The sequence below is a fragment of the Pan paniscus genome, chromosome 13 (genome assembly GCF_029289425.2).
Source record: "Pan paniscus chromosome 13, NHGRI_mPanPan1-v2.0_pri, whole genome shotgun sequence".
Taxonomy (NCBI): Eukaryota; Metazoa; Chordata; class Mammalia; order Primates; family Hominidae; genus Pan; species Pan paniscus.
The window spans coordinates 89993111-90128135 of NC_073262.2; the positions used below are offsets into that span (position 1 = coordinate 89993111).

The 135025-nt window shown below is 33.1% G+C and overlaps 2 protein-coding genes across 3 annotated transcripts; one reads left to right on the forward strand and one right to left on the reverse strand.

The window, feature by feature from the left end:
• Nucleotides 1-16894: 16894 nt before the first annotated feature.
• Nucleotides 16895-120613, reverse strand: CALCRL (calcitonin receptor like receptor). 2 transcript variants are annotated; one of them, XM_003823512.5, is made up of 16 exons: nucleotides 120355-120613; nucleotides 102850-102917; nucleotides 59229-59319; nucleotides 58892-59056; nucleotides 57052-57138; nucleotides 54683-54815; nucleotides 52182-52292; nucleotides 51969-52081; nucleotides 50447-50538; nucleotides 35438-35564; nucleotides 32651-32804; nucleotides 31263-31323; nucleotides 31114-31180; nucleotides 24156-24374; nucleotides 23962-24003; nucleotides 16895-18746 (listed from the first exon to the last, which is right to left on the reverse strand). In XM_003823512.5, exons 5-16 carry the CDS (start codon nucleotides 57133-57135, stop codon nucleotides 18531-18533), a joined length of 1419 nt encoding a protein of 472 aa, XP_003823560.3. In that variant the 5' UTR covers nucleotides 57136-57138; nucleotides 58892-59056; nucleotides 59229-59319; nucleotides 102850-102917; nucleotides 120355-120613; the 3' UTR covers nucleotides 16895-18530. The 2 variants fall into 2 exon arrangements, with proteins under 2 accessions (XP_003823560.3, XP_003823559.2); XM_003823511.5 differs by lacking the exon at nucleotides 102850-102917 and having other exon boundaries at nucleotides 120355-120612.
• LOC129397237 (glyceraldehyde-3-phosphate dehydrogenase-like) lies at nucleotides 87074-87572 on the forward strand. The gene has a single exon (XM_055108396.2). The coding sequence runs from the start codon at nucleotides 87074-87076 to the stop codon at nucleotides 87539-87541; it is 468 nt and encodes a 155-aa protein (XP_054964371.1). The 3' UTR covers nucleotides 87542-87572.
• Nucleotides 120614-135025: the final 14412 nt, after the last annotated feature.

Below are 135025 nucleotides of genomic sequence, written 5' to 3' on the forward strand. Positions count from 1 at the left end.
GTGTATGGCACTTCTCCCACCCCTCGCTCTCTCTCTCTTTCCTGCTGCCATGTGGAGAAGGTGTATACTTCTCTTTTGCCCTTCCGCCATGATTGTAAGTTTCCTGAGGGCTCTCAGTCATGCTTTCTGTTAAGCTTGCAGAATTGTGAGTCAACTGAACCTTTTTTCTTCATAAGTTACCTAGTCTCAGGTAGTTATTTATAGCAGTGTGAGAATGAACTAATACAGAAAATTGGTACCAGGAAAGTGGGGCATTGCTATTTTATATACCTGAAAATGTGGAGGTGACTTTGGAACTGGGTAATGAGTAGAAGATTGGAAGAGTTTGAAGGGCTCAGAAGAAGACACAAAGATGTGAGAAAGTTTGGAACTTCCTAGAGACTTTTTGAATGGTTTTGACCAAAATGCTGACAGTAATATGAACGATGAATTACAGGCTGAAGTGGTCTCAGATGGAGATGAGGAACTTATTGGGAACTGGAGTAAATGTAACTTGCTATGCTTTAGCAAAGAAACTGGTGGCATTTTGCTCCCACCCTATAGATCTGTGAAACTTTGAACTTGAGAGAGATGATTTAGGGTATCTGACAAAAGAAACTGCTAAGCAGCAAAGCATTTATGAAGTAACATGCCTGTTTCTGAAAGTGTATGCTCACATGTGTGAACAAAAAGATGACTTTAAACTGGATTTTGTATTTAAAAGAAACATAGAGCATAAAAGTTTGGAAAATGTGCTGCCTGGCAGAATGTGGTAGAAAAATAAAAACACATTTTCTGGGGAGAAATTCAAGCCTGCTAGAGAAATTTGCATAAATAAAGAAGAGCCAAAGGTTAATAGCCAAGACAATAAGGAAAATGTCTCCAGGTCACTTCAGAGACCTTCACAACAGCCTCTTCCATCACAGGCCCAGAGGTCTAGGAGGGAAAAATGGTTTCATGAGCCAGGGCCAGGGCCCAGCTGCTCTGTGCGGCTTTGAGACATGATGCCCTGTGTCTCAGCCACTCCATCCCCAGCCATGGATAAAAGAGCTCAAGGTGCAGCCCAGGCTGTGGCTTCAGAGGGTGCAATCCCCAAGACTTCGTGGCTTCCACATGGTGTTGGGCCTGAATCTGTGCAGAAGGCAAGAGCTGAGATTTGGGAACATTTGCCTAGGTTTCAGAGGATGCATGGAAATATCTGAATGTTCGGGCAGAAGTCTGCTGTGGAGGTGGAGCCCTCTAGGGCAGTGTGCAGGGGAAATGTGAGGTTGGAGCCCCCACACAGAGTTCCCACTGGGGCACTGCCTAGTGGTGCTGTGAGAAGAGGACCACTGCCCTCCAGACCTGAGAATGGCAGATCCATTGACAGCTTGTACCATGCATCTGGAAAAGCTGCAGGCACTCAATGCCAGCCTGTGAAAGGAGCCATGGGGCCTGTACCCTACAGAGCCACAGGAGTGGAACTGCCCAAGGACTTGGAAATTTATTCCTTGTGTTAGTACCTCCTGGATGTGAGACATGGAGTAAAAAGAGATTATTTTGGAGCTTTAAGATTTAATGACTGCCTTGCTGGATTTCAGGCTTGTATGGGGCATGTAACTCCTTTGTTATGGCCAATTTCCCCCTTTTGGGACAGGAGCATTTACTCAATGCTTCTACCCCATAGTGTCTTGGAAGTAACTGACTTGTTTTTCATTCTACATGTGCTTAGGCAGAAGAAACTTGCCTTATCTCAAATGAGACTTTGGACATGGACTTTTGAGTTAATTCTGGAATGAGTTAAGATTTGTGGGTACTGTTAGGAAGGCATAATTGGTTTTGAAATGTGAAAATGACATGAGATTTGGGAGGAGCCAGGGGTGAAATGATATGGTTTGGCTTTGTGTCCCCACCCAAATCTCATGTTGAATTGTAATTCCCAATTTTGAAGGAGGAACCTGGTGGGAGGTGGGTGGTTGGATCATGGGGGCAGATTTACCCTATGTTGTTCTCATGATAGTGAGTTAATTCTCACAGATATGATGGTTTAAAAGTGTGTGGCACTTCCCTCTTCGCTTGCTCTCTCTCCTCCCACTATGTGAAAAAGGTGCTTGCTTCCCCTTTGCCCTTCTGCCATGTTTGTAAATTTCCTGAGGACATTCAGTCATGCTTCCTGTTAAGCCTGTGGAACTATGAGTCAATTAAACCTCTTTTTTTTTTCATTAATTACTCAGTCTCAGGTAGTTCTTTATAGTAGTAATGTGAGTATGAACTAATACAATGGACAACTACACAGCCATAAAAAAAAATCATGTGCTTTGCAGCAGCATGAATGCAGCTAGAAGCCATTATCTTAAACAAATTAATGCAGGAACAGAAAACCAAATATTGCATCTTCTCACTTAATAAGTGGGAGTTAGACAATGAGTACACATGGACACAAAGATGAGAACAATGGACACTGGGGACTACTAGAGGAAAGTGGAGGGAAGAGGGATGAGTGTTGGAAAACTAACTGTTGGATACTATGCTCACTATCTGGGTGACAGGAACATTCATATGCCAAACCTGAGAAACACAAAATGTACCCATGTAACAAACCTGCGTATGTACCCCTGAACCTCAAATAAAAGTAAAACAAAGCAAAACAGCTTTGAGCCTTGCCTATAAGCCCATTTATTACTCCTGGTGTTCCAGAAGTGGCATAATTTTAAAGAAGAAAACATGAGAAATTTAAAATAAAATGCTTCCTGGGGCATAATGTCATCCTACTCCACCTTCCAATGATCATTTTTTGATTCCTTTCACTGCAAATTACTTCAAAAGCATGGTCTACACACCTCTTCTCCACTGCTCTCTATGTTCTATTCATATGCCATTGCCACACTGTTGTAATTATTGAGTTACATAGTGGTTGACAGGGCTTATCTCCCTCTCCTCTCTTGTTTATTTTTTTAGAGCTTTCATTGCTATTTATTTTTATTTATTCTCATGGAAACTAAAATCAGCACATCTGGTTTCAGAATAATTACCTACTCTCTCTTTTTTTATTTGGATCACATTTATTTTATAATTTATACAGGGGAAAATGGACATCTTTATAATCTTATTCAAGAACATGGTGTATCTTTCCATGTATTGATAACCTCTGCTGTGTCCTTTAATAGTATTTAAGATGTATTTTATATAGTTACTCATTCTTGTTTAATTTTTTCCTATATATTTTATCTTCTCTAGTGTCATTATAAGTTTGCTTCTTTCTTTCCCACTGTATCTTCTGTTATATGTGTATATAAAAAATTGATTTGTGTACATTTATTTTATATGTTGGTACATTTCTGAATTCTAGTGCTTTCTCCTTTTCAAATTTCATAATTCTATTTTGTTTAGCTTTATTTGTTTGCATTGTCTAATTACATTGACTGTTTCATCTAGTTGAATATTAAATATTAATTTATGATATCTAAGCATTCACATCTTGATCCTAACTCCAGGAACAAAGATTTCAATATTTCTGTCTTGATATAATACTGACATTGGGGCTGATTTAAGTATCTCTGATCATGTAACCAAGTTTCAGTAAATTCTTTACTTGTTTTTATTTTTTAAAATTAACTGTATTTGTTGAATTTTGTCAAATGCTTTTCTACTATCTTCAGTGATGGTTATTTGGTATTTTTTATCCTTAATGTTAGTAATATAATGCATTAAATTAATAAATTTTTAAATTTTGTTTCATCCTTGGTTTCTTGAAATAAATCTTACTTGGTCATAAAATATCTTGTAACATGCATTAAATTGTTTGCCAATATTTTACTTACTTTTTTATTGATCAATATTCATAATCGTACCTTATAACTGCAGCCCTCTTAGTCTTTTTACTCATGTCTTTGTTTCTTTGTCACTCCATTAGGGAACCCACCTGATCACCTGATCAAAGGCAATACTATTCCTTTACAATAAGTAGTTGCTGAATGACTGAATGAATCTGTAGGTAGATCTAAGGTTCAGCTAAGGTTCTTTATTTATTGTCCCACCACACTTTTCAAAATAAGAATAAAAATGAAAGAAAAAGAAAATAAATTCCCTTTGCATTTGAGTTGAAATAGGTTGCTTGTTTGTTGGGTGTATCCTGCTTTTGTAGAGCATGGATGTGCAGCCAGGAATGCAGACTTTGTAAAACTCTCTGAAGTCAGCAGATATATGGCTCCACTGTGAGACCTATAGTGTTCCTACCATACACAAGCAAGTAAAGCAAATGGTCCATGTGAGGGCGACATGAGATAGATGTGGATTTCTGTCATCTTACTTGTTATAATTTCATCCTTTGTCTCTTGCATGCTGTAAGCTAGTTGCACACTAGTTTGCGTACTGTTTATAACACTTTTGGAATATAGCATGGGAGTTTTCATCCAAGGGAGGTGTTGTATCTGGGTCATACTCTGAAGTTCTTTGATATAGCCTCCAATTGGAACACAGAAAATTTCATTTTGTGCTTGAAAACAATGATACCAGATCTAACTCAACTGCTTTAAATAACTACATCTGCTTCTGTGAGCTATGTTGAAAAACTATTTGTGTAGTTTGAACTGCAGCTTTGAATGCTGTCTTTCATAGATTCAAGAGAAAGTTGCATAATGCAAAGGATTTAGTTTAGAAATGTCAGTTTGAAAGTAAACTGAAACATATTAGATTGTAAAATACCACTTAAACTGCTGAAGCCCTATGAAGGAATGCTTTCTTATATTGTAATGTTCCTACTATTGTGCTTTTGAAATAGAAGATGCTCAGTACACTTTATTGATTTAAATTTATTTAATAATCTCTTCTCTGTTATAAGATAACATTATTAGCTGGACATTGGGAATTTATTACCATTGGTTAGTATATATTATACTTAGATTTTGTTTTGTTTTGTTTTTTAACAAAACAAAGCTGACAGCAAATACACAATAGGTAGCATCTGTATTGACTGGTTGGTGCCTATGTAATACTACTACATATTTTCACTTTCCCCTCTGAATGCTTGAGTGTTTTTTTGTTTTTTGGTTTTGTAACTAAATACAAGTACTTTACTCTTATATGATGTTATTCTTATGTCATTTTTATCAAATATCAGCATTAGTAGGTCATTTTAATGGTTTCCCTTCCTCCTCTGAGTGCTTATAGTCTAATTATAGTTATATTTATAGTTATATTTAATGCCTACCTTAATTTCATAGACAAGTGTATTTAATTAACATTCTTGATAACAGTATGTACTAAATATTTCCTGTATTCTGAATATCACAATTATTTTGCTGTCAGAATGATGTTTACCTTAAAAATAAATGTCCAAACCCAACTGTGTAGATAATAATAATGCTCACATATTTTGTGCTGTACTTGTACCAAGTTTATATTTAAGCTGATATCTTTTCAGATTTGTTTCTTGAGTTTATGATATTATTATTTTAAATAATTCTCCATGTAACAAACTGATGGGTATTTTAGGACTTACCTTTTTAAAAATAAACTCTAATAATTGCAGATGTGAATGTCTGGTGTGCATAAAAGAAAAGTCATGGTCTTCTGAAGGTATTTATTCTCAAAGATTCCTAGAGCTTGTCAACTTGAGAAAATAGCTTATGTTTTTGAGCCACAGTATTATTACCTATGAAAAGAGTGTAACATTTTAACAAGCTTAATACGATGTCAATAATATAGTAAATATCAATATACTGTGGCTATAATACACTGAATATCTCAAACTGACATTTCAAACTCATAAAATAGATCTGAAATAAATATTTTTCATATTCTGAAAGTGAAACATTAGATTTATGAAAAGCCTAAGACATAAGCATTTCTTATATATCATCAACAACTATATGAAAATCAATGGGTAAATTAGGGAGAATAGAAGAAATAAAACTCCAAAGAAGAATAGAGTGTCACAGTGTTGCGTGTTGCAAATAAACATTATCATATTGCAGATATTGGGAGCTAAAAATAATATCCACATGTAGAGTTTTTAAAGTATTGTTTAATAAACACTTACCCTTACTATCTGCATCGAGCTTTTATATTCTTACATTGTTCCTGTCCTCTCCACATGTACTTCTGTGAGTTAAAATGTAAGACTTTAAAATGGTGTAAAATTTAGAAAGATTAGGGGATCATTTCTAGTGCAACCTTCTGGGTTACTCATTTTTATTTGTTTATTTTCTGTGAGACATTTTACAACTAAGTTGTGAAAAATGAATAATAATACAAATGCAAATTCCTTGTTTTCAGTAGAATGCAATTGATTATTGCCCACAGATAGACTTTTTTTTTTTTATCTATTTGTCAATCCACTTCAGCATTTCTTATCTGCTTGTGTTTGTGGGGTATTTTGAATTCTCCTTGGAATGTTATAACATCTTACAGGCTCCCTCATTAGCTAATGAGTTAAACAAAATCTTTGAAATGCGTTCATTTTATATTTGTATGAGAATCATAATTATACCTTCTTTTTAAGATGGATTAAAGACTTAAATGTAAGATGCAAAACTATAAATAAAGAAAATATAGGAAAGATCCTTCTGCCTAGGCAAATAATTTGTGACTAAGCCCTCAAAAGGAAATACAACAAAACCAAAAATAGACAAATGAGATAATTAAACTAAAAAGCTTTTACACAGCAGAAGAAATCATCAACAAAGTAAGCAGATGACCTACAGAATGGGAGAAAATATTTGCAAACAATACATCCAACAGAAGGTAAATATTCAGAATCTCCAAGAAACTCAAACAATTCAACAAGAAAAACCAAATAACCCTATTAAAAAGTGGACAAAAGACATGAACAGACATTTTTCAAAAGAAGTCATACAGGCAGTCAACAACCACATGAAAAAATTGCTCAACAGCGCTAATCATCAAAGAAATGCAAATGATAACCACCGTGAGATACCATCAGAATGGCCATTATTAAAAAGTCAAAATGCAACAGATGTTGTTGAGGATGTGGAGAAAAAGGAATGCTTATACACTGTTGATGGCAGTAAATTGGTACAACCTTTATGAAAAACAGCATGAAAATTTCTCAATCAACTAAAAATAGATCTACCATTCAATCCAGCAATCATAGTACTGGGTATCTACCCAAAGGAAAAGAAACTATTATATCAAGAAGACACCTGTACTCGTATGCTTATTGCAGCACTTTTAACAATAGCAAAGTCATGGAATCAACCTAAGTGTCTATCATCTGGTTATTGGATTAAAAATGTGATATGTGTGTAGGTATAGATACATATATACATGCACACACTATGGAATACTACTGAGTCATAAGAAAGAATAAAATTATGTCTTTTGTGGCAACATGGTTGGACATTGAGACCATTATCCTAAGTAAAATGACTTAGGAACAGAAAGTAAAAAAAAAAAACAAAAAACAAAAACACATGTTCTCACTTATAAGTGGGAGCTAATTGGTGGGTACATATGAACATGCAGAGACAAATAATAGACACTGGAGACTCTAAAAGGTGGGAAGGTGGGAGGAAGATAAGCGAAGAAATACTACCTATTGATTATAATGTATACTTATTTGAGTGATGGTGACACTAAAAGCCCAGACTTTACAATACATCCATGTAACACAACTGCACTGGTACCCCTAATTATAGATAAATAAAATAAAATAAAATAAAATAAAATAAAATAAAATAAAGATTCTCTTTAAACACTTCTTTCTCTTTTTTTCTTTCTGCCATTTGATATAAAAATACACAATGGAATCTGTAATAGATAAAGAAAATAAGTCATCATACATTTTCAAGTTTCTGGGCTCCTTCCCCTTCTTTTTAAATAAAAAGGAATTGGCATGCATTGTAGTTTATTTGGATTTTTTAAGTCTTACATGTTTTTCAAGAAAGTGAACAGTGGATTCCCCTGATAGAGCAGTGTTATATGCTTTGACAGAGTAATGTACCTCATGAATGGTATAATCTTAGGTGTCTCTTTCTTATTGGCTCCGAGAAGTGAATCCTAAGAAGCAAAGACATTTTTTTCATTTTGTTTCTCTTTTTAAAAAATTTTTCACCTATCCCCTTTAATAATTTTGTGTTTGCTTGGGGTGTTGGTTTGTTTTCATTAGGAAATTATTTTGCATTGGCGGCAGCAGTGATTGGGAATTTAGTTTCATTCTCTGATTTGTTGATCATTGTAAATGGATTAATAAATTATAGAGCTCTATTCTTTATTGGATGAGAGACAAAGAGATTCTGATTTGCTAGTCATTTTTTCTTTTTGTCTATTTGTCTATGTTAACCCCAAATTATTTAACATTTTTATGCCCATCTGGAACGAGAATGGCTCTGATGGACTCTGATAGACTAATAAACTTTTGTTTTTCTGAGTTGCTTGTGTTTTTGAGCTGTGGCTAAAATTGTAGACTGAATCTATACACTCTTTGTATGTCTACATATAATTTGGCATGGCCTTTACCTCTCCTTGTGTGAGTGTTTAATATTTGCCTGTCTTTGGGGATTATTAATGACACATAAAAATCTCTTAAATAGTTTCATTTTTATTGGCTTACAAAGATAAATAAGTACTTACATGAAATTAATATTTCAGAAAATAATGAAATTGAACTTCTAATTACTTTAAATGTGCTATGCTTAATATCTATATTCATTAAGAAACATGCTAAGAATCTGAGAAACTAAGAAACATTTAAAGAATGCAAGTTTCTTATTAAGGTAAATCACTGGCATATGATATTAGCATATTAATTTTTGTTCAATAAACACAACTGTCTTTTTCTCTCATTTATTAGTATTAATGATCACAGAGCATACATTATATCAACATGGGTTTGTTTGTCATAAACTTATTTAGGCTTACTGATCCAGTAAGCTAACATTACTTCTACATAATGTTTAAGATCATAAATATATATCTGTGTTCTACTGAATTGAATTATGGTCATGACTCATTTTTAATTTCAGCAGTAATTATATTTTGTGGTACATCAACTTGAAGAAAATTTCCAAGATCTTTAAGTGATTTAAAATCTTGGACTGATATTAAATCTTGGACTGATATCCATTGAGTTAATGGAAAATCACTGGATATATGGTTAATTTCTATGTAAGAAAATATTGAACAATTCCTTTCTAAGCATAATTTTAAGTTTTTGCTTGCCATTTTTATGTATATAGAATCATTTTTTCTTTGGGTGGCATTCATTTTTGCCACTTTGTAATGGTGTAAAAGGGATGTATGTAGCTGTAGAAAATCATTTTATTTGTATTCATGAGCTTTTCTTATCTGCTAAATTGCTTGCATATAACAAACAGTTCTCAATTTTTATACCCCAGTTTTCTCTGAAATAGAAGTTGGTTACTTTGATTAAAAGTTGCAATTAAGAAAAATGCTTGAGACTACAGTTAGGGGCAATAGTGACAGACTTACGCTTTGTGTTTGCTTATTTTGTTTCTGGGTTCCTTTATACTTTGCGGACTTAGGACCTCAAAGAGCTTCTCTTTCTGGATTCTGTTTATTGGTACTTATTGTATTAGTAAATAAAAGAGAAATTTTAAAAATATATTTATATTTTGATCAATTTGAAAATAGCCATGAGAAACACGTTGCATATTAACAAAAATAATATCTTAGTGATAATATAAAATTGGTTATTACCTCCTGGGTTCTCTGAGATCTCTTCTAAATTACTAGTTTGTACAGAATAATAAAGAACATAATGAAGAACAAAACTTGCAAAATAAATTTTATTTCCATTAGTTTATAAGACCTGTCTGCAAAGAAGCCACGGAATATGTTAAAATGTTAGCAGAGTTTGCGCAATCTTGTTTGCCCTCAGGGTTGGTTCCTTGGTTTACTGAATTATTAAATACATTGAAACAATATATTATTTAATTTCCGTGTAATCTGCCTAGACAGAATAGATTTCAAGTCTTATCAAATTAATTTTTTATACTTTAGGTTGACATTGCTTATGTCTTTGATCAAACAAAAACAATAACAAAACCATAAAAATGACCACAAAATTTCCCCAATTATGAAGAGACTAAAATGTTTTTAAAAATGTGTTACCAGGTACTTCATTTTAAAATATGTACTGTTTCTTTGATTAAATAGGTAAACAAATATTGTTTCTCAGGCTCCCATAATCATATCTTAAATGTCCAAATTTCCTTTGATATCTTTTAAAAATTTTTGCCTTTCTAAAAATCTGATTATATATATACAAAAAGCAAAATAAAATTTCAAGACATATTTTACACTTAAAACTACTATTGACATTTGCCAGAGTGCCCTGGAAATTGCAAAAATGTATTCTTTCACCTGATAAAATATATGCAAGAGGCCGGGCATGGTGGTTCATGCCTGTAATCCCAGCAATTTGGGAGGCCGAGGCAGGCAGATCACCTGAGGTTAGGGGTTGGAGACTAGCCTGGCCAACATGGTGAAACCCCGTCTCTACTGAAAATACAAAAATTAGCCAGGTGTGGCGGTGCACGCCTGTAATCCCAGCTACTCGGGAGGCTTAGGCAGGAGAATCACTTGAACCCGGGCGGTGGAGGTTGCTGTGAGCCAAGATTGCGCCACTGCACTCCAGCCTAATTGTTTGCTTTATGGAAAGTCCTTAGAAGTTTATCATTGCACTCCATTTCCATAATATATTTTAATCTTGGAGGAAACACTGGTAAAAAAAATTTGCCAAGTTTTCCTATAGTTATCACTGTTCTGGCAGTGCTTTGCCTGATGAGATTAGACAACAATAAAATGTTATCAGTCATAATTTCAGTTATTATTTAAAACATTGTTTGGCTACAGTCTTACTTCTTTAATTTGAATCTAGTATCTATTACACCAGTGGTGCCCAACGTTTTTGGCACCAGAGACCAGTTTTGTGGAAGACAATTTTTTCAGGGACGAGGCAAGGGATGGTTTCTGGATGAAGGGATGAAACTATTTCACCTTACATCATCAGATATTAGTTAGATTCTCATGAGGAACTGACAAACTAGATCTCTCACATGTGCAGTTCACAATCGGGTTTGAGCTCAGCCCCACCTCTGCCTCCCTCCCATGCTTGTTGGCACCCAAAGTCCAGAAGGGGCAGAGGTGGCAGGGGGCTGGTGTGTCAGCACTGCCCTGAGTGCATGTACACCCTGCCAGATTGTGACAGCACCCAGGCTTGGCCACAACTCTGCTCCGCCTTGGAGTTGGCACTGGGAGTAGGGACAGGCCAGGGAGTGGGAGCAGGCACTTCCAAGCCTGTGGGGGAAGGGGACTTCCCAAGCCCCTGAGAGTGTAGGGATGCCAGGTCTGGAGCCATGGCTGGGCAGCTGCAGCTGCGCCCAGGGGCACAGGAATCCTGCCCTGCCTACTCAGTAGGGGGCAGGTCTCCTGCCTGTTCCTGGCTGCCATCGGCTTCAAGGATACCGCAGCCCCGGCTGCAGCCAGCATCTTAGCAGAGGCTACTCCAGACGGGCTGCCACTGCCATCACTACTGTGCAGCCAGGGTTCCTAAGAGGGCATAGACCCTGTTCTACGTCAGTGGTTCTCAACTGAGACAGACTTAGTCATGAAGGTTTAGAAAACTAAAGATAATACTTAGGTCTTATGCCAAACTTACTGCATCACTTTGCTTAATGTTCTTTGTATAAAAATACATCTCAAGATTATTATGTTATAGCTCAATGTGTATTTCATTTTGTCTATTTTTAAAAAATGGATTTGTTGTTTTTCTTCCTACAGAAACTACATTTTCTTCTCAGTTGCATTATTATTCTTATTAAGAACCTGCATTAGAACTTTTACTTTTGAAAATTTTCACTAATATATTAACCACAGACATTGTGATTTCTGTCATACACATATTATATCTGATCATTTTGTTTTACACTGATGCTTTCCCTGATGCTCTGCTGTAAGCTATAGACAAGAATTTTGTCTTTAATACTGAAGGATAAACACACAAGCCCTTGGGAAAAAAATTTACAAGGCACTTCAGACTGTTGGCATGTGAAAAACAGATGCATGAGTACGCGCTTGCACTTTCCATATAAGTGGAGTGAACCAGGATTTTGAGAGCATTTTTTCTCTGGAATCTGGCTTTTTTGGTTGCACAGGGGATGGCTTCATGAGATTGCTAATCTGAGATCCAGTTGAACAATAATTAATTTCATAAGACTGAAACAATTGATGAGGGCAATTTTATTGTGTTACTTGTGTGAAATGTTCATTTTGTTTTCATATTCTACTTACTGGATATATAGTTCAAACTCTTCTGTCTCATCTTAAGATCTCTAATCCACAATAATTGTATAAATATTGCTTTTAAAGTGAAACAATACCTTTAGAAATAATAGTAGATTCTAACTTACCCTCAGAATTTTAGGGGAAAAAACATATTAAATATCCTTACTTTTCATGATAATATAGTTAATTGCATAAATCCAGTAAGAATGTACCTTCCTTTCTACCAGTATATAATAGGACAAATGGATTATACACTAAAGGACTTATGTGGAGTGTCATATATCAGAATAATGGTCATCAAATTATGCTCATATTGGAGAACAAAGTTTGACTATTTTATGGAGCCAATGCCCATAATGCTCTCCCAGGAAAACTGGCCTGGTATCTAAATCGCCTGGTAACTGGCTACACGTCCCAGCCTTATAGGTGATAAGGAAGGTCAATTTCAGGAATGCTAGAGATTACAACAAATTTTAGGGACTTTGGGGAAAAAGAAATATATTCAAATTTATAGACATAGCAGATGAAATCTGATAGACTTCTTGTGCATAGTTTATTACTGTCAAAGATAGCAAATAATATAGGCTTTCAAAAATCCAATTCAATATTCCGTTTTAAAACTTCCAGGCAGAAGTTAAATTTGTAACCATAGTGGTTGCTCAGTACTTTATAGTTAACAAATTAGGTAAATTAGATGAAATGGACAAATTTCCAGAAGAAAACAAACTACTGAAACTGGCTCAAGAAGAAATAGACAATCTAAATAGACCTGTATTAAGTAAAGATTAAATCAGTAACTAGACAACTACCTATATCTGGCTAGGGCCTAGATAGCTTCACCACTGAATTTATTAAAGAAGAATTAATACCAGTTATTCACAAATTCTTGCAAACCTGGAAGAGAAGGGACTACTTTCCATAATTTTCTAAGAAGTCAGTATTACTCTAATATCAAAACTACACAAATCTCAGCACTTTTGGAGGCCAAAGCTGATGGGTCAGTTGAGGCCAGCAGTTCAAGACCAGCCTGGCCAAAATGGTGAAATCCTGTCTCTACTAAATATATATGTATATATTTATATTATATATTTATATTTATAGTATATATACTATAGTATATATTTAGTATATTCTGCAAGAGATCCAGAATAGCAAAAACAATTGTGAAAAAGAAGAATAAAACAGAATTCATACTTTCTGATTTCAAACTCACTACAAACAAAGGTAATAATGACAGTGTGGTTTGAGCACAAGGACAGACATATATATATATATGAAATAGAATTTTAAAATAAACCCATCAATCTATGGCTGATTGCTTTTTGATAAGGATGCCAAGACCTTTCAATGGGGAAAATGGTCTTTTCAACAAATGATCCTAGAACAAATAGCCACATTCAAAAATATATGAAGCTAGACCCTTACCTCACACCACATACAAAAATTAACTCAAAATGGATCAATGACCTATAATTTTCTATAAATTTCTTAGAAGATTTTATAGGAGTAAATCTTCATGATTTTGAATTTGGCTAAGGATTCTTAGATGTGACACTAAAAGCATGAGCAACAAAAGAAAAAAATATACTTAATAAATGTTACCTTTTATGCATCAAAGGACACAATTAAGAAAGGGACAAGACAATTCACAGAATGGGAGAAAGTATTTGCAAATTATCTGAAAAGAGACCTATACATATATATTTGCAGATACGTGTGTGTGAGTGTGTGAGACTATATATATATACATATTGATATATATATATATAAATAATGAAAAGACAACCAAATTAATAATGGACCAATAATCTGAATAAATATTCCTCCAAAAAAGATTACACATAGCCAATAGATGCTTGACATCTTTAACCATCAGAGAAATGAAAATTAAACTACCAGGTACCATTTCACATCCATTAGGATGTCTAAAATAAAAAAGACAGGTAATAACAAGTGTTGAGAAAAATGGAGAATTCAGAACCCTTCATACACTGCTGGTGGGAATGTAAAATGATCTGGCTGTTTTGCAAATGTCCTGAAAAGAAATGAAAACTTTTGTACAAACGAAAACTTGCAAACAAATGTTTATAGGTATATTATTTATAATAACCAAAAGGTAAAAGCAAAACAAACATATCCATCAACAGACAAATGAATAAATAAAATGTGGTATGTTCACCCGATGGAATAAAAGGAAACATTGATACATGCCAAAACATGAATGAATTTTAAAAACATAAGTGAAATCATTTAGTCACAAAAGGTCACATACTATATGATTACAATCATATGAAAGTCTAGAATAGGGAAATCTGTTGAGACAGAATGTAAATTAGTGATGTTTATAGCTGAAATGAAAGTAGAGATAGAGGGATAGAGAAGTGATGGCTAAAGGATACACTGTTTCTTCTCAAGGTCATAAAAATATAATGAAATTGGTGATGGTAGCATGTCTCTATGGATGTATTAAAATATACTCTACTAATATACTAAAAACTGCTTTGAATATGAAGTATTATATGATATGTCAAGTATATCTCAATGAAGCTGTTAAAAAGTGCACTATGGTTCTAGATTTGTAAAACCAACTTGAGGAGGTCTATATTGTAATTAACACTCTCATGTACCTATCTCAACAATAGGCCAAACCTTATTAAACTAGCAATATTTTTAATCAAGAATATTCTTTCTTTGAGATTAGTATAATCACAAGGAGGAGAGATTATAAGAAAAAAACGCAAGTGTTTTAAATGGGCATTTTTTCCAGAAAACAGAAAATGATGTACATTATTATTGATCATAAAAATAAAAATTAGTTATTAAGTGGAATGCAACTGATTATTGCCCTAAGGATAGAGTGGTTTTGCACTTATTTATAAATTTATTTCAACATTTTTAATATTCTCATATAAGTGTGATATTTTGAATTCTCCTTTGAATTTTTGTAACATCTTACTTGTTCCTTCATTAATTAATGAGTTAAACAAAATCTTTGAAACATTTTCATTTTATATTTGTGTGAAAGCCATGAATATGCTCTCTTTAAAAATTACCTTTAAATACTTATTTTTCTTTCTAATATTTAAACAAAACTACAAAATGAAATATAGTAGATAAAGGAGATGAATTTCTGAACATTTTCTTATTTTGAGACATCCTTTTTCTTCTTTCAGCATAAGAAGGAGTTTGCATCCATTGTAGTATAGTTGGATTTTTTTAGTTTGAAAAACAAATCATGACTTTTTCTTAATTGGTTTATTGAATTCATTTACTGGTTTACTGAAGACTTTAAAGAGGGCAAAAGAGATATTTTGTTAAGAGATTTGTTAATTTTGAGAAGTATCCCATTGATTACTGTAAGAATTATGTTTATAAATTAGATTATTTGGCACTCTAGTAAATATCAATGAAAATAAACTTTAACTCATAACTTTAATATTTTCATACAATCAAAAAATAGAGATATACTCTAGGCATAACATAAATTGTTATAATTGATCAGAATATCTTGAATATATTTTTACAGATAACTAGTGGTTTCTACTAGCAGATTAAAACCAAGAGAAAATTAAAAGTAAGTTCACATTTAAAAAAATTTATAAGCAATAAATACAGCACTACAGCCACCACTAATTCTATATAAATTGGATTACATTTAAACAAACACTGCATTCCAGAATGAATATTTTATGAATAAATGCATTGGAAATTAACTTTAGGAAATAAAATGACAAATTAGAATTTAGAAAATTAAAATATGACTTTCACAAGTAATCACAGTAAAATGCAGATCTACATTTTAAAAGCTAGAAATTCCCCCAAATTTATTTTTTTGACAGCAAAGAAGTTTGCTTTAAAAAAAAGTGTCAGATTTACTTTGCTTTATGAGTATGATACAAAGATATTAAGTAGCATTTAGCTTTTGAGAAATCTAACATTTAAAACTATTCTAAAAATATATGGGTACAAAACTAACAGTGATTAATCATGAATGACTGCTACGCCTCAAGACTGTACAACAGACAAACCCTGGCTATAAAATAAATCTGATCTATAATTAATATTATAAAAGCACAACAAAAATACTTGAAAATTACATGTTCATTTTAATATAATCTCTGATCATTCAACATTTTTTACTGTCACTTCTACTGTCAAGATGGTTGAGAGTTGACAGTTTGTCTAGAAGAAGGCTGATATATGTCAACATGGTCAGCAAAGGATTTAAATATGGGTCTTTGAATAATAAATAGCTAATAATTGAGTTTATTAAAATGAATTTTTGTATAATTTAGGCAGTTGAAGGTCCAGAACAGCCTGCGTTCCTTTCTATGGCAGCTTGCTATGAAATTCATGTTTAAAACAAAACAATACTTTTTCATGCATAGATAAATTATAAATGTATTGACCAGACCATTCTATATGTTAATTCTTACGAATTTAGATAATTTGTCTTAGCAATTTGAAATAAGTTCTGAACTCACCATCTATTGACATATTGACAGCTTAAGAAACAACTTATGATGAGTAATTTGTTTCATCCATTTTAATCAGATTGACACACTTAAAAAACAGATACCCATGACTTTTCCCAAAATTGACTTTTACTAATTGAAGTCATTCTTGTTCTTTAGAGATTTCAGCGGAAAATGACATTAGAGAAACTGAATCCCATGCAAATTTCACTTTAATTCATTAGCAAGGTTTTCTTCTATCTTTATTTAATAAAGTCTGACAATAATTCAGTAAGATCTGACAATAATTTTTTCTCAATGATATATTCAAGTATTTCCCTGATTTGTATTATATACAGTAGCTCTATTAAAATATTAAAGCATTGTATATGGTATATATTGTATCCTTCTAGTTTTTTATATTTATTGAATAACCTGTGACATTTCCAAAGCTATATATCTTCACATAGTAAAAGTCAGTAAAGTAATATTTTAATGGGGTAAAATCTATAAAAGTAGCAGATTGGTATTTATCACAGTAGTTGTTTAAAATTTCTGGATTAGAATGTGAGTTCATTGTCAAAATGAAAAAAGAAATATGTCAAACACACCTATTATTTAGGTATGAGTTATCAAAACAAATATATTCAATAAAATAGTGACCTTGTGTTTTTAAAATAAATATATCTTATGATAGATGTTTCTGTTCTCTTAGTTCTCAAACAGACTTCTGATGCTGGCATCTGGTTGTCTTTAAAATATTTACCAAATATAGCATTCCAGACTCTATTTTATTTAAAAAATCAGCCCAGATACAGTATCAGATATTAACATACACACATTGTTGCATTATATATTTGCTTTAAAAATTACGTAGGTTGTATGTATTTGATTTGAGACTATAAAATAAAATAATGGAGTATTTACAAGCTCATTTTTCACAATTTCTTTTTACAAAATTCCAAGAAAATAAGAAATCCTTCATTGATTTTCTTTATATAAAATGATTGCTAATTTGTTTATACAGTAGAAATGGAAGGAACAAAATTTATATTTACAGCTAGGAATTCCCTCCCACTGTTTGGTAAGACAGGAAGAAGTTGACAAGGTGTTTTGTAGCATCAACTAAGATGTTTTCCTAATGATACAGAAGTAGGATTGCATATTACACATCCTGTTCATCCAGTTTCCACAATGGATATGCCACAAGATATAACTGATGTGTCAGCAAATAAGTAGATCATAACAATTGTACTCAGTTGCTTTTCATAGAGAAAAGAAAGCCAGCAGGGATAATTCACTTCTGGTATTGTCCATTTGAGAGGGTAGTTACCAAAAGGACTACAGCACTCTGGGCAAAAAAAAAGTCAGCTGCCCCAATCAAGATGGGATAAAGAGTTTTAAAACTAAAAGCTAATTTTCCCTTCATGTTTATAGGCCTTAGCTAGGTCTCTTGGGGCAATAAGGGTAGAATCATGCCCAACATGTATGTTTACTTTTACAGCCATTTGTTTGTGAATTCATGCAATGGTGTGCTGGAACTGGCTTACACCAGCTCAGAAAAGTTGATTGTGCTTTTCTCCAATTCCACACTTGGTGATGTCAGGTTAGTAGCGTCACATCAGGCATAGTGGGAGCATTTACTGACAAACATTACAAACCAGGATTTCTTTTTTCCCACATAGAGCTGGATGTTACACTCTTATCAACACACTACTAATTTCATGTGAGGCTCTTCTTTATGACATTCAAAAAGTCATTTAATATTGAAGTCTTCTGGCTACAGAGTCATGGGTCCAAGTCCTTGAGTTAGGAGAAGCACAAAACAGTGAGACAACCATCCTTCTATTTTCAATTATATAAATTTTCTGGTTTTAAGAGAACATTTTCAATATCATGGATGCTTTTGCCATTTAAGTGTTCACTAGGACAGTCATGACTATAACCTGGACCATCACTGATTGTTGACACTGTGTAAGACGCACTACGAAGAGCTTCTGAGTTGGAAAAGCTGTTTCCAAATTGGATTTTGTATTGATTCCAGTTTCTTCTCAGAATTGCTTGAACCTATCAATCAAAAGGAAAACAGAAAGAACAAGAACAACCCATTAATTGAAATGAAGACATTGTTTTTGAAGCACAATTAAATAGGTCTTGGAGAAGAGCTTTTTTAAAAAAAGTTATGTTAATTAGTGAATAATATAGCTTCATTTTCTTAATTTAAAAAATTAAGTGTACCATCTTCACATTAGGAAATGTATTACAATTACATTGTACTTTACATTCCATTAATATTTTTCATGGCATGTTTTGTCTTCAAAGCTTTTATAATGCATATGTATTTATTGTTGCCAAACAAATAGGTAATCTGGACCCCCATTTACAAGATTTCATGTACAACATTGAGTTTTATATTAATGTCTTTATTAATAGAATGAGAAGACAATTCGTGACAGGATAAGCGAAAGATACACAAAAGAAAAGAAGTTAGGATACGAAGAATACAAATCAGCAGCAGCAGCAGCAGGGCAGTAGCAGCAACCTTTGTTTTTGAGTGATTCCCATATGCCAGAAATTGTGCTACATTCTAAAAAAGGGAGCATGATATTTGTCTTCATGGAGCTTACTACATAGAGGAAAGAAAAGTGTTGAACAAATAATTATAAATCTGGTGAATATTGTGAAAAATAAATTTAGGAATGTAACCACTCCATTTTTATATATTTGAATCCTCTTCTGATGAATAAATTTGCAGTTTAATGACTTCCTTCCCCTCTGTTTGAAGCTAGAGATCAGGGGTAGGTGGGTCCTATACAGTAAAATATTGGTCATAATGGAATGTAAGGCACAAGAGTGAATTTTCTTCATTGTCAGTCAACAGGCACAAATGAGAATATTTAAATACATCTCTAGCTCAAGTACCTTGAGGACTTTTCCGTGTCTGATGAGTGAGCACACTGGCTTGGAGCAGCCTGCTTTTAGGTTATGAATGTGTTAGCCAAATCCTTGTGACCCGATCTATATCTGCCCAGAGTGGGTTTGCTTTGAATGGTCTTCCCCAAGCTCTCTATTGCTCTTTGGCTCTTTCAGTGCTTTTCCAAAGGGAATCTGAGCATCTCACAGCAATTTTCTGGTAATTCATTTTCTACGTACTGAAGTATAATTGTTTAACTTTCTACTACTTATATAGAATTCCTCAACTTTCTCTTCACTATATCCATGTATACAAATCAATATTAAATCTTTAAAAAGGGCTTACTTCTCTCTTGTTATTTCCTAGTCTAATGGATTAAAACACACACACACACACACACATACACACACACACACACAAAACCTCAATTCCTCCAATTACAAACATTCTATAGAAAATAGGTGTTCCAGGATGTCTGCAGCTTTACAGGATACTTCAGAGTTCCTGTTAAAGTATCTTATAGTCTGTCACTTAAAATAAACCCAAAGTTTTATTGTCTCATTTCATGTAGGAAAAAAGAAGGAGCAAATATAAAGCCAACAATGTGTTTAGGTAAAATTAAATGAGGTATTAAAATTATCAGTTAATTTCACTCTACTATATAGTTCAAAAATTATATAATTAAAATGAAATAACTTCGTATTGAAAGTTACATTATGATGAAGTTCAGTAACTTCAGGCCTTTCAAGCTCAATTAAAAAAATATATGGTAACCATATCTGAAGAAAACAATTTATATTCATGTAAATATGCTTTGAAAATAAAAGCATTTATAAGGCAACAAATTTATTTATCTTGCAAAAATTAAACTTTCCTCTCAATTTAGTAATATAATTCTAAATCCTCCATATAAAATATCTAAATTAAGATAATTTAAAAATAACATCTGCATATGTAACAACCTCAAGATCATGAGCAAACTACAAATTGAATGGCTTCAGATTGTGAATTTTAAATACATATTCAGAGATTCAAAATAAAAATGACCATTGACCAATTATCTAGATACATCTGATGAGAAATATTTTTGATCCTTATTTTTTGTTTCATAAACTTCTCCTCATTTTGTTACTAAATGCTGAATTGGTTGAGTACATAATCAATATAGTTTCTGGTTGAGGGGAAGTGGCATATAGCTTTGTATAAAAAATTCTATATAAAGTATGAGAAAAAGCTGACAGGAAGTAATATCTTAGCTGTGAGTCTAGTACTTATAGTCTTAAAAAGGAAAGCTTAAATTCAATTTGGAAGGAAAATGGCTATTGAAATATATGACTGTTTGCTCTTAAAATATCTACTTTGATTAAGGTCATCACTCTATTTCTTCCTTGCAGCTAAATCATCAGAAAAACCATAGAAAGCCAATTTCATGAACAGTGAGGTCTTACTATAGTTAAAAATAAACCTAATTAAAGATCCACAGGCCTTGTAGACTTGTTTGTTTATGTTATTTGCTCTAAGGATGTTACATTTTTCTTCTGCTTCCTCTAATACAATATCACACCTGTTAAATACGACATTAAAGCAGCTACTCTTAATAAACTTTTAATGAGAAAAAATCAGTGGGAGCAAATTTCCATTGTAAGGGAAGATAGCTGGGTGTTATTAAAGATATGAATGTTTTTATTGTTTTATGCATGACCATGTATAAGTAGTAAGGCAAATGTTTAGAATGTAACATTACAACTTTATATACCCATTAACACCCAATAAGGAACTAACTTTATACTCCTTAATGGGAATCAATTTAAAATATTTACGAAACTTTTATAAAAATTCTACGTAGTTCTCATTAAAGAATTTGGGTATAATTGTTCTCAACAAAACTTTTTGCTCATCTTATGGAATATCTACCCTCAGGTGTTGTTAAATATAATCTTCTGATGACTAGAGTCCCTAGTTTATGATCACAGTGCACATTTTTGTCTGAGGGCACTAGGGATAAAGTGAAAGTAATCCAAGCACTTGTCAAGCCACATTTATTTAACTAGTGAGAAATGCTAATAGCAAGATATTGGCTAAAAAGTACATAAAAGATGGGAAAGAAAAAAGCACAAATATTAAGCTAAAGGCAGGCATTTGACCTAATGTGGAAAACAAGAAGGAAACTAAGCCTGAGCAAATGATTTTAAGAAGTACATGACATAGTTGGAACAAAATGAATTTGGCAGTTGTTTCTTCATGTTATGAGAGTGGGAAAAAGTAAGAGGCATTGAGACAAAAAGGGAGGGATCATAGTATTTCTTAAGAAGAGAAATGAATCATACTGAAACAGGGATTGTATCTCCAGAGATGAAGAAAAGGAACAGATATTAGAAATGCTGTGAGGAACTGAAAGATTTGGCAACAACCTAACTCAAACATTTTGTATTATTGTAATTTTCCAATGTCAAAATTTTCTCAATTTTAGGACATGGCAGAAGATCAAGGTTCTGTGTCCCTTTTGTTTACACAGATCGAGTGTAACAGGAGTGTTAGGCATTACTTTAGATATTCCCTGGGCACTCTTTCTAAATAAAAGAGCCAATTTGGGATTTTGATCCAAAATGATTAATGTTCCTGTTTGCACATGTATTTTTGAAAATAAGTGATTTGACAAATCAAATAATAAGTATACTGAGAATCTCATGAAGTGGGGCATGGTGCTAAAAACTTTATCTTTCTTAGCTTGTATTTATTTTTCTGAGACCTGTGTAGAGAACTTGCTTTAATTTCCCTTTAAGAAAGATAGACACAGGCTCCTGAAATTTGCCAGCATTTGCCAAAATATCACAGCCAAGATGAAAAGTAGCATCTTTGGTGATTAAATGCATTGCTGTGTTTATTCTACACTGCTTCCTATTACAAAATATTTTACTAGTGAGTGTGTTTTGAATATTTAAAAATTAGTTCATAGAATTAAAATCTGTTTCTGTAGATACAGAGGTCTACCTTTCCTATTTCATGCATGTTCTTTAGCATGTTGTCCATATCACTCTCATCTATATTTAATTATTACATCCTATACAAGTAGCATTTAGGGTTGTCTAATTCAGTGTATATAACATTAAATTTATAGAGGTATATAATAAAATCTATTTGAATTTTACTATCAAACAAATGATTTATCTATTTTTTGTAACTGCATTCTCTGTCTATGCTTCTCTGATTTCAGAAAAAGTTGCTCTTGTCTTCTGTATAGCAGAAGAATTATGGAAGTACCACTTAAATGTATGAAATATAGTCTACAATGTGTGGCAATTCTACACCTCATTACAAATAAATAAATATAGATAAATAATAATAATATAAATAAATACGTGTTGAACTTGAGATATATTTTAATTAAAAACTAAACATTGAGTTTTATTATATGTCAAGATGAGGAAGTAAAAATATTACTTAAGCAAGTGCAAATAACATGTTATAGTTTTTCATGATGTGTGCATGATTTCCAATGTTCATTTGTTTCATAGGAATGGTTGTCATAGGTTATACCAACTGGTCCCATGTGTTCCCCATCTGAAGCTTTATGATAAGCTTCACATTATCAAGTGTCTGTGTCTCACTCAGCTGCTGTCTGGATTTCTAAACTTTGTTCAATTTTGCCAAAATCCTCCTACAGGTTAAATTGTGTCGAGCAGATTAAAAACATATAAAGAGCTAAGTCAATAGAGCTCAGATTACTGAGCTATAACACATTTGTATGCATAAGAAATATGTTACCAGCTTTCAAAATGCCTGAAACTTCCCAAGTAGGAAACGCATGGATAAAAATCTAGAAGTACTGAAGAGTACATGGTCATGTTATGAATTAGAGCATTCTCTTCTAAATTTCCTAACCCATTGAATTTCTTCCCTGTATAACCAAGAGTTTAATTTTTAAAATCCTTTCGTATTTGCCATAAAGTTGTTTCCATAGGCTACATTGTAAGACAGGCAAAAAAGAGAAAGAGGGAAAATGAGATGATCCTATTTCTTATTTCCTATTAGAGTGTATGTTCTATGAGATTTGGGATTGCCTGGCACTGTATCTGGGGAAAAGCTCAGACTTAATGGGACTCAAAGGTATCTCAAAAGATTAGATGAATAGCATTTGAAATATTTTTAAGTGAGGTTGACTTTTCCCTGGCTTTGAACTCCAATATGACCTGAGCATTTGAGAAGGAGAGTTAAACCTATGGTAAGAGATTCTATGGTTCTTTCCCTGATGGAAACAGAATTTAACATGGTTGTTCCTGGGGAATTTATAATTTTATCTCATTTAAATACATGGATAGATAGACAGTAAATATAAAATAATAGAAGGAATAAAATCAATTATCATACCTCTCCATTAAAGAAGCAGAAAATGGTAGAGACCAAAAGACCCTGTAAAAGAAAAATAGAATGATCTGAATCCAAATGGAAAGATACATGTATTTGTAACCAAATAGCTGTACAAGTAGTCAGGAGTAAACCAAAGCTATATGTATATTTAATACCAAACTTCTCAAGCTGCCTTCTTATCAAGAATGCCATACCTGGAAGTGCATAAGGATGTGCATGATGTAGTCATATACCTCCTCTGCAATCTTTCCTTCAGGTCGCCATGGAATCAGCACAAATTCAATGCCAAGCAATGGCACCAAGATAAGAGTCGCTCTCACAGCTTTCATGTACAGATTGGATTCCGCTTGGTGTGTAACTTTTAACTTGGTGATGAGAACGCGTACAATATTTAACAAGAAAAAAAGATTCACCTAAAAACGAAATAAAATGGCATCTGAAAATCATTTCATATTTAATATTAAGAAGCATTATTCAAGTATCTCCAATTTTATAAATCTTAAGATATTTTTAATGTACAAGAATATTTTTAAAGGGTATTATTGCCTAAGGCATTAATTTATATTTCTGGAATTGTGATTTATCAATTTAACAAGTACATCAATTTTAATAAACAAGTTTTTAAAAAGTAAAATTAAATTATGGTATAATTACTGTGGAACATATTCAGTTGAAGAATATTTCAGTTTTTCTCAGCTCATTTTCACGTGCAATTAAAAAAATCTGTGGTCTAAAAACTAAAGATTTTGAACATTTTCATATCAAAGAAAATAATTGTTTATAGAAAAATGCTAATTTTTAAAGCATCCCCTCTTTATCATGTCCATATGACATACTTTCTAAATGTATATTATACCATAATAACCATTTTCATCTTTCAAACCAAAAACTGTCCTGTTTCTTCTAGTAACAATAATCTTTACAACACCTCTCCAAAATATCACTGTAATCCTCTTTTACTTATGAGGGAACTTTGAACCAGCTGATATTCAACCCCAGTCATTCTAGAGCTAAAATAATTTGACATTCTATAAGACTTCCTGTTAATTACTGTCTGCAATGACATAATATTCACTATTTTTGTGCCTTAACAACTTTCTCGAAGAGACAGTAGTTTCTTTGGATGGGAGACATAAACCTTTGACACTCTAATGTGACTCAGCAAACAGGGTCCTACTGAAACATATTTATTTCTCTTTCTCTCGCATAATACAAGTTTATCTTTCTCTTATTTTCACCCAAGTTAGAGTTTATCTCTTTCTTATTTTCACCCAGTCAATATCTTTTACTTTGGTCCATTTTCTCTATGCCCATTCCTTATGCCTTCCATAGAATCATGAATATTAATTCCAGAAGAGCTCCACAGGGGCTAATGGCTATTCTCTTTTCTTTTTCCTCACCCTTAGTTCTGGCATCTGCCCTTTGTTTAATAATCTTAAATTTTCAATCTATGCACCAAATATAATTTATATCCACACAGTTTAAAAATTGCAAAAAATAGTAGTTTCCCATTTATTATAGAAAAGAATTAACAAAGAGCATGCATTTGCTAAATGGACACATGTGTCATAAAAATAACTGGGCACAAAAATATTCTACCACTATTTTTAGAAAATTTAATAGAACATATGCTTCAAAAATATACAGCTCACTATAATCCTAATGGAAACACATCTATGAAAAGCAATGTTTGCAGACACAGAAATACGATAAAGGCAAAAGCAGAATAAGCCATTTCAACAGGTGTGAGAATGAAATGTGACAAATCAACATGTCAGCTGTTATTCCACTCATCCTAATATATTCCATTCATAAGCATCCATTGCTCTTTAAAAAAAGATAAAAATGCTCTTTTATCTGCTTAATATCAAATATTTTATAATCTTAATACATTAAATCATAAACTATAAAAAGGCAGTAGAAACATTGCAATTTAGATGATCCCAATTATATGAAAATTTTTAAATGCAAAGTGCTTCTCCAAATGGGAAGTCTGATTTAAAATGTGAAACTAGAAACTAGAGTTGACAATAGAGTTAATTATTCTATTAGCTATTTTATAAATAATTGTCTTAGAATGAATTGGATGCTATTTTCCATGCTATGTTTCCACACAACATAGTTTTGAGAATTATAATCCCTTCATCTTACTTTATTTTCTGTAAATATTTCCATTTACTATAAGCAAAAATAAAAGAAGAATTTTAAATTTTAGAAGAACTATGTCTGAATTTCACCCACCCTTGAGCAAAACTAGTTCAGTAGAAAAGAAGAAACCTTTAACTGACATACTCATAAAGTTTACATAGCTAGTAGGCCCATCAGGCTATTTTGATATCACAGTACCATGCTTGGGTCATGACAGGAACTGGGGTAAATCTATACAGTGGCTGTAGGACAGTTTCTGGAAGTCATTCCCAAACAATCACTTAACTATGCACTGAAGTCACCTAAATATCTGTCACTGAACCCAAATTAAATGTATCATCTCTCAACTTCCCCTCAACAGGATCTCAAAAATGCTGTAGTCACTCCAGTACCACCCTGCTCACATGGAAATGTGATGGAGGAAGTCTGAGTGGAATGACTTGTGATTAAAATATCTTATTTATAAAAGTTGTGCAAAAACATATGATAACCATGAGAACAATTACTAGGGCTCTTCTGAGGAGCTTGGAATTGGCCAGGACCAAGAAGGAGCTCTGAAGCTTAAACAAGGACAGAATGATTTATCCGGACAGAAAAATAGGTTCCTAATCTTGTTTTAGGCCAACAAGATGGGAAAGTTTTAGGCAAATAATGTGGATTTTCGTTTCTTTTCTTACTGACCAGCTTGATGGGCTATATTCCTGTATTTCATCCTTACTCTTCTTCCTTAAAGTTTACATGAACAGATGTTTCCAAGGATAGTGTAGATGATGTTACATTTTGCATTTGCTAGGTGCTTTCACTTCCTGAACCTTACTGATTTAGAAGTCTGAATCATGTACCCCTCTGTGCAGCCAGATCTTTTGTAATAAAATATTGTCTTGCATTTGTTCTGGAATCTCCTGGGTAGCCCAAACGATATATTATAATTTCTTCAAGCTCTCCTCAGAGTAGAAGCATGGTATGCAGAAACTACAAGTGAGGAAACTTGGAAGGCATTTTTTCAAGAATTTATAATATTCTATGCACTAACTGTGCCAGATCACTTAACAGAAAGCATCTCATTTAATCCTTATGATACCCTGTGAGGTATATATTCTTATTATTCCATCATTACAGATGAGAAAACAAAGACACAGAGAGGTTAAAAACAAAATAAAACAGAAAACTTGCTCTGAGATGATACACAGGCAGCTGTGGTAGAGCCAGGATTCAGTGCTGACTCTTTTATGCACACAATGCAAAGCCAGGCAGTCTCAGGGTACAACTTAAACACAGTATGTCACTCATGCCCTTAGAATGTAGGAGAAGGAAGGGAGGCAAGTGCCTCTGCCTTTGAAATTTTCACTATAATCTACATTAAGGTATATCAAAAAATGTTATGAAAGTCATAATAAATTCTATAAGAATGGCTTAACAATGATACATTTTGAGAATGGTTTGAACAGTGATCCAACACAACCATATACTAAACTGCAGCTAGCAAATATAGTTAAATAATAGAATATCTGTATTTAAAAAGAGTCTGAAGAGACGAATGAGGAAGCTTTGAATTTTACATGAAAAATATCACATACATACACAAGCATGTATATAAATAACTTGATCGCAGCTGTAAATAAAGTGTATTTGAATAGGAGGAGAGGAAGTCAAATTGTCTGTTTGCAGATGACATAACTGTATATTTAGAAAACCCCATCGACTCAGCCAAAAAACTCCTTAAGCTGATAAGCAACTTTAGCAAAGTCTCAGGATACAAAATCAATGTGCAAAAATCACAAGCATTCCTATACAACAATAATAGACAAACAGAGAGCTAAATCATGAGTCAACTCTCAATCACAAATGCTACAAAGAGAATAAAATATCTAGGAATACAACTTCTAAGGGAAGTGAAGGACCTGGTCTTCAAGGAGAACTACAAACCACTGCCCAAGAAAATAGGAGAGGACACAAACAAATGAAAAAACATTCCATGCTCATACATAGAAGAATCAATATCGTGAAAATGGCCATACTACCCAAAGTAATTTATAGATTCAATGCTATCCCCATCAAGCTACTATTGACTTTCTTCACAGAATTAGGAAAAACTACTTTACGTTTCATATGGAACCAAAAAAAGAGCCTGTATAGCCAAGACTAAGCAATCCTAAACAAAAAGAACAAAGCTGGAGGCGTCATGCTACCTGACTTCAAACCATACTACAAGGCCACATTAGCCAAAACAGCATGGTACTGGTACCAAAACAGATACATAGACCAATTAAACAGAACAGAGGCCTTAGAAATAACACCACACTTCTACAACCATCTGATCTTTCACAAACCTGACGAAAACCAGCAATGGGGAAAGGATTCCCTATAAAATAAATGGTGTTGGGAAAACTGGCTAGCCATATGTAGAAAACTGAAACTGGACCCTTTCTTTATACCTTATACAAAAAATAACTCAAGATGCATGAAAGACTTAAAAGGAAGACCTAAAACCATAAAAACCCTAGAAGAAAAGCGAGGCAATACCATTCAGGACATAGGCATGGGCAAAGACTTCATGACTAAAACACTAAAAGCAATGGCAACAAAAGCCAAAATTGACAAACGGGATCTAATTAAACTAAAGAACTTCTGCACAGCAAAACAATCACCAGAGTGAACAGGCTACCTACAGAATGGGAGAAAATTTTGCAATCTACCCATCTGACAAAGGGCTAATATGCAGAATCTACAAAGAACTTAAACAAATTTACAAGAAATAAACAATCAACCCCATCAAAAAGTGGGCAAATGATATGAACAGGCACCTCTCAAAAGAAGACATTTATGCAGCCAACAAACATATGAAAAAAAGCTAATCGTGACTGGTCATTAGAGAAATGCAAATCAAAACCACAATGAGATACCATCTCACACCAGTTAGAATGGTGATCATTAAAATCTCAGGAAACAACAGATGCTGGAGAGGATGTGGAGAAATAAGAACACTTTTACAATGTTGGTGGGAGTGTAAATTAGTTCAACCATTGTGGAAGACAGTATGGTGACTCCTCAAGGATCTAGAACCAGAAATACCATTTGACCCAGCAATCCCATTACTGGGTATATACCCAAAGGATTATAAATCATTCTACTATAAAGACACATGTACACGTATGTTTTCTTGCAGCACTATTCACAATAGCAAAGACTTGAAACCAAACCAAATGCCCATCAATGATAGACTGGATAAAGAAAATGTGGCATATATACACCATGGAATACTATGCAGCCATAAAAAGAATGAATTCATGTCCTATGCAGGGACGTGGATGAAGCTAGAAATGATCATTCTTAGCAAACTAACACAGGAACAGAAAACCAATCATTGCATGTTCTCACTCATAAGTGGGGTTGAACAATGAGAAAATATGGACATAGGGAGGGGAACATCATACACTGGGGCCTGTCGGGGGGTGGGGGTGAGGGGAGGGATAGCATTAGGAGAAATACATAATGCATGTGGGGCTTAAAACCCAAATGACAGTCCCCAGAGTGTGATGTTCCCCTTCCTGTGTCCATGTATTCTCATTTTTCAATTCCCACCTATGTTGTGGGGTCAGGGGAGGGGGGAGGGATAGCATTGGGAGATATACCTAATGCTAGATGACGAGTTAGTGGGTGCAGCGCACAAGCATGGCACATGTATACATATGTAACTAACCTGCACATTATGCACATGTACCCTAAAACTTAAAGTATAATAATAATAAAAACAACAACAACAATGAAAGAAAAAAAAACCCAAATGACAGGTTGACGGGTGCAGCAAACCACCATGGCACATGCATATCTATGTAACAAACCTGCACGTTCTGCACATGTATCCCAGAACTTAAAGTATAACAACAACAACAAAAAAATGAATAGCAGCTGTAACTAAAATACCACTCCTAAGGACTGTAATTGCACTATGATCTCTAATACTCTCTGAGACAAAGCATGCTAGATTGCTAGTTTGTATTAATTTACTTTCTCATTCAAATAATGTAATACACTTGTAATCCCAGCAGTTGTGGAGGCCACGGCAGAAGGATCACTGCAGCCCAAGAGTTCAAGACCAGCCTGGGCAACATAGTGAGATCCTGTCTCTATAAAAAAAATTTTTAAAAATTATCCAAGCATAGTAGTGTATATGTATAGTCTTAGCTTCTCAAGAGCCTGAGGTGGGAGGATCCCTTAAACCCAGGAGTTGGGCTGCAGTGAGCTGTGATCATTCTACTGCACTCCAGTCTGGGCAACAGAGCAAGACCTTTTTTCAATTAAAATCATAAAAATAATAATAGTGTAATAAAAGCATCAAATGTGACTTCTGTTTTCCTGCAATCACACTAAAATGTCTAATTCATGCACTCACATTAACTGATAATAATTATAATGTAAAATTTGCATAGGTATTTTGTTTTTTCTTATTTGTCACCTCCCACCACCCCCTGCTAGATTCATCCTCTATTCCTCTCTGTGCCACAGGAGGATGATGTCTGTGAACAGCTTCACCCAGACTTCCTTGCCCTGAGACATTTGCTGCATCTGGCTAATTGGAAAAACCAAAAGATAAAGAGTATGGGAATAAAGATAAATTTGAGTCTTTGTTTCTGCTGCTTCTATTCTGCCAGGCTGTGGTTTTGGCAGTGGTTGTTTTTCTCTGCTCAAGATCAGATCTCTTACTGGGTGACTCCTCCCAATGCTCATTTCACTGCACTAACATTTCTCTCTTCAGGTCTAGCTGTGATAACAGCATTCCATTGTTGGTCCCTAATGGCTCACCATCCCTTACTAATTAGTTCCTTTGCCTTTCCTGCGCATACATCAGATATGATACCTTCACTAAACGCTATTCATTTAAGCACTGTGAACATGCATGTCCATCTGTGTCCACTGGGACCCTGAAGGATACCATAGGCCAGATGATTCAGAAATAAAGTTGAAATGTGAGCAATGATAAGGAAAGGAGAATTTGTTACATACCAGTAAAGCAGCACAAATTGGGCCATGGATAATGTAGAGGAGATGGGTATCAGAACTGATCCAGCAACTAGAGAAAACATAATAACATTATGTTGAAAATTTTTATTTTACATTATTCCAGTAGAAATAATAAAAAGAGATTTTCTTACTTGTCATTGTAATATAAGCTTCTAGCAATGGCATGTATACAAGCAGGAATCAGTGGAAATCCTGTAATAACAAAGAAAAAGAAAATAAATAGGCATTTTTTCTACAGATGGTATTTCGAAAATATGTAATTAAATACAAAAATTCAAAGATACTCTAGGAGCAAAAAAACTAGCCACTATATATTTGTTGAATAAACATTATTTGTATCGTCAACAATACACATTATAAAGTATTAGGTATTTACATTTTTATGTTTGTGTGTATATGTGTGTATGTTTTCTTCTACTATAATTCATAAGTCATTTTGAATCAGTGGACTTCAGAGCTTAACTCTTAAGATGTGTTTCCTAAGCCACAAGGATTAGAAGAAATTCAGCATTCATGTACTTTCTGTGAGATGGAATTGGCCAACATTTGGTACATTATCAGATGTGGAAAAAAGTTGAGAATCACAAGAACTTCCACTATGAGAGAGATTACTACTAGTAAGCCATTATTTGACGAAGAGAAGAAGAAAAAAAGTGATTAATTTATGTACCAAAAATTTGGCAGCCTTTGAACATTCTAAATCAGCTCTTCCAAATACGTAATTAAGCAATGCTTTATAAAGTTAATCAGAATACACTAAAATTGTGGGTGTGCGTGTGTGTGTATATATACAACTCTGTATATGTATTTCTTTCTAGATATAGATGATAGTTTAGATAGATGATAGAGATATAGATAGATAGATGATAGGGTAGATAGATGATAATAGATAAGTACAACTTCAGTTTTGTTTCTGGAAACTAGTCCTGTTAAATTCATTTCTGCACTTCATATTTTGTATTATTCTAGTTATTTTTAATATGTCAGAAGTATATCACTGTTTGCTTTGTGAATAATACCACATCAGGATATTGTGTAGAAAAAATAAATCTTTTGCATGCCTTTATTCAATTACTAATCCCTCTACTCTTACCGTAAAATGACAATATTTTAAACAAATATTTTTAGAATGGAACTTCAAAGATGTTTGAACCCAATGCTCTCATTTTACACATGGCAAAAATGAATATTCAGAATGGTACAAAGACTAAATCTTTAATTTATGATTCTACTTCTATTGTTTTAGTCACTACATATTCAGCCAAGATACCCTATACATTGGCATATTCAATAGAAAAAAAGACACTATTATATATTGACTTGTGACTACTGAAAACAATGGATGAGTCAGTGATACTTTGCTTAAAATGTTGCAGTTTACAAGAATAAGCAAAAGTTAATCACCTGATATTCTTTAAAAATGATTACTCATTGGTATATTCATATTACAAAGGAACCTGGCATCCTCCAAAGGCTTCTTTAATCCACTGAATCAACAAGTATGTATAATGACACTTACCCCAGCCAAGAAAATAATACCACATTAAATGTTGCTTCTCTGCAAACACGGCCACCACAATGAGTGTGTGTAGGTAAATGCCTTCACAGAGCATCCAAAAGTAATTACAGCCCATCAGGTAAAGATGAATGAACTGGGACACTTTGCAACTAACCTGTGAGGAAAAAAAAAACCCCAATATTTACTTGTTTATGAATTCACATGTAAAGCAATACTCTAGTTTAGCTCAGGAAACATGGAACGAACATTCTCCCCTACACACAAAATCCTATACATTAATGATTAGGATTTGTGGAATGCCAGTCTTCGTATTCATGTAATGATGCCTTTAGTTTTTAGCCACAGACTCCAAAGATTGATAATGGTATATCTTCCAGAAAAAAAGTGTAACTTCTAAATCTACTTTATTTAGTGAATGTGTATTTTCTGAATGTGTTTTTGTTATTATGTAATTATAAGTATAAAAGTGTCACACATAAATAACTTTACACTTATTTATATCATCATGAATCCCTTGACTGTTACATTCTGTTGGAAATAATAGTAATTTTAAAACCAATTCATTAAAAGTGCCCAAATACTTGAAAAGTTTTGCATATTACATGCTCCTCATGCAAATGCTTATTAAGAAATAATCTAATACATCCATAGGTTATCCTATCCAAATATGGAGTCTGAGGGCTTTGTGTAAGTAAAAGGACAAAATTATGGTTTCCCTTCCATTTTTCCTGAGGTCTCCATTTTTGCTTCTCTACTTTTAAACAGGCAGGAAGAGAGACATTCAAATTACAGTAAAGAAAACACAAAAGAGTAAGAGTGAGTTTACTCTTAAACAGGAGAATACAATTAAAGCTTTCCCAAAAATACATGACCTGTTACTCCTATTGGCTCCAGTTTCTAGTCTGAAAATCAATAAAAGTTTAGTGGCAATTATCATTATTTTTGAAATAGTTTTTTTAACCAAAAATAAAATTGAAAAGAAAATGCACTGGATTGTTAATATTGGGTTATCACAGAATAGTAATAATGGCATCTGCATAGGAGTCAGCCTAAAAATACTTTTACATATATTGTTTTATTTAATTCTTAACGGTAGTCCTATGAGGTGTACATTATCACAGGCATATATTTTATAGATAAAAAAAACTTAGTACCAGAGAAGTTAAATGATTTGCTAATATTTATACATCAATCAAATCTACAACCTGAACATTCCAATTTTGTTTTCATTGTATACGATGCCTCCTAACTAAAGGATATTTGTAAAACCTATTTATTCATTAAATGTATCTGCAGAATACGTAACATTAAATTTTAAATAATGTAACTGTATGTAAAACACAGCATTATATTAAAGTTCACTCAAAGGTGAAAATGAGATAGTCTACTATATGGAGAGAAATCATAAATTTCAGCTTCAACTTTTTATCTAAAGAGTTTTTAAGTATTTATATTTAATTCGGCTTCTAATTCTTGATTTCATTAAAAAAGTTAATCGATAAACCATTACAATAAAAAAGAATTAAGAGCATACTGCAGAAAAATATTTCTATGCAGGGCATTAGTAACAGAGACAAAACAAAAATATATGACAATTTATAATGTGTTTATTAAACACATCTTTGCGTACAAATATGAGATTTAGAATCTCATGCTCTGCAGCTTCAAGACAAAACTCCGAATCTCCTTGTCTTACAGAAATTCACTCTAAAATGGCAGGACATTAGCCAGATTTTTATGTTGCTAACTATACCCCAGTGTGTTTTCTAATCCAATGACTTTACAGTGGAACATATACAAGATTAAGCAATCCGGATGCACATGTGCAAACAATGCAGGGACTTTTAGAATTTTGAAAATTACTCTAAAAACACACATAAAACACACATGAGACTGTTTATTGACCCACTTGGTAAAAATTCTTTCCCTTCCTGATTTCAGTCACTAGATAATTTTTTCTTTTAAAAAACACTTTATATAGACACACACACACACACACAAAATATAGTAAATATCCCATAAACATTATAAAAGCAGATAATTTTTAAAATTTGAATGTATGTTTATGTATGCAGATATTTTAATTTAAACATTTTACATATGCATATAGCTTACACAAAATATTTACATTTAGATAAGTAAATTTTAAACTATGTTTGAAAAATATAGCCTGTAAGGCAACAATTTATAAATGTTTATTGAGACCGAACACTGTAGTTTTTAAAACATTATGCTATGAAGTTTAATCTTACGTAGGATATGTACAATTCATTCTTTTCCTGGTTTTATTGACTTTTTAAAGTCAGCCTGATACAAAAAATATAATTTATTTAAATTTTCCATGTGCGTGTACTATTTTTTGAATTACGCAGAGTTCATTGCTTTGAGTTTTTCATTTGGATTGAATAAATATTATGTAGTGATAAACTATTATGTGCCATAGCGAGAGGACTCTACAGCTATAAAATGAAGTGAAGATATGTGTACATGTATAAATAATTGAAGCAAAGAAATTATTACACTTTTTTATGTTCACTCTGTATCTTGGGGAATACTGAGAATACTCTGAGGGAATACTCTGTAGAGTATATGTAGCTATATTCCAATGTAGAAAGGTAAATATTTCTCAATATTCCCCAAGATATAAAGACTTGAAAATATACATATATGTCAGACTTGAAAATATACATATATGTGTACTTAATTATACACATTATGCATATATCAGCCATGTTCCCCCTTTCCCATTAGGCCCTTGAACCAAGGGCACAATCTTGGTTTACTTACAGGATTTGTGGCTACTAAGGCCTGGTTGTTGGCCACTGCAGTGAGGTGAATGATTGTTACAACAGAGTTACAAACAAATGAGAAGAACAGATTTTTATGTAAGGTAATCCTTTGGCAACTTAGGCTCCTGAAAAGCAAGAAAAACAAGTGTGTTGACATCATGAAATGTTTTTTTATTAATCATTATTCAAATAAGATACATTCCCAATTCATAGCAGCTGATCCACTTTTGAAACAATTATTTTTTCTCCCTAAGATCCACTCATTACAAAAATCTTAATTAGGGAAAACCTGTAAGTGCTTAAAACCTAGAGACAAATGAGTTGCTCCAGAAGAGGTAGATATACATAGGGATAGAAAATTTGCCTGTACAAGTCCTCTACATGACTTTCTCTATTAATTTCTGAACATAATTAATAGTTTAATTCATTTTGCAAACATTGGGATTCAGTTAAGTTAGATAATTGATCAAAACTCCTGCAGCTAATTAATTTGAACACTTTGTATTTGCTGTCAGATTCTCATGTGGATAACTTTTTTCATTACACCATATATATTGTTCTGTTTAAATATAACTGTGTGTTTTGTTGTGATGGTGGTGATTACACAGACCGATCTGGAAAAAATAACAAAGTATTCAGAACAGATGAATTGATAAAAATGTAAACTTAGCAACCAATGAGATTTGCACAGCTTTACTGAATTTTTCTAATTGGTGCAGCCATATATAAGGTAAAAATAGTACCACCTTTTACTAGAGTTCCTCTTGTATAAAACAAAAGAGAGTTCACTGTGTGGAGTTCACATAGAAGTAGATTTCAAGAAAAAGTGTCACTAATGATAACTGATGTCACTCTTAGATTGAATCCACCTCCACTCTAAGAAGATTGTGCATATATGACTGCCTGCCCATGTTCAAGCGCTACTTCCTTTATAATGCATTTACTCAAAGGCTTATTATGGATAAAGTTTTAAAATAGTAGTATGGGATCCACTTGAACCTGAATACTTAATGTCAAGTGTGAACTCATATGAAGGAAGACCTGAGGAATTATTTCACTACAGAGGCAAAAAATTTCATGATATGTGTGTGTGTGTGTGTGTGTGTTTTTAAATATGCTATTAATATGGTCAACCTATATAATCCACCATATATAATTCAAGCCAAAGGCTTCTATTTTGGAAACTTTAAGGAGATCTTTACCTAATTTTATCACTAAATCTCTTTATCTTAAATAGACTGTGTGCCCAGGATATTGGAATTAGGGTGGGATGCCACGGTTTTCTATATTTAAAAATTCAGTTTAGAGTATATTGCCTCTGAAATTACCTTTCTTCCAGCCACAGGTCTGTGATTCTATATATAGCTCTAGTAATTAAAGAGCCTGGAGGCATATTTGATCCAAATCAATATTATAAATTGTCAATATATTCCTTCTACAAGACTTCTATGAAGGGATTCATGGGCAAGATGGCTCTTGGAATGATTGCTGAGTGTGTGTAAGACATTCATATGCCAACAAATATGTGAAATCCAGCTGGAATCCATCAAAATAGAAACAACTGGAACCAGCTAGTATTTTCATATTAAAGAGTGGTTTACTTTGGCTTGACTTTGTAGTGTATAGGAGTAGTGACGCAGACAGTAATCAGGGCTTATCTACAGGTTATTGATTATATTCTATAGAAAAAAGAATCTTTGAAACTTTTGAACAAAGGAGTGGCATGATTCCTGCTATTACTTAGAGAAATTCAACACTAAGAGAAAGACAATCGTATTTTTGATAAAATGCCACAGCAGTGACATAATTACTTTCTGTTCATTGAGCATGAAGAGAGTTAATGAATATCAGAAAAAGTCTAGTAAATAATGTTCTTTTCAAATCAGTTATATTATGTGTGGTTTATTTCTGTCATTCATCAGTGTTCCATTATGAAAGTTATAGACATATAACATTTGTTCATATGGTCTTATTTTAAAATGCCTGCTTTGAGCTTATCCCATGTCTATTGAGTGCCAAGTATTGTTTAGAGAGGAACTGCTTATCCATGCAAATATACATGTTTTTAGTAATACAATATAAGTAACTCAGCTACCATCAAGGGAAAAAAAGTAAAGCATTTTTCTTAACTGGGTGATTTTGTCATTTTCTGCTGAGCACACATATATCTAAGTCCATTGGCTAAGTCCATATCTATAAACAACAAAATTTGATAGTTTTAAAACTATGACGAAAAGATTGAGAAGGTTGCTTAAACAGCAAGTAAGATATATTTGTAAGAAGTAAGTTGAAATAAAGGAAAGCAAACCTGAAAGAAGACTTTCAAAAATAGAACTATTCTGCCATTAAAAAAATGCACTTCTCTCATTCACCACATTACGGATGCAACTGGAGGACACTACATTAAATGAAATAAGCCATGAACAGAAAGAAAGACTGCATGCTCTCACTCACTTGTGGAAGCTTTAAGTAAGTTGATTGCATAGAAGAAAAAAAGTAGAACTAGAGGCTGGAAAGGGTAAGGGGAGAGTGGAGATAGGGAGAGATTTGTTAAAGGATACAAAATTACAGCTAGATAAGAGGAATAAATTCTAGTATTCTATATCACTGTAGGATGACTATAGTTAATAATAAGTAGTTTTAAATAGCTAGAAGGATTATGTGGGCATATTGCATGACAGTAAAAATTAGAAAAAATTAAAGATAGCTAGAAGAAGAATATTGAATTTTCCCAACACAAAGAAATTATAAATATTTGGGAAGATGGATATGCTAATTATGCTGATCTAATCACTATATATTGTAGATTTCTAAACATCACTATGTACCCCATAAATATGCACAGTTATTTCATGTCAATTAAAAAGTGAAATAAAATAAATAACGTGATAGAAGAGCTGAAAGATAGGAGCTAGGAACATAATAAATACATTTATATTTTAACTGTTTATATTAATAATATTCACATGTGAAAAGATTGGAAGGGAGTAAAATAAAATGCTAACTGTAGTTAGTTGATAAAAAATTTAATCCTCTTGTATACAGTTAAAGGTTAATCCTCTTTGTATAAAGTTCAATGTCCTCTATGATGGTCTATATTTCTGTTCCTCTCAGAATTCCATTTTTTTTTACCCTGCTCCCACCTCAATTTGTCTTGAAAGGTAAGTACTTAAAAATGAGCTGCTGGTATATATTATCTTCCAAAAATGTCATTATTGTGAGTATAACCACACACACACACACACACACACACACACACACACACGACATCTTATTCTCTTATTATGGGATAAAAGGATATACCATATTTCCCTTTTTAAGACCCAAACAATATCGTTATGGGCAAAGTTTTGAAATAATGGAATGAAATTCCCTTGAAATTTACTGAATGTTTAATACCAAGACAAAACAAGTTCTTAAGAAGATGCATTAAATAATTTCATTACAAAGACATTAATTTAGAGTGTTTTATACAATTATTGAAATAATGTGGTCAAACTAGATAGTCCACCCTATACAACTCAAACCAAAGACTGCTGCTTTGGAAGTTCTGATATCCAGTTTAGCTGCCCAAATTTTAGTAAACTGGACCATCACCACATCATTTCATTTTGTGTTGTGTAAATATGTCCTACTGCCTAAAATACTATTTAGTTTCTTCCATTTCTACCTCCAGGCACTGTGCAACTTAAACAAATGCAGACAGATGCTAAGTAACATATGGTTTCTATCAATGTCTAGTGTAAAAATGGCACCGATTTTTCTGATGATGCATATTGTTTCCTTCTAAACATATTCATTAACACATGTAAGTAGATTGGTACAAATAAAATCAACTTGTAAGTGAAAACCAAAAACATGTAATTGGTAAACACATGGTTTGTTCAAATGAAGCCCTAAAATATTTGTATATTTTTTCAAATATTAACCTGTAACCAATTTTACCTACTTTAAATTCTTAAATATTCTTATTTTATTCAAAATAGCGAAAGCAATTATCTTAGAGTCTTAGAGAATATTTACAAAAATCCTTCGATTTCTTTAAATTTTATAATATCCCTTTCTATCCCCGCATAACCACAGAACAGAAAATGGGATTTGTGGGTCCAGATTGTTTGTATTTCATATTTTTTACATATAATTATTTTAAAATGCCATTTCAACATTTAAAATGCCATTTCAACATGCAATTTTGGCAAGCAGAGTTACAGAGGCAGTTGATGTTATTGTGTCAACAAAATCATTATGCTTTATATGTAATGAAACCGTGTCTTTCAATTCACTTTTGGAACAATTTTAGAAGTAAGTAGCGTCAAGTCACTATGTGTAGTTCAGACAGTGAATCTGAACTCTGCCATCTATTGATGGTATAACTTTGGGTAAATTATTTAAGATCTTGAATCTTTAATTTCCTAATCTGTAATTTAGGGCTAACAATTGTACTTCATAGGATTGGCTTAAAAGTTAGAGGAGATAAATCACTTAAAATGTTAGCATAACATCTAACCCATGATAAACACTCCATGTTAAGTTAGCTGTTGTTTTTTAACATAATTATCATATGGTTGATTTTAATCAAACGCTCTAATGGTTTTTAGGTACAAATAATAAAATAGCATCCAGGTTTACCTCAGTAATGTCAAACTTCCTCTATATTAAAATAAGTATGTTTTAAGTAACTCAATCAAACAGAAAAATAGTCATTTTTTTCTTACCAAACAAGAATTGTCATTAGACATAATTTCCATATGATGAAGGGCAATACATAAAGCAACCTAAATTATCTTCCCAAGAAATTTCATTCTTTCTATAGTTGTTGCCAAATTGCCAGGTTCACTATCATGCAGATCCCAAATATTATAGTACTTCATCTTCAAAGTTCTGCCACTAGTATGGACAATAACCTTGCCTCTGTTTTCCATTTGCTTTTGACATGAGCTAAAAACTTCCAAACTACTTTTCTCAATACTAATTATGAGCAAAATGAATCATGAAAGGAGAAAGTACAAGCAATATAAGAATAGCACAGTCTACAAAGTATTGCTTTCTTATTCTAGCTTATCTAATTTAATTTCCAAATTCTCAGATCTTTTCCCCAAAAAAACACTAGCAACATATCCAAAAGGAAAGCCCTGTCAATCTGAACACTGCCACAAACCATAGGCAGAAAACAACAAGTATATTAAAAGAATCAGTAGTGTGACTGTCTTTTGTCTATTCAATGGAACTCTCAAGTTGATGGAATCACATGTTTACATATGAGAAGTAGATATAACCTCTTTCAATAGCTCTCTTTTGGAGGCTGCTGGTGATCCAAATTAGATTAGGCCAGATTAGAAAGAGGGTGAGTATTTCAACCAAGGTGCTCAATGAAGGTCCTAGAGGAGAAATGATTGCTCTTCCTCCATTATGCTCCCTCTTCCCATGCCCTTGGGCTGCTTATTTAATGAAATATAGGAGTATCAGACTGCATAAGGAACAGCCATGTCCATTTTGTATGGACAACTGATTTTCTACCACTTGTGAACTGCTTTGGTAAGACTGCTTTTCCTGGTCTTCTAGTGAGCAGGAAACCAACAGAAGAAAGTCTTTCTGAATACCTGTGATTCTTGGGCTCCCAAACCAACCAACCAAACAAAAACCTTTTTAGAGGCAAAATTTATAATAATAGCAGCCACGATTTTTGAAACCCTTAGACTATCCCCAGCATAGAGATAAGCACTTTAAAGTCGCTATCATATTTAACAACTCCTTGAAGTATTATTGTCCTTTAATAAAATGGAGGTAAGTTTCTCAAGGTTACACTCTTATAAAAAGTGATCTATTGAGTTTGAATTTTGAAGTTCTCAAGGAAGCAATAAGGCTTCTGACTACTTTATTATCCATCTAGTCCCTTACTATTGGATAGTAATATTTTGGCCACTGTTACTAGAACTGGGGAAACAGTTGTGAATAATACAAAGCAAAACCCTGACCTCATGTGACTCACACTATAGCAGAGGGTAAATAGGCACATAAATTAAACAATGTAATCCCAGATAGTGGTATGTGCTTTTTAGAAATTAAAACAGGACTAAGGGATACAAAAAGAATGTGGCCAGGGTGAGAAGAATACTTAACATACAGTTGAAACAAGAGAGTATAGAGGAGAGAAGTATTCCAAACGGGGAAGACATCCCTGTTTGTCAAAGCCCTGAGCTTAAAGTTTCTGAGGGGCAAGAACAGGCCATGTGACAGAGTACAAGGTAAACGTCCACCATGGCTTTTTTTCCATTCTACAGAATGAGTAAATTAAATTGAAAGAACATCACTTACTGAATGGCTTTTTGATTCTGAAGTTCATACTCTTTTGTGTTACATAGCTTTTTTAACAATTAATGAAAAATTGTTTACTTTATTCTGTTTTTAAATTATTCCCATCTCTTTCATGTAAGACCTTCTTGGTTTTTGACATCTTAATGTTTCATCAGCAAATATTAGCAGCATAATATCTAGTCATTCTGTTTTTTCTTTTTCCTAAATACTAAAAATATGCTACAGTTTTGAGAGTGTGCTTTGACTTTCTCATATATGTCTGTGGGTATGATCGAGAAAAATAAACTGTCTATAATAATGGAAAACCTGATTGTAAAATATATTATGACTTTTGGGAGAAAAAATGTTATTTATTTCTATTTTCTATTTCAAATAACGAAGTTTTAATCTATTCAAATAATGATATAATTTTCAAAATTTATTGTCATTCTATTGCCAGGAAAACTTAGGTATGCTTAAATTAAATAGCACATTTAATTAGCTCAAACAGAAAAGATGAAATTCATGATTCAGAATTTGCATATTTATCAAATATATCTGTAGGAATAAAGATATGCGATATTTAATGTGGATTTATAGCTTTATATTTTTTATATCTTAAGTCCAAATTATCTAATTCAGTTACTGTATTTATATTTCCATACCTGGGACTCTTCTCCATAAGCCAGTAATAGCAATGACCTTATAGCAGACAGGTTAATGTTAAAGCATGTCTATTACTTCTTGCACTACTCTGTCTGCATTCAAACCGTATACTTTATGTAGAAATGCAATTATTTTATTATACAACTAAAATGGACATATTAGAAACATTTTGGCACCATCTCACTTTATGGCATAAGAATGTTTTCACCTCTCACAACATTCAGTTGGAGAGGGATGGATTTTTATGTACACTAACTGATTAAAATTCATTAATTTGGAGATAGACCCAATAGAACATTTAAGAAAACCTATAGTTCTCACGCCTGTAATCCCAGCATTTTGGGAGGCCAAGGCGGGCAGATCACGAATTCAGGAGATCAAGATCATCCTGGCTAACACGGTGAAACCCCGTCTCTACTAAAAATACAAAAAAGTAGCCGGGCATGGTGGCGGGCTCCTGCATAGTCCCAGCTACTCAGGAGGCTGAGGCAGGAGAATGGTGTGAACCTGGGCGGGAGCTTGCAGTGAGCCAAGATTGTGCCACTGCACTCCAGCCTGGGTGACAGAGCGAGACTCCGTCTAAAAAAAAAAAAAAAAAAGTTAAATAAATAATATCTAATGTAAAGCCTGGGATACAGACCGCAGAATAGGCTATATCTCAGGACCATAGTGTATAACAAATTTACAATGAACAAATGGACGTACCGTGAGTTAAGAGAGCAAGGGTGATGCTGGGTAGGCAGTGACAGGTATGCTGTTCAGGGAATACTAGATGACTACTTTTGAACTCAGTCCTTGTCAAACCTCTGACAGTGCAGTATTGCCAGGTTTTAAATAAATGAAAAGTGAAAGTTCCAATTTGTCAAAACAGGTACAACATCAGAGTAATTAGTAGAGCAAACTCTATAGGTTTCAACGTAGGATTTCATTAATAGTTAGCTGTGTTTAAATATGGTTTAAAGATTAATCATGTGGGAGGCTGAGGCAGGAGAATCGCTTGAACCCAGGAAGCGGAGGTTGCAGTGAGCCAAGATCCCGCCACTGCACTCCAGCCTGGGCGACAGAGCAAGACTCCATTTTTTTTTTTTTAAAGAAAAGATTAATCGTGCACAATTTTCAGAGAAAAGTTACAGCTTAAAGAAAAACTATACTTGTTCTAATTGAAGAAAAATATGAAGAAACTGGAAATGAGATAACAGTTCACAATATTGGTTAAATATATTCAGATGTGATCTAAGAAAAAATGAGAATTTTGGTCATTTGTACTGAGAAGCAGAAATACAAGCACTAACAGGTTATTTTAATAAGTTAAATTGAGAATGCTTTGGTCTACCAATTGGATAGAGGTTATTTTTTTCTGAATTTTATTTGGGACCTATAGCAAGTACCTACAAAAGATATCATTGTCTACATAGTTCCAAATATGCAACTTGGCTTTTAAATTGTTTGGGGTCAGTATCTGAATGTTAGCAAAGACGTTCTTTAAAAAAACAAACAAACAACATTTTCTTTTTTTTTTTTTTTCCTATAAAAGTTGAGTAGATGTCATATGCTCTCTTTTCTGTGGAAAAAGATGAAGCCTTTTGTCTAGGTTGTGAGATTTGCTCTGCTCTCTGATTTTAAACGGTAATTAAAATATAATTTGTAACTAATTCCAGTAGAGTTTCTTTATTTATTTTTATCTAAAGGGTTCCACTTTGTTTTTCCAAGAATCATTACGAGTAAGAGTCATTGCCTCTCAGGGCTTGGCAAGCCCTAAAGTTACGTCTCTTTCTCTTTTCCCCTCCCTCTCTGTTCCCTTTCTTTTTATCTCCTGCTCTGACTTGTTCCTTTAATTGGCTCTAATATAAAACTGAAGTATATCTGGTGAATACTGTTTTGTGTTCTCTGTTTCTAATTTAAAGAATGGATGAGTGGTAGACTTTTCTCTCTCTAAATAAAAAATAACAAACAGTACCCTAAATCAACTTTTTGTATGGTTCTTGGTTTTTATTAGGGTGGGTCAGTGACCCTCAATTACCAAAGAAGAGGAAAAAAGTTTCCCATACCGAGTAAGCAAGAATAACTACAGTATAAGGAACTGGGTTAAGAAACAGAAAGGATCTGCTAATAGTATTTTTATACACAGTGAATGATTTTATGTGAAACATCAGCTCCTCTAGGAATTGTTTTCAGGTTAGTTGGATGAAAGCTAATAATTTCTATTGCCCCTGACTCCACAAGAACATGATTCATGAACCATTCAAATTCAATATTTTCTGAGGTGGCCCTACTCTTCTTTGGATCTAGCTGCAGTCTTTCATCTTGTTTTACACAGATGCTTCTACTGATTTGAATTTTAGAGTCTTAGTCTAATGCCTTTCTTTGTTGATGGAGACAAATAAGGCCAGACAATCTTAAGGGACATGTTGAAGGTCACAAATAAGGCATGGGCAAGTCTGTCCTATATGTAAGCTTCAAAGCCAGTTCATGTCTTCATTCCTTAAAAATTTATTGAGTGCCTACTATGTGCAAGATCCTATGCTAAGCCCCGAGATGTGTAAAGAAACAAAGCAGAGGAGACTCCTGCTCTCACAAAGCTAGCTTTATAAAATTATTTTCGTTAATTCTAGTGGCATATCTGGTAGATCATTCTATGGAATAAATGTTAGAAGTATCTAAATTCAAAGACTAAAAATTCCTTAATATTGATTCAAAAATTGAGTAAGCTACATGGTATCTTCTGGTCATAAAAAAATCTTATTACTTTTGACTGATTTACTTAACCATAGTTTTTTCTAACATAATTATTAATTTTGTTTATAAAAATGTTCATTCAATGTTTACTTATTTTTCTACATGAATATTTTCTTTATAAACATGGTCCATTTAAAACCAGAACTTGTATTATTTAATTTTGTTTTTAAAGATCTTAATGGTATAACATACCTACCAGGGCTAAATATTTATATTCAAACCTCGTAATGGACTAATAAGAAGTGAGAACAATGCCAATCATAGATAACATTTTTTGAATCAGATGCTCTGCTTAACACTGCATCTCACTGATAACACTGCCATAATCTCAGCCTTTATAGCAAATCTATGATGTAGATACTAATATGATCTGCATTTTTAATATGTATAACTGAGGATTAGAAAAATGAAAGAACATGTTCCACGCTACACAGCAAGTAAGTGACAAAGCGGAATTTGAGACCAATACTGCCTGTCTGAAGAATACTCTCAGGCTGGGCACAGTGGCTCATGCTTGTAATCCCGACAGTTTGGGAGGCTGAGGCAGGAGGATCACTTGAGGTCAGGAGTTTGAGACCAGCCTGGGCAACATAATCAAACCCTATCTCTAAAGAAAAAAATATTTAAAAAATTATCTGGGTGTGGTGGTGTGTGCTTGTAGTCCTTGCTACTTGGGAGGCTGGGTGGGGGAGGATTGCTTGAGCCCAGGCATTTGAAGCTGTAGTGAGCTATGATCTTGCCACTGCACTCCAGCCTGGGTGACACAGTGAGAGCCTATCTCTAAAACAAGAAAGAAAGAAAGAACACACTCTCCTGTAATGACATCTAGACATACAGAAAGTATTTAAAATGCTATACATGAGTTTTACTTGAAGACGGTTTCTCATGTTTTACCTAAGGCCTGAGAATGATAATAATAAAGGAAAATTTGCAGTTTTGCTTCTCTCTTTTCAAATTCTTCATTTTTAAAGATTTGTAGAGTCAATTAAAATAATGAAGTGAGCTAGAACACAGATCAGGAGAAATCTTGAAAATGTTACTTAATTAATTAGAAAATAAGTAAAATTAGGTGTGAGACTAGACAATCTCTTCACTGCTTATGGCTTATAATTTCCATCTGTTGAAGTTTTACCCATCATTGAAGTGTTTGCTTCAATTAGAGTATCACCTCAGGAATCTTCAGATTCTATGAGTTAGAATGGTTCTTTCCTTTCTCAGTGTTCCCCAGGTCTTTGTAGCTCCAGAATAGCACTCATTTTTTTGTTTTGTTTTGTTTATTTTACTTTGTATTACTATTATATGAGTATTTCAGATGACTACATAAATGTATTCTGAATGCCTATATGATTGATATAGTCTAATGAAAAAATCAGTAACTCTTACTACTCATTGACGGGCTCCTAAATGCCAGGTACTATATGAGTCTACTTTGCGTAGTATTTTAAATAACATCATGACCCACTGTAAACACACACACACGCACACACACGCACACACACACACACACATCCCTGGGGCTTATTTAAAGCAAAATCAGGCTAAGTCCATACTATTAGCAAGTAGTGATGACAAGTTTGGAATACATCCCATGTCTTAATCATTGTATTATTCTATCCATTAAAATTGAGTTATGCCTGAATTCAAGTGCATATCTCTTATACTAACTTGCCACTGAAAAATTCTTTTTTTTCCTTTCAGTTCACTATATAGAATAAAACAGGTAGTTGTACTTTCAGTGAAAACTTCAAGTAGAAGTAAGGTAATTATTTGAAAAACATATTTTTTCTTTTATGTAGAGGTCAAATTTCTTATATTGGCAAGACATTCATTTGCTTTAACAAAGTGTTGCCAATGTAGCATGTTATACATCTTGTTTAAAAGCATGGGCATTTGAGCAAATAACAAATGCATGTATTTATTGCACATAGTAATCTTTATTTTTAAAAATATTATTTTTCTAAAAAATTGGCCTATTTATATGTAAAACACGAGGACAGTATTTGGGAGAACCAAATTTCTGGCCTCTCTTTTGGAATGAGGAATGTGCCTACAGGTTGCATCTTTAAAGTTAATAATTTTGTAAATATATACACAATATCATTTTTAAAAAGCACTTCTCCATAAATGAAATAAACATTCTCTGGTTTTAAATTTTAACCCTTAAATTAAAATTTAAAATTACTTGTGAATATCAGTTGAACAGTATTTGTTCTTGACTAAAACATACATAAATACAGATATAAAAATATTGAACATGATTTTATTCCAATTCTTTATCAATAAGAAATACAGTTTATGTGTGTAGACTGCTTTAAGCTTGCCAAATACTTTAACAGATACCAACTTCCCTGATATGGAGATTATATATTTTGATTAAAAAGATAACTCTTTCATTCTAATCCTCTTTATTCAAGTACTGTTTCATTCATAGATTCTTGGGCATGGAAAGAGCATTAAAGATCCTCAGGTCTAGCTATGAACCCAGTATAGGAAAGCCATCTACTTCAACTTTCCTGAGTGACAGGAAGGCAAATGCAAGGTTCATTAAATTTTGTTTAGTTATATTCGTTTTTAAAAATTTTTTTAATTGAGCTATTTTTTTCTCTGTTTATTATACCAACTGTATTCTCAATTATAGTAATTTGGATTCTTGAAATCATACATTGTGCCTTATATATTTTGTCTTTTTCTGGCTTAACACTCTTGGTGTGGTACCTTGACGCCCAGATCAGTTGATATTTTCTTCAATTTCTTCACTTGATAAGCTAATTTTTATGATATCTTGCTTTGCTCTCATATAGTGAACTAGGAGAATAAGTGGCCTGATTTGAGATTTAAAATTGAATACTCTACATTTGTTGGTATCATTTGGCTTGCAGCATTGTTTTCACTTGGCAGCCCTACTCTTATCTAATTAGTTCACAGCAAGCATTTTCCATTAAATCTTAGACTCTTTCACATGAAGGAACATAAATAATTTTGCATTTGACTTTAGGAAATTGGTGCAGGACTTTACTTATCTTTACTAAATTCTAACTTGTTTGGGACTGTATGACTTAGAATTCTAGAAACCATTGTCCTCCCTGTAGCCACTGGTTTTGACAGGCAAATGTAATTGTTATACTTTGCAACTTTATCTTCTTCAAAAATTTAATGTGCTCGGATATTTCAACTTATGACATGCAAAATAAAAAGAGACCATTTAATCTGAAGACTTTCAGCTGTATTAGTTTTTAATTTGCAGAGATAGTGGTCTTCCAAATGTTAATTAAAATTTTGCCCTATGTCTACTATCGTTAATTGCAATTCTGGAAATATTACAGTAAGTAATTCGGGAAGATTTCACTGAGGAAGTGATGCTAAAATTTAAATCCAAAAGATAAATACATTTAATTAGACTAGGGAGGAGGCAAAGAGAACAGGCAGGGCAAGTTAATGATTTTGATTTTATATTAATTACAATGGAAAATCTAAACATTTTAAAGCAAAGAATGGCAAAATCAGATCAATATTTGATCTAAATATTTGAAACTACTATTCTGGCTGCCTTGTTTAGAATTAAATGAAGAGAGAAAGTGAATTTACTGAGGCTAGATAGAACAAGACTGCTGGTGATGGCAGTAGTGATCAGGAAATGGAATAGATTAGAAGGGTTTCAAAAGGTTAAGTTCACAGGTTATAAGGAAAGAGTGACAGAGAAGAAAAATGAGAGAAATGTATCACAGATTACTCTTAAATTTCTGGCCAATGTGATTGGATTTCTGGTAGTGTCATTTGTAAAGATGGGTCACTCTGGAAGAAAACCAGCTTGGGTTAGGAGGAGGTAGATAATATGAATTTGTTTTGAACATGTTCATTTTGAAATATTTTTGAGATGATGTGTTTCAAGAGCCATAAAAAGATATATACCCTTTGACCAAGAAATCCCAAGACTCTGGGAATGTAGCCTGAGAAAATAGTACAAACTATGGGAAAAGTTATAGTTGAAAATGTCCATTGCAGTGTTTTTTAATTGAAAAAATGAAAGCAATGTTAATGGTCAAAAATAGAGAATTTATAATAACAACTTTTGTACACCTACTAAATGAAAAATTATTTAGCTGCTCAAATGATTGTTTAAAAACTGTTCAGTAACATATAAAGTGCTAATTATAAAATGCTGTTATAAAAATAGTTAAAATATTTTAAATACTGTAATTAAAACTGTAGAAACAATATGAAATAAAACTAGAAAAATGTAAGAAATTGCTTAATAGGGTATTAAAATTATAGGTATATATATATATCTTCTTTGTTTAAAATTAGTAGAAGAAGGAAGTTGGAGGAAGAAGGAGGGGTAGGAAGAGGAATAAGAGAAGAGGAGGAGGAGGAGGAAGAAGAAGAACAAGAAGAAGGAGAAGAAGAAAGAAGAAAGAGAAGGAGGAGGAGGAAAAAGAAGAACAAGAAGAAGGAGAAGAAGAAAGAAAGAGAAGGAGGAGGAGGAGGAAAAAGAAGAACAAGAAGAAGGAGAAGGAGAAGAAGAAAGAAGAAAGAGAAGGAGCAGCGGTGGCAGTGGCAGCCACAGGAGCAGAAGGAGCAGAAGATGACTACAATGCGATGAAGATACAATGAAACATAGCTACTTACTCTTGTCACGCTGAATTCTATGATTATATATATGCTGATGATCAAAGTTATGAAAATCATGTGAAGGGATAAAATAATGCATGCATGACTTAGAATTTAACTTTCTATAAATTTAAAATTGGTTGTTGATTGCTTTGTTCAAAAAATTGGAGCTGACTCTTCCTCCTCAAAACGGAGTGAATTACAAGTAAAATTGAAAGTACAATTAAACCTTTTTAATGATGACCCTCCAAACGAGGAAAAACCCTAAACAAAGTGTATTTAGATTATATTTTTGATGATATATGTTAAATGCCTTTGCTATTATTTGCACAAAATTCCGGTTTCTAAAATGGACACTTATTCTGTTATTAAAATTGTCCGAAAGCTAAACACACAATTAAGAAGGCCTATACTATTTAACAGTTCCCAAAGCAAATACAGTTAGGTTTATATATTAGTTTGGACTCCCTTCTTATTATATGTCTTCACTTTTATATGCCTACTAATTTTGTAAAATTCAGGTTAAGATATTTCATCAGTCTACATATTTTACAAAGCTAAGATCAACTTATTTCAACTTATTTTAAGCATTATAAATCATCTATATTGGTATATTTTGTCAGACATGATGTAAATATGCACATGATGGGGCATTCACCCAAGACATCTAGTAATTTTCTTAAAATATTTTAAATTTACTTACTTGAAATAAAAGAATATGCCAAGCGAGATAAGCAGTGATGCAATAGACAATCCGTGTCCAATTATGGTCAGGTAAAACAAATTTAGTGCAGTCTGTAATTTGTATAAACAAAAAAATTTGGTTCATATCAATACTATAAGTATCTATAATCCTACACATGCAGAAGTTCAAATTCAGTTGAATAAACTATATTTTTAGAAATATGTGATCTGATAGCCTTACAATGATGAGTTTGCAAACCAATAAATACTTGAATGTGTCTGGAATGAAAAATATCTATCCAGTGAAATTATCAAAATTTATAAGTTGTATGCCTTTTTATTTTTTTAATAATTTTTTTAAAAATTAGAAGTCAAATATTAAATCTATGAGGCAAAACTTTTATTGATCTAGATTATATACTATATGAAACTAGTATTTTATATTTTGTGCACCTTCAAACAAATGCTACGTGATGATTTGTTTTGTTCAGATGTAAATGCCAGATAAAGGTTTATTTTCAAACTGAGTTTCTTTTTCCTTTGACAAATTTGAAGCTCAGAGACAAATCTCAATTTGTTAACTTAGAAGATTCTATGATCTGTACAAATGTGTTCTTTCTCATGGTTTTCACTTTTTTATTTTTATTTGTCTGCATTCCATTTATTTGTAACCTACCACTTTATTGTGTATTTGTATAATTCTCTTCCAATTCTTACCTGAATAAGCTGGGAATATGTTATTTATAAACATAATGATAGCTGGTAGTTATCAAGAGCTTACTATATGCTAATCTTTTAAGTATTTCCCTTGTGTTAAATCAATCCTTATGAAAATAATGAGGATGGAATCTATTCTTACCCTCATTTCATATATGAGGGGACTGAAGCAGAGAGATGTAAAATGGCTTTTTCAAGGTCAAACAGCTGGTAAGAAGTAGAAATAAGAAATCAGGTTTTAGGACTCACAGTTGTAATCACTGTGATAAACTGCCTCTATTACAAACACATGCAAATACATGCAAGTGTTTTCTATCGAAGCTATATTATAGTGCCAAACTGTAATTAACCTTGACTCCAATGTGTAGTGTTTAAGGATGCGATAGTTAGTGCGAGTAACCTAAGAGCCAGTCAGAATGAGATCCTTCTGCTGAGGGAGAGACAGGACTCTTTAAACCCTGCTGGGCTTATCCTGTTTACTTGAGCACAGTTTCAGAGGTCATTCTAGAAATTCCACCGCAAATGGAAGACTTTCCTTTTCTTACACTTTTAAGGTATGTTTTCTTTGGAAAATTTGAAACCCCAATACTGAAACATTGACTTGTAAATTACACTATTACCTAAAAGGATTGCTTTTTCAGTGTAATGACAAAATCAATAATAATTTTTTCCACGGATATATTTCTTCTTTATTCTTCTCAAATTATATTATGAAAAGACTTTATAAGGGAATGGAATAATTATTTTCTTCAATACAATATTGGACAAAGGAGCTGTTTAAACAGATACTGTAAGTTAAATTTCAATTCAGAATTATGACATACCTTCACTTTCTCGTGGGTGTTAACATTACACTGGGTATAATTTGTCCATGTTCTGTTGCTTGCTGGATGTCTAAACCAGTTTCCATCTTGGTCACAGATCTTTGTAACTTTTTCTTTAAAATTAAAAAAAAAAAAGGGAAAACAGGAATTTAATTAACCTAGGATTTATTAAATAGATGTCAAGGAGATATGTAGATACATTTCTGCTTTTACCTGATGGATCAAAGTCCTGAAAGTAATCAGGGCAGAGCTGCATTGATTCAGTTCCTGCTGCAACATCGTTCCAGCAGAGCCATCCATCCCAGGTTCTGTTGCAGTAAACGCCTTAGTGGGGAAATAATAATTAGGGATGATTAAATCCTTCCACTTATACATGAAGACATAGTTTTAAAAGTGGTTTCACACTGATGTGGAGTAAAGGCTATCTACTGAAAATGCAGACATTATATAAAAATCTATATATAGAAATTATTTGGCTTCCCACCAAGTAATATTATAATAATTTCTCAATTAAATTCTAAATTAAATTTAAAAATATCTAAATATATAAAGTTTAGATTTAATTTTAATTGTCAAAGGTAGCTATTTGTTTAATAAATCAAATGGTCTTTGCTAGTTGTCCTTAGCCATAATGTAGTGATTAGCGTCCCTATGCTTAAAATAAGAAAACAATGGGAAATTAGAAACATGTTTAATTTTAGAAACTATATGCTTAGGGCAAGGTGTTAGTATTTTCTGAAGCAAGCCAATAAATATTCCAATATTTCCTATTATACCATTGTAACCCTGAAAGATACTTATTTAGGCCCCTCCACCAAATTCTGGCTCTTCATTCCTTTTCTTTTCAAATAAGGTAGAATGTTCAATAATCTCACATTTTTCTCCATAATTAAATAAAGAACTTCTTACATTAAAATATATAAAGTTTTTTTAAGGCGTAGGTAAATTAACCAACCAATGTTCTAATGTTGTAACAGTCTATAATTTAAAAAGTAATTTTCTTTTTTTTTTTTTTGAGACTGAGTCTTGCTCTGTCGCCAGCTGGAGTGCAGTGGTGTGATCTCGGCTCACTGCAACCTCCACCTCCCAGGTTCAAGTGATTCTCCTGCCTCAGCCTCCCAAGTGGCTGGGACTACAGGTGCCCGCCACTGCGCCCAGCTAATTTTTGTATTTTTAGTAGGGAAGAGGTTTCACCATGTTGGCCAGGATGGTCTCAATCTCTTGACCTCTTGATCCGCCCTCCTCGGCCTCCCAAAGTGCTGAGATTACAGGTGTGAGCCACCACACCTGGCCCAAAAGTAATTTTCTAACTTGTCAGATAGAGATAGAACCTTGATTGCTGCATGAGATGTTTATTGTTTTTAACAGATTTGCAAGGCAATATCGGCATTTATCTAGCCCTCATGAAAATAGAACAAAATTCTGATGGCCTGTAAGTTCAAGTAAATTGAACTAAAAACCAACAAAATTTTAATGTTTCCCCAGATAATGTTTTCTGCTATGTCATTTTTCGGACAATTATTTAAATAGTTTGAATCCATATATTTCTAGATAAAATACATTTTATGGCCTATTAGAAAAAAATTTCTTGATGTAGTTTTAGAAAGCATCTCAGATATGTCCGTATCACAGCTCCAAAAGTATCTAATTCACTACAGCATTGGTAATGTGATAGAGTGCAAGGTCCAGAATTTTTGAAATTGTGTTTTATGGCATTTGAGTGAGATCTAAGTAGGTATTCCATGAAAAAAGTTTCGCTGGTCAAATGGATTTTAGAGACACAAAGTTGAAATAAAAATAGCTCTTTATTGCAGGACTTTCTAGAGTATTTAAAATTACAAAGTACATTATGAAACTTCAAGAAGGTGTATTATGCAATGATTCCAAACTTCTCTTACCACAGAATACTTTTATTATGAAACTTTACAAAGATATTCCTATTGTTCAACAATTAAATTTAAAATCTACTTTTACATAATATACAGCAAGAAGGCTTGGAAGGGTTTCAAAGTTAAAAATATCTAAAGAGTGTTAAATTTTATTTTACTGTAAGTTTTACATTTGATATTTTGAAGATAACCCTTTCTTTAAGGTTGCCAGGTAAAATATAGGACCTGTTTTTGTTATTGCTTTATCTGGCAACTCTGCTTGTGCTACTCATCTTTTATCTTCAGAATCTAGTCAAGTATCTGGTGCTTAGCAGGCTCTCAATGAATGTTACCCAAAAAAGCAAAAGAATATCTTAATGCAAACAGAAGCACTTAGATTTCATTAACTTTGCCACCAAATGTACTATGCAAAGTGTGTGTGTTATGAAAAACAACACTTTTGTATTCATTATATTATTATGCAACCTCCTGTCAAGCAGGTTGTTAAAAAAAAAAAAGAAATACACAATTACATAAACTGAAAAAGTCAACTGTCATTAAGATTTGTGTTTTTGTGTTAATATTAATACTTATTTGATTTAAATATCTTTGTACCATAAAAAGAATCATACTAAAAAGATCACTGTCACATATTTTTATTGTTTTTAAAAAGCGATATAACATGATGTCATAAAATGTTCTTCAAACATAATTAAAACTGCACATATACAAAAAGGTAGCAATCTATTTTTAATAATGGACCTAAAGCACTTATAATGATATAATGGGAGTAGTTTTCTTTTAAAAATATGTCAAATGCATTTACAACTAAGTAGCCATGCTTACCTTCTGCTTGTTGAATGGGGTCTTGCATAATCTTTTGGTAACATTCATATTGAGCTGTCATGATTTTATTTCTAGTAACTCCCAACTGAATTGAGTCCTCAGGACTCTCTTCTAATTCTGCTGTAACAAGAATCTAAGGGATTAAAAAAACAACAACATCAACTTCATGAAAAGGATTATGAAAATGTGTTTGTCAAAGGCAGTCTGTCACAGTAGAAAACAGCAAGTGTGGTGATGTACTGGAAGATAAACTGGCTCTCTAGGGAAAAACCCCCAATTTGTAGTGTTTGCTATTTCCATGGTATAAATATCCCCACCATGTCCAATTTCAAAACACCAACAAGATGTCACCATTGGCAGAGTGGGAAACCACAGTTGGTTCTCAGAAGCCTGTGGTAGCCAGCTCCAGGACATTCCTTAATATGTGTTTTGGAATGTAGACAGAGATGTCTTCCAATCTGACCCGAATGTTTTTCCTGGCTCTATGAATGAAGGCAAGATATTGTCTGTCCCCTCCCCCAAAGCCTCTGCTTCCTTATTGTAAAATAGTATAAAATAGCATCAAGATAACAGAGGAGACGTATCTGGCACATGGAAGTACTTACAATGTATTGCCATTGTCATGATATTTTGATAATCAAAATAATGGCAACATCATTTATGATGTTGGTAAATAGAAATTTTTCTTGTATGCACATCAGTAATGTTTTTGGACAAGTTATATACTTATTTTCTTCCAATATAGTAGCACTATTTTAAGCTTCAATTCTACTTTAGTTTCCACGTGACTTTTTTTCTGATTTATAATATGAAGCCCGAATAGACCTCTTTTTAACACTTTTAGCAGTAATTGTTGCATAATTTCTATTAACTATATCCCATAAGCTGTTATCTTCCTATCCTTCCTTTGCCTCCTCATTGTAGTATTTCTTTTTTCTAGCAGGAAGTTGAATTTAGTAAAGTCAAAATGACATTCCCTCACTGGGTAGCACCTCTCAAGCTCAAGTTTTACCATTGTGTGACCACCATTTAACAATAACTCTTTCATTCCTTTGTTGTTTTAATTTCCAAATAAAGATTTATGCAGTGGTAGTGCTACACAAGTAATACATGGAAATGTAGAACATAAAGAAAATTAATATATTTGAAAAGCACGTAACTCCTGTTCTTCCCAAAAAGTCCATAAAATTGCAAAAATCCATATGATTTTTTTCCCTACTTGGAACACAGACTCTGATTTGTACACGATCTTACATGAGTTCAAGAGGAAGAGTCACAATTTCTTAATTACAATAATCAGTTGCTAATCTGTTACAGAATTACCTGCAGGAAAGTAATGTTCTATGCAGCTCGCTCAGTGGAGGGTGTGAGCTTAAGTCAACTTAAAGATACCATCTAAGAAGTGCAGGATTTGGACTGCTCCTAGACTTGGAAATATTTGCTCCTAGACTTGAAAATGTTTTCAAATACAAATGCGGACAGGAATGTAGTCTTGTTTTTTTGTTTTTTGTTTTTTTCTCGTTTAGGTTTTCTCTATTCTCCCAAGTTTCTTTGTTTCCATCTTTGTGGTGTTTGCTTGGAAACACCTCAAGAAAATTCTTAGCTGCCACAGGATTAGATGAGAGTATGTCTCTTGGTTTTTCATGTTTATAATGAGATAAGAGCACAGTCACTGTTTTATTTTGAGGTAGAGAAAAACATGGGTGATTCATTACTATAATTAAACATAAAATTAAGTGTATGAAGTATGTGACTCCTCCAGCAGAGCAATTGAGTTTTTGTCTTATTTGCCTACCTTCCACCTTGGGCCCCATATCCCCATTGTATACATGTAGAGGGGCAGATGAGTGTGCAGACTTATGCACACACTTGCCTCAAATTTAACATCAATGTCTGCTAATTTGAATGAATGATTGAGGAAATTAATTTAAAACAAAGTGTATGGTTCTAAATTGCCTTGCAATCAAGATATGTCAATCAACTGGCAGAATGGGAGAAACATCAATGAGAGAATCATTTTTTAACAGATCTAACTCTGAATCACAATTCTGGTTGAAAATATTTTCTCTACTATGTACAACATGTACCATAGAGTCATTCCATTTTTTTTCAATCTCTGATTACTTTCCTCTGGTGTCTTATGCATGTGTGTATTCATCTTTCCCATTCTGATCCCCTCCAATTCCTTCTCACTCTATACCTGTTATAGGACTAAAAGCATACACCAAATGAAAACACATTATTGCTGTATCAATTGGATATAAAAATGTAACTAATTTCTGTATCTAGTAACTTCATTAATATTCTTTATCAATTATAGGTATACTGGAAGCAATAACAGACATAATCATATATATTTTTATGCTTACCATAAAAAAAGGCAAGAGAACCAGAAAATACAGGGTACACTTTTTCTCCATCATTAAGCCAAAATGAAATATGCTGTATAACATAAACTGCAACAGAAAATAAAAGAAATATAATTCATCAATATTTATGAAATAAATGCAGGTGATTCTCAACAGAAAATTTATTTTAAAACTACACAATAATTCAATAATTTTACTTTAAAGATTTGATAAATCATTTTTTTAAGACAACGTCTCACTCTGTCACCAAGGCCTAGTGCAGTGCCACAATCTTGGCTCACTGCAGCCTGGACTTCCCGAGTTCAAGCGATCCTCCCTCCTCAGCCTCCCAAGTAGATGGATTACAGGTGAGCGCCACCACACCCAGCTAATTTTTGTATTTATAGTAGAGATGGGGTTTCACCATGTTGGCCAGGATTACAAGTGCGAGCCACCCTGCCCAGCAGATTAAAATATATTAAAACTGCAAATGTTTAAGAGCATTATGGTGTCAAATGTTTAAGAACATTATGGTGTCAAATGTTAAGGAGCTTATAAATACATTTTAATTTAATTTAATTAGACTTACAAACAGAAAAACTTCTTATAGATAGATAGATAGATAGATAGATAGATAGATAGATGATAGATAGATAGATAGATAAGTAATTAGAAAACAACTTGCATTTTTTGCCTTTACCAAAATTGGGATCAAATTATAAAGGTATTACAATAGAGAGTTTTTCATGGACATAAAAAATTTTGATAGCATATTTTATTATAAAGCTTACCTTTATTTCCTGTAAGTATTAATCTCATTTTCAATTTTCTGACTCTTCAGTAATTTAAGGAAGGAAATTGTTCTCAATTTCTTGAGAATCAACATCTATACATCATTAAAATGTCTTTATAATTTAATAGAAATTATTCTTCACTACTGAAAATCAATTTTTTAAAATTAGGAAATAAAAGATTCCCTAAGTCATCTACATTATTCAAATAAGGTTTCAGGGAGTGAAGAGTATCGAATAAAATATTTGTTTGAATATTTTTAATACTAAGTACAATTCTGAGCTAATGAAAAATGGCCTCTAAAATGCTACCCACTAGCTTCCTAATTCTAAGAGACAAGAAATGCTGGAGTGTTTTTCCAAATGCTTACACCCTGTGAAGTCCAGGAGCAACCTACTCCAACATATTTTCAGGATGTAGCCATAAAATATAATATTCATTTAACTAAATGATATGGTTTGGCTCAATGTCCCCACCTAAATCTCATCTTGTAGCTCACATAATTCCCATGTGTTGTGGGAGGGACCCAGTGGGAGATAAATGAATCATGGAGGTGGGTCTTTCCACTGCTGTTCTCCTGAGAGTGAATAAGGCTCACAAGATCTGATGGATTTAAAAATGGGAGCTTCCCTGCACAAGCTCTCTTCTCTTATCTGCTGCCATGATGTGATGTGCTTTTCACCTTCTGCCATGATTGTGAGGCCTTCCCAGCCACGTGAAACTGTAAGTGCATTAAACCTCTTTCTTTTGTAAATTGCTCAGTCTTGGGTATGTGTTTATCAGCAGCATGAAAGCGGACTAATACACTGAACACACAAACAATATTTTTAAAGGAGAGAAAAAATTTCCGATCAACAGATATTTGCCACTGAACTGTAAGCTTAGATTTAATTTTGTTAGGAAACTAGTAATGATTTTATGACAGGGCTAATTTGGGAAAAATAATTATAAAAACCTTTTTACGTGTTCACAGGTTTTGCTTATTATTTTTCTTATGACATTCAATGACAGCACACTATTAATTGTCACACAGAATTTGTGCCATTGCTAGCCCTCGCCAATGACTCACCTAGAAGTTGTAGCAATCTTGTTTTATAGCAACCTTGTCAAGTTGTGGTTGACAAATTGAAGTTTGCAGCAGTCTTGTCAAGTTGTAGTAGTTTTCTTTTTAGTGGTAGCAATCTTTCGAATATTGTTTTCTATCGGCTAGTATGGGTTTTTATTATTAGACGATCTTGAGAAAAATATAACCAAAATACCATGAATCATTGTATTAATTTTAATAAAAGTAGTGTTGTTGTAGACAGAAAACAATGAATCAGTTTATTTAATTCAGTAATTAATAAGTTAATATTTTAGTTTTTATTACATTTTACCATGAGAAAATTTAATTTCCCAATACTTACATGCACAATTGTCTCCAGACTCAAATCACATTTTCTCTTGGATCATATTTGACATTGTCTTTAAGAATTTCTTAAATTCAGGGGTCAAGACCTGAAATATTGATGAATGTAATAATTTAATATTATGCTAATGACCAAAATTATTTCCATGATAAATTAAAAACTTCAAAGAAAATACTGCTACTAAGATCATATTTTTATTGAACAATTCCAACTTTTAAAAGCCTCTTTTGCTTACAATATATTTGGGTTATTATATAGCATTATGTTCACAGCATGTGATGTTTCAGTATGAATTATAGATCTATATTATGAGAACACACTTGGTCTAGAAATGTACATATTTTCTATGAGTAAATAATTTTTAAAGAGTAATTATGTCATTTTCACTTGAAAAATTGTTGATTTTAGATATTTACATTTTTTTCATAGAATTACTAAAATGTTTTCCTTAGGCATTTATAAGTTAGATAAATATTTCTTTATTTATTGTATCTATAGTCATATAATTCCACAAATCATTCTAAATTATACTGCCTTTAAAAATAAATTTTGTGTTTTAATCTTCTCAGTGGAGCTTTAATTGTTATCAAATATTAATAGCAAGGTGAAAGAAAGTTGTTTTGTTTTTGGTTTTTATTTTTGTACACATTTTTTGTGGAAGAGTTGAAAATAGTTAACAGATACAGTAACTCCTAAAACTCTCCTTATCATATTAATGATAATTTACTAGGATTTCTGTTAACAAAAAATTAAAGCAATTAACAGTTCATTATTAGACAATACTCTTACATGCACATTTCACCTGGAAATGTGATAGGGAATGATACTGGACACTACAGATTTGTTGTGACCATTAAATGATTTTGACTATATTGTGGAGCCCTGAAAGTTCCCAACTCATGGCATACTCTTGGCTAAGTTCTATTTCCCATGCAATTTAATCTAACCTAATGAAATGCCAACCTATTCAGCTTTATTTGTTAGATTAATATAAAAATTTACTTTATAGATTCTATATACAAAATCACTTCTATATTTATGAACAGTATATTTTATTTTAAATTGATTATTTTAAACAATATCACATTCTTTATAATTATGCATTTTGCAAAACTCTATCATTTAATCCATCCCTAAATATAAAAAAGTAATTAATTTTTGTATTCATGGTTTTATATAGGCAAAATTGCTTTTGCAAATCACTGTTTGGTGTTTAACATAGTACCTGACACAACCTGAGTGCTCAAGAAATTTTTGCTAAAGAAATAAGAGATTCAATACTAAATAAATGATTGATTAATAGAGATTTAAGGATTCTTTCTGATGGGCTAATTTCTTTCTCATTGTCTGCACTTTATAAATATATCATACTTTTCTCTATTACTTCTTCTTTTTTTTTTTTTTTTTTTTTTTTGAGAAAGAGTCATGCTCTCGCTCTGTACCCCAAGCTGGAGTGCAGTGGTACGATCTTGGCTCACTGCAATCTCCGCCTTGCAGGTTCAAGAGATTTGCCTGCCTCAGTCTCTCGAATAACTGGTGTTACAGGCGCCCACCACTGCGCCTGGCTAATTTTTGTATTTTTAGTAGAGACAGGGTTTCACCATGTTGGCCAGGCTGGTCTCAAACTCCTGAGCTCAGGTGATCCACCCGCCTCCGCCTCCCAAAGTGCTGGGATTACAAGCGTGAGCCACCGTGCCTTGCCTCTATTACTTCTTTAATAATCACTAGTATGTTTCTTAGTATGAATGAAGATAGATAGTAACAAGTTAATGTGGTAAACTCAACCATTTTATCCCTAAATATGTAGAAACCAATGAAGCAGAGCTCACATTTCTGAAGTTATCACATTTTTCCATCTAGAACTTAAAGTATAATTTATATTAGAAAAGTTACAACAATATCCCAAACCAGCTAAGCATAGCAACTTTTTTTTCAGATATATTTTATTTTAATATTTGGTCATAATTTTGTTACAAATGTTTGTTGTTTTTTATTAGATGGAGAAACTTACATCAATTTTCATTTTTTCAGGATGGTGGGGACACTGGGTAATCTAACTGAATATTTTATTTAAGTAAATTTTAAAGAACTAAAGTATGGCAAAAAGCCTTTTGAATTAAACTATAGTTTGATCTTCCTTTGATTAACTTTATCTACGAATTTATTGGAATGTATGATTATTATTAGTAACGTATTTATTTCCCTTGCAGATATGGTTTCATATCTGATTTATCTTTGCATCCTTTGTGACTGACAGTTAACAAATGTTTACCATATACATGAATGAGTAAATGAATTAAAACATGAACCAGTAAAGTACTTTAGGATCCTAAAGTCACAATCAAGAACACTGATCATAACTACTAATTGTAATTTATTTTATTAGAAAGTTTTAGACAGTGTTTGAATATGTACTGACAATGAAAATTGTTGGGATGTTTCTTATATCTACAAGTCTACTTTCTTACAAAATAAAATCCTGAAAACTATTCAGTTTTGAATTTGTGATTACTTAGATGTTAAATAAACAGTAGTTTTCTGTACTGCATTTGGAAGACATAAAGGTTAAACCACATTTAGGGCATTGTAGTACATATTTAAGATATTAGTAGTTCATATTTTTCTGAATAAAAGTATATATATTTAAATATGCTAGTAACAATGTAAATAAATATTATTCTATGTAAAAATCACGTATGTTTTACGAAATAATTTTTTAATGATTTACACATGAGTCAGGATTAAATTACCTTTAATATGCACATGAACTCCAAATATTGAGGGGCAAAGTGCTTCAAAAGTCATGTCTGAAGGTTTTCCAAACCCCACATATTTGAAACACATTTCATCCAACATTACCATTATTTTTGTTGCTTATCTAATAGGCTTCAAAATCAGATTCCAAAAAGTATCTTAGTGAAATATCTCTTAGTGGTAACTAAATCATCCTGACATCAATAATTAAAAAGTATTCAACTCACAAAATATTTATTAATGCAAATAATTCCACTTTTATAGCTTTCCTTCTTTACCCTATTCCCTAATGATCTGAAAATTGTGCTACTAGGAATAAGGTGGTATTTTTCACTGTGTAAACTTGTGTATTCCTAATCAAGGGGGCAGGTGTATGGCCCCTGGGTTTGTCAAAGATAGAGCAGCAAGTTTAGGTTAGCAGCCATTCAAACACATAATGGGCACCTGTACACTCCATGAGATCTAGCAATGACCAAATCATTTGGTAGTACAATTCACTTGAGTCATCTACTTTGCAAAGGACCTATCAAAGTTTCCTTGCCAGCAGACACATGTGGTGAGAGGTAGTTATGGAGGAATCATCCCTTTCACCAAGAGGTCTCAAATTCCATAATAGATGAATCATGGCAAGGCATGTGCATAATGCCATTGCAAATATAGCTGAAAGTCAACTTAGATAGACTCTCATACTGGGAGATGAAATGATGACATTGTTCTCAGGAGAAGTATGTTTAACTGTAATCCTTGGTTTCAGCTCACTGGTTCTCTGCATACTGCCTCTAATTGGCTGATTCAGCAAGTACTTCTCTCTATATATTTAGCTTTTTCTAAATATATCTTCACTAAAATACAATTGATGCTAGTTAACCAAAGCTGTTAAGCAAATCATTTTTAATCTCTTTCAGATCTTGTTAAATTATTTACTGATAATTGAACTGCATGTTACATCATGAAATATAATAGTTTCCTTTTAATTTTGAGGCCAGACCAAGCAAATAATGAAAAGAGGTCAAGTTAAGTGATTAAGCCAGCCAGAGAATTTTTCCATATGTTCCAAGGTTTGTTTAGTAGGAAAAGAACTTTAGAGTTGTGAAAGCTCTAATTTATACTGTTAAGTAAATTTGTAATCATATTGGCACTGCTAGTTGTTACCGGCATTTTCTCTTCAAGAGCCGCTAGTCTCATAGTTTCTATAAGTACTATTTTATTTTCCTTTTTAAAAATTAAACAAAGTGGTTTATTACTGGAAATGAGATAATTTTCTTTACTATGCAAAAAGAATTTTAAAAGCCCTTTATTTCAAAATGTTTTCCATGCTTTGGCCCCCAACATCTTCCATATTAAAATAAAAATGATATATTTCATCACAAAAAGAACTGTGAAAAATAAAAATGTCTTAAAATCTGAAATACCTTTTGAAATATTACTGCCTAGTCACTCAAAAATTTATGTAACTTACAATTCTGGTTTTATTTCTTAATATATTATACATCTACCAAGACAATTTTCCCAAATACTTAAATTTTAAGAGGGCAATCTTCTTGACATGCAATAGTGTAAAAGCATGTTTTATTGTACATAAGCATTAGAAACCAATGTGACTTAATCAATACTTATAAGAACACAAAAAAACATAAATCCTGAACATGCACCAGTGCCTTGCGAGCCTATTTCTTATTTTCTAAAATGTGTATTATTCCTATACATACTTTCCATTAATTTATGTTTCTTTATAATAATTCTTATTTTTCACTGAGTCACCTAACCCTAATATTGAAAGTGTATGTTCACTCCAACATTAAGAAAAATAATAACCTAATCTTTTGTTTCTGTATTTTTGAAATAACTTCGATTTTTACAGGCTCTAAACCATACTCTGTTTTTCATTTATGTATCCATTCACTAAAAGTTGGCTAACAGAAGTACTTTCTACACATATTTAATTTGCCATAAGGTTCACCCACCTGAACCTTTGTGTGAGCAAAGTTGAGCTATGTCCTATATATTATATTACATGCTTTCCCTTACTTATGGCATATTAAACAAGCTACATATCTCTTGAATCAAAACAAGGAATAAACACTCTACTCCAATCGCAGAGTTCCACACCTGCATGGCAAATGGAAACTTATTTCAATCATTCTACACAATCTAAAAAATGTCAAAGTTCAAGAGCCTGGTTAACTTATTTTTCTCACTGCTTATTTTTGGAAAACCTAAGTCTTTGTGCTAGAATTGTTGTTGCAAGTTACTATCTTTACTTCCAATAGAGTCTTTTTATTATTTATTATTATTTTTTTAGAGACAGGATGTCACTCTGCCCCAGCTGAAGTGCAGTGGTACAATCATAGCTCACTGGTGCCTTGAACTCCTAGTCTCAAGTAATCCTCTCACTTTGGTTCCCCGAATTGTTGGGATTACAGGCTTGAGCTCCTGCACCTGGCCTCCAATAAAGTATGAAAAAGAAATTCCAGTGTAAGGTTTTAGTGCCCACTTCAACCTAGCTTGGAATGTCACTCACACTTTTAATATATAAAGCAGTTAGTGAAACAAAACATAAAGAAGCTTCACTTTCCTGAAGATATGTTACGGATATAAGATTATAACTCAAGCTGTATGTCCTCTTTAGGATGTCATTTGAGTCATGCATTATTTTTTAAGCTATTGAGTGAGCAGGTGCCAAATCACTGATGTAGTAAACACCATGTCCTTAAAGTGTGAGGTTGTGGGCCACCTGCATCAGAATCACCCCCAAAACTTGGTGAAAATGTTAAAATGGCCAGGCCCCACAAAGGACGCTCTGGAACAGAACCTTTTGGAGAAGAATTTAGGAATCTGCATGTTTAGTAAGCACCCAAGTAAATTCTTGGCCTGTTATACTTGGGGAAGCACAATATAAATACTTCATCCTCACTGGGACATGCCGAAACCTGAACACATTTGTATTTCACTGTTTCTAGGTACTAGCCAGACTATTTTAAAAGCAACTATAAAGTATAAATCAAGCAAAATATTCTGCAGTGTTCCCAGGCATTATTAATGTCACAGAACTCCCAAAGCAAGTTATTCAAATATCTATTTTAAAACATACCATGTAATCTTATAATTATTTCTTTATGTGTCTCTGCCATGAGATTGTGAGCACAGTAAGAATAGGGCAGGCAGCATATTCATCTCCGGGGCTACACACCCGAACAAAGGGATCACATAAAGAGGGTATACAGAAAGTGTTTTTAAAGTAGATTGCTTATGAAATAAATTTAATCAAGTTGAAGAAACCTGATGTTTTTAGTTATTCCTAACCCTTTCAAGCCTATTATAATTTTCTGAGTCATAAAAAAGGATCATTGCCTCAATTCTACTCCAAAAATTTCTGATTCAGGTCATCTTGCTTGGGGACCAGGAACAAGCATTTTTTCAAGTTTCCCAGGTGATTTTAATATATAGCTAGGGTTGAGGATACCTGGAATAGATAGAAGATTCATGTGGTAGGCAGAATGATAGGCAGACAAAACTTTCCATGCCCTATTCACCAGAATCTTTGATTACAGCTGTGATTTAGGTTATGGATCTTAAAATAGAATGATTGACCTAGGTTATCTTGAATTATCCAGGTTAGTTTCAAATAATAAATTGAGCTCTTAAAAGAAGAAAAGAAAGGGTGAAGGGTCAAAGAGATGCAGCACAAGGGGAAGCAGAAAAGATGAAAGCCTGAGAAAGAGTTGATTCCTTGTTGCTGACTCTGCTGTGGAGCCCACATGCAAGGACTAGAAAGTGGCCTCAAGCCAGCAAGGAAATGGGGACTTCAGTCCTACAACCACAAGGAATTGAATTCTGCCAACAACCTGAATGAGTATGGAGGCAGGTTCTCCCCCAGAGTCTACAAAAGGGAATGCAGCCCTGCCATTACTTTTATTTTGACCATGTAACACTTGAAACAAAGAAGCAAGCCAAGGCAACAGAACTGACCAATAGAACTGTGAGATAGATAGTAAATAAGTGTTGTTTTAAGTTACTAAATTTATGGTCATTTGGTACAGCTAGGATAGAAAACTAATAAAAATCCTTACCTGACAAAAATTACATTTTTTTTCCATCAAACCAAAGTAGTAACTCTGCTTCCCAACTAGCCAGTCATTCCTCTTAACCTTAACAATACATTCATCCTCCTGCAAGACAATCCCATTAGCTAGAAGTGTTTCTTCTAAGCTGCTTCTAAATTGCTGTGTAATTTTAAGAAAATCAACTCAACTATTTTCTGCTTGGTTTACTCAACTAGATAATGAGTATAAAACTTGATCGTTAATTGAGCTTCCTGTTTTCTGTTGCATACTTATTAGAAGACACACACTAAAGTCAAAGAAACATATCTTTAATGCCAGTTCTTATACACTTAAACTCTCTCAACCGATTTTCTAACCTGAAAATTTGCATAAAAGTAGTGGCTGTTTTTAGAAGGTTAATGTGACCAGTAAATGAGATAATGCTAATCAATGCCTGGCTAAATCAATGTTGCCTATAACTTTTATCATAGCTCATCTTGTCGGATTATTTTAAGTGTTAAATTACATGCTAGATACAAAAAACTTGCTTAATAATAAATACACAATAAGCATTAGCTATTGCTATTTTCTGTATCCCTCTATAATTCTGTTAGTCATGGCAGTAATCATGTTGACTGAACAAACCAGGCAAATCCAGCATGCAAATTGTGACTTGGCCAAAGTCACAAAGATGCTTAGGTCTGACTCCAAGCTCAGAACTCAAGTTTTCTGACCTTAAATTTCTACCCTTTGCCCTGTATCATACTGACTCAGACAATGGAGTTGTTTATTTGCATAAAGTGAAGGACACATTTCTATTTTGCTTATTCAGTTATTTTGCTTAACCACCAGTTTTCTCATTACATGTCACTTGTACTCATCAAACACATTTATACTTTTTCCCAACAATTTCTTCTTTTCATTCCTCTTCTTAGCAATGTCATATTCGATTCTTTTACAAAGCTTACATTAATAAATGGCTTGACAACTCATACTTGCCATTCTGGCAAGGTCCCAAAATAAAAACACATGTACTGTCTCGTTTTCTAGCACTTTAAAAATGCTTTTTAAATGAAGAAAACTTCTTCTAGAAATTAAATTTGTTATCCTACCCTATTTATTGAGCATCTACTTTTACCTAGTTTGGTAGGGTGAAGGTGGTGAGATATGTTAAGATTTCTGCCCTCAATAAAAGTATTTATCAAGTTGGAGAACAGTATTCTACTGCTTTTGAGGCTTACTTCATTGATTTCAAACACTCTCCATGGAACTCATTCATGAGGTTCTAGCAAGGGATGATTTTATCAACATTTAAAACAGGAAATTAGTGTCTTCCTCAGTCCTATCTCTGTCATTCATTGAACCTGGGCAAATTCCATGCCTTCCCAGGTGTTTCCTACTCATCAAACAAAGCATTAGGGTAAAAGGATTAAGCCTTGGGTAAGAGTTCAAAATTTATATGAAAAGAAAAAAATGATTGTTATACAGAAACAGTTTTTACTCCTAGTAACCTAAAGCCAAAATAGCCTTAAAACCAAATCTCTCCTGACACTGTTTTTTGTTGTTGTTGTTGTTGTTGTTGTTTTTCCTGTGGCTCAGGAAGACTTTGTGTATGTCTCCTACTACCTAATAGCTCAGGGGAAAAAGTGGACCATTTGGCTAATTTTTCTCTCATTACATGAGAATTCAGGGAAAACATATCTAGGCCAAAAAAAAATAAAGAAAGAAAAAAATCACTTATCTTGCTCTCACCTCTTCATATACTGCCTCTTTTTAGAGCTATTCTTACTTTTGAAAGGCCATTCAAGAAACGTCTAGTTCTCTCTTCTCCACTGCAGAAAGTCCAAATTAGAAAAGCAAGCACACTTCTTCATTAGCCCCCTTTCCAGATGTCTCAGAATGGAATCTGGTAAGTTCATGTACCCTAAGCTAAACTTATTACCATCATCATTGGAACAGGCTTAATGCTCACAGGACTAGAAATTAACATTTTCTGAATTTTGGCTACATTGAGTTTTTATCTTCTTTGCATTTAAGAGAAAATCACTAAGCCAAGACTTTTAAATATACAGAGTAACAGAAATTATAAGACACATTAAAAAATGATTCAACAATGTCTAAACTCAACAAAGTAATTTAAAAAAAGAAAATTATTATATTTAAGCCATTAAATTCCTGTGGATGACCTGGTATAGAAATTGCCAATTTTTAAAAGTCATCAAAAACTCTCATGAAAACTTCTAGAAAGTATTTTATTTTTGAAGAGATGCCTAAATTTAATTGTAACTATTAAAATCCACATTAAAATCCATATATAAGGAAGTATATATTGTTAATATCGTCTCACTGGTTAATGATACAGTTTTTCTTTTTCCAAAGAGATACTGAAATTTTTAAAGTAGTATCCAACTGATATTTAATAATTCACATAATGAAGGGATGATGTCTAATACCAGTTACAAGTAGAAACAGTAGTTGTACTGGTTATAAATATGAGTTAGACTTCTTGTTTTTAAAATCCAACTCAGTCACACACTAGCAAATTAAACAACTTCTTTAAGAATAGTTTTCTTTTCTGCAAAATAACTCCTACACCAGAAAGCTACTGTAAAATAAAATTAGATAATATAAACTTCTTAGAATGCACTAAATATGACTTATTATACCACATTAAAATTTTTGTAAATATAAGTAAGCTTATTATACATATTTTCATTTATTTGCCGTAATTTCAATAACACTGTATGTGGAAAACTGACTGTATTTCAAGGTGGTGGTCACATGCATCTTGAGTTTTTTTTTCTATCTTCTGCAGAAATAATGTGGTTGTTTTTTATTCTGTCATTTAAGTAGTTATGAAAATATCAAATAAAGTGAATTATAAGTATATTCCCAGATAGGATATCAATCTAGTTAATATGACTGCACAATTACTAATACTGAGCCTATATATAACCCAAAGCTCTAGCAAATTTTTTATAACATTGTAATCAAATATGGACTTCTTAAAGAATATAATGCTAAGCCAATTAAAAATAAGACATAAAACCTCCCAAATTTTACTTTATTTTTTTGTTTTTTATTTGTATAAATTTAAGGGTTATAAGTGCACTTGTATTGCATGAATATAGTGCGTAGTTGTGAAGTCTGGGCTTTTAGTGTAACCATCACCTGAATAGTATACATTGTACCCATTAAATAATTTCTTATCCCTCACCCCAGCTACAACCCTCCCACCCTTCTAAACCACCAAAGTTTATTATTCCACCCTCTATGTCTTTGTGTGTACATTGTTTAGCTCCCGCTTATAAGTCAGAACATACAGTATTTGACTTTTTGAGTTGTTTCACTTATTTTAAATTGGTTATAATAGCCTTTCCTAACACTGTACTGGAACAACAAAAGAAAACATTGACCCTATGCTTACTTGCTTATTTAATGAACATTCCAGATTGAACAGTTGAATAACTATTAAAGAGAGATAATTTTGTGATTAAGTTTGGGACTTCACTTTGCACTGTAATGTACTTACTCACGGGACTGATTTTCCCATTGTGGGCATAATTAGCCATTTTCCGGTGATTTTAGTCACCCTCTTTTTATTTGAAAGAGGCAAGCGGCCAAATCTCAGCCCAATTAGCAAAAGGTGGAAGGGAGCCTGAAAAAAATGCTTTGTACTTGATGGAACACTCTCCCTCCAGGAGATCTAATATGGAAAGAATTAATTGCTCAAAGAGCACTGAAACAAAACACATCTTTCCAGCTCTTTGGAATAAGAGCTTTATACCTATTTTCCTTCCACAAAGTCAGGAGTCAAATGCTATGTGAAAACATGTCTTGTTTTGTTCTTCCCACCAACAATAAAATCAGAAAATATATAATTCTGATATAATTTTAAGTTGCATACCAGTCCATAAGCAAAGTTATGATATTCTTGTTACATTGAGCTTTCCAATCATTCTCAAAATAAAATTTATATGGCACCTACTAGCACATTCCAACTTTTAGGAGGTAGAGGAACTCTGTTGATACTGTCTGTTTAGCACATCTTCTTTATTGCTCTTAATAAAATGAACCTTTTTCCCTATAGAGAATCCATTCTCTCTGGTTCAAGTAAGACCTCCCTCTTGATCACTGAAGTAGGAACTGATTGAAATCTGGTCAGACTAGCACAATCCTCTGATTAAATTTAGCTTGGTCATGGACATGTGTGGTCCAACAAACACCACTGGAATTCTCCCTGGGACATTTGTATTGTTGTTATTAGGGAAGCTTTTTCTTTCTGCTGGGGTTGCAAAGCAAGTAGGGCATGAATATCAGACGATTCTCATGCATCCTTCCTATCATACAGAGAAAATGTTAAAAAATGTGGTCAAGTGAAGGCAATTAGCTGAGATTGAGGATTGGTGGAGAATCCAATAACATTAGAGCCCTTTAATTTGGCCATATTTGAAGGCAGATACAATTCTAGAAATCCTCACAAATTAGCCATTAAATTACGATTTATGCCTAACTGATTTATTTGGAGCAGTGTAGTGGAATAATCACTATGTGTGGAATAAGAAGGCTCCATTTTGCATTCTGATTGTGATTGAATGCCCTGAATATTCTTAGGTTAGTCACTTTGCTGGGTCTTCGTTTCCTGACCTGTAAAATGAGATGGCTTCAAGCACCTTTTCATCTTGTAATGTAGATATTTACAGATTGTTTTCTTTTTCACAAAAGAAGAACATCATCTTTTACACCCAAAGCACATTCCATGCCCAGCAAATAGGAGTTCAAAACTGACTTTTTTATCCAAATACATCTACGGAGTAATTTTTTTCTAAAGATGAAATAGTCTTAGCAGTATATGCTCTTGGATAATCCACAACTAATATGTACCTATGGCGAGATATTCATACCCAGCTCAAAAAGTAAATGCAACTCTTAGATGAAAACGTAAGGGTAAAATGTTTGTCACCTCGGGTTAGGCAATGGCTTTATAGATAGGACATTGAAAGCAAAAGTGACAAAAAACAAGTAAATTAGATGACATATAAATTATAAACTTTGTGTTCAAAGTATACTATCAAGAAAACGAAGAGACAGCACACAGAATGGGTGAAAAAAATTGCAAATCACATATTTGAAAGCAACTTATAGCTAGAATATACAAATAAAGCTTACTGCTCAATAATAAAAAGAAAAACAACCCAATTAAAAAATGGGCAGAGAATATATGGAGTCAATCTGAGTGTCCATCAGCAGATGAATGGATAAAGAAAATATGGTATAGACACAAAACAGAATACTATTCAGCCATAAAAAAGAATGAAATCTTGTGGCATCATGGATGAGCTGGAAGGACATTATGTCATGTGAAATAAGCCCAGAAAAGAAAGATGAATACTGTATGTTCTCACTCATATGCAGAAGCTAAAAAGTTGATCTCATAGAAGTAGGGTAGAATGGTAACTACTGGAGTCTGGGGTGGGTAGCAGGGAGAGAGTGATATGGAGAGAATGGTAAAAGAATACAAAATTACAGCTAGATAGGAGGAGTAAGTTCTGGTGTTGTATAGACTATGGAGTAAATACAGTTAAAAATAATTTATGTTTTCAAATAGCTAGAAGAGAAGATTTTGAATGCTTTGAACACAAAGAAACAATATAAGTTCGAGGTGATTGATATGCTAGTTACTTTAACTTGATCACTACACATTGTATGTATTGAAATATCACCCCATAAATAGGTAAAATTATTATGTGTCATTTTTTTTTAAAAATTGATGGGCAAAGGATCTAACAAATACTCAATAAGCTCATGAAAAGATGTTCAATATTCTTAGTCATTAGGAAAATGCAATTCCAAACCATAATAAAATACCACTTCATACCCACTAGGATAGATATAATAAAAAAGAGAGATAATAACAAGTGTAAGAAAGAATACGGGAAATTATAACCATCATATATTGCTTATAGGAATGTAAAATAGTGTAATCATTGATAAACACCTTAGTAGTTTTCTAAATGTTAAACATAGAGTTACTATATGACCCAGCAATTCCACTTTTAGTTATAAACTCGAGAAATAAAGACAGATATCCAAACAAATGCTTGCACATGAATATTCTTAGCATCATTTATAATAATTAAAAAGTGGAAACAGCTCAAATATTCATCAATTTGTGAATGGATAAACAAAATATGATATATTCCCTATAATGAAATATTATTTGGCAATAAAGAGGAAGGAGTACTTAATGCATGCTACCTACAGCATGAATAAACCTTGTAAACATTATGCAAAGTGAAAAAAGACAGTTAAAAAAAAGAAACATATTATATGATTCCCATTTATATGAAATATCCCAAATAGGCAAATCTATAAAGGTGGAGGAGCTATTGGGGGTTACCTAGGACTCAAGGAGTGTGGCAATGGAGAGTGATTGCTAATGGGTACAGGGATTTTATTCAGAGTAATGAATGTGTTCTAAAATGATAGTTGTACTACCTTGAGAATATATACAAACCATTGAATTGTATTCTTTTTTCCTTTATATTTTAGGCTCAGAGGGTATATGTGCAGGCTTGTTACATGGGTGTATTGTGCAATGCTGAAGATTGGGCTTCTAATGATTCTATTGCCCAAGTAGGGAACATATTGAATTGTACACTTTAAGTGAGTGTTCTCATGAAGTGTACGGGTATAGCTTAGTAAAGCTGTTTTTAAAAAAGTAAATGCCAAAAGGCCATGTGTATCTAAGGAAAGACTTAATGCTGATCATTTAGTCTTCTCTCTCACCTCTCCTGCCTTCTTTAGTTAAGAGACAGATGATATTCACATTGTAAAACAAAACACATCGACCAAAGAACCTGCCTAGCTAACACAGCATATCATGCATGTAAACTGTGAATTACTCCTTCAGTTGGATACATTATTTCATATTCAACAACAAATTAATTCTATTTTATATATATAGAACTGTTTTGATTTGAAAAACATACATTTTTCTTGAAATTTATTTTCAACAACTAATTTTTAATTCGTGCACAAAATATTGTCTTTCCTTTGATAAATAAATTTAAGTTTATAAAAATAACCATTGTACATAGTTGAGGGAAAAGATCTATATACATACTTAGAAAATTTCCCTTAATTTTAGATAGGATCTATAATTGTTTATCTTTTTCTCCTGTCAGTGATTTCACTTTACAGATTTTAATTTCTTATAGGAGTGGAGCACTGACAATTTACAAACAAAAATGTAGATATTTTATTACATTTGTGATTTCTGATATTTTAATTGTGTTACTACAAATAGAAACATCAAAAATACAAGAGAAATATTAGGAAGAAAAAATGTTGAACTTTGGTTTATTCTTGGAACTTGACCTAAGTTAGAAATTTTACATCCTAACTATACTCCTTCTATGGAGCTATTACATGGTGAAAGAAAACTAAAGATGGAAAAAAGAAATCAAGGAAAGAAGGAAGGAAGAAAGGAAGAAGGGAAAGAAGGAAGGAAGGCAGGAAGGAAGGAGAGAAATCAATATGTGTGTCTCAGGTAAATGCACACTTTAAAAATTGTTATTTTTATTAAAAGTAAATAAAATGTTGATATACTAAAATTTGTTTCTCTGGTGTGTCTCAATTTCTTACAAATACTAGATATAGTTCCATCTTAGTACCTTTTACTATATTAATACATTCATTCATTCAAACATTTATTTAAAACCTCATATGTTCCAAAAGTTATATTAAGTTCTAGGGATCCAGAAATGCTAAAAATTTCTGTTTTCAGAGATACTTAAAACTTTGTAGGAGTAGAATGATATGTACAAATATGAGTAATAAAGTATTATAGGTACTCAATTAAATTTTATGTGTCTAATTGATCAGCTGGAATGATGCATTTTACATGGAGGAAGTATGTTTGTGAGTGAGTGTGTGTGTGTGTGTGTGTATGTGAGAGAGAGAGAGAGAGACATCTACGTAGAGAATATGATATTTTTCTGGAGTGTGGACGTACCAGGTGCTTGAGAGATGCAGGATACATGAGATGAGAGATGAGGCTTTCCAGTAAGACAGAAAAGCAAATTAATGGTACTTTCTGTTGTACTGAGGAGTTTTGATTTAATGCTCTAGGATAGATATTTTCATTTTGAATATCTACTCTGATTTACTGGTAGTGGCAGCCAGAACTGCTACACTGAGCAATGTTAAAGTTAATCTAGTCCAGTGAATCAGAAAGAGTCTCCTGAGTCATTAACGATGTCTGCCATGGCAGCATCCTGAGAAGGAATGGCATGTATTCCATATATTTGCTAATGCTGTTGCATAAAATGAATAATAATTGTAGGAAAATTATGCAGTAGAGCCATATGACAAGATTTTCATTTTAGAAACATGAAATATGATGGTATTTGGAGGTGGGGCTTTGGGGAGATAATTGGGTTTAGACGAAGTGATGGGATTAACATCCTTATGAAAAGAGAAAGAAAGAGATAGGCAATCTCTCTCTGCATACATGCACCAAGGAGAGACCATGTGAAGATACAACCCGGAAGAGGGCGCTCACCAAGAATCCAACCATGCTGGCACCCTAATTTCAGACTTCCATGCTCCAGAAATGTAAGAAATAAATGTTTGTTGTTTTACCCACCAAGTCTATGGCAATTTGTTACAGAAGCCTTAAACTGGTATGAGGCAGAAAAATATTTAAAAGAGTTATTTTAAAAGGTTTCGTGTATAAGGATGTGAGAGCTTGGCAAGTGCAAGCAAAGTAAATGGATTCCTGAAATTCAATCATGGGTATCTGAGTGGGTTCCAATCACTACTATAGAGAATACCATAGAATAAAATGGGTGGTGGGGAAATACCTGAGTGCAGTTCTCACATCTTGAAGAAAAAATTGTCCAGGAGGGTTTTTCTGCACAGTTCTGTAGATCAGCAAAGGAGGGCCTTGAAATAGAAGTTTCACACCCATCGTCATAGGACACATTTGCAGTTAAAGAAAGGTGACATTTTGTTTGGAAAGGCAGTGTGTGCTAAAACATGTATTGGAATTGAATTATAACATATTTCAAAACATTCGTGTTTAAGGAATTCAAAGTTAGTAACAAGGTGAACTGGATAAAGGGCAGAGTTTGCTAGGTACAAGGAACTAAAAGTACAAAGGCATGGGTACAGAAGTGAGTGCAGCTGTGTAACTAGAGGTAAAAGGACAGGCCTGTGAGAAGCTTGAGGTCTCTGGGGAAATTAATGAGTGGAAACCTGGAAATGTGACTTCAGTCATTTGCTAGACAAAGTACCATGAAGCACTCTATGAACTGCTGTAATTTTACACATACCAAACGCAGCTTATTTTTAATCATTTACTCCTGTGACTAAGTCTGGGTTATAATTTAAAAATAGATCTTCCAGTGTAAAAGAAGTTGCACAGGAAGGAGATCCTTGCTGAATTAAGCTGTGCTTAAGTGAGAACTGCCGCTTAAGAACAACACGTTCCCTGTGAAAAAAGATGGCAAATCCATTTCAGTGAGCCTAACCTTTACCAAGTGCTATTATCAACTCAATTGTATGTTTTTTCCTGTTTCACAAACATGTTCCCAAAAGACTTTTAAAATAGCTTTCTTTCCTGCTAAATTGTTGTGCCAAGCACTTTTTCTGATTTGCACCCTTAACTGGACCAGGATGTGTTAAAAAAAATGCCCCGTCATGCTTGACAGAGTTTAATAGACCTTAACAACAACAGCGAAACATTTTCCTAACGTGACTGTCCCTCCCTCACCGAATCTTAAGATGGTGCATTTTTATCAAAATATAAAATACCCTGAAGAAACTAAAGAAGCAATAGTGTCTTAAAAAGTTACTCTATTAAATCAAAACATCTAGTGAAAAATCTGTCCACCAAAGTAAGATTTTGTTTTCCTAACAAAGAGAAAAATGTCACTACAGAAAATAAAGTTTTTTATAAAAGTTCAAATCATCTAAAAAATTAATGATATGAAATGGTTCCCTAGGTATCTTATAAACACTTTTATTATTATTATTATTATTTTTTGTAGAAAACACAACCATAACATCCTGGGGTCTATCTTGGTCATTTCAAAATGAATCCCATGCATTGCTGGAGTATTTTTCTCAAACTGCAGCTTGGCTCGTAGTTTACCGTGTGTGTCTGTCTTTCCAGTGAGGAGTTTCCTTACTAAATTCTTTCTGAGCTGCAATAACAATGGCAATCTCAAAAGAAAAAAAAAAAGACGACGAAAGTAAGTAAAAAAGAAACACCATCTGATGGACACTGGTGGAGGCTATGGCTAGAAAACTCACATGAATGAGGCTTTCTGGAGCAGGAGTCAGTATGGGTATCTGAATAGTATGCTGCTTTAGACAGCAGATAACAACAATGAAAAATAATAGCAGTAGGGACTTGTACCAGAGGAAAAAAAAGATAGAGCAGTAGAAAGCGAGACACGGGGCAGAGAGCACAGGTTTCACACGGAACGACTCTGAGTTTGGATACTAGGGTTTGGATACCAGCTGTGGAACTGCAGTATTTCCTAACTGGAATGCAGGCAGAAACCTAACCTGTAAGCTTTACCTTCTGTAGCTCTAAGATGGGGAAATACATGTCTCATAAGTATATTGTGGGGGTTAAATGTAATAACCCACACAATTCCATATCACAAGGACTAGGAAGTGATAACTGCTAAGTAAGTGGTGGTCTCTCCCCTGCAGCAGAAATGGAATGTCTTGGTTTGCTTTAATTGGCCTCAGTTAGAAGACTTATATTGTGAGTAAAATTATATGTGAACATTTAACAATGCCAACTTTCCCAGCTTTCTGTAAAGGAGGCTTTGTGAGCTCATGAACACATGGTAGGATTTTAACATATTTTAGCGTGAATAAGGATGGGCACTGTCTCCAAAATCACTTGTTTTCTCACCAATACTAATTGTCTCTGTATGCATAACACTCTGCTTTGTTACGGAGTACCTTTTAAATATATATTAACCTTCCCTTCTAAGAGTGGTAATAAACACCAGTGTTAAAGTCTCATCTTTTCTCATCATCCCGAGGACAGTATTGTTAAGGAGGTGAAGACATTTATGTCTTGTCACAAACACAGACTCTAAAATGACTTGTGTATTTGCATTATTACTCTTGATTTTTATTTGTTTCATCAATTCCTAGAGGAAGAGGAAAACCAGTGAAACTGAAGGTGTGGGATTCATTACCTGGAATTAGCACTCGGTTATTAGTTGGAGATAAATTTGTGCAAGGAGATAAAATGCAGACGGCTGAAACAGTAAGAAAGAAAAGCTTGCAGCCAGCAATTAAGCTTAGCAGAAAGTTTGTTAGTTTGGAGGAATGGCTGCTGTGTTCCTGAGATACTTAGTATGCAATAACTAGGGAAATCACTTAAGAAGTTTTGTCCTTATGAAGTACTTCCATTGGACTATTTAAGTCCTGTGTGTGTATACCTGTGTTGTCTGTATGTAGGGGTGTGTGTGTGTGTGTGTATGCATCCACATGTGCATATGTTTTAACCATTTGGGACAAACCAATGTTGTGTCTGTTAATATAAAATAGTACCAGTGTGGGGCTCTGAAGCAGTTGGGCTTTATCACCTCACTCAGAATGACTTGTCAAAACTTGACACCAGACCACCAAACCACCATTCCCAACCAACACAAAACAAACCAAACCAAACACAACCAAAAAAAAAAAAAAAACACAAATCTGATATGTTGTATGTGAAAAACATCAGTTCATCATCTAAAATTATTGTTTAAGCTCAAGAGCAATTCAAATAATTTCTTGGCTGTAATATTGCATATATTTTGTTTTAACTCTATTTTATAAAAATTATTTGTAAGCAAACATGTTCCTTGAAAAAATGGGAGTAAATGTACTAGTGTAAATGTACAGAATATTCAATACACATGTCAAATTTAAATTTCTACTAAATATCGTCATCATAAAACATATCTTAGGTGAATTCTGTCTCTGCAAATGTAGAACACCAGTTGCTGAGAAAAAGGGAAAGGCAAATAAATAAAGAAAATAAAAGAAAAGGAAGTATTGAGAAATCTAACTGTATATTTTTATTTTTATCTATTTTTATCTATGTATATGTTATTTTTATCTATGGTCTTTGTAACTAACCATTCCTGGTAATGCTGTGGTTGGTACTCAAAATAAAGATCCAATAATTGTTAGAAAAAAGATGTGGTTTGGTCACTTTTTGCTGTGTACATATGAGAAAGAGACAAAGAGACAGAGAAAGAAAAAGAAGACAGAACGACAGTCTTACTTGGTTTATTTCCTACTAGAATAGGAGTGATGGAATCAACATTATTAAATACACACAAATTAAAAACTGAAAAATCTTTTAGATGTATGAAGAACAGAATTTTGGAAAAAATGGAGCTATTTTGTACAATAACGCTAGTAGTGTTTGTGAAGTCTACCATCTTATCTTTTTAGGACTTAACTATCATTCCCAAAAAACCTTATTTGAACTCATAACTTCTTTAGTTTCGCTCCACCTTATGCCTACAGCACAAATAGGCTGAATGTGCCTTTTGTACGTGCCTTCTAACAGCACACTATCACACTAGATAAAGTTAGGTCTGTTTTTGTTTTGTTTTCTTTTTTATCTTCCCCACTAAAGGTAAAAGCTATTTGAGGGCATTGCCTTTTTAATCATTGGGATTCCCCAAGGTATTGTCTGGTATTCATTAATCTTCATTAAGTTTTTTAATGAATAAATACATGAAATAATTATCCATTACAAATATGCATCCATAGTGATGATAATTAACATTGTTTTATACTTTACGAAGTCTGATCACAGTAAAACCCACGTATATTTAGGGAGAATAAAGACTGGTTAAGATCATTTGTTTTGTCCGTTTGTAAAGTAAATAAGGAAAAGCACTTGAACTACTCAAAGGAAGTGTTTTCTCACATTTTTGAAGAAAGCAAGCAAAAAAATAGTAGGCAATAATAATATTGTGGCAGTTAAAATGGGAACATTGTAAACAATTTCAAATGAATTATTTCTTTTAATTCAGAAATAATGCATATTCAAAATTTTAGTAGTGCATTTTCGCCTATTAATCTTAGAAATTTGTGCTGACATTGACTTTTATATTACGAGAGAAAAACTTCAATTTTAATAATACAAGAATGAAAAGTCTTTGGGCATAAGGTAAGGACTGCTGTGCAGTGAAAGATAAATATACAAAGCATTGACACTAAATCTTTCTTTAGCAACAAGTACATATTTAGGTAACATATTGCATTTAAAAAATTCAAATAGCACTACATTGAATATGAATAAATCCAGGTTCTAATTTTAACTAAACCTGGGGATTACAGAGGAGACTGAATTGAGGCTGGTTCCAGCAGCAACAGGTGTGATTCTAAGACTTCTTTTGCATGGTGCATTAAGCTTTGCTAATGTTCCCACCTCTATATGTTAACTTTGTTTCTGACACTAAGCAAACTCTAAATAGTTTGAGCAAAATCACACCATTTATCTTTTGGTGGCCTCAGATTATTTTTACTTAATTTGTAAAATAAGATACTAGACTAGATTCTCAAGGTCCTTTTTGTTCTTTAATTCTATCATTCTGAGGGAAAAAATGTCATTACCATTACATCCAAGACATATATATTAATATAAATACATTAAGTATTGAAAGCCAAAGTTAAAAAAATAGAAAACCTTTTCTGGTTAATTTACTTCAGATATACGTGAAACAAAATATTACAGTTTGCAACACAGTGCTATTTTCATGTTTATTTATATATTTATGAAACATTTTTGGATTTTGTTTTCAGCTAGGGTGAGGTTTTTCTTTCTCCTTCCAATCCCTTATTAATAAATGAATAGGGCAACATTCTCAGAAGCATGACAGTATATATTAAAGTTTATTTAAAACATTATTGAGAAATAGAGAATCTAGAAATAAAACCCAATGATGTTTAATATGATGTTCATAAAATTATATTATGTACTACATATCTTTCCTTTAAAACATTACGATGATACAGAAGCCTAAATGCCTATTGCAGAAATAAATAAATGTATTTACTCTAACCTTGTGCTAGAGTCCTCTGTTCTGTACAGAAACTAATAGTAAATAATAAAACCCCCTTCTATGGCTGGTTTTGTTTTTGCTCTTGGGATAACTAAGGATTTTAATTTTATTGTAATTTATGTACAAATTCTCACATCTCAGAAAACCTACCAGGAAAATTTTAATGAAATAAATTAAGTAATTTAATAACTGTACAGTGGAGATAATTATATTCCAGCCAGAGTTATAAAATAGCTACACCAAGAAAAATAATATTTATAAATGCAGTTTTTTAATCATTTTATTCCATTCTCCTTTTCTCTGTGCTTTCTATAGTCACATTGTGCTGTATAGTATTTTATAGAAATATAGAACTTGCTTTTTTCCTAAAAATAAGTAGCAATTACATTTTAAAGGGAGCATGAATAAATTAATTCAGAGCACATAAAATGTTCACAACTACTCTTGGTTAGAGGTCTGAAGTCTTTCCTTCTTCTTCCCTTTCTTTCTTCCAACACTGTAACAGTCCTTGTGAGCTTTTTGTAAAGAAATCTTTTACATGTGAATGCAGTTAATTGACTCCCTTTACCAAATAATGATGGATAATAGCCTTGGTCTCCCTGGGAAAGTGTTTACAACATCAAGTCATTTTTTTTCTCCTTCCACTGGGTCAGCCTTTCAAATATATTTGCTTTGATTCGGGGAATAACCTTAGTAGGGTGTCAGGATTTCTCTCTGGATCAATAAAGGAAACGTTATTAAGATCTAAACATCTGTCAGAAGATATTTATGAAATACTTATTTTCTGATATTTTCTTTCTAAAATACTAGGCTCAAATAACTGTAGGCAAAAGAAATTTGGTACAAAATATTTGAGTTTATAGAAATGTAAGTTTAGTGCCATGACTGCATACACCATTGAAGACAGCAACCGTCCAAAGCATAACCTGCAGTGAAATTATTAAATGTCATGCTGTACCTTGGAAAAGTTTAACTTTATTCACACATTCAACAAATGCTTATTGAGCCACTGGTATGTGCCTAACACTTGGCTGGGTGTTGGGAAAATAATGGTGAATAAAAGATTAGATGCAGGCCCTTGTGAAACTATAATAGGGGAGACAGGTATTAATCAAATATTCATACAAATTCAAAATGACAAGATAGTCCTATGAAGGAAGAAGATGACCTAATCTGGAGCATTAAGGATGGTTCCCCAGAGGAAATGGTATTTTACTCACTTGATATCTGAAATTTGAGTCCTCATCGACTAGGGAAAGACTGGAGGTGGGACAAGGAGAGTTGATTTGGAGGGATGAGAAAAACATAAGCAAATGCCTTCTATGGAAAGGAATGGAGGGCAGAAGGCAAGGGAGAGAGCTGTGTCAGGTGAGGCTGTGGAAGATGCAGGGACCACACTAAGCAGGGAGTTAGACGACTTGTTAAAGACTCTGGCCTTTGTCTTATTACACTGGCAAACCTGTGTTTTCAGTAGCTGACCAGAAAATAGGTGGTTTAGCACTGAGCAACAAAAATCAGAGAGAAATGGGTTAAGAAGTGAGGGTGAAAACAAGAATAAGGAGTTCCTTTGAGATTTTGGTTTTGTAAAGTCAGAAAATGGGGTATAGTGGTGGATGTGGGAGAATCTGTAGGGTAGAAAGAAGAGTTTTGTTTTTGAATGAGAGTGACATGAACATTTTAAAATATTAATGGGGGATCCATTTGAGTGGAAGAGTTTGAATGTATTAAAAGACATCACAGATATTCAATTTTTTACCAAATTGGAGGAAATGAGGTACAAGGCAGCAATGGCAATCTGTTTTACAGAAGAGAGGAAATATCTGCTCTACTTCACAAGTTGAGAAAGAAAGAAAAAAAAAGGACACTGATTCTGATAGGCTTATAGGTGTGGAAATATGCAGGTGAGGGAGCTGTATTCTGTAAACCTCTTGTTTTGAAGCACTGGCTGTTGAGAGAGAAGGGAAATATGAAGTGGGTGTTAGGGTTTTGTAGAAAGAACAGAAGGTTTGAAAGCCTGTTTTAGACAGTGGAGAAAAGTATTGACTAAACCAAGTAGGATTTCTTTGCAGGGAATAAACTGGTTTGAGCTAAGTTTAAAGTTTGCTGGTGGGTGGGTGTAACATCAGTTCCACAGCCCACAGGGGAAGAATGTTAAGGATGAAGAAGAGCTGAAGGTGGGATCAGGGGATCATGAGGTACTATGGCTCAAGACAGAGGTGCATGTGGGCCTTGATAATCTGTGCCTTTGTACTTTGGGATGAGAGCATGGTTGAGGTAGTCTCAAGAGGCTCAAAGTGTGTGTGTGTGTTGGTGTCGGGGCAGGGGGCGGGGAGAGGTAGGTGGGGCCACAGGATTTAATGGGATTTAAATATTTTATCTGGTGCATTATCCTTCCGACTTTTATATAAAAGAATAAATAAAAGACATTATTTTGTCTGGTGGGTGACAGAAGAAGGAATTGCATGAAATAAAAATCAACTTCAATTACTCATGAAAGCTTTAATAGTTGGAAACCTTGCTAACCAAATTTTCTCTTTTAAATGGTACCCTTTTTACTTCTTGAATTCAGATCTCCCTAGAAATACTGAAAGAAATGTACTGAAAGCACATGGAGAAAAAAGACAGTTGAGGTAATCTTAAAAAAATTAATATAAACTCTATCAAAAGTTGTAATAACTTAACATTATGTAATATCTCTGTATAACTATAAATAAGACTACTGTAAATACTACTAAATTGATTCTTGTTCATGAGTGTATGTACTAACCATGTTGATAACATTATCTGCTACACCTAAAGAGTTTTTAGGTGAAACAGCCTCACACATTGCTATAGTTGTTTAGTCAAGCAGATCCCTTATCCAACAGCAGCAATATATAAGGTAGCAAATGACCCATGGTATGATTTAGTGTTACAAGGATGAATTTGAGCCAGTTTAAATCTCTTTCAAAATTTTAACTGAGAAAAAAAATTATTTAGTGATGGATCATGAAATGGGATACCTAGATAAATGCTAAGATGTAGAATTGGTGTCAAAACATAGGATAAAGGATACAGAATCAGGGCCATTAAATATTATGAGGTATTGTGACAGAGACAGGAGAAGCAGATAGAAGGATAAGCCAGGGAAGTAGGGGGTGTAGTAAAAAGAATTACATCCTGCCTGTAATCCCAGCACTTTGGGAGGCTGAGGCGGGCGGATCACGAGGTCAGGAGATCGAGACCAGCCTGGCCAATATGGTGAAACCCCATCTCCACTAAAAATACAAAAAATTAGCCAGGCATGGTGGCGGGTGCCTGTAGTCACAGCTACTCGGGAGGCTGAGGCAGAAGAATGGCGTGAACCTGGGAGGCGGAGCTTGCAGACTGCACTCCAGCCTGGGCGACAGAGCGAGACTCTGTCTCAAAAAAAAAAAAAGAATTACATCCTGTGTGCAGAGAAAGAATTAGCACCTTTCTAACGAGAGGCATTAAGGACAGAGATGCAGAGGAGGAACAGGGATCTGGAACAGTAATGGCACAGGTTTAATGGGAGTGAAGTTACTGAGAGAAGGTCTGCCTGCATCCTTCCAGTTTTAGAATTGAGTTTCAGTCTGCGTGAGATACTGCTCTAAATCTTTCCTGATTTTCAGAAACATTCTTACATTTCCTATTTCCACTAGTCAGGATAGCTTGAACGGGTGTCATTTCTTCAAATCCATAGTCTGTGTGGAATGTTCATTATTTTTCTCTTGAAGTGGCCCAAAGACAAGAGAAATGATCCACAGGGTAGACTTGGAACTGAGTACTGAAAAGGGGGCTCAAGAGCATGGGCACCAGTCTCATTATGGCATCTGACTTGGGCAACCTTTGCAAATTCGCTTATCTCTCTGACTCTTTTCTTTCCTCATCTATGAAGTTAAATATTTAAGCGAAATGATTTCTGTCTCCCTCTAATTCTAACTCTTTCTGGTTTCACACGGAAAATCTCATGTTTATTGTATTAAGCAGATCTTCATAAAATATATGCCTGTATCTGGAATTTAAATCATAGACTATTATCTGAATTATTCAAGCTAAGGGCAGCCTCTGCTTGACATACTATTTTAAAACTTTTTTTAAAAATAGCTGGTGGAAGATACAAGTGTGAAGAGTGAGAGTTGAATCAAGCCTCAAGGCCTTAAGGCTTAATCTAATACAAAATGGAATATTTAAATACTGTAAATGGCTTTCAGGTTTTAAAGCCTAGGACATCTCAAAATATTTGTCCTTTGGTGACTAATTCCACATATATCAATAACTAATTAGTTTTTATTGATTATTTTATCTCAACTGGTCCTATTATAGTTACTATGGATCATAAATATGCTTTGTTGATTGTTTTCTCTCAACTAGTACTATTAGAGTTGCTATGGATCATAAATATGCTTTGTTCTCTGCAAACTTGCAATTTGTGAGGAAGACAACATAAGCATAGTAAGCATTCAATTTATTGGTATATAAGGATTTATCTCTGTACGTTTTCAGGGAAGGAATTATCAAAGAAGGCTGGAATGCTTAGGGTTATGGAAATAGAAGCTCCAGGGAGAGGGGAAATCTAAGCTTGCCCTTAAAGAAAATGTAGGAGAAAAAGAGACAGAGGGAGAGAAAGAGAATTCTAGATAGAAGAGGTAACATGAGCGAAGACAAAAGACAGGGAAAAAAAGAGTGAACATCACATGGGCATAGCACTTACATCTGAGGATTTCAACAAGTCTGAAACATTCATTGTTTTCTTTGATATCATATATAATTATATGTGATAATTATCAGCTGTTATATTTTAAACCTTGTAAGTGAATCACTATTTTTATCTGACTGTTGCTCTATCTATAACTGTTATATATTTTACCAGTTAATGTAATTATATCTTCCCTCCCATATGAGAAAAGCAAGAGAATGCGATAAGACTATAATAGAAGACATTGTAATTTACGTGTCAAAAAGACAAACCTAGGGGAAGACTAAGTCCCCAGCAAACGATAGAAATGATTCTTTCATTTGGCAATTCTTATAGAAAAACTCTGCAAAGTAATTGTTAATGGCCTGACCTTGAAATAATCCTCTTTATTTAAACTATAACTTGTATGTTGACAGTACAAGGGCTGGCACACAAAAAACTGTGATTTATATTTCAGTAGATGTAAAATACCAGAGAGGGAAATCCAGAGTTGCTTTGGTCACATTTACATCTTAAGGGAAGTGAGAGTTATTTGGCATTTGCAAAGACTGGAAATTTGCTTCTAATTATGGAGCTGGACATTGATTGAGGCTGTATTGTGTTAAGCTATGAATGTAAACTGAGGCTTTCTCTGTATCTATGTAACTTGGGCAAATTATTTTACTCCTCTAGACTCAATATCTACATAAATAAAATGTGGATAATAATATTATATTTCATTTTATATCCTATATGTGACTATTACTTGACATATTGGAATGAGGAGAACTCAGAACATTTTCTGGCACACAACACTCAATAAATGTTAGGCATTACTATAATGAAAATTTCATATTGGATATCATTACCTGTCATCTAACAGGAGGAAAGGAAAGCATCGTATCTAAATTGGGACAGCAACATAATAAATATTTTATTTATGTGCATATTTTATTTGTAGGCCGGAACCTTTTGTCTATCATGTTTTATTAGGATGTGAGTATGGGAAAGGCATGTAATTAGAGTTGCCTAAGAAAGTTAATTTGCAAATTTTTATCTAAGAAGGTTTCTGAATTTCTCAATAGTAGTCAACCCTACTCCATTCTTAATTATAAAAATAACTTTAAATTTAAAAAGTATAAATGCATGGCCACATTTTAAACCCATCACTCTCACGTCTTAATATAGGCAGCAGCATGTCATACTGAATTTATTTAAAATTCACTTTGCATTAAGAGGAGTTGTAATTATTAGCTGCCAAGCCTGGAAGAGATTGAAAACATAACCTTTCTTTTTCCATAATATAATAATGCCTAAACTCAAAGTATATATGTGAATCTTGGCTAAAAAATGACATCTGACTGGCATCCTATTCATGATATGCCATCTTCTATCTTTATGCCAAATATACAGTGATACACAGAAGTTGAAGAAAAACTTATGGAAATACTGACATTGAAGACAGATTTTCCTAGGACTGTAGAGGCATTCTTATTAATGTGAAACTGGACTAAGAAACAACCAGTGTCTACCCACCAGACAAACATTGGCACACACATCATCCCAAATTTACTATTTTCTTTGAATCTCAGAGCACTGAGCTGTGCCACCAGAAAATTATTTTTTTTTTAAAAAAGGTAGTCTATTTTTTTTCAAATGTTTTTCCCCCATCCATCCAGAAAATGAATTTCCCAGAAAACAAGAAATACATTTTGTTTGTTGATTGATTTAGTTGGTTAGGTGTGGTCACTGGTGCTGTCACAATAATCTCTGTGGTTAAATGTTAATCCCACAAATCAAAGCCAGATAGGCAAGGAATAAAGTAGCAATATGTTAAGGTTCCTGCAGGAAGAGTTTTCTATGCATCCTACTGGTAAAAGTGTGAGAGCTCCAGATGATAAGATAAAAGGGATATAGAATATATGAAAAGTCCACACTAAGTAAATGCTTAGACAAATGCTTCCTAAATGTTAGGACTTTTGCTAAAAGCTGTGCTTATATGCCTGCTTTTGAACTTCTCACATGAAAACGGGTTTTGAAAGAACATTAGCGAATAGTGAGCACAGCCAAGGCAATTCACAAAATGTGTCTGTGGGCAAGCGGATTTGTCTTCAGGCCATGATTAGCAAACAAAATAAAACAAACAGATTTAAAAGGTGGCATGCTTGAAAAATATCAAGACACAAAGGGATCAGAGGAAAAATATACATCTGAAGTGTACTTAATAATATTGAAATGTTATATAAACTTTTGTGGTATCTAACAATGTTTGGGACAGGAAACTCTGCCAATGTGTCAGTGGTGGACCTGACCTGCCGTCTGGAAAAACCTGCCAATTATGATGACATCAAGAAGGTGGTGAACCAGGCATCGGAGGGCCCCCTCAAGGACATTCTGGGCTACACTGAGCACCAGGTTGTCTCCTCCGACTTCAACAGTGACACCCACTCTTCCACCTTCAGTGAGGGGGCTGGCATTGCTCTCAACGACCACTTTGTCAAGCTCATTTCCTTGTATGACAATGAATTTGGCTACACCAACAGGGCGGTGGATCATGGTCCACATGGCCTCCAGAAAGTAAGACCCCTGGACCACCAGCCCCAGCAAGAGCACGAGAGGAAGAGAGAGGCCCTCATTGCTGGAGAGTCCCTGCCACACTCAGTCTCCCACCACACTAAGAATCTCCCCTCTTCACAGTTTCCATGCAGACCCCATGAAGACGGAGGGGCCTAGGGAGCCTGACCTCGTCATGTACCATCAACAAAGTCCCTTGTGCTCAGCCAATAATACTAATACAGGTATAAAGTATTATCGAAAAATGCTAACAGAGTGGATGTTGTTTGTAGCACAAAATGCAACTCTACTAGGTAACGCATATATTAATTGGATAGACTTAGTCATTTCACAATCTATAGATAAATCAAAACCTTATGTTGTACATGATAAATGTGTATAATTTTGTCAATTAAAAATAAACAAATTTACTAATGGTAATCTAATAAAGTAATGTTTAAGCAGGACATTCAGCACTTATAATTTCTGTGTGTAAATATCTAAAATTTTTCATCTTGAATGATACAGAGTTACCACGTCATACTGAATGACATAGAATATCTTCTGTACTCCTAATTTCCCTGTTATCCTAGTAATAGATCCAAATAGGTACAAGAGTGGCCCTGTTTCTTACACCTAAATAAAACTTATTAAACACAGATAATATTACATACATGAAAAAGGAGAAAAAATAAAAATATTGGGAAATGTAAAGAAGAGCTAGAAATAAGACATTAAAAGGCCTTGTATTTTATTAAAAACTCTTGTGAATGCGGGATGGTCTAAAATTTTGAGTCTGATCCTTCTAGTAGATCAAGTTACCAAGTGTATGGTCTGTGGTATGAAATTAATCAATTTCTAGGAAGAAATGCTATTATACTCTGAACTAAATGCAAACAGAAAATGTAGGATTCTCTCAAAGAGAACATTCTGTAATTCAATGTATATGTTTCTCATGTGAATTTCAATAATAAAAAATGTGGCAAGTTGCAAAGGGCTGTTTCTTATGTTCATCAATAAAGACCTATAATCAGGCATAAAAAAGTATTCTATAGCAATTAAATATAATGTAGTCCTTCAATCTGTTGATTTGACTTCACCTAGGAATAGACTTTGAATTATCTGAAAAAATAAATGCACTAAATATCCTTTGAGTAACCCTGAATATATATTCTTTCTCTCGAAAGGGATTTTTAGTAAATATATATTTGATAAATACAATTCTTGACGAATAATGAGGGTGAAGCTCTCTTACTGGAATAAGATTGAAAGCTTTTTGTGTCTGAAAATAAAGGCCATTTACTTTCTATACTCAAGTGAATTTTAAAATGTATTCCCAAGACAACGTTTTTCAAAACTAATATATAGATGAAAAAACTAATTGATGTTTCAAAGATATACTCAGAGTAGCATAGTTAACAACTACAACTATGACAAAAAACAAACAAACAAACAAAAAACAAACCCATAAACACACCAAAGGAAAGAAAAGAAATACTAAAAGCATCAATGGAACCCAGAAAAGCTACTTTTGGAATAGCTTCCAGAATAAACATCTTGTGACATTTATGCTGGTGAGGTTTATTATTGTATAGACTTCAATTATTTCAATCCAAATCAGATATAGATTTAAAATATTTGATGAAATATATGCCTGTGTTACAGATAATGTATGCTTATTTATTTTCCAATTTAAGCATAACTCTTAATAATTTTTAAAACAATTTTAACATACCTTTGACCTGTAATGAACAACTACAGAACCTGAAAGATGATTAAAGATTCAGTAGTAACATAAGTAATATTTGTGGTAAAATATTGATTTAAAAATAATGTAAACTACATTAAAGCTATTTAAATAGGCCATGGGAGTCAGGGAAGACAAAAGGTCTAAATACTTTTCTCTTCAATATTTTGTTTTATGGAAATATTTTATATTGAAATAATTGTATTTAAATTTAGATTTTGTTATAAAAGTTAATTTAAAGGTATGAACTATAAAACCACCACAGGAAAGAGGATAATGTTTCAACAGTTACTTGTTAATGTAACAGTTTATAAAATAAAAAGTAACCCACAGTATAGGATTTTTCACATTTACAAAGTGTCAAGTGTTTACTTCTTCATCAATATCGCCTACATTTTCGTTATTTAACATCTTTGCCCAATTCCCACTGTAACCAAGTGTATTTCCATGCAGTCAAGTTACTACCCAGCTTAGTTTGAGGTTAAATGTAAAAAGCTTTGACGTTTTCTGTTCTCAGAGTCCTCCTGCAGAAGCCTTTGTTCTGACCTTTCACCCACACCCCCAGGACTTCTATTCACTAAAAATGTGGAATTATCCATGCTAATCCTGGAATTCTGGTCATTAAAAGAAAAAAAATTGTGTATATCATTCTCTGCATCAATTTCAAAAGTTATTCTTCGCACCTATATTTAGAGATGCAGCTGAAGCTTAAAAATATTCAATTGGGCATATAATTTTATAAAAATAGAGCATTCTAAAAGGAATTGAGAATCATGTAAAATTTAACCTGTTTTTACTGGATCTATAAGTCAATATAAAATATTTATTTTTCTGTGTACATTCCCATATCTATTTAATGACACTGTATCATGTTGATTTTGTCTTTTTTCTTTCATTAGCCTATATATTCTTCATGAGAGTAAATAAAACTAATCGTGTCTTAAATATCGACTTCTATTGTTATTTTGAATCTTCCTAAGGGTATAGGTCAAGGTTTATTCATTCTTACCTTACCTTCTGTTTTAGCATTTAAGACAGCTCATAGTAGACATTGGAAGATTGGTTAAATTGCTATTTAAATGACGTAGAATACAATTGTTTAAGTAATTTACCAACCTTTGCAAAGCTGAATTATATTTGTGTATTCTGTCAATATTACATAATATTAAGGTTCTGAGATGTGTTATCTTTATTCAGCTTTTCCTATATTCTAGAAAATTTCACCTTCTTCATAATAATTTCTTAGAAACTTGTGTTATTTTTTCTTTTTTTCTTTTTTTTTTTTTTAGATGGAGTCTTGCTCTGTCACCAGGCTGGGGTGCAGTGGCGTGATCTCGGCTCACTGCAACCTCCGCCTCCCAGGTTCGAGCTATTTCCCCTGCCTCAGCCTCCCGAGTAGGTGGGATTACAGGCACGCGCCACCACGTCTGGCTAATTTTTTTTTTTTTTTTTTTTTTTTTTTTTTGGTATTTTAGTAGAGACGGGTTTCACCATGTTGGCCAGGATGGTCTCAATCTCCTGACCTCATGATCCACCCGCCTCGGACTTACAAAGTGCTGAGATTACAGGCATGAGCCACCAGGCCCTGCTGATATTATGGACTAAATTGTGTCTGCCCCCAAATTATATATTTAAGTTCTAACCCTCAATATGGTTATATTTGGGCATGACACCTTTAAAAAGTGATTACGGTTAATGAAGTAATAAATGCGTATCCCTAATCTAATATGACTGATGTCTTCCCAAGAAGAGGAAGAGATGTCAGGGATATGCAAACACCCCTGTGAGGATGCAATAAGAAGGTGACCCTCTGCAAATAGAGAAGAGAGGCCTGAGGAGAATCCACACCTGCCAACACCTTGATCTTGGACTTCCAGTTTCCAGAACTGTTACAAGATAAATTTCAGTTGTCTAACCTTCTAGTCTATGGCTTTCATTATGGCAGCCTTTGCAAATTAATACAGTTAGCTTGGGCCAGCTCACAGAACTTAACTCCAAAGTGAAAGCTGGCAAAAATTTCGAAAATTTTATAAGTGGAATTTTTAAAATTATCTAATTTTAGACACTTCCTTATTATTGAGTAGGCCATTTCATTTTTTTCAAAGATAAAAACAAAGAAATATATTTTAATTTGCAGAAGAGCAACTTACGTTAACTGAAGAAAATGCTTACTGAATATGAAGTTTAAGTAAAATGTGTTAAAAGAGCCTCCCTTAAATTATTTTAGCTAGAAGCATAAATCTGTCTCTAAACGTTCTATGATAGCATAATGAATATAAATAGCATATTATGCCATTATAAATAGCAGTTTTAAATGATATGATTAATAACTGTTAGTTCTGGAGTCATATGCTAATCTTTGTGGAAGCAGAAGCTGGCTCATATACTGACAACCTATGTTTGCCCTACTAATAATTCAACCCCTAGTTGCTATTGTCACATTGAACTACAAATTCCTAACAGAAATTACTCCAAAACCTAGGAAATGAAACAGATGCTAACATTTCAAGAAAGCCTTCAGGACAAGAACATTAAAAAATCATTTTCATGTAGTGCTTGAAGTAAATCAAATCTGCTGGTATTTCATGTGCTTAAGCGATCACAGCTTTCCCAGCCAGTGAGTATCTTTAAAAGAGAGGTTTCTGTCTTTCATATCAAGTATTATTTTGATTAAAATAATCATTTAATGAACTAGATCTGGAAGAAGTCAAAGGTCTTTTATAAGATTATGACATAATAATATCTTAGAAAAATCTCTTATTTACTGAACCACTGTTTTTTTTCAAAGAATAGGAAAAACATTATGGTAAAGCTCATCGAAGGTATAACTTATATAGGCTAATAGTTATACTTAGATTTCTTCTTCTTTGATTTTTTTTCAAAAGAAAACAATTTTTTAAAAGTTTTTTAAAAGAATGCATTAAAACCAGTTATAAATTCTTGTCCACTACTGCCAGGAAAAACAATAAATCAGTAGGGCCTCATGCAACTTATTTGGAAGTCCAAAATTGATGGTAAATATTATAATATGAATTTACATTTCAGAAAAATATATGTTCAAGTGCTTTGTGAGTGAAAAAATAATAATTTTGAAATATGCATGTAAGAGATGTACTCTTCTGAGAGTAGAGGTGTAGGGAACACTAGGTTCAGAACAGAGGAAGAAAGAGTAAATTTTTAATATCTAGTCTTGGTTTATTGATAGACAAATACAGTAATAATCCATATCTAGAGTTTTACTTTCAAATAGATTTAACATATCTGAATATTGGATACTTTGCATGAGTTTTGTGAAAAGATTGAGTTAAAGGTTTCAAAGCCATTTGAGAATTTCCTTTGAACACACTAAAGGGTATCTGTGAATACTGGCTTATTATATCATGGCTGATTTACAATAATTTACGTGTTGCCTTTCTTAGCTGGAACTGTATGTGCCAGGAATAGATTAATCCTTATGGTTACATAGATCAGCAGCAAGACCTCCCACGTGGAAGTAGCTATATTCATCTTTGTCATCTGAAAATAACTTTATTAGAAAATATCACATATCTTCTTATTGCCAGCCAGGTGACTCATAGGAAAGTACAAGATAACTGAAATCAGCTACATAATCCTATAGTTCATGCACTATTTTCAAACACTTTGAAACTTACTGTTGGTAAGTAAATGTTTATCTTAATTATATCTAAATAATCTCTTCCATAATTACTCTTGTGATTGAAACCTTGTTAGGCCTCAGAAGCCTCTGGATATCAAAATAACTCATAAATTCCTACTTTTATTTGCACCTCAGAACATGAGACTTCCAGCACCCTGGAAAGTTCAAGGTGTTTCTTAAACTCTCTAAAGGGATGGTTTGCAAGCCAGTCTCTTTCATAGGACCACCATAGGCCATTCTTTCTCTAACAGTCCGATTTAATTTGTCCATGACTTCTGCCTTTATAGTCAACTGGAATGCCTTTACTCTTGCTACTATGTACTATTTTATGCTGACACTATCTCCTGATGCTCTCAAAGTCATCAACTCTTGGGCTGCCAGAGTCCTGCTACATTCTGTGCACAACTGGTGAAAAATGGCCTTCAATTTTACCCTCTGCTGTGTTGCTATCTGGGCCCTACGGCAGCACAATTCCTGTCAAGTGTTTTATTAATTCCCTCATAAAAACACCATTTTCATCTTCAGCTGTCTAGATGCTCCAAACCAGTTCAGTGTCCAGTAAGCATAGACACCATGCCACCCTTTGAGCCTTTACATTCTCATCGTCACAAGTTGGATCTCCCAAACAAAAGAAAACCATCCAAATTTCTTTTCCCTCTTCAACAAAATTCAAAGCTTCTTGGCACATTATTTCAAGCATACAGATGCTGGTGGGAGTGTAATAGGAAGTGGACAAAAGGAAAGATATTTGGACCAAGTATTTTATCCTGGCTCCACCTTATGAATAAAAGGAAAGTAGACATTGTCAGGAATTCACTGATGTAGCATTAAAAAAATCTATTACCAAGAGATCAAAGGTAGCTAGCAGGAAATAAGATAAAGGACTGACACCCAATTGTATCCACAAGGCAAGTGTTTTTATTACTAAAATTCCAATAAAAAATTAGTGTTTCTAGAAAATAGATATTTGTATCTGAGTTCAGGCAGATTAAAAAATCAATGAGTTTTAAAAATTACATTTAATGAACAGAGTGCTTTATGGTTTTGTTTTGTTTTTTTTTTTTTTTGCTTTACTAATGTGCCAGCTTGATGTCTCTAATAACAAGTCCGGCTTGATAGCCCTGCTAACAAATCCAGCTTCATCTAGTACAATAGAATATATTTTTTCTGAATTCATTTCCATTTACTATCTGCTCAGTTTCTTAAATTAGAAACTAACTTGACTAATTCAATGGACAATGGATTGGATATGAATCTAAAATGAGGCAGTTTCCTGAAGCCCAGACTTAACTGTATGTGGCAATTTGCTTTGGGGCATTGTGCAAGAGAAGGTTTCTCAAATTTGTCTAATAATAGTGAGGCTCTTATAGTAAATATCACAGAATGCTTTGTTAAATTTGAAGTTCAACACATAAGAAAATGTCCAGAAGAACACATTAATGTCCAGAAGACATTACCTAATCTTGTCTTTTAGAAATTATCAGCAACATTGTGTTGCTGATAACTTCTAAGAGACAAGATTAGGTTGTTTGTGGACATTTATGGAATAGTCAGTACAAATGTATTGAAGAGAAATGGTATAATTCTGATTGTGACACTAGATTACTATTCTGTTTCTTTTAACTTTCTTGCTTCTCAATTTTTAATGTAAAATATGAGGGGGGTATATTAAAAAGATAAAAGGATCTTTGTAATCCTAAGAAGCTAGGAAGATAGTCTACTAGAAGATATAAATATAGGGATTTTGAAAGCTCTGTGTTCAGAAATGGCATCAAAGTAATAAAGTTCCAATAGAGAAAAGGAATTACAATTCATATTACAGTATTTAGATAGGACTGTAAGAGAAATAAATAGCTCTTCCTTATTTCTCGTTTAAAATTTCAGACAAATTTGACCTTCAAAGATATGTCTGAACAATAATAATAGAACATAATAGAAAAATTGTTCTGACTGCAAAGAAATAGACCTTTCCCAACAGTCACTTCAAAATGCAAACCAGAATGTATGGTCTATATTGTTTTTAATTTAATATATCTATGTGAACAAGCATACTTCTTCCTCATTTTCATTGCATAAATTTTTACTTGGAATGCCTTTGAAGTTAAACCAATGTGCTTCAAAGTTACATGTATGTATGGTTTTTTTTTTCACCAACTGTACATATGTCTACAATTTCCCACCAAATATGGTATCAAATATGTAGAATCTGAGATGTTATAAAAGCATTCAAAATCATATTTTCCTCATAAAGGAAACACAAAATTGACCTTAATAGGATATTATTGAGGAATATTTTAATTATCTGGTTATAAATTCTAAGGTTTCCCAAGATTTAGAAAACTTACTCTTGGACGGCAAAATTTACTCTAAAGTATTTTGCAATTGTGTGTGTGATAGTGTTTGAAGTGACAGGGAAACCTGTGTATCCTGGAAACCTATGTGTCAAGGCATTGTTTTCTGGATTATTTATTGGCATATCCAAAGGCTTGGGAAAAAACTTAGGATAAATAGAGAATAATGAACTTTTTCAGAAATAAATAACTAAGATTACTCCATGCAATAGAATCCCAAATGATTTGAAGTTAGACTTTATTATTAGTTACACAGTAAATGTGATAAACAAGTTTACCCTGTGTGATACAAAAAATAAAAAACTGCAGCATGACCATAATTTTTTCTTTATAGATAAGGGGCTCTCATGCTTAAAGTCTGATTAACATAGCCACATCTGATTTCAAAATATAGATATGCCCAATGAGGTAGTTCTTCACAATGGGAATCGCTGGTTAGGTGTTGGTTACCCAATTTCTCTTATTTAAAGTTTAATGGATATTTGATGCCATATAGACAAAACATTTGGAAGGAGTTTCAAATTCCCATCTGGAGATAGGTGTCATATAAAACAGCCTAAAAAAAATAAGAATGGTTTAAAAGGCTTGCTTGAGTTAACTAATGGTTGGCAGGCCCATTTGCCAGGCTTATTGAATCAAGCTTTACCCTCCTTTAAATGAGGGGCTGTTTCTCCTTGGCAGGAATGTTTTAGATTCAGCATATTAAAAGCTGCAAATATTTGTGTTGGGTTTTCCTTTGTGAGCTATCTACAGCAATGTGAGAGAGCGAGTACATTTAGCCACAGCAGGAACTTCCCATAAAATCACAGTAAATGACTGTGCTTTTCTTATAAGCCACACCCTTCCTAGGCATTTCTCAAATACTTTACATAGAAATGTGTTCACTTTAACAAAAATCAATAAATGCAAATATTATTTCATTTGTTTTCATTAACTAGTAGAAATAGCAGTAATATATTGTTAATTATATTAGCAGGACCCTATAGCTTAATGCAACAAGTCAAAAGGCATCTGGCCATTCCTAAGTATTGTGACTGATGGAGTAATATAGACAAAAAAATTGGATAACCTTGGAAAAGTATGAAGATGTGCAGTTTACAAAGAGCTGGCTGAAAATTAAGGAGAAATGGCAGATTTGAAACCGTGATAGGTATAAATGAATTGTGGTATGGCCTGATTAAAAATTGTACTTCATCATATTCATACTGGAGTCTACATAATTTGGGAAGAAGAAATATTTTGTCAAAACTGATATATCCCATAAAATATAACTAACATACTTTGCAGGGAAGCTTAAGGAAGGCCTGGGAGACAAAATGGACAACAAATGTAACAATAATAATATTTAAGTGCAATAAGGTTTTTTATAATGTCATTTTTTAAAAAATAAAGTTTTTAATAATGTCTACATAAGGGAAATCAACACTGCATTGACTATTAGAATTAGTTTGGGGGTCTAATGGACTATTCCTGAAATTTGGACTGAGGGGTCAGATTATTAATGGTAGACCTGAATTTGTCTCAAAGAACAATGTTTTGGAATCTAATAAAATCTCTTCAGATACTCTCTATTTAACTGATTGCTTGTTTCAAAGGTCAATTCATTTTGGAAAAAGATTATAGATTTTTCTCACATTTTATGACAACATAAATGTTGACAACTTATGTTTTTGTTAATGTATAGTGTTATTCATTATCAAAAACAAAAACAAAAGCAAGCTATTTGCTAATAGTCATGTCACAAATATAATTATTATACAAAGAATTATACAGTCCCAGTTGCAATGGACCTTTCTTAACTTCCTTATAATTTATTATCCTTTTAAAACACAAGAGAAACCCATTTGGTATCTTCCACCCATAGCTTGAAAGTCTTATATTTATTTGCTTATTAGTAGTACATTTCCATCTGACACATGTAATATTAGGTTGCATTATTCTAGATCCAATTTTTCCTTCTGTAAGTGAAGTTTATGAAATAAGGTTAGTTGTTCTAGTCACAAATGCATTGTACAATGAAAAGCATGACATTATAACTCACTATATTTTCATGATAAGAAAAAAGTATGTATATTTGTTGATAAACGTATTTGAAGTGTATTCCTTATAGTGCGGGAAGTGCAAAGATGAATGAAACACTCTAGTAAAGAGCAGTGTGCTTCAAGTTTTTCTGTTGACACCTTGTGTAAAATAATTTTGAAAGAACTTCAGCCATTTCAACTGACAGATCAGTTGTAAAGCATGTAACTTTTGGCACATTTTAAATGTTGACATTCTAAACTATAACTGTTATATCATTTTTAAAAATTCACAATGAAACATAAATATAAAAGCAATTCAATATCTACCACATTCATTTAAAATAAATGAGTTCTTCACAGCGGTTGGAAATGGTACTTCATTTCTTTCTCTCCTTGAAATCATATCCCAGTCCACTACCCACCCTTCCTCTTATAGAATTTTATTCTATTAAAATGTATTTTTATACTTTAAATTATTTTTAGTGATACCCTGAAAGAGAGCCAGGAAAACTCATTATATAGAAAAAAAAAGGAATAAAGGTAGCACGGAGCAAGAAAGAAGATAAAGTGACAGGGAAATAGATCATTAGATGAGCAGGTAACACTTTAAACTCTGTGAAGTTATGGTGTCTGTCATTTTTTTTTTTTTTTTTTTTTTTGCAGATGTGTGCATTGCTGTGATGTAAATCTCTTCTAATCTTTTCTCGTGAAAATCTTTACCCTGCTCTAAAATGTTTTGCAACAAAATTTGTACACAGATTAACATTTTATTTTGAAAGAATCCTGTCCAAATGGTGGCAAATGAATGTTTTTAAAAAGTTCTTCCAGATTGCATTATCACTACAACTTTTATAAAAAAATAATGGCAATAATTATCATGTTGATAATAATAGTGGCTAACACGTCTGGAAGGCTTACTAAGCTTCAAGCACGAATCTATACATTACCTATTTATACCTCTACTTGTAGCTAGCTATTTATATAGAGTGTCCACCAGGTCTGGAAACACAAATGATATATAATAAATGATTCACTGATATATATTAGATTGTAATACTTTCAAAAAGTAATATTTGATTTTCTAGAGTTATGATCACCTTACAACAATCATGTAAGGTAGGTACTATGCTTAACCCAGCTTTACCTATAAGGGACCTGAAGCTCAGTCAGTTTATTAACTTTAACATGTGATTAAAAATTGATTAATTCAAGAGTTGAATCAGGCAGGCTGGTTTTAAAGTTTACACTCAAGATCAAAATGCATTATAGACTTTGATATATATTTTGATTCATAATTCATCTTAAACAAACGTAAAATTTTATTTACCCTATATTATTTAATGAGATGAAGAAAGGGGAAGCTCACATGTCCTTTTGAAAGGAGGCTTGGCAAACATCAATGTATCCACCATCCCTGTCCCCTTGTTTGTGGCCTAAGAGATTGTTACACCTTCCAAAAATGCTCTCTAGTAAGATTCAGAATGGGTGATACAACACTTGTGTTTTTTGTGTGGGGAGGGAGACGTAGGTAAAAGAGGAAAAGGAAGATTGTGAAAAGAGAAGTGGAAAAGGATAACTAGCTGGAAGCTTGTAGCTTCGAAGTTTTCTCTGGCAGATCAGTTTTAGGAAGGAGATCAAATCGAGTTTGAGAATCAGGAAATTGATTTCTGTAAAACAAGCTGTTTCTGCCTATGTGGTAAGGGTATGGATAACTCACTTCATAGATCCTTGGTCTAGGGAAAAGTGTAACACAAAGTAAATGATGAAACTCAGTTCTATCAAAAATGAAAATGTTGTTGCATTTGAGAACCATTATGGTGGGCAATGTAGTAAAAAGGATAAGACATTCATCCTAATTTAATGTAAAACAAATTTGAAAAGAAAAAATGATAAGTAAAGAATTTCATGAAGGTATTATCGTCACTGCATATAATATGCTTTCTACTAAATTTCAATGGCAGTTTATGTTTACCTACCATATTAAATAATTGCTATTACATTGGTATCATAATTCCTCTTATGAGAGGAACTGTTCTTTCTGATAAAAGAAATTAAAAATCCACTTAGAGTAGAGCAGACTCTTGGTCATAAATGTTATCAGGTGCTCAAATATCAGGGGAAGAATTCTCCTCTCCATGAATCAAATTAGAAAATGCGTTACTTTTACTCATGCAACAGAAGCTGGAAAATGAGGGACAAAAAGAAAGAATGGGGTAAAGACACAATGAAGTCAAAAAGATAGAGAGAGGCCAAAATAGATTATTGGGAGAAATAAGTGACACCTAAAAATGGTCATTTCTACTATTTGATTTGAAGTTGTTTGCATTGGTAGTATGTGAACCTCTCCCATATCTGCTATCATGTAAATCTTTAATGAAGTCTACTGTCTGTGTGAGTGAAATTTTTTACAGAGATCAACACCAGGGCTGTTTCAGGGATCAATGCAAAGCAGAACAACTATATGCACTAAAGAAGAGTCTGATTAAGGGCAAATTAACAAGGACATTGCAGGGAAGCATATTCATGAGGGATTCCACCATTTTACAGAAATAATAATAATATGAAAATCTTTTAGTGATGAAGAAGTACTGGTAGACTTTCATGGCACTTAAGATGAGACCCTCAAGGCACATGATCAAGGACGATTACCAGTACTTATTTAAGCCAGTGTCATATTTAAGTCCCAGCTTTATTTTGCTGTGGAACATGTAAGTTAACATAAATGACAAGTCACACTGACCTCATTTGGTTGAATTTTAATTACTTTAATTGGAGACACTGCTCATTATACAGCAAAATGAGAATAAGTATTTGTAAACATTCTATTAACAAAAATGAATCTTTTGAATCTTTAATTATGACCTACAAGTCATTAATTGTGTCTCTCATACACATGGGAGTATACCTAATTTGAACTCTGAGAAATAGGACAGTGTGCTATAAAATTTTAAAGAGATGATAAGATGATCATTCATAAAATTGATTCATTAAGCAACACTTCAAAATACTATAAGCAGCCGGGTACATTGGCTCACGCCTGTAATCCCAGCACTTTGGGAGGCCAAGGCGGGCGGATCACGAGGTCGGGAGATTGAGACCATCCTGGCTAACACGGAGAAACCCCATCTCTACTAAAAATACAAAAAATTAGCTGGGCGTGGTGGTGGGTGCCTGTAGTCCCAGCTACTCGGGAGGCTGAGGCAGGAGAATGGCGTGAACCCAGGAGGTGGAGCTTGCAGTGAGCCGAGGTCACGCCACTGCACTCCAGCCTGGGCGACAGAGCAAGACTCCGCCTCAAAAAAAAAAAAAAAAAATACTGTAAGCATAACTTTTCTGGAGTATTTTCATATAATTTACAAATATATTTTTAGTTTATATAATATGATAAATATTGCTTCAATTTTAGCTGGATTAAAATTTAAATGCAAAAATTGATCTATTAAATGATTAGAAATTTATAAGTTAATATCTTTACTATTTTGGAGTCTGAAAGAACTTTCCACAAGATTACTAAACTTTACTGATAACTAGAAATAGATGCTTCTGTTGCCAAAATTCAAACTAGCCAGAGACATTTCCCTTTATTTTTTTTTATTTCCCACTTCTTACCCATCTGTCAAGTTTTGGTCAGCTGTATGATTATATAAATAAAACCATACAAAAAAAAAACCCTTGTAGTTAGAGGAATTGAACTATTATAAATCACATAGTTGGTTACAAAGAACTTCAGATGGTATTTTATTTCTAGCTATTATCTTTAGGTCAGAGAGTTACAGGCAGCTATTTCAGAAATTCAGAGCTGGGATGGACCTGAGAAATCTCACAGAAAAATCTTCTCAGTTTAGAGACAGAAATTAGGAGTTCAGGAGGGTTTTGTGATTTGCTTTATATTCCACGGCAGTGGTAGATGAGCTAAGACTGGGAGCCCCCTCTCCTAAGTGTCTGTTCTGTACTCCTTTTATTATGTTAAAATGGAAACATATATAATTCAAACTAATATGATGGCAAACTGCAATCATAGTTCTCATTTACATTTTTAATCTCCATAAAGATAATTTTTTCTACCTCTTTCTTGCTGGAATTGAAGTGAATTTACACCTTAAACTGCACTATTAGAACAAAAACAACTCAAAAGGCAGCCATTAACTTCTCACAGAAAATCTTTGCAATGCTCTACAAGTTCTGTGAGACCAGGCTAATGAAGAGAATGCACCTTTAAACTTGGACCTTTCATTATCAGCTACTTCCAATTTATCTTCTTCAAACTCTCAAACATATGTTATAATTTATAAGTTGAAAAACACACTTGGAAAAAATATAGTGTATTCCTCTCAGTGTTCACATGAAGACATGACTGATACACACAGATAGTGGAGGCCAAATCCAGTTCTTCCCTAGTAAGTGAATTTTCTCCCATTGTGCTCTCTTTCCTATATACCTTTATTAAGCAAACTTTGGGCCTTTTGAAAGTTGATCTGATATTACTTCACATAAAAACCATCAGGAAGAAAAATCCATCTGTCAGATATAAGTAGGCATTTTGAGCATTCAAACCTTGCTCTAAGGAACAGTGAGTCATGTGAAATGAAATGTGCAAAGGAAGCTGACACATGAAAGGACAGAACAACAATGATGAGTTCCCAAAGACATGCTGTGGGAGAAAGAACAATTATAGAGGATCTATTTTTGGGTCCAGCAGTATGAACTGGGAATTTAAAAATCACAGCTTAAGTACAGAAGGAGGAATGATGTCACCCAGCTTTAAATTTAGGAGAAAATAATTTAGTAGCCTTTAGTTTTAATTTAGGTTATTACCATTTATTACGATGATACATTATTGAATTGTCAAATGTTTGCAGTCTAAAAACAAGTTAATGCAGGACATTTAATTTTGTAGGAAAGGCAGCTATGAGGTGTAACATTAATTGCATAATTAATATTTTATTTGCCATGGTACTATAATGCCAAACATAAATAACAAGACAAACACATCTGGAACAGTAGTCTTTCTGGAAGCACCAATGCCCCAAAAGCCTGTAGTTAATGCCCAGGATTGAAAACGAGACTCTCAGAGTGGCCAGGGAGTTCTAAAAATAATATTTAGAGTCATTTAAAGTTTTTTCTTCGCTTATAAATAAGGTTATCATCTTATGTTCCAATTATGAAAAAGTTTTACATCCATTCATAGGAATATAACAGTGACAATGTGAATAGAAAATAAAGAACTCTATAGAGAAAAGGAATTTAGTTCAAATGAGCAAATTAGCCCTGTTTTATAATGTTAAACATAATTTTTTGTATATATCCATATAATTATGGTTATATGTTTTATATAGTATATGTACATATAATATATGATGTCTGTGGCTAATTTTACAAAATAACTAATATTAATAAATCTAATAGGACACATTCAAATTAATTTAACACTCCTGGTAGTCTGGCCAAGAGAACAGCAATAGGGAGACTAAGTCCACTGCCAAGGTGCCAAGGAAATAATTTTGTAAGTTTGACAGATGTCCATAATTCCATCTTTATTAATATTTTGTTAGATTGCCTTTCAAGGTTCTCTTTTATTCTAAAGTTAACTATATACCTTTCCGTGAAATATTTCTTACTATTGTTAACATGGTCTTATCCTCAGCTTTACTGGAAATGCAACATGTTACTTTTATTAGGTCATGAATGTTCTTTTGTAATATATGCAATACCTGAAAGTAGGGCCATCCAAAGTTTTGACAGGTGGTAGCACAAGTGGTTGGTGTATCATCGTAGGACCCTAGATGACAAGAGAACATTCCTGTGAATTTGGTAATATTATGAGTGGATGGTGGGATTTCTCAGAATTTAAACTCAAGTTAAATACTAGTGTGTTTCTTTGTTAAAACCATAAACATATATATTTCAAATGATACTTTTCAATGGAAAGTTGGGAGGAGACATACCAGGTATATTGAGGTTGTCACCATGCTAACCTGAAAGTAATCAGTAACTTTGTTCTTGGCATCATATGTCCTAAGAATAGGAACTCCAACAGGCACAAACATGGAGGCAGATAGTGCCTGTTGTTTAAGGTCTTGGCCCTAGGAAGATGTGTAATCTATGTATGAATGGCTCTGGTCTACGGGCTGGGGATATGGTAGTCCCTGCTCTCATGGAGCTTATATTATAAGGAGAAAAAAAAAAGAAACAAATAAATATTAAAATGGCCAGTTTTGATAAGTGGTATGAAGGATAGTAAAGCAAGCTAAGGGAGAATAGGGAGAAATGAGAAATGTATGATGGTGGTATACTAGATAGAATAGTCACAAAAAGCATCTCTGAAGAGGTGGTATATGAGCAGTGGACCTGAAGTAAGAGAGCATACCAAGGAATGTTCAGGAGAATGGTCATTTTTAGAAGAAAGGATGACTGAGTCAATGGTTCTAAGGCAGGAATGACTTGGCTAGTTCAAAGCACAGAAAGAGAGTCAATATGGTCATAGTGGAGTGAATAAGGGCAAAGAGCATTCAAGAACTTGGTCAAAGAGGGAACCAGAGGCCAAATCTTGTCAGTAATGAGTTTTAAATCTCCATAAACAGGATGTTACTAACAAGTTAAATTCATTCCCTGTCAAACAAATATTGAAGTTACATAAATGTAGTTTACATACATCCTTTCAGGCTCAAACTAATGTTGAAAGCAAGACATAGCTAGTTTACCTTGCTTTGCATTTACACGCTGTTTGAATTTTAAGAACTTGAAAAATGTCAGAATTGCATTTTGTGAATTATTTATCTTAATTAAGTCATAATGACATTTGAAAGGCTTTTAATGACCTTGTGCTTATGGAGCATCAATTTTCTACTATACCCAACAATAATCAGATCTATTGCCAATAATTTCTTTAAAGTCAACAGAGATGTTGACCCTCAAAATGTAAACCCTCAAAAATATTCAGAAAGCTTATTATTAAAAGTAATCTCTGCAACTGAGTCTTTTGTAAATCAAAAATCACTTCCAATTATTTTGAAAAATTACCTTGTAAATGTTTACTCCTTCATGTGTTTTAAAAACATATTGTATATCACTAAAAATTAACACATTTTATAATTAGAATCATGTGGTCATATTAATTAGATGTGTATTTGTACATTGGCAAAAAGTCTGCATATACAGTCAACACACTGCATTAGGATGTTGCAGTCAAAGATGGTCCACATATATGACTGTGGTACCATAAGATTTTCATACTGTATTTTTACTGTACTTTCTATGTTTTGGTGTGTTTAAATACACAAAGACTTACCAGTGTGTTACAGTTGCCTAAAATATTTAGTACAGTGATACAGATTCGCATTCTAGGAGCAATAAGCTTCACCATACAGCCTAGGTGTGTAGTAGGCTATCCTATCTAGGTTTCTGTAAGTACCCTCTGTAATGTTCGCACAATGACAAACTTGCCTAATGACACATTTCTCAGGACATATCCCAGTCCTTAAGTGACACCTGACTGTATTTAGAATCTGGATTTCTAAAAGCTATTTCAGAAAAAATAAAAGTTCCTATTAGTCTCAGCCTTTATTGGCATACATATGGAATTTACCCAGTTCAAAGTTGAAGTTTATTTTGAGTATTTTCCCAACTTGCTAGAAAATACCACTAGAAGTAGAAATACTCAGAAGCATTATTTTTTTTCTGCATGGTTCTTTTCTCATCCCAGCCAAAAATGCTATGAAAGAATCTTTCCAGCTTTTTGGTGTTTGGGACATGTAAATGGTCACTTCTGGCTATCAGAAAATGTATTGATGAGTTAATTTTGGTTAATAAACATGTTGCATATATTAATAAAATTACAATGTATGTGTGAACATGTATTTACTACCTCTTTCTTCTGAAAAATATCAGTTATCTGTGGTATTAAATTATGTACTAAAATGGATTGATAGGCAAGAAGAAAGGACAAAAAAGAAAACATTATTAAGCCCCAATGTGAAAGATAAAAATACCCAGAGAAAACTCAAAAGAAAGAGCTAATTTTGTTCAAGTAGCAAAACTGGCTGAAATGGTTGGACAATAAAATCCTAATCAACTAAATCTGGAAAACACAGAAAAGAAATACAGCAAATAGGGATAACACCTATACTTTCTTGATATAATGTTGCCATGGTGAAATATAACAACTTAGCTGAAGAAAAAATATATAAACCTAAGTATATTTATGAAGAGAAAATCAGAACCTTGAAGAAATATACTGGTTAAATTCAGCTGATGGCTATAAAGGCAATCAAGTGAATTAAAAAATGATGAATTATGTGAAAAACACAAACTTCAATGCTTTCTATGATGTTTTGACGCATAAGAAATAATTATTTACAATAGGTAGAGAGACACAATCACTCTCAGGAGATATGTAAGCTTCATAAATTATTGTAAATGTGCAATCAATTTTTAAAAAAGAAGACATACACACCCTGAATAGAATTATTCATTTTCTTCCTCTCTTTATTTTTCAAAGGAGATTTTGATAGATATTAGATAAAGTTTTTGAATAAAGAGAAATAGAAAGTTAGAGCTAAGATTCAAGACATTTTCTATCTGTGTTCTTGTTCATGAGAAATGTTATTCATACATATCCAATTTTAAAAGCAATAAAACATATTTTTGCTTTCCCTGGACCACCTAACCAAAGAGAGATACTTAATCCTTCTCTTAAATAGTTACGAGCAAAAAGTGACTTAATTATAACCCTGCAACATTAAGTCACTGCCATTCAATTAGAAACAAATGTTTCAGAGGAAAATTTTAATTCATTTAGCTTACAAATTCATTGTGACTCATAATAAGGAAAATGCAGATTAAAACCACAATGAGATGCTATGTTACACTCAGCAGACTAGCAACAATTAAAAAGTTTGACAATAATACACAGCATTAGAAAAGATATGACGCAATGGAAACCTCATACACTGTTGGTGGGAGTATAAATTGGCATAAGCATTTTGAATTGCTAGGATCCTGAAATCTCACAGAAAAATATATCCTCAAAAAATCATGGACATATGTGTACCAGGAGATATGTTAACAAAATGTTCATAGCCTCATTGTTTGTAATAGCAAAACTGTGGAAGCAATCCAGATGTTCCTCAGCAGGAAAAAGGATAAATACATTGTGTTACATTCATACAATGGAACACTGTAATAGTGAAAGGAAAGAACCACAGCTATACCCATTAACAATGATTTATCTCAAGAACATAATGCTGAATGGAAGAAGCAAGTCTTCAAAGAATGTATTCAAGATAACTCCACTTTCATTAAAGTAAAAATAAAAGCAGAAAAATAAAGTAATAGTTTGCCCAGAAACCATATGTGGTAAAGTCATAAAGTAAAACAAGGAAATGATTAGTACAAGCTTAGGATAAAGGTTTACTTCTGAGGATGTCCGTGTGAGTCAATCAGGGAAGAACATGATGGACAATCTTGGGTCTAGGCATACAGGAGTTTATTTATTTAAACAGTATATGTGTATGTGTTAATGTCCTTGTTTTGCTATAAAGAAATACCTGAGGCTGGGTAATTTATAAAGAAAATAGGTTGAATTGGCTCACGGTTCTGCAGGCTGTATAAGCATGGCTCCAGCATCTGTTTCTGGCAGAGCCTCAGGAAGTCTACAATCATGACAAAAGGGGAGCTGACATATCCTCATATCTCCTATCTCGTGGCAATAGAGGGAGCAAGAGAGGGAGCAGAAAGGTCCTATACTCTTTCAAACAACCAGACTTTGTGTGAACTAACTAAGCGAGAACTCACTTATCACCAAGGGGATGGTGCTAGGTCATTCACAAGGGAGCCATCCCCATGATTCAGTCTCCTTCCACCAGGTCCCACCTCCAACACTGGGGAATCACATTTCAATATTCAACCTTCATATGAGATTTGGAGAGGACAAACATCTAAACTATATCAGTATGGTATACATAATATTCTACATACAAGAAATGTTCTTAATTATAAAGGTTTTTGTAGAAAAGTATGCAGAGTATAATTCTCTCCTAAGGAATGATGTATTTGTTATGAATCTATGTATCAAAATATATGAAATGCAATTTATTAGGGAAAGGTCAAGGGATCTGGATTGGAGATGGAGCTGCCTTATACAGTACTGATCCTATTTGAAAGTTTATTATGTGATTTAAATGTATAAATTATATATGATTTCAAGTTTATTATTATATATACAAAGGAATTTTGGAACAGCAATAATGACTAACCCTTGAATCAAGGTGTGTGTGTTTGTGCATGTGTGTGTGTGTGTGTATTTACCCCTGAATCTGATGAAGGTGAAAAGCATCTACAAATTTGTAATTTGGATTATTACCAAGTTCCTAAGATTTTTAAGTTAGAATGATTCAGACAGGAAAAATGTGACACAAACTCACAGAACTAATCATTCTCAGCCCAGAATTAAAATGGGAAGTATTACATACTTCTTGTTATTTATTGGTAGTTCAATATATATTTATAGTTATTATTTAGTTATTTGTAAAGACAATCACTTGATTTAAACATGCGTCCTATTTACTGACTTATTTTGTTATTGTTAGTTTGACTCTATTGTGTTATTATGCCCTATTCATACAACATCCAAAATACAGAAAAGAGAACACTATGTCAGGGCACACATGCATCATTTAAGCATCATCTCCATCTGTCCATTGAGCCATCCCAGACTAATTTGGTAGGTTCAGAATAAGCAGAGAGATTTTCACTTTACCAAACAGCACTGCTGCTTTAAATGTGGTATGATCAGTGTAGCCCAACCTGTAGAGGTCCTGAGAGACTGAGACAGATTTTATGACCCCTCCACTTAAAAGCAGAGTAATTATCTCGACCAATTGGGTTCAATCCTGAAACACAAGTCAGTTATTACCACCCAGGAGGTGGTATTTACTTTTCACAACTTTTTAAATAAATACTTTTCAGCTCTGATCAGAAGTAATAACCCTGAGACTTAACACCATGTCCCAATCGAAAAGGCAGATAAGGCTTTACCATCCAAAAGTTTAGACCAAGCACCTGGAAGATATTTGCATGTCAACTAAAAATGGTACCCACTGACATGCCCATTGTCCATGGCCATGTAGGCCAAAGCATCTCAATTTATGTGATTCAGCACTGGATTTTTATAATCTAACAAATTATATAAATCTAGCAAATCAAATGTCTTAATGGACTAATTTGTCTTCTTTTACAGCCTCTCCTTTTATCTTCTCTTTCTTTTCTTGTCTTTATTCTATGTGCTCCCCTTTTCTTTTAAGGTTTCTCTTACTTTCAAATTTCAAGCCTCCCTCTGATCTTTTAACTTGGTGAGCAATAATTACTAAGTTAATTTTGTTCTTAAAGTCATATCTTTCTATTCTTTAGATGAGAATTTTGTTTGGATATACTTTGTTCTGGTTGGCTTTTCACTCTTTAATCTTGTTCCTTCCATTTCAAATTTCATTAATTTTTGGTCAATCTCCCAAGCCTTCACATTGCATTTGTAAAAGCCACTGTCACCAGACCTGAAACAAAATGCATTGCTCTGGATTTACTCAAAAAGAGCAAAGTTTAGGATGTGCAACATTTTAAAATGTTAAATTCAATTTTAAAAACATATTTAAAACTCAGATACATATAGGCCGGGCACTGTGGCTCACGCCTGTAATCGCAGCACTTTGGGAGGCCGAGGCAGGCTGATCACGAGATCAGGAAATCAAGACCATCCTGGCTAATACAGTGAAACCCAGTCTCTATTAAAAATACAAAAAATTAGCCGGGCGTGATGGCGGGCGCCTGTAGTTCCAGCTACTCGGGAGGCTGAGGCAGGAGAATGGCGTGAACCTGGGAGGCGGAGCTTGCAGTGAGCCGAGATGGCGCCACTGCACTCCGGCCTGGGCCAAAGAGCGAGACTCCGTCTCAAAAAAAAAAAAAAAAAAAAAAGGTGAGATACATACATATAAACATGGAGAGCACATCTACTTTAGAAACATCTGAAGTGAAGAACTAGTTAGCAATAGGAATTAATTAAAACAGGACTTATCAGAGAAGTCTTAATAACATTTGTTTGTAAACTACATCATGAATTATAAAATTGATTTAAGGTTCTATTTCATGCTGTAGACTAGCCGGTTATGTCACTGGTGTTACTATCAATCTCTGGAATAGACATACTTAACACAGTCAAGGCACTCCAACATAACAGAGAGCTAAAAAAAAAAAACACTACTAAAAAAGGTTTGAATTTTATACATACCCTAAAGTCCACTCTGCAACAAAGAGTAAATTGTAATAATTAGCAAAACTATTTAAAATTTATAGAAAATGTTTTTACATCTAATTTAGGATCAAACAATTATTCAGACTTCAAAATAACCTTAATTCAATCTACAAGTAGTATTTTGTTGGAAAAGGCTCTCAAGGATATTTGGTGTCCCCACTGAATCTAGATGAGAGTGAACAAGTATTTTGGCACGGCCTTTTTCTAAACAAGAATATTGGGAGTAACCATTTGTTATTGCAGGGACTGGTACTAGCTTGAGAAAGTGTGAAGTGCCTCTTTACTGTGAAAAATTAGTCATCTTTGCACTCAAATTTTAAGGGCAAAGTATACAAATTCAAATTTCTTTCAAGGCTTTTATTTATGTAAAGTTTATCTTAAGTGCCTTTTACATTATTTCATCAAGCCTATTCAGATTAGAAATTTCCACTCTCTTGTCTTTGTAAAGACAGCCCTATTTTTTTTTCTATTTTAAGCTCCTTAGAATAAAGAAAATGTGTTGTAGAATACTGAGTTATCTTGCCATATATAAACTTATCAGAACAAATTGACTAATTTTAAAAACAAAATATAGTTTATGTTTTGTAATAATAACTTTCTCAAAAATATGTTGTTTGATAATGACTATCAAATAAAGTCAGAAAGTTTAGGGATAAGAGTTAAGAAACAGGAAAGGATAGTGGTAGGAAGAAGCCATTTGACAATTTTAAAAAATGTTTTGAGTAATAGTTCATCTAAGACAGAGAGTTATTTAATCCAAACCAGTGTGTTGCTTATGATTTAAAATCCAGTCAGTAGTGTGATAAGAGAATATGTAGAAAAACAGTAAAATTACAACTTTGACACATTTTATATACATATTTTATCTGAATACTATGGATGTATGTTGACAATCAGTATTTTTCTCAAAGTAAAGTTATTGTTTTACTGAATGACATACATATTTGAACTCAGAAGAAAGAAAACCTTAATAGTGACATTTCTGGTAAATGAATAATTAGAATTCTGTTTTAAAAGAAAACAATAAAGTTAACACTGAATCTCAAACAAATGGGGAATCTAAATGGGAAAATAAAAGATGTATTATTATAATATGAGTTGGGTCCATTCAGAATATAACTTGTGTAAAGATCCATAATGAGGCTTTCAAACAAATTATGATTTATTTAATCACAAATATGTATTTCAATTTATAAAAGAGTCCTTTGGCTGTAAGTTTAGAAAACTTCCATAACAATACAATGAGGTAAGGTCATTGACAGTTGGCATTGTTTTCAGAGTTATCTGTATTTATACATCAACACTGAAAAGCTTAATAAATTACAGACTGACAAACATGTCTGTTTACCAAACAGACGTAAAACTTTTTGGCAATTAAACAGAATTTGTATTCTGCTATAGACGTTTTTAGAAAAGATTAATTTTCTTTCCCTCAATTTCATTGCTAAGTTGTTTTTTTTTTTCCTCCTTGTATAGGCTCTTTAGTGCTATTGTCCAGAAAGGCAATAAGTAACGGAATAAGGCTTTTGTTGGGAGGCAAGAGTTGGCAAGTCAGCCAGTTTCAACAAGAATTCTGCCAGTTTTAGCCATTGTGTGGCCATTTGGGGAAAGGCTTCAACATTTTATGTTAAAATACTGAGCAATCTTCTCATTTACCCTAATGTGAAAGGTCATTCCTTGGAATTTAGTAAAATCTGAACACTAAGTATATTACAGGAAGCATCTTTACTAACTTTTTTCCTTTCAAAGTCAGTGAAGAAATACATATTAGGTTGAAGTAAGAATAAAAAAATGAAAACTAATTTTTGAATATTTTCTTTTTGGAAATATACAGTGATTCTAACACCTTCAGTAATTTTACTCTGGCATCTCTTGAATAATATATAAACTCACATGAAGCCAATATCCAGTTTTCTGTGATTTAGACTCTAGTATAAAGAAACATTCATTCATTTATTCATTTAAATATTTAGTAAACAGTTTTGGGGCACCTAATATACAGGCACTTATCTAGGTGCTTCATATATATTAGTGAAATGAAAATCAGGCAGAAATCCTTGCACTGGAGCTTACGTGTTAGTGGGTGGCTGGAAAATAAAAAATAATAGCAAGTTTGGGTGCAGTGGCTCACACCTGTAATCCCAGCATTTTGGGAGGCCAGACTGGGCGGATCACTTGAGGCCAGGAGTTTGAGACCAGCCTGGCCAACATGGCGAAACCCCATCTCTACTAAAAATACAAAAATTAGCTGGGTGTGGTCACGCTGAGGTAGGAGAATTGCTCACACCCAGGAGGCAGAGATTGCAGTGAGCCAAGATCATGCCCCTGCACTCCAGCCTGGGCAACAGAGCAAGACTGTGTTTCAAATAACTAACTAAATACTAAACTAAACAAAACAAACAAACAAAAAACCAACAAACAAAAAAAACAGTAAATATGTAAATTATAGTAGATTGGTGCAAGATGATTAGTATTACAGGAAAAAAGGACAAACTAAAATAGATGAAAAAGAAAAGAGGTCTGTGGTAGTATAGACGTAGGTTGATTTTAAATAATTATCGATGTAAGCTCTTTAGAAGAGTTCGCATTGGAGCAAGATTGCAGGGTGGTGAGGGACTTAGGTATATGGATATCTGGAATAAGAACATTTTATGCTAGTTGAAAGAAACCCACAGGTAATTCTTAATTCTCCTTTAGAAAATGTGCGTATCTTTCTTTAAATTGGTGGCAAATGAAATCAGAAGTACTGGCAGTAAGTAAACTTGTCTAGAGGTGAAGGACTTGATAAATGGAAGAAGAGACATTTAAGCTGGAATACAAGATCTATAGGTCCATAAGTAAGGAAGATTAGCATTCTTTTCATACTCAGATGCTAATGTGATGCTTATGTAATGTAGAGAAAAAGACAAATAATAAACTTAGAAATTATTCAAATAAATACTCCCTCATACTATTATTATATTACTATTATAATCTTATATCAATAAAATTATATGATGCACAATGATCTTTGTTCCTTACCAAAAATTTAATTTCATTGCAAATAGTTTTTAAACTGGAATGGATATACTGTAGTAACTGATGTCCATATGCATATTAGGTTGAACTAAAATGTCCAGACGAAAAAAAAAAGCATGTCTGTTATAAAGACTGTTTCCCTTCCATGTTGATAACATCACGCAACTATTTCTGTAAGGAAAAATGTAGACCAGAATGTAGGACAAGCCTTGAAGTCTAAACTATTTTGAGTAATTAGGGGTAGAATGTTGTCGGAGTGTAAACATCTAACATCTTTTATTTCTTTTAAAAAAGCACATGCCATTTCAAGACCTACACCATAGTTAGATTTAATGAAACATTGAGATGGAGTCTCCCTTTTCTAAGTTAGGAATCCATTAACTAAATTTATTTAACTTATTCAGACCTCTAGCTTAGGAAGCCACAAGTTATATTTAAGGTTTTGAACATATGCAGTCTTTTATGGTACTGGAGTCAGGAAAGTTGAGAACTTGCTGAACGAACTTAGCTTTCAGGATTAGTATGGAAAATTACACATTTAATGGATGTTTTTGAAGAATGCTTGTGTTATATCTAAACTCAAATATAAAGTCTTTGTTAATTTTGGTGTGTATTTACTTTGAAGGAAGTAGACTGGAATTTGGTTCATTAAATATAAACATATATTAATTTTATGATCAAAACGACTTTCACACTGATAACATGGAACATAGAACAGGAAATCCTTTTGGAAAGTGCATAATTAAGGAAGTTAGCTATTGTTAGAAATTCAATTAATTAAAAAATTAAACAATATTTAGGAAAATCATTATATGAATTTCACTCCTGCCAGGTTGTTCCAGACCTTAATATTTGCTCATATCTCATTTGAAGGCCTTCCTATCCAAATTAATGAAGACAAATATTCATCAAAGCTTTATTCTTAGGAATATCACTTTCTTTAACCTTGGTATTTGCAATGGAATTAGACACAAAAAAAAATTTTTGTCAAAGTAAGAAAGGTAAAAAATTATATTAGAAGCAATTGAAAGGGAGATATTTCAGAATATCTTAACCAAGGAAAACATAAAATTGCGAACACAGTGAATCTGGTTGTTGTTTATTTCAGGTTTTTTGATGTTTCATCAATAACTGAAGGTTTGCTACGATAATAAATATATACATATTTATTATATGTATTTGATTTATCTAATTTATCAGACATTAAGAGATCTGATTTACCAGGTTTTGTCATTTTAGAAAACACTCTAGTTAAGATATTGAGTCTTGATCTTGTGACAAGATGAAAAATAGAGTGGCAGCCAGTATGGATTAAGACTTTACACTTTGATTGGAATTGTCTTTACATAACATGGAAGTGGTGGTGTTGTTGTCCAGAGCAGGAGACCTGTCTTGTTGGCCTTTGACACCTAGCATAGGGCCAGGCACCTCGTAAGTACCTCTTATGAGGTACTTCTATGGACCATATTGTTTAATCCTAGTATCCCCTAAAGGAAATAAATGTATAGTCATATGAGTTAAAATATAAATATTCTTTGACAGAAATAAACTCTGGGATGAAAAATCAGTCTGCTTCCTTCCCCCAAATGAAATATACTGCAATATTACCAGATTTTAATTTGTTTAGAAAAAGAGCAATTTTAGCATACAGGAAAATATGCTACTCTTGACCACTTGAGGCCAGAATGCAGCTATTGGGCATATGGTTTGGAAAAAAGTGAACGTTAGACAGGCTAAGTGAGAAAACTTAGTGGAAGGAGAGGGATACCAAAAGACAGATGGAAAATTACCAACTGCAGATTGTACTTACTGTATAGTTTTTCCTAACGCCCTGCAAGTCATGCTGTCTGTCTGCTGGGAAAACTCTTGGCCATTTGTTTCTGATGTCCATGTCTGTCTTTTGAATTCTGTTCCTTACTCTTTGATCTATAAAAGTATCTGAGGTGGCTTAAAAACATTTTATATATATATATATACACACACACATATACATACACACACATACATACATACACACACACATATATGCACACATATATGTGTGTATATATGTGTATATATACATATATATATTACCTTATTTTATAAGAGTAACTGTCACGTGAATTACCTGAAACATGGGTGTTTAAACTGAGAGTTGAAGAACTCTTAACATAGCTAACAAAAAGGAGATCCTATGAAACTCATGCAACTGTAAGCAAAATGAGAATCCCTTTGAATGTATTTTTTCTTAATTCATGGAAAAAAAGTTTTTGGTTTCATTACATTCTCAATGTGGGTCTTAATTTATAAAATATTCAATGATAAATTCTTAAAATGAATTATGTTAAGCCAAAACCTAAATTTTTTTTGCCATCCTATTGCACAGGCACTCTTTCTTTGTATTTTTGAAATATAATAAATAAGAAAATATAAGTGTCTTCCATTAGGTGGCAGTAATAAGTTCCTATAATAAGAACTTTAAAAAAAAGTCAAAAACAACTTGGAATCCTAAAAACTGAATTTATTGGATCCTTCTTAATGTTCTCATTTTGAGATTGTGGAGCTGCTATAGTAATCAAATCTAAAATTTTCCAACAGATGTCTACATTTATCTCTACTGTAGTATAGTCACACAAGTAGCAAACAAATTTGTGTAAATAAATTTACTTTTATTATCTTGGGTTAGAAGAGATTCAGTTTGGATTTGGTGAATCATATCACTATTCAACTTTGCACAACTTCGGTAATGAGAGGTCTAATAATAGATAATACACAGTAGTATAATGAAATATTTAGGATTTAGATTCATAATATATGTAGGATAAAACCAGAGTTTTGTCAATGAGGATTGTGCAACTTTGGGTTTCATTGAGTTTCATGTGTAAAGAAACACAATAATTTTTGTTTAATATACCTTTTTAAATTGTTAATATGCAGGTATTTTTAAGTGCTCAAGTTCTATGGAGATAGTAATTATCAATATCAATTTCATTAGGTTCTGGCATGTATTGTATAATGGCAAAAGGATGGTCACTCTAACAACTGTAATGATAAATCACACTTGTTCACTCTTCCTGTCTTACAGATAGATTGCATTCTGTCTATCCGTATGGGTGTTGATTGTTTGGAATAAAATTTTGCATAGAAACAAATTATGTCCTCAGTCTCATTCACAACAGACTTAAGGTGAACATGAAAATTTATTGAATATGTACTAAATGCCAAGTGCTAAAAAATTTCCACGTGTTAATTCATGGATTACTTACAAAACCTTATAAAGCAGTATGATTATCACTTCCACTTTATGGATGAGAAAGGGGAACTAATAAGTGGTAAATTTTGGGTTCTTATGTGGATGATCTAAATCCAAAGTGCATCACAGTGCACTTCTATAAATACCATATACCTAAATTTCTAAAATAAATGCATATTTTTTCTTAATTTATAAAGTATATTGGTATATTTGTAGAAAAGACAGAACAAAATATATCATTAAAAGTAAAATTTTAAAGACATATGCACATTGAGTAATAAAACAATAAACATGTTACTCTAATATTGTTTCCATTACTAAGTACAAAATAAAAATCACAGTTTTGTATTGATGACATTCTTTTCCCATGGTTTTAACTCTCTTTTTCTATTATAATGTTATTTATTGCTCTCTGATACTTACCAAAGTTTCTATTTTTCCTTCAAATTATCCTTGGAAGAAAGGCAAAATTGAGGTGCATATGCAAAATATCTGTGTAATCATTGGTCTCAGTTTAATTAGTGAATGCGGGTTCAAATTAACACTCATTTGTAAAATTTATGAATTTGGTAGTTGGATACAAGAAAAATTTATCTTCATTTTGGTTAATAAAACCAAACCTGTGTGCTCATGAATATGCTATTGATCCTCCATGTGACTACGCTGTAAGGAGATGGGCACTTATAAACCATCTAGTTTCTATGTAACTAAATCATTGCAATTTAACATACCAAATGATATGCTCAAAATTCACCATAATTTCATGAGAAACATAAATGAGCTTAGGTTAGCCTAAGCCTGAATAGAGAAATAACTACAGTTTTATACAAAAGTTTATGTCATATTAACATTTTTAATTCAAAAAGTTATGTTCCATGTTAAGGGAAATAAGATTTGTCTGAAAATTGGGCTCCATCCAGCAGTGTTAATAAAATATAAAACTATAGCTCCAATACCATAGGGGTTATTTATGTATTCATTTTGGCTTATGCTAGATTGAACTGGGTTGGGATTTTTGTCTTTTTAATTTTTAGTAATGGAAAAGGTGTATAACACATTTAATTTAAACCATGAAAACATTAAAAAATAAAACTTGCTTAACATTTCAAAAGTAAATACACTATTTGGGCCATTTTTGCAAACAATAATATTTTGGTGTATTAGTTTTGAATAATACTGTCTCTTAAGTAAACAAACTAATTGAAGAAAAAAATGGAAGAAATGTGTTTTAGGAAAATATTTGCAACTTATTACCTGATAATAATTCTAGTAACCTAGGAAACATAGACCCTAACTCAGTTCACAGGCAGTGATACTATTTTATATTTTTGTAAGAAGAAGTAAGACCTTATTATGTCCTTAAAAATCAAATACATTTCTTCTCTTTTTTGTAATATAGCTTATTATAATTAAATTAATTTGATTTTAAGATTATTCCAATAAGGAAAAATGCAGAGATTAATTGACCTAATCTAATTTACATGGTCCATGTGAATAAATGGGAAAAGGATAGATCCATCTGGTTAGAATGTAGACTTTAGCTTGTATTTCTGGTAAGTTTTTATTTTCCACCTATTTGCATCATAATATTTTTGTATATTAAATGAGAAGATGTCTTGAAATAATTTGTAATCCAGTATGGTACATGTACTTTGTCAGAAAAATAGAACATACCTGAGAAATTATGAATGTTTATAGTTTACCCATGGATTTGAAAACCAGGTACAGATAAATGTTTTAAATAGCTGTGTACCATTTGTCTATCTTAAGCGTATTCTCCAATATTCTGATTAAGTCAAAACTAAGATACGTTACACACTTGACTCTCATAAGAGCGTCTTTCATTAATACCCTTGCAATGATAGAGCTTGTGTTTATGGTTTAATAGCTTCTCTGAATGCCAAGCATAAGATATGCAATAAAGCAAAAGATTTTAAATACTATTTCTTGAACATATTTGTATTCTGAAAAGTCGATACTGTAATCATTATATCTCCAAAACCAGAATTATTTGTTAAAGCTGTATTCAAAGTCATATGTAGAGTATGAAATAAATTTTGTTTAGTGAATACGTTTTTGATCCTTTAAAGATTATTATATTTTTTCTATAAAGATCTAGAACAATCTTTTAAAATTAAGTTACTATCAAACTTTTGCCATGTAGATAAAATTGGTAGCAAAATATTTTTACAATGTTTCCAAATATGATCTAGTTAGAAATATATAATGATGCTATTAACTGAAATTCAGTTAGTGTTTATGTGTTTATCAAATACTTTGTCCACATTAATCTGTAAAGCAAACAAGGTAATCATTTTACCTTTATATTATTTTCAATTTTTTATGAAATTTTATTTCTGTTATGCATGAAAAAATAGTATAATATGTGCAGGTGAACATAAATGTTCTTACAAATATGCTAAGTATTGTCTTCATTTAAAATTCATTACATGTTCGGAGTCACCAGTGAGAAAAGCATATACATCTTGCCCATTCATTTAAAATATTTTTTAAAATTACAGACCCAGTATTATTTTAAACAATGTTTTTGTTATTCCAATTTTTCAAAGTGAATGAACAGTTTCATATATTATAAAAATCTACATATTTTAACTTTTAGTATAATGCTTTGGTATGTAAGATAGAAAAAAAATCTTGTAACAATAACCAAAAACATTATCTCTTTAAGAAATAGAATATTTCAGGTAAAACATATTTCAGCTCACATTATTCACATAATATTTCAATTCTATGTTTCATTTTACATATTTAGAATTGACTGTAGGCTCAATGCATTGATTTTATGATGCTACAAGGAAACATCTTCTAGCAAAGTAAATTCATTTCTTTATGGCTAAAAGCATGCATTGATATTCTGATATTTTCTTATCATTAAAGAAAGCACATTTTGAATACAATAATATGAATTTTTATTTCAAACTTCCAGTTATGTCCTCAAATATTTCCTTTGGCTAATGACCTTCAATGTTCATCGCCTAGTGTTTTTCAAAAGTATTTTTGGAAAACAAAGATTATAAACCATACTGTTAGTAAACTCATAAAAATTTAATCAAATTATACAAGAACATTATGGGTTTGGGACTAGCAATTAAACAAAAATTAAGGAAGTTTGGAGAGTTTCTCATTATAAAATATGATCATAACGTAATACCTCCTAAGAAAATAATCTGAATTAAAAATAATGTTATTTTAATTTTTGTTACTAACCTACGGCATTGGGTTAGTAAATGTGTTGTTTCCACTTTCTCCCCCATTTATATAATGGCTAAAGTCACATTCTAAAAACACTTTTCCCATTTCTACACATGTGTCAGGGAACTCAGTACAACTGAAGATTGAAAAGAGAGAGAAATCAGCCATGATACTCTTAAAGAATCACAAATCTAAGAATTAATTTAAATTTTCATTATATTGAGGAATTTGTGGAAAAATTGAGTTGTAAATTACTGAGGAGTTACTCAGGATGTTTGTAGTCTATTATTAATGTGCCAGATATAAGTGATTAAGTACAGGATGCTTCCAATGTAGGACATCTTGGAAAGTATAATTGCATTTAGGTAAGAAAATATATAACTTAAAAATCATATCTATCAACATCATTTAAAATTTGACATCAAACTTTCTCCAGCAACAAATTTGTGATATATCTACACAAACAATTTATTAAGCAGACATTAGTTTCTTAAATTGTTCAGGACAGCCTGTACTATCGGAATGAGCATTAACAGATGTTTTATCTCAACATTTCAGTAAGTTCCATCCTGGAAATTCTTTTTTAATAAATACTTTAATTTCTTTGTTTAATCGTCTAATATACTTCTTTGGGAAAGCTGTCACGTTTCTTTATCCACAGATATCGTGGTATCACACCCCCCTCCAAAATCTTGCAGAGGGGAACCAGTCAAGTTGAAGTATTCTCTTAAAGATTTCAAAATTAAGAATTGTTTTAAAAATCTACATTTCCTAAACTCTAGGTTTTTTTTTTCTTTGTAGCCGACACCATGATCCAAATAAAGAGCAAACAGTTCAGGGTTAGCAGAAGAGAGATTTAAACACATCTGGCAACAATGAACACAAAAATTAGTTCAGTAGTTACAGATATATGTGTAAATAAAGGTGAAAGGCAAATAAAAGCAAATGTAATAAATGCAAAGTGATTACTTTTCAAAACTCTGTATTATGATCAACCACAGAGTAAGTGAGACTCCGAGACCCATTAAGTAGTTATTCTTTCACCTCTTTCTTACAGCTGATAACATGGAAAGTTTAAAGACCCTTCCGGGGGGAGAAATGTTTTCCAGTTGTCAAGATTCAAGCTTAGCTAATATTAGAGCTAATTTTAAAAGACATTGTTCTGTGATTAAGGTATTTGTTCAGAAATATGTCTTTTAATCCATTTAGATTTTTAATACTTTCTAAATTTATTTTCTAGAATACCATGGTAAACAATATTATCTAGTAGTATTAGATTTTGTATTCATGTTGGGGTAGTAGGCTGTATTTTCTCTAGCATGTGAAATAAGTGAGAATATGTTTCAACATTATTTCAATGCTATCTACTAAATTCTATAATAGAAACATTGCCAAACTATATGAGAATACTACTTAGAATAAATATATTTATTTTGAATGTGCACTTACCCAGTCCAGCTCTTAAGGAAATTCTTTGTGAAATATTCTTAGGATGGAACTTTACTTTCTGAGATTCCGCAGAAGAGATTTACCCACAAGCAAGGTGGGAAAGAGTGAAAGCTTTGCAATGTGATCCTGCAATTAGGATGAGATTCAGTTAGCAGAGCTTGATGGTCCTAAAGCAGGAGGTGACACTCTCTGCTGGAGAGAGAGAGGTTGTTCTGAGTAGATTGTAAGTGTTGTCAGATTGTAAGTGATCAGCAGCAGAAGGGAAACATCAGAGCTTCCTGTTACATCACTCTGACCCCGCCTGCAGTTAGTGTTAGGTTACTTTCTTTCTCAAATAGCATACCCCAGGAAAGCAGCACTCCTTTCTTATTGTGAGACAAGAGCAAGAAGCAGCCTGAACAGAGAGAGATCATAGGCTGTGTGAATACATTGTTACCAGTAAAAAGCTGGCTGGCTTTCACCTTGACTGAGTTCTGTTAGAACTTGCCAAACAAGCTACTTGTGATTTGAAGGAAATCTGAATATAGTATTCTGCTCAAAGAATCAAAGGAGTTAGGCGTGTGTGTGTGTGTGTGTGTGTGTGTGTGTGTGTGTGTGTGTCGAATTATAGCTTACAAAGTATCCAGGAAAAAAAATCTAACAAATCTGTGTTCATAGCACAACACAGAAAAAAAATTAACTATATTCATCATAACTGGTTTTGTGATTTGGCTCTTCTTAATTTGGAGCTCTGCTAATTGGGTGCTGTTCCTCATCAGTTCCTAAGTGCAGTTCCTAATCAGTTAATTAGATCAAGAAACTTTATCCTGCAGTTTTTAAATCTTTTATTTTTTCCTTTACCTTCTTCATAAGAACATGAGTGTATGTGTTATAAATTCAACTTGTGTATGTGTGTGTATAGTGTTTCTTTTATAATATATAAGTATATATATTTGACAAAATAGCCTTTTGAATAATTCATAATTTTAAAATTATTGCACACATTTAAAAATATTTGGTATAATTATGTTATTTATAATATAAAAATAATTTATACAATATTTGTAAGTCAATATAATCTTAAAGAAAATATAGATGTTGTAAACATAATATTATAAAATAATATAAATACAAAGGATACTTTATTTCTCAGACAAAATTTCATCTCAAAGCATAGTTTTTCCTGAATATGTTTAATACATCATTGGATATGATCAGGGGAAAATGTAAATTTGAAATGCTTTTATCATTTTTATAATTTGGTAAATGTTCGATATGAAGCAATAATTATAATCCCTGTAACCTAAACAGCACTAAAAGTCACTTAATTTATCAGGGCATACATTTTCTCATCTATAAACTAGAAGAGATAGATTTTATCTCTAAGGCTTTGAATTGACAAATTTCATAACATTTTGAAATAGATAAGATATGGTGAGGATCATTCAACTCTTAGTAAATTGTTAGTGCAATTCCGGGGTAAAATGAGGTGCCCATACACCTTGTAGGCAGACAAAGGAGGTAAAGGCAAAATAAATTCAGGAATATCATGTTTTTAAAGCAGGGTGCTCATGTTGACATCTTTATTGTCTGAATTAGTGGAAGAAAATGTTTATACAATCTTTGATTTTAAGACCAGTAAGATCAATATTGATTAAAAAAATACAGACATATAAAAAATAGATATACTTTTATCTCTATGATTATGGTTAATAGAAAAGACTTGTAAGAAACTGAGTTACACTGGTGAACCGGTTCTGATACTGTCTGGTGTGATCTTGACAAAGCTTTTTAGGCTTCATGTTCCCATCTTGAAATTCAGAGAAAAACAAATACTAGATTTAATATGAAAGTAATAATGGGTCATGTCTTCTCATCTTCCATGCTAAGTGTAATATATGAATCCTATAAAGAGATTAATACATAGTCTTTGAATTTAATTAAATCATGGAAAACTAAAACTTTTCCCAATATGTTTATAAAAGCATTAATATTTTTGTCTTTCCAAAGATTCATTTTTCTTTCTTTCTTTCCTTCCTTCCTTCCTTCCTTCCTTCCTTCTTTCTTTCTTGATGGAGTTTTTGCTCTTGTTGCACAGGCTGGAGTGCAATGATGCAATCTCAGCTCACTGCAACCTCCATCTCCCGGGTTCAAGCAATTCTCCTGCCTCAACCTCCCAAGTAGCTGGGATTACAGGCGCCCGCCACCACACCCAGCTAACTTTTTGTATTTTTTTGAAGAGACAGGGTTTCACTATGTTGGCCAGACTGGTCTCAAACTCCTGACCTAAGGTGACCCGCCCACCTTGGTCTCCCAAAGTGCTGGGATTACAGACATGAGCCCCTGCGCCTGGTGAGATTCATTGATTTCATTTGCCCAATACTAGTAAGGTCTACTGAAGGAAAAAAATTCATGTTTTGAGCTCAGGTCATGAGACCCTTAATCCAATGCTCTTTCTCTTCTACTCTCTATCAAGTGCTATACTTTATGGGGTGTCTAATAGAAGTTGTATCATTTATATTTAAGTTGATGGACACATGGGCCCATGGCTGTAGTCCATGAAGACTCCTTGATAAATTTTATTAATATCTTTAATTCTTATTTAGACATAACAGGAAAATTGCATCCTAGTAATCCTCAAGAGCTGCCATTTTATAAACTTCAGAAAAAATAAATGGTACAAGGACTTCCAGGAAGGCATTCAGGGTATTCAAAGTTATGTAGCAGCAAGTAATAAGATAGATCATAAAAACTTCTCTAATACCTACTGAAACATGAAGGCAAATGTTTGGAAAACTGTAGCAGAGGTAAATGAAAACATTTCAATAATCAATGAAGCGATTTTGAGCCAACGTGGCATTATATGGATTTATATATTATAATCTTTCTTCAGAAGACATTAAAGCCACTTGCAATAATTTAATTAGTAGTGACCAAATTTGTACTTTGAGCTAGGTAATGTGCTAACTGTGTTTTAGTGAGGTAAGTAAAAATAGAATGTTCCCTGCTATCTAGTCCTTTAATGAACAGATTGACTAGCACATGAGAAGTCAAGGGCCAAATTCTGTGAAATTAGCAACTGATGCTACTAACATAGAATCTAGAGGTAATGATGCAGAGCACTGCAATAAGGTTTTCTGTAGAAGTGAGGAATGGTGTATAAGTGTAGAAATATATACATGTAATGATGGACAGTCACACATTTTCATTTTAGCATCCTACATGCAGAATTTGTGCTTTTATTTGTGCTCACACATAAGGCTCACAAGCGACCTTTTCTTCCAACAGTGGATACTAGTTACTATGTGAAATGCAAGTTGACTCAAAATTAAGAGTAGGCTAACTCCAAGTTTCTGGGCTACTGTTTATATTGAATATGTTAGTTAAATCAGACCAAAATGTGGTTTGACAAATTTAATTTTCTACTGACCAAACTGACCACTTATTTTGAATTTGTATGGATACTGCCTTGGAGCATAATTCTTGCCACAAGAACAAACAAAATAAAGCAGAACACTTTTACAGGAAATATATTAAGGACAGACTTTCCCTAGTGAGAGTGCAAGAATAAGTCAAAAGAAAGACTTTTAAAATAATTATTCTGAAGTTTTAAAAGTTATTATTTTATGTTAATAATAATTCTGTGTTCTTAATTGTCTGAAAGCAATTACTTATACTTGGTGATAATTTATGCAGTCAGCAATATTATATATAGCTTGCCTTATGATAAATGCACCAATAATTTGAGGAGAAACACATAAACTTTACATCAGAAGCTTATATGTTTAAAAGCTTTACATTAAAAAACTACTTCTAGCAAGGAAATAAGTTGACCCAACCTTTTATTATTTTACCTAGCAATTGCTGTTAGCACTTTTCAAGTTGCTTTTCAAAGCAAAAATAAATTGCATTTAGTAAAAGAGTCTGGGTACAATGTCTGGGACATGAGAGTGAATATGCTATTGTCTATTACTAAAACCAAAGGGCCGTTTTTCACTTTAATTGGGCACATAGCTATCATTTTAAAGAAGATTATAATATTCTTTTAAAAATAGTTACTATGAATAAGAATTTGGAAGGTGCAGAAAACTATGTTTGAAATGAACAGTATATATATCAGGTCAGATATGCAGAAATGTATACCAGATTAATATACAGATAAATAAAACTATTTTATAGCCTATATGTAGAGTTTCTTTTAGTATTTAATAATGTATTTTCTCAAGAAAGCTAAGTAACATAAAAAATAATTGGCCAAACATTTGCCTATTTTAAAAATTCTTATATCCTGATGGATTTAGATCTTCCTGGGAACTTAGTATTTTCTTACAGATATTCATAAGTGTTGGAGGGGTGGCTATTGCTAGAATAAAGTGCTAGTACTGGCTAGTGAGCTATGTCATGGACTAATTCAAATGGATTTTTAAATCCAACAAAATTATAAATGCTTACTTTAAATGGGAGCACACAATGAACTTTCTGAGGGGAAATACCTTCAATAGAGTGATCATATGTCCTAGTTTTCTGGGGCAGTCCCAATTCATAATTTCAGGCTCAAAAATGCTCTGGTTTGAAGAAAAAAATATTATACAGTATATGGTGAACTTAGCCATACTTATCAATAGAGCAATGACAAGTAGCACATAAATACTAAGAGTGTGTGAGTAATTTATTTGGGAAACCCAAACCTTCTTTCCCAGAAGAGTTTAAAATAGTTCTTACTATTTCTAGGATGGTTTTAGTTGGCATCAAAAAAGATGCCCTTTTTAATTCTGGATATGCATTTAATGTGGATTTATTCTGAAATGCCTCTTATTTGCTAAATATCAATCTTGATTGTGAAAATAAAAGGTTTATTTATATTTGTATTTAGGCATTTCAACTTAAGTAGTATTTGATTAAATGACCAATCCCTATATTTTATATAAATAATTTAATCATTAAGTTCTAAAGATGCCAAATAGTATTCATGTCTTTCCAGTATTAACGAACTATTTTCTTCAGCTATCATCATATTTATATAACTTGTAAAAACATTAACAACTTATATTTTTATTTTCTTTAAAAGCTTATTCATATTTAATGTTAGTCAATAACATACAGTGAGACTTTAAATATTAATGACTATGGAACTGTATGTAATGCATATATTGAAATGTATGATGGATTTACCTAGGAACCCTTAACACCTCTGAGAAAGTGTCACATCTTTCTTTTTACAGTTTTGAGGAATCTATAGTGTCGTCCTGCCATCTAGTGTTAGACATTCTCAAATTACAAAAAGTTGTTCTCTGATCAGAATAAAAATGAAATTCTATTGCTTTTTCTCTAATGAAAAAAATCTCAACAACTAGGGAAGATTTCTAAGAAAACGGTCTATGTACTTGATAAATATAGTTACAAGGGGCAGGTACTTAATGTAGACTATACAAATTAAAGCCCGTATAGTCGATGGAGAATATGTATTTTATCGAATTTTAAGTGCAAAGGAAAACAATGATGTAATAAATGTTAAATCACAATGTAATTTTAAAATTACAAATTAAGATGGCATACCTTCTTTTGTCTTTCTATGTATTTATCACTCCATCTGTATTCACGATTCAAAGCTAGAGATGGCTAGGCCAAAGAAGACTAACTCCTACATATCTGATCAGGAATACAAATCAAATCATTGAAAATTAACAACAGAGTGATAAATGTCTCTCATGTCTGATAAACAAGGCTCTCACTATGTTAAAGCATGGAAAGCATTTGTTCCACCACTATCTGTTGGAAACAAAATCAATCATTAATTCACTATGATCCTGCTCTGGCTTAATGACTCCCACCCTGCTAACATTGCCATAGCCAGTACCTACTTGCATTTGCCACCTGAGGGCATGGGAACTGGCCCACCTAGTATGATGTAGCTCCTGCTAACACCAGTGCATACTATTTTGAAGCCTAAGGGTTGTCTCACTACTGCTACTGCCATTGCCCATGCCACACATGATTCCCAGGGGACTAAAAGCCCACCCACCTGCCTTGCCCAATATTATCTCTGCCACTACCTGAGGAGAGTTGCTTGAAAGCCCCCAAATTAGCCTGTTTGCACCTGCTAACATTGATGTCCATGTAGGCTAACCAGAGACCCAAGGACAGGAACACTTGGCCCACCACTGCATCCACTGGGTCCTGAGGTCCCAAGCAGAGTCCCTGTTCCCAGCAAAATCTCACCACAGCCTGCAATAACAACTGCAGCCTAAGCCACTGAGGAAATCACAAACACCACTGATGTTATTTGTAGCTGCAGATATTACACAGAGACTACATTCTCAAAATCAAAGCTAAAGTGTCCTACCCAACCAATACCATAGATATGTCTTCAGGAAAAAGTCTTCCCCTATGAAAGCCAGTTCAATGGACAAAAATAGAGAACCCAGAAATATATTTACATATCAAACTACCATCTAGTTTTCAATGAAGGCACCAAGCACCTACATTGGGAGTGGACAACCAATTCAATAAATAGTACCAGTATCCAGAAAACTGGATTACCATATGCAGAAGAATGAAACTAGACCCCTATCTCGTATCATATATAAAAGTCAACTCAAAGTGGATTAAAGACCAAAATATAAGTCTCAAAACTGTAAAACTACTAGAAAAAAATAGGAGACACATTGATCTAGTTAAAGATTTTATGTATAAGAAGGCAGAGGCAATAAAACAAAAATAAACAAATGATACTATACTAAATTAAAAAACTTCTGTATAGCAAAGGCAACAATCAACAGGATAAAGAAATAACCTGTCGAATGGGGGAAAATATTTGCTACCTTTTCATCTGACAAGGGACTAATAACAGCAAAAGCTAACAACTCAATTAACAAGTAGGCAAAGAACATGAATAGACATTTTTCAATAGATGACATACAAATAGTCAACAGATATATTTTTAAAATGCTTATTATCACTGATCATCAGGGGAATGAAAATCAAAACCACAATGGGATATCATCTTACTCCAGTTAGAATGGTTACTATTAAAAAGACAAAACACAATAGATGTCGGTGAGGATGTGGAGAGAAAAAAAAAGCTTATATATTGTCGGTGGGAATGTAAATTAGCATAGCCATGATAAAAAACAGTATGGAGATTTATTTAAAAACTTAAAAACAGAACTACCATATGATCCAGCAATCCCACAGTATTCACAGGAAAGGAAATCAGTTTATCAAAGAGATATCTGCACCCTATGTTTATTGCAGCACTATTCATAATAGCCAAGATATTTAATCATTGTAAGTGTCCATCAGTGGATGACTAGATAAAGAAAATTTGGTTTACCTACACAATGGAATACTACTTGGCCATAAAAAGAATGAAATCTTGTCACTTGTAGCAACATGAATAGAACCAGAAATAGAACCGGAAATAATTATGTTAAGTAAAATAAGCCAGGCACAAAAAGTCAAATATTGCCTGTTCTCTCTCATATGTGAAAGGTTAAAAATTTGATCTCCTGGTGATAGAGACTAGAATAATAGTTACCAGAGTCTGGGAAGGGTGGGTGGGGGATAAAAAAAAAGATTGGGTAGTGGTTACAAACATACACTTAAATACAAGGAATAGGTTCCAGTGTTCAAGGGCAAAGTAGAGTGACTAGAGTTAACAACAATGTATCATATATTTTTAAATGGCTAGAAGGGAGGACTTGAAATGTTCCCAATATAGGAAAATGGTAAGTACTCAGGTGGTAGATACTTTAAATACCCTGACTTGATTGTTACACATTCTGTGCACCTAACAAAAGACCATACGTACCCCATAAAATGTGTGACTATTATATAACAATTTTTTAAATATGTGGAAGAGGCATCAAAACAGAGTCTACTACAAAGGCTGTTGCAGGTAGGCAAAACTTGCTCAAGTGCTATACTTGGATTGCTCCTAGAGCTTGGAGACCAGTGAGCAAGAAGAGAGACACATATGTGTACATGAGGACACAGAATGTAGGGCCATGTTGATTGGGGTAAGGAATTTGTATTTTACTCCATGTGCAAGGGGTCATATAATCCAAAGCATGTTTTAGGAACATGCTGGTGGGTCTGGATGAGGTTTGGGTCAGGAGAAAACTACAAAAACTTTTTCTAGAATTTTTTTTTATGACTTTCTACAAAGTATTAGTTGAAGTTAATATCCTTAGTTTTAATCACAGTCCTTTACATGTGATACTCTTAAAACTCATTTCTCATGGCATTTTTAGCTTCAGAAAATAAAAATGCTACAATTAAAAGGCTCTCTTTTTTGGATTAATTGTAAGGAAGCATAAAAATAAATTTGATTTTGGATTATGTCAACTATTCTACAGTCATATGTCACTTAATAATCGGGACATATTTTGAGAAATGGGTTGTTAGGTGAGTTCATCATTGTGTGAACCTCATAGTGTGTACTTACACAAACCTAGATGGCATAGCCTACTACACCCGTAGGGTATATGGTATAGCCTATTGCTTCTAGGCTACAAACCTGTACAGCATGTCGCTGTACTGAATACTGTATAGGGCACTTATCACAAATGGAGCTTGCAGGACTAGAAGCTGCTCTGAGTGAGTGAGTGGAGAGTGAATGTGAAGGCCTAGGACATTGCTTCATACTACTGTAGACTTTGTGAATAGTGTTCTCTTAGGCTACAATAAATTTGTAAAAATATATATATTTTTTGAAACAATAAGCTAACCTTAGCTTATTGTGTGTCTTTTACTCAATAAACTTTTTAATTTATAAAAAGTCAAATTTGATTTTAAAAGTTTTAATTTAAATTTTTTGAGCTCTTTTGTAATAACACTTAGCTTAACACAACTTAGCAAAACACAAACTTAGCAAAACACAAACACGTTGTACAGCTATACAAAATATTTTTTCTCCGTAAGGTTTTTTCTGTTTTTAAAATTTATTTGTTTTTACTTTTTAAAGTTTTTGTTAAGAATGGAAACACAAACACATGCATTAGCCTAGGCCTACACATGGTCAGGATCATCAATATCACTGTCTTCTACCCTCACATCCTGTCCTACTGGAAGGTCTTTAGGGGCAATAATATGCATGGAGCTGTCATCTCTGATGATAAACAATGCCTTCTTCTGGATTGTCCTTCTTCTGAACAGCCTGAGGATGTTTTACAGTTAACTTATTTTTTAATAAGTAGAAGGAAGACACTCTAAAATAATAATGTGGGATTTAGTGACTTACCCCTATAATCCTAGCACTTCGCGAGACTGAGGCAGGAGGATTGCTTGAGGCCTGGAATTCAAGACAGTAGTGGGACTGTGTCTCTTCAAAAAAAAATTTTTTTTTAATTGATGGTGCACATCTGTAGTCCCAGCTACTCAGAAGGCTGAAGTGGGAGGATTGCTTGAGCCCAGGAGTTCAAGACTGCAGTGAGTCGTGATTGTACCACTGCACTACAGCCTGGGAAACAGAGCAAGACTCTGTCTCAAAAAAACTCCAAATTGAATAAGTAAAAATTAAATACAATAACAGTAAAATGTATAGTATAATAAATATATAAACCCATAACTTAATTTTATTATCATTATCAAGTAGTGTGTACTGCACAAAATTGTGTGCACTATTCCTTTATATGACTGGCAGCACAGTAGGTTTCATCAGCTTCACCACAAACATTGTGCTATGACATTACAACAGCTAGGAAATCATTAGGGAATAGGAATTTTTTAGCTCCATTATAAACTTATGGGATCACTGTCATATGTGTGGTGCATCATTGACTGAAATGCAGCTCATGACAATATTTTCAAGTATTTAATATCTAGTAACACTGATGGGTCTCTGCTTTATTTTAGAGAAAGTGGGGACAGAAAAGTAGCATTGTTGAAAACCAGGATTGTTTCCAAAAATATGCTTTTTAGATATTTTCTTTATTTAATTCTGTGGAGATTTTATTCCCACTTTTTAGGTGAGGGAACGGAATCTTAGTAGTTTACTCCACTGGAAATTGGTAGAACTGAAACTTGACACTCTAGGTGTTTTGTTATTGAACGTGTCTTCCTTCTTTACAACATGTTACCACCAATATTTCATTATTTGAAAAATATCTAATTTGGTAAACTATTTCACATGTTTTTGGAAGATAATTATATAAATTCTATGCCAAATTATATGGGTTATTGGGTCTTCAGTTAGATAATTCCACACTGAGAAAAAGAAAATTGTGAACATTAGCAAAATAGAAAAACATAACAGTTTTCAGCAAGTTCACATTAAGACATTAACAACTAACTTGGTCATTTTTCTATTTTGAATTCTGATGTCTATTCAGATCATAAATTTCCATTATTATTCATGTATGAATAATGATATAGGTTCTGAATATTTGGGAGGATGACATAAGCAATAATGATCATTTTTTAAACTTTTAAAACTTCTCAGGAAAATAAGACATATGCAAATATTTTAAGATTAGTTTTATATAAATTTGTAAATAAAAAGAATAATTTACTGATTTTTGCCCTTTTAAAACCCATGTTAGAAAAATTTTCATACTAAAAATCTATTAGCACTTCCTAGACAATTATGTCAAAAAAAATTTTTTTTAATTAAAAGTTATCTAATGCATATTTTTTACCTGTCCCTTAATTGATCCTGTTAACAGTACAACTACATCATATTTATGTTCATTTCTCATTTTATAGAATTACCTTAGCAGACAAAATTTACCTCAAATTTTCTACTTTGACTTGTGATTGCCTAGCTTATTTGAATAACTATTATTACAGCTCAGAGACTGTATTCTAAAACATTGAAATATTAAACAGTCAGTAAATTGTATATACCAAATGCTACCATTTTATTGAATCTTTACGATGTAGTACTGTACTAAGCCCTCTTCTATGTATGCTCTCATTTGCCCTCACAATTATTTTACAGACAAAGCAAGAGGATTGATATGAAGACCTATTGAATTCAAATCTAAGTTGATTTGAATCCAAACCCTGTATTCTTTATCATCATATTTGATTTGGTATTTGATTTTTCTCCCGCTATAGTCATAAAATAGTCTTCTTGTGCATCTGCCAGTTTATTAACAACCAGTGGAGATGAGAGAAACTGTGGAATGCAGTGGTTTTAAATATTTTCTCCCTAATTAAATGACTCTGTATGTATATGTGTGTGTGTGTGTGTGTAGCTTGTGAAGAAAGAAAATAGTTAATAAAGAATATGTAAAGAGATAAAGTTTCCTAACATATACAGTCATTAGCTTTAGAATTTTAAATACTTTCTCATTGAACAGTGGCAGAAACTTTCAATAAAAAATGGTAATTGTTTATTTCGTCGTCTCTGGAGTAACAATTTCTTGGCAAGATGGATCATTTAGGTAGCTCACAGCTGTTCACATCTTGAAACTCTGGAAATTTCCCTAGAGTGATTTACAAATTTTGTGGAACATTCTGTTGAGAGTGGGGAATATGTTTTAAAAAAAAAAATACTGTTGGAAAGTCAAAGTTCTTGCTTTCTGATTCCAAAAACTGACTAACAAGAAGGAAGTAGCAGTTTCCTCTGGCTTCTAATTTAAGAACACCTGCAGCTTAGAAAAAGAGTTCAGTAAATTAGAATTATGCCCCTTGTGCAAATACAGATTAAATATGGATTAAGTCCCTAAAGAAATTCAAGTTCATAATTGAGTTGGCTGATTTTATCTTGTAATGAAAAAGAATAGCAAATCATCAACAATGTTGACAGGAATGAGTTGATTTTGGCTACAACTAGGATTTGTCTAAAACTTAGAATAAATTGTTGATTGAGATAAAACATTTTGGTACTAGAAAAATCTAATTCTAGTTCATTATTCTTAATTAAATTTGGCTTGCTTTTTTAGAATACTTAAGAGACAAAAACGGTCTAAAAATTATTTCAAAACTTCTCATGAGGTTGAAACGCCTTGATGAGTTAGTATAAATCAGAGCCACATATACTATTTTCCCTACGATATATATAATATTGAGAAAGAAAAAGTTAATGGATTCAGAAATGTTTTTTGATTATAAAACCCATTATTAAGGCATTCAGAAAATCCCACAGTATGTGGGACCTGCTGTAAGGTAATTACTTGGAAGCTTCTCATAAAATCTTTTGATGTTTGGGAATTAATCAGGCACTGGAAAAGGAAATTGTAGGTATAGTCAGTTTGAAGATGTGCTCCATCAGCATAGGCTATTTTTGAAGAATATAGAAGACTACTGTACATAACAACCTTATGCTGGGGGGGGGGGGTATGGATATTGCTAACAGTAGAATCCGGCCAATGTTGATTTTTATTTTTTAATCACAGAACATCTCTCCATTTTTTTTTGGCTTAACATATGTTGGTATTAGACACTTTTAAATAGAGAGTATTGCCATAAAATCTTAAAATTACCCAAACCAAAAACTTGTTTATATAGCCAGTCTAGTCCAAAACACTCATTCTAAATATAAGTAAATATGGGGCCAGAGAAATTAGGTGGTCAAAAAAATTCATCCACTAGGTTAGTATTGGTACTAGAAACAGTATCTCTTAGTTTATATTCTAAAACTTTTTCCCAAAGCCTCTTTCCCATCTTTCAGCAAAGCACTACACACACATAATTGAAAGATAAGTTAGTACGAACAGACTTCTAGCAAGTAAATAGCCATTCTGCATCCCTCAGACTTCTACATTCAACTATCTTGTGGCTTCCTTCCATTACTGTCATTGAAATATACAATTCCTTTTTATTTCTATTTCTTTGTATGTGATTTATCCCTCCACAGTCTCCTGTTCTTAGGACTTTTCTCTTCGTTACTAGAATTTGAAATTTCATGTGTGTGCAGAGGGGTTATGTCAGGTGGTTACCCTTTGTTGGGTACAACACACCATTTCAGTGAAGGGAATCTCTGTTATTCTTTTTCTGTAAGATGTCTCTCCCCTCTATTTATCTCTGCTATTTTCCAGATCCTTTTGACACTTCAAGGTAGGGCACCTGAACTAATTGCGAAATTTTGTCTTTTCTATCTTCTTTTCCATCCTAATGACTTCTTCTTTCCAAAGCTTAGAGATTTTTTTAACTTTATCTTCTATTTCTTGATTTTAAAAAACCATTTATTTCATTTTAATTACCAAGAGTTTCTTTCTTATAACCTAGTGTTATCATTGGCTGATTTCTCTGTGAATACTAATTATAGAAGTTACAATAAACAGGAAAATATTTAGCTCCATTTATGTACTTCAATAACATATTTGAATTTTCAATATAAGATTTTTTAATCTAAAAGTTTTTAAAATCATCTTTTGTGGGATTTACTGTTGGGCAAATTAGGGTTTCTGTTCTATTGTGGCTAGTACATTTTTCCTAGTGTACAGAAATGCTATTGATTTTGATACAGGAGTGCTGGGAAGGGATGAGCATGGTCCCTTTAAATGATACCGAACGGGGGACAGGGGAGTGCTGGGTAGAGCAAGGCCGGTGCCTGGCTAGGGCTTCACCCTCCGGCTTGTGCCCACGAACCTAGGTGAGGACAGGCACTCCTGCCTTTGGGCCCAAATGTTGCATTTTCCAAAACCACCCTGGCCCACCACGCCCCCATCCTGGGCGGATAAAAACTGAGACCCTAGCAGGCAGATACACAAGCGTCTGGACGTCCAGAGGAGGGGATCAGCGGAAGAAGACACAAGCAGCCGGACATCGAGAGGATGTCGAGGGGAGCATGCCAGTGGAAGAGCACATGACAGACACTGGCAGGACAGCAGGCCATTGACTGGAGGAACGATGTGGAGTTTAGCGAGATCAGGAGGAGGAGAGCACGGGCCGCTAAGCAGAGGGACCCCTGGTGCATCTCCCATCTGGCTCCCCCATCTGCTGAGAACTACTTCTACTCAGTAAAACCTCGGACTCATTCTCCAAGCCCTCGCGTGATCTGATTCTTCCGGTACACCACGGCAGGAAACCCTGGGATACAGAAATCCCTCCGTCCTTGTGGTAAGTAAGCGGGTCTATGAGCTGGTTAACACAAGCCTATAGACGGCAAAACTAAAAGAGCACCCTGTAACACACGCCCACTGGGGCTTCAGGAGCTGTAAACATCCACCTCTAGTCACTGCCATGGGGTTAGAGCCCCATGGCCTGTTTGTCTGTATGCTCCCCTAGAGGTTTGAGCAGCCGGGCACTGAAGAAGCAAGCCCCTCCCCCATCACATGTCCCCATCCGGACATGGGAACTTTTCCCATTTCGATTTCATATGTTCAACTTTCATATAGCAACCTTGCTAAACTCCACTATTATTTATTTCTAATTGTTGTGCTTCAGATTATCTTGAATTTTCAATTATGATAAGCATATTATATAACAAATATAATGTAATATTTATATCTAATTTCTGTTCCTTGCCTTTTTGCATTAGTTATAAATTAAGATTGCTTGACTTTGTTGCATAGCACAGGTAGTGGACTTTAGTGGAAATGTTCTTAAAATTTTAACACAGCGTCATGCTATTGTATGTTTTTGGTTGATATCCATCCTCATATTATCAGATATCTTTTTTAGTTTGCTAAAAGTTTTAATCATTAAACAAGCATTAACTTTCATTAAAGGGTTTTTCTTTCTCCATTGATAATAATAATTTACCTTATACATGTTAGTATTTTTATTATATTAAACAATAGTT

Bases quoted from the DNA above. Each gene is read 5' to 3' on its own strand.
- CALCRL (XM_003823512.5), bottom strand. From the start codon at position 57,135: ATGTTATACAGCATATTTCATTTTGGCTTAATGATGGAGAAAAAGTGT. The intron at 31,181-31,262 runs GTAAGAAAATCT...TGTTTTCTCTAG, and splicing joins AGCTTATATTACAATGACAA to TTGCTGGATCAGTTCTGATA. The intron at 24,375-31,113 runs GTATGTAACAAA...TTTCGTTTTTAG, and splicing joins CAATTTGTGCTGCTTTACTG to GTGAATCTTTTTTTCTTGTT.
- LOC129397237 (XM_055108396.2), top strand. From the start codon at position 87,074: ATGTTTGGGACAGGAAACTCTGCCAATGTGTCAGTGGTGGACCTGACC.